The sequence below is a fragment of the Saimiri boliviensis genome, chromosome 11 (assembly GCF_048565385.1).
Source record: "Saimiri boliviensis isolate mSaiBol1 chromosome 11, mSaiBol1.pri, whole genome shotgun sequence".
Classification (NCBI taxonomy): domain Eukaryota; kingdom Metazoa; phylum Chordata; class Mammalia; order Primates; family Cebidae; genus Saimiri; species Saimiri boliviensis.
This window is the reverse complement of record NC_133459.1, coordinates 20,750,969-20,875,063: the sequence shown is the minus strand read 5'-3', so window position 1 is coordinate 20,875,063 and position 124,095 is coordinate 20,750,969. Positions and strand designations below refer to the sequence as shown.

General features: G+C 46.8%; 1 protein-coding gene across 2 annotated transcripts; it reads right to left on the bottom strand.

The window, feature by feature from the left end:
* Positions 1-32,302: 32,302 nt before the first annotated feature.
* ZBTB40 (zinc finger and BTB domain containing 40) lies at positions 32,303-116,265 on the bottom strand. Of its 2 annotated transcripts, none has more exons than XM_003934897.4 (18): positions 116,108-116,265; positions 73,645-74,409; positions 72,753-72,886; positions 62,106-62,298; positions 61,352-61,494; positions 57,498-57,690; positions 55,610-55,746; positions 55,005-55,206; positions 54,508-54,641; positions 52,410-52,578; positions 51,618-52,085; positions 50,639-50,845; positions 46,405-46,569; positions 43,598-43,812; positions 42,271-42,433; positions 41,483-41,569; positions 39,201-39,427; positions 32,303-37,180 (listed from the first exon to the last, which is right to left on the bottom strand). In XM_003934897.4, the coding sequence occupies exons 2-18, from the start codon at positions 74,339-74,341 to the stop codon at positions 36,986-36,988; spliced, it is 3,729 nt and encodes a 1,242-aa protein (XP_003934946.2). In that variant the 5' UTR covers positions 74,342-74,409; positions 116,108-116,265; the 3' UTR covers positions 32,303-36,985. The 2 variants fall into 2 exon arrangements, with proteins under 2 accessions (XP_003934946.2, XP_010343774.2); XM_010345472.3 differs by having other exon boundaries at positions 39,243-39,427.
* Between the last annotated feature and the right edge of the window lie 7,830 nt (positions 116,266-124,095).

Genomic DNA, 124,095 nt, shown 5'->3' with positions numbered 1-124,095 from the left:
GTTTGGCAGCTGTTCTCCAGTGAGGGGGACTGTTAGTCCCTGTTTTTCCCTTCCCTGACCTTCTCTGCCTCCAGTTCCATCCCCCAGGACTACAGGGCTCATCCTGGGATGGCCTCAGGCTGTGAGGGGAGCACAGGGATGTAGGCTCCACCCTGGGGCCGGCTCTGCCACCCTCCCTCCCTCACACACCTGGTGGGCCAAGCAGTCCGGGATACAATAAGAGACCTGCAGCTTCCGGCGGTGGGGGTGGGGTGGGGTGCGGGCGGTGCCTGCTGGAGGCACGTCCCGGACCGCTCTCCGCTGCCGTCTGGCACAGAGCATCGTCCAGTCTCCTCTTCCTCTGCTCCCAGCTTCCGTGGTCACTGGGGAGAACTGGAACCATGGCTGGAAGTTCCATAGGATGAGAAAGGCCATTTGGGGACCATGTGCCCTGATGCTCTAGGGCAGGCGTTCCCAAACTACGGCCCCCTGAGGCCATTTATCCGCCCCCCCCCCCCCCCCCCGCTGCATTTCAGGAAGGGGCACCTCTTTCATTAGTGGTCAGTGAGAGGAGCACAGTATGTGGCGGCCCTCCAACCGTCTGAGGGACAGTGAACTGGCCCCCTGTGTAAAAAGTTTGGGGACGCCTGCTCTAGGGGCTTTATAAACTCGCTCCAGTAAGCCTCACACAGCCGTGCGGGGCTGGCACACCTCAGGAAACAGAAGCTCAGCAAGGCCATTGTTTGCCTTGGATCACACAGCTGGTTAAATGCTAGAGAGGTTCTCAGATCCAGAGCTGCTTAGCTCCAACGCCTATTTCTTTCTTCTGTGTCTTTTTTTCTTACAGAAAGGGGGAAGGCAGTTCCATAGGCGCCCCTTCCTCGAAGCTCAGCCACCTGCCTCACCAATGTAGTGAGCCTCCGGTTACCAGAGGCATCCAAGCAGATGCTAGCTAGAAATTGTTCAGAGATGCTGTAAGAGGACAGAGCCGAATGGACTAGACCCAGACCTGCATGAGATAGGCAGGCACCCTCACGGAGCCTGCCAGGAGAGTGTACCCAGATCCAGCCAACATTGCCAGTGGAGACGTGTGCCCAGTGTTCTGCATTTTCAAGAAAAAGTTGGCTATCTGTAACTTTTATGTGACATCTCTTGATTTTTAATATTGCAGCTAACTCGTAAACATTTTAATAACACCATGGTGCGGGCAAACCTGTGGGTGGAGTGGCCATCGCCCACATGCCTCCAGGCTGTGCTTCAAGGCTCATCAGATGGAAAGATCCATGGCTGAGAACTAACTCACAGGGTGTCAGAGAAGTGGGCAGAGGAGGGGCAGAAAAATGCAGGCAAGGTGAGCCACGGTGGCTTACACCTGTCATCCCAGCACTTTGGGAGGCAGAGACGGGAGGATTGCTTGAGCCTATGAGTTTGAGACCAACCTGAGCAACATGGCAAGACCTCACCTCAACAAAAATTTTTTAAAAATTAGCTAGGCATGGTGGTGCACACCTGTGCCCCCAGCGACTCAGGGGGCTGAAGCAGGAGGATTGCATGGGAGGCTGAGGCTAAAGTGAGCCGTAATAGTGCCATTGTATTCCTGCCTGGGAGACAGAGCAAGGCCGTATCTCAAAAAAGAAAAGAGAAAGAAAAAGGAAATGCAGACAGTATGCAGAACACAGCTGCAAGCACTCCTGGGCAGCCCCTACTGCATCCCAGGTGCAGAAAGATTTGTTGGTGGAGAGAGGCTTGGCTGGGGTTTGGGTTTCCACATCCCCAGGTGTGTGTGAAGGCAACCAAATCTGGGGTTTGCCTGTTTTGTAGGAAGTTGAAGAAAGCCAAGTGCTCTGGACCTGGGGAATCCTTGAAGGACTATGTGGGCATGGGGGATGAGTCCGGAGTCTGCTCTACATTCCAAAGCTCTTAAGCAAAATAAGGAATTCATTTCGTCAGTGTTCCATACAGTGCCAAGAGCGCGTGCTTCAGCTGTCTCCCTGCCCACTGCGAAACTCGCAGGATGCCCCAGCCCAGGTGTGCCCTCTCCCTGGGCTCTCTCCCTCCCAACCCTCCCCTTTGCTGTCCTGGGCATCAAAGGGGCAACTTGAAGTATCTCTCCCCATTTCGCCTGAGCCTCAGTTTCTCCAGTTGTAAAATGAAGTTAATGCCAACAACTTGCAGGGTTGCTGTGAAGCGTGAGTTCACAGGTGCAAACGTGCTTAGAAACCTAGGAAGAGATCTAAGATTGGAAGGCAGGGTTACACGCTAGAGGAGGGGTTGGAAGGCACAGTTATGTGCTAGAGGAGGGGACTGAAGCCCAGCGGCTCTGTGCTCTGCGGACCAACTAGGCCGGGTGCCATTGTAGGCCCAGGTGGAAAAGATGTTCTGGCAGAAGACGGATGTGCAGGAGTGTGAGGGTCCGGATGGGGGCAGTGGTGAGCAGTTACATCTTCACTGGTCCTTGAGCCACCCTGCCCCTGGCCTGGACCTCTTGTTGCCCACCTCAAGCTGTCTCAAAAACTCCACCCCACATCCCAGAGCAGGCTTGGTTCACTCTGTGAGGAGTCTCAAAGGGGACAGGGCATTCTGGACATTCGCATCTAAATCCCTCTCTCCTGGCTGGAAGCTGGAGTCACCGGAGATCTTGGAAGAGCCCAGATTCCTAACACGAGACCTGTGTTGCCTTCCTACTTACGGCCTCTGTTTTTCCACCTGTACATCTTACTCTTGTCACCCCATCTCTACTAAAAATACAAAAATTAGCCAGGCGTGGTGGTGCACACCTGTAATCCCAGCTATCAGGAGGCTGAGGCAGGAGAATCGATTGAACCCGGGAGGCAGAAGCTGCAGTAAGCCAAGATCGTGCCACTGCACTCCAGCCTGGGGAGAAGAGTGAGCCTTCCAGCTGTTTCCAGTGTTGCAAGGGGAGTGGAGCTTGGCGCCGGCACCCGACCAGGTTCCTGCTAGTAAGATCTGCCCCTGCCCTTGCAGTGTTCCCAGCCAGAAACAAGTGAGGAAGTAGCTTACGTTGTGTGGGAGTTTCAGGCCGACCTTGGAAATGGGTTTAAACTTTGTACTTTGCCTCTAGAGTCAGAGCAGAAGCGTCTAAGACTACCCCGTCAGGCGGAAAGACAGCGGTGTGTGCCACACATGTAATATAAAATGTGGCCGGGCACGGTGGCTCAAGCCTGTAATCCCAGCACTTTGGGAGGCCGAGGCGGGTGGATCACGAGGTCAAGAGATCGAGACCATCCTGGTCAACATGGTGAAACCCCGTCTCTACTAAAAATACAAAAAATTAGCTGGGCATGGTGGCACGTGCCTGTAATCCCAGCTACTCAGGAGGCTGAGGCAGGAGAATTGCCTGAACCCAGGAGGCGGAGGTTGCGGTGAGCCGAGATCGCGCCATTGCACTCCAGCCTGGGCAACAAGAGCGAAACTTCGTCTCAAAAAAAAAAAAAAAAAAAAAAAATGTGTTTAGCAGCCAGGTGCAGTGGCTCACGCCTATAATCTCAGCACTTTGAGAGGCCGAGGCGGGTGGATCAGGTGAGGTCAGGACTTCAAGACCAGCCTGGCCAATATGGTGAAACCCCATCTCTACTTAAAAAAAAAAAAATAGCTGGGCATGGTGGCAGGTGCCTGTAATCCTACTTCCGGAGGCTGAGGCAGAAAAATCACTTGAACCCGGGAGGTGGAGGTTGCAGTGAGGCAAGATTGTGTCATTGCACTCCAGCCTGGGCCACAAGAGCAAAACTCTGTCTCAAAAAAATAATTAAAATAAAATAAATGTGTTTAGCATCTCATTAAAAAGGAAAAAGAAGGCCGGGCATGGTGGCTTACGCCTGTAATCCCAGCACTTTGGGAAGCCGAGGTGGGTGGATCACCTGAGGTCAGGAGTTCAAGACCAGCCTGGCCAACATGGTGAAAACCCATCTCTACTAAAATTACAAAAATTAGCTGGGAATGGTGGTGGGCGTCTGTAACCCCAGCTACTCAGGGGGTTGAGGCAGGAGAATCACTTGAACCCGAGAGGCAGAGGTTGCAGTGAGTTGAGATTGTGCCATTGCACTCCAGCCTGGTTGACAAGACTAAGACTCCATCTGAAAAAAAAAAAAAAAGTAAAAGGAAATAGGTGAAATTAGATGTAAGAATGTATTTGTAGATTGGATGGTGCCTGATATGTAACATTAATTTGTTACTCAATTCACTGATTCAACAAATGTGCACTGGGCACCCCCCGTGGCACTGTGCCAGGTGCTGGAAGCGGACGACGGACCACACAGACACAGGCCTTGTTCTCACAGCATTTCTGTCTAGCAGGATAATTAAAGAGACAATTACAAAGCCCCTTTTCACATAAGGGAATGCTTCAGAAGCCATAAAGCACCAAAACTTAAAATGCACAATTTAAAATATTTTCTCTAAAAAAGTCGCTTTTTAAAAAACAAAAAAAAACCAGAGTTTTGCTTTTGTTGCCCAGACTGGAGTGCAGTGGCACCATCTCAGCTCACGGCAACCTCCACCTCCTGGGTTTAAACGATTCTCCTGCCTCAGCCTCCCAAGTAACTGGGATTATAGGTGTGTGTCACCACACCCAGCTAATTTTCTTTATTTTTGGTAGAGACGGGGTTTCACCATACTGACCACCAAGCTGGTCTCTAACTCCTGACCTCAAGTGATCCGTCTGCCTCGGTCTCCTAAACTGCTGGGATTAAAGGCATGAGCCACTGCACCCGGCCCAAAAATGTCCTTTGTAAGCTTCAAATACTGAATGTAATTGACCCTTTTCTTAGTGGTTGAGAATCATCACTATGAACCAAGAATCAATGAATCTCGATGTGGAAAAAGACCTAGAGATGAGTTCGTCCAAGCCCTTGCTTGTGGAGTATAAGACAGAGGTGCCTGCAGGGCCACAGGGCTGGGTGGTCTTACTTGCCCTGGCACAAAATGCCCAGGCTTGAATGTGTTCTGTCTTTCCCTTCTCCCTCAGGCTGTCAGCTGCCTCTTTGCCTCTGACAGTTTCTAACTGCCTCCTACAGTGTGGTTTCTAATCTCTTGTGGACTTAAATAAAAAGAAACGCTTGTTAGAATTGTTTGTAGAGTAAGAGTCAATGGGCTGTAAGCGAGCAACTGCCTTACCGGTAGAGTGTGAGTTTAGGGTCGATGGTGCAGCTCCCCAGAGGTCTCTTCTGCTTGTTCCTGGCGGTTCTCCAGACATTCGTTCTCGGGTTGAAGGGTAAGGGAGGTGTTGTTCTAAATACATAAGAGGCTTATTAATGTCCAGGCATGCACAGACTAATTGCTTCCTGCTGTTTACACATAATCAATCACGTCCACAGTTTGGAACCACTAGGCAAGCGGCGGAGTGGAGTGGAAAGATGACTGAATGGGGAGGGGCCTCAGAGGTCTGGGCAGCTCCATCCTTCATGTTCAAGTCCGTTCTGTCCTAACAAACCAGGACGAAAGCCTCCCGTGCTCCCCTGTGTCCCTGGTCCCACTGCCTTCTCCCTCTCGCCTCCCCTTCCAGCAAACCGCTCTTCTCACGGCCTCCCCATTCCTTCTCTCCCGGTCTCCCCCACTCCGTTCATCTTACAGTCCCTGCACAGCCCATGTCACCTCCCCAGCCCTTCAAACACCACCGGCCCCTGCCCCACACGACGCCCTGGGCCTCTCCCAGCACCACGGGCCGCCCGGTTGCAGGAGCCGGGAAACTGCCCTTTGTCCCTGTACTCCTCCTCCACCCACCGTGGAGCCGGGACGGCCCAGGTCCTGCTGTTGATACCACCAGACACGGGTGGACTGTGTCTATGCTTCCAGCCTGATCTCCATCTCCGCTGCCACCAGGCTGCCCTGAGCCCCCTCATCTCTCACGGGGACAGCGTCAGTGGCCTTGTCCCTGGTGGCCGCAACACTGGCCTCTGTGTACACCTTCTGGGCCCTTCCAGGGCTTGCCACACTGCAGCCAGGAAGCCACCAAGTGCACGAGGTCATGGTCAGCGCTGCCCCTGCTCCCCTCCCCTGCCTTTATTAAAGCTTCTCCATTGCTCTCTCTGGATAAAAACCAGAGACAAATCTTTGTCACACCTGCTAGTGCAGGGAGGGAGGGGCGGGGTCTGGCCTCTCCCTCCCCAAGCTTTCTGGAGGGCACTGTGCCCCTTCCCACACAGCTTTGTCTCTGCAGCCCCCTCCTTCAGCCTCTCCTCCCCACCAGCCTTCGCTCCTCCTTCAGCTTGGCTCAGACAGCGGGTCCTCAGTGAAGCCACCAGCCCCCTGACCCCTCAGCCAGAGTCAGCTCTGTCACAGAGCCTCATTCGTCTGCAGCGGCACTTTCGGCTGGGGCTGGAATCCTACCTGGATTCCTAGGGTGGTTTCTTGATCCTCACCACCCTCCTGGGGAGCAGGGGCCCCTCTGCTCTCGCTGGACACGTTCGTCAGCACCTGGCCAGCAGGCTGCCCTCCACAAGGGAGGTCCCGGCTCCTCGTTGAGTCCTGGCCCCAGTCCTGGAACGGAGGCTGAATTGCTTTGCCACTGCCTGCCTGTGTGACTTTAGGCAAATCGCTTTACCTCTCTGGGGTGCCGCTCAGCGTCGGGGAGGGCCTCCATGGGCTCTTGGCATCTGGAGAAACATGACAGAAGAGTCACTATTCTTATTAGTCTTAATAACAATCCTTTGAAGCGAGTTCTATTGTTTTTTGTTTGTTTGTTTGTTTGTTTTTTTGAGACGGAGTTTCGCTCTTGTTACCCAGGCTGGAGTGCAATGGCGCGATCTCGGCTCACCGCAACCTCCGCCTCCTGGGTTCAGGCAATTCTCCTGCCTCAGCCTCCTAAGTAGCTGGGATTACAGGCACACACCACCACGCCCAGCTAGTTTTTTGTATTTTTAGTAGAGATGGGGTTTCACCATGTTGACCAGGATGGTCTCGATCTCTCGACCTCGTGATCCACCCGCCTCGGCCTCCCAAAGTGCTGGGATTACAGGCTTGAGCCACCTCACCCGGCCTCGAGTTCTATTATTATTGACATTGTCTCTATGTAAATGGGAATCAGGTGGGTGGGGGGACGTGACGTGTCCAAGATGCCACAGCTATGAAGTGGCAGAGTCAGGACTCATACTCAGATCTGTTTGGTCCCAAAGCCCAAGCACGTAGTCAGGAGAGCTGGGGACAGGCAGCTCAGTGATGACTCTGAGGGTGGAGGAGGCCTCCGCCGGGGCCTTGGTGGGCAGTGAGGACGGAGCTGGTGCCACGTGGTTGCTGGGTTATTGATTTGGAGGTTACCAGGTGGGTTAGCTGACCCTTTCCTGACCTCCTCAGACTTCTGTGGGGAAGGTCAAGGCCCCAAGGAGAGGCTGAAATCTCAGTGGGTGGGCCAGGGAGGTTCTGCCAAGTCCACGGGTCAAAACCGGGCTTGACCTCTAAGTGTGAGCCCGGGGCGGAGCAGGGGCCCTCCCTGGGGACAGCCAGCGTGACAGGGCTCCCAGGAAGTGGCTGAGGAAAGTCTGTAGATTTGTTGGGAGGCAGCAAAGAGCTCTGGAGTCAGAACTGGTTTAATAAAACCCCGGGCCTGACCCTTCCTGGGTGCTGTGTGGCTTTGGGAGCTCACTCTATTCCTCTGAGCCTCAGTCCGGATCTGTAAAATGGGGACACCATCCCTTGTCCTTTAAGGTGGTGAAGATTAAAAGGACTTCAAAGGTCCTTTGCCCACCTCTCCCTGCTCAGCCCCAAGGTCGCCCCCAGGGAGCAGGAGGGAACAAGTGTTGGCTCCGTATCAGAGAGAGAAGCGTTAATATCCCTGATGGTAGAAAATAACCGTATCTCCATTCTGCCTTGTGGCGGGGACAATGCATCGGCATTCTCACACGGGAGGAACTCTGTCCATGTGGGTGCTTTCTGGAGAGACAGACAGAACAAGAGGGAGGAGGAGCTCCTGTGGACGTTTTGTGTGTGTGTGTGTGTGTGTGTGTGTGTGTGTGTGTGTGTGTATGAGAGAGAAGAGAGAGCAAGCAAGCCAGTGCTTGGGTGGCAGTGACTTGTGCGTGGGGGCAGGGTGTCGTGGGTGTGAGCGAGTGGGTGGTGGTGAGGGCACCTCCCTGGAGCAGGGGAATGGTTCAAGGAGAGTGACTTGGTAATACCCGATACCGAATGTATTGAGATGCTAAGCAGCTCTGAAGATCTGTGTCTGATTTTCATTCAAGCTGCCGAGGCAGAGGGTGTGATGGGAGGGGCGATGGCTCCATCACTGCAGGAAAGATCTGATTTCAGAAGCCAGAGCCAGGGTCATGGCCAGCACTGAAGCCACCCCCACCGACACCACTGCGGCCACCTTCCCAGCCACTGCCACCATTGTTGTCACCATAGCCAGGGCCACACAACGGATGCTCTGGCCCCTGTGTTAGGCCATCTTGGTTGCTGGACATCAAGGCCTAGTCTCCCGGGCACGGTGGCTCACACCTATAATCCCAGCACTTTGGGAGGCCGAGGCGGGTGGGTCACGAGGTCAAGAGATCGAGACCATCCTGGTCAACATGGTGAAACCCCATCTCTACTGAAAATACAAAAATTAGCTGGGTATGGTGGTGCGTGCCTGTAGTCCCAGCTACTCAGGAGGCTGAGGCAGAAGAATTGCTTGAACCTGGGAAGCGGAGGCTGTGGTGAGCCGAGATCACGCCATTGCACTCCAGCCTGGGTAACAAGAGCGCAACTTCGTATCAAAAAAAAAAAAAAAAAAAAAAAAACAACCACAGAGGGAATGCCAACCCAGTGCTCCGCATTTGGAAACCCCCCTCCCCTGCCTTTAGGGCTCCTGTGCTCATCTGTCACATGGGCAAAGAAGACCCCTGTCCTACCTCCATCCCATTCTATCCACCCACATTTTCTGAGGCCTGACAGTGTGGGGGACCTGTGCTGGGTGCTAGGTACTGGTGACATCACCCACCCAGGGGACGCTCCTAATCTGATGGTACGGACAGACTAGCGTAGACCATTTCATGGCAATGAACGAGCAACTGTAGGCTCCAAAGGAGAGAGAGCTGAACAGTGGCGTGGGTGTGGTGTGCACGGAAGGATGAAGGGAGTGACTGCCAGGCCCAGAGAGGGAAGGTGACTTCTCCTGCGTTGCATAGCCAGCAGCAAATCTGGGACCAGAACCTGATCTCTTGGCTCCTCATCCAGCGCTCTGACCCCACCTTGGGCCATCTCACCATGGAGCAAGCAGATCATGGAGAAGGAGCCAGGCTGTGGATTCATTCACCTGTCAACCTCGGGGGAAGGTGGGGCGGGGGAGTCTGTGTGCTGATCCCCAGCAGGGCAGGCAGAAAGCAGCAGCTGGAAGGGGCCATCATAGATGCGGTGCCCATCTATGACATCTGGGTGCTTTGCAATTCCCTCCCCGTTCACGTCACACCAATGCTGCTGGGGTGTCACATCATTGGGAGCAGGGAGCAACTTCTCAGAGCAGGGAGCAACTTCTCCAAGGTCACCCGGCCAGGAAGCAGCCGGACTACGATGTGAACCCTCCAGCCCATGTGTGTCCCCTCAGCCAAAGAACTCCCTGGGGTGGGTTTCTTGGGAGGGAGATAGAGGGTAACCTGGACACTGGAGACCCATTCGTGGTTGAGGGATCACCTAGGAGGAGGCGCTCTCCTCCTCAAGGGTCCAGTTTAATTTGGATTTGTTCTGAAGGCAGGGTTACTCCCTCGGATGCGAGTGGTAGAGGGGATGAGAGCCCATTTCTGCCCCCACTGCGGCACCCAAGGCCACGGGGGGCCCAGGCTGCCTGAACCCCAGCTATGCTGTTGCTGGCCCTGGCCCAAGGTCATTTGTTTCGGGAAGAAAGGCAGCTCCTCAGTCCAGCGTGTCCCGTCCTCCCTCCCTGGCTCTGAGCTGGGAGCTGGGGCGAGGCTGAAGGACGTTCCTGGTGAAAGCAGATTCCCTGGCAAGGGGCCGGCTGGGTGGGATGGTACTGTTGGGGCAGGTCCATCAGACGGATCTCCACGGGGATGTTTCCCGGGGCTGCTGGTGACAGGCCCCCGTCTCGGGCTGCAGAGGGACTGCTGTTGACGTGGAGACAGTCTGGTCGTACGCCTGGACTCAGCCGACCTTCCCCGTGGCCTCAAGGGTAGGGGCCCAGCCTCTCTGATGCCTCCACCCAGTAAACCCCAGAAATCACCCAGGCACCAGCCTCGTTCTAACAACTCCATCCCATCTATTGAACCCATCCCCTCTTTAACTCCATCATCCTCCTCTCTCCTGGCCACTGCTTCTGGGGGGGGGGCCTTCCTGCCTCCAGGTCCCCCACCTCCAATTTCGCCTCCACACACAACCAGGGTCGTCTTTCTAAAGCAAAATACCTGCCTTCGCATCACCTGTGGCCAGCCCACTGGCTTAGGAGGAAGCCCCAGCGACTTGGCCTGAGAAACAAAGCCCCTCGTGGTCGGGCTTCTGCTTGGCTCTGCACTCCAGTCCTCTCCTCTCTGCTCTGGGCTTGGCATGGGCTGCTCCTTCTGCCTGGCACCCTCCCCTCACCCTGCCACCTCCCACAGAGCCTGACTTCTACTTCTACAGATTGCAGCTTGGACATCACCTCCTCCTGGAAGCCTTCCCTGAACTGAACCCCTGAGTCTGGTTGGGTGCCTCCCAGGCCTCCTAGCCCTCACCCCTCAGTCATCCCATCATCATAGCCACTCACTGCAATAAGACTCTCAGGGGGAGTGGGCTGTGCCAGGCGTTTTGCCCACATTGCCTGATTCCATCCTGACACTGACCGCAGTGTGGAAAATGAGATTGTTCATCTCACCCACCAAACTGGGAGCGCCTGATGATCACCCCTTCATGGAGGAGGAAGTGGGGAGGGAGGCGTTCGAAGGCCCCAGCAGGCGAGTGTTTGCTGTGGCTGAGTTCAAGGATCCCGACTTAGCCAGCACTCCACCCCGAATCCCACCCTGGATATCTTGGCTTCCTGGGGACTGTTCCCAGGTTCTGGGGATGCCAGCTCTTTTCAGATTTCACCCCGAGTCCAGCCCTCCCCAACAACTCCCCTCTGGGCCAGGATCTTAGTGGCTTCCCAGGGAGGGGAGCCCAGAATTCACAGCCCTCTCCTCTCTGGCTCTCCTACCTCTATGTCCGAGTCCCTCTGCTGGCCCCCTAAACTTCCTGGCCTTCCTGATCCTGACCTCCTGGCCTTCAGATGTCACCTCCTGCTGGTCCCAGATCCCCATCCACACTTTGGCCATCCGGCCTCCAGCTTGCTGGCTCTGTGGAGTGGTTTCGGAGAAGGGTTTCTGTCCTTGGACCCCGCCCGAGGCCCCGCCCGGCCCTGAGTCTCCACCTGGGCTTGTTCTGTGGGCCGGTTCCCCTATCAGAGCTTGTGAATCCAAACAGGGGAGCCCAGCGCTCTGGCCCCACCTCCTCTCCCCATCACTGCCTAGGGGCTGGAGGAGCTGGGGATGATAAAGTCGTCTGGGAAGAAGGAAGCTAAAGATGTAAAGGAGCCCGTGAAATCCCTGGTGACAGCCGTGACCACTGTGGCTCCAGCCATTAAACACGGAGCTTTAACGGCCCCCAAAATACACCTGGGGCACTTGTCAGCGGCTCCTGCTCATCACACGTGCACATGCAGCCATGCACACACGCTCGCGCACACGCAGTCTCAGCGAGTGGCACAAAGGGCAGGACGGGAAACCCGGGAGGTGGTGCCCACAGCCCCCTTAGCTTAGGGACAGACAGGAGACTGGGGGCGGGGAGCAGACCTCCTAGTCCGCCCCTCATGGCCTCCCCGCTTCCAGGTTACACTTTATATTTGCATAGCACTCACTCATTCCCTGCTTCCTCACAAAAAGGTTTTGATGTCAGTTGGACGCTTTTTTTTTTTTCTTTTTTTTTGAGACAGAGTTTTGCTTTCGTTGCTCAGGCTGGAGTGCAGTGGTGCCATCTTGGTTCACCACAACCTCTGCCTCCCGGGTTCAAGCAATTCTCCGGCCTCAGCCTCCTAAATAGCTGGGATTACAGGCAGGCACCACCACACCTGGCCAATTTTGTATTTTTAGTAGAGATGGGGTTCCACCACGTTGGTCAGGCTGGTCTCGAACTCCCGACCTCAGGTGATCTGCTCACCTCAGCCTCCCAAAGTGCTGGGATTAGAGGCGTGAGCCACCACACCCAGCCCGGATGCTATTTAACATCCACCCACCTCTTGTTCCTCGGCATAGCCCCCGAGGACGCGGCACATACCTGGCACACGGCAGGCACCGGGCCACGGGCCTGCTGCCCTGGCACATCCTGTTGCCTTGGCCATCCATGATAATCCCTAAACCAGAAGCTTAGGCTTCATCTGAGTTCCACGCGATTGGGTTGGAAACCCTGGATGGGAAGTCCAGTCTCCAGGTGCTGGCCTTGCTGCTCACTTCTGAGTGACCACAATCTCCCTAGCTTTGGGCCTCGGTTTCCCTATCTGAGAAGTTCCTGTCCTGCCCTGGTCATAGGAACATCCTTCCGGTGGCTGGCTGAAACCCACCTGTGGGTGTGGGTGGTCCCTGCAGCCTGGGCAGGGATGGTGGCCTGGCAGCTGTGGGACCCCAGAGCTCCCGGGGCACTCAGGGCTGAGGAGGTTCTGAGGGGGGTACTTCTTCTGTGGGCAATCCCTTTTGTTCAGACAGTGCCAGGCACAAGGCATATGGTAGAGACTTGGGGATGTTTCTCAGGCCTGAACTTAGCCACCAAATCCCGTTAGAGTGAATCTTCAGGAAACATTCAGGAATCCGTTCTGTGCCACTACCCAACAGGAGAGTCCTGTGGCCCAGTTCTTGCTTCTTCCCCAGCGGAGGGTCTTACCACTCCTACCTCCCCAGCTCTGAGGGAGAAGCACTCTGAACTTCTCACGCCTGTCTACCACGGCCTCTCCGCTCCCCTCAGCCGGGGCGCCTCTCCTCTTTGCCCTGGCCCTCCGCCTGTGACCTCCACTTCAAACAACCCTAACTTCAGGCCTCCAAAGCCTTCCCTGCTTCCCTCATCTGGGTTAGGGCTGCCCCAGCCTCCTGTATGTCCAAGTCACAGAACTGCTCACAGTGGCACAGCCATGCTGCCTGGTGTCTCTCTCCTCCAGGCCCTGGGGACTTGAGGGGGCCGGGGAATGGCTTCTCCAAGGCTGGGCCTGGCACACAGTGGGGTCCACACAGGCTTGCTGAGTGGATGGAAGACCCCAGGGCAGCTCAAGGTTGGCAGGCTGTGGCACAGGCACTGGTCACAGCAGCAGCCTGCAGGTGGCTGGTTGAAACCAGTGGTGGCTGGGTGGCTTCCCACTGGCTCCAAAGTGAAATCCAGTCGTGGCTGGGTGGCTTCCCACTGGCTCCAAAGTGAAACCCAGTGGTGGCTGGGTGGCTTCCCACTGGGTCCGCAGCCACCCAAGGACTGCCACGTGCAGTCATTTCTAGGGCCGGGGCAGCTGCTCTGTGGGGCAGCTGCTCTCACAGTGTGTTCTACCTGCCCTGCCTGGTGGTAGCCTGTAATAAGACCAAACTCCTGGCGTGGTGGCTCGCGCCAGTAATTCCAGCACTTTGGGAGACTGAGGCAGGCAGATCAAGAGGTCAGAAGATTGAGACCATCCTGGCCAAGATGGTGAAACCCTGTTTCTACTAAAAATACAAAAATTAGCTGGGTATGGTGGCATGCGCCTGTAGTCAAAGCTACTTGGGAGGCTGAGGCAGGAGAATCACTTGAACCTGGGAGGCGGAGGTTGCAGTGAGCCGAGATGGCGCCATTGCACTCCAGCCTGGTGACAGAGTGAGACTTGGTCTCAAAAAAAAAAAAAAAAAAAAAGACCAAACCCTCCATGGATGATCTGCAATGGAAAAGGTCAGCCTGGGGTGGGGATACAGGTGATGGGAGAAAAGCAGGCCCAGCTGGAAGGGATGGAGACTCCAGGCAGGCAGGCCATGTGGTGACAGCCCCATCTGGCAGGCTGCCCCCTTGGCCCCTTGGAACGGACTTACAATGGGATCAGTGTCTTGGAAGGGGCAGGCAGAGGTGACCAGAAAGATTTTAAGTGCAGGCAATTGGCAAAGGGCAGGCTCAGGACAGACCTCCAAGCCTGGGGTCAGGGACCCTAGAGGAGAGACTAGAAAAGAGGCTGGGGGGATGATGGGTGGGGGAGGAGCCATAAACCAGTTACTTAACTTCTCAGGCTGAATTTTTCTCATCTGTAAAATGGGGATAATAAGAGTAGCTTCCGGCTGGGGATGGTAGGTCATGCCTGTAATCCTAGCACTTTGGGAAGCCCAGGGGGTTGGATCACTTGAGGCCAGGAGTTCAAAAACGAGCCTGGCCAACGTAGCAAAACCCCGTCTCTACAAAAAATAAAGAGTACCTTCTTCATAGAATTGTTCTGAGAATGGAATGAGTTAATATAAATACAGCTCTTAAAACAATGTCTGGCCAGGCATAGTGACACACCTGTAATCCCAGTACAGGAGGCTGAGGCGAGCGGATCACTTGAGGTCAGGAGTTCAAGACCAGCCTGGCCAACATGAAATCCTGTCTCTAGGAAAAGTACAAAAATTAGCCAGCTGTGGTGGTGCGCGCCTGTAATCCCAGCTACTTGAGAGGCTGAGGTAGGAGAATCAGAGCAAAACTCTGTCTCAGAAAAACAAACAAACAAAGAACAATGCCTGACACATATTTGCTGTGCCTATGACTTTTAATGACTGTGTGTGTTTTTGCAGTGTGACTGTGATGCAAACACCGGTCATGTATTGAGCAGTGAGGACGTGCTGGTTGCTTCTCATGCGGTACCTCATTTCCTTTTTCTTTCTTTCTTTTTTTTTTTTTTTTGAGATGGAGTCTCGCTCTGTCACCCAGGCTGGAGTGCAGTGGCGCAATCTCAGCTCACTGCAACCTCCACCTCCAGGGTTCAAGCGTTTCTCCTGCCTCAGCCTCCTGAGTAGCTGGGACTACAGGCACCTGCCATCACGCCCAGCTGATTTTTGTATTTTTTTTTAGTAGAGACCGGGTTTCACCATGCTGGCCAGGCTGGTCTCCATCTCTTGACCTTGTGATCCGCCCGCCTTGGCCTCCCAAAGTGCTGGGATTACAGGCGTGAGCCACCGCGCCCGGCCCACAATACCTCATTTAATCTCACTACACCCTAGAAATAAATAAATACTCTTATCCCAGTTTGCAGAGGAGGCTAGAAGGATGAAGTCAGTGGCTCTGGGTCATACGGCTAAGCAGGGGCAGAGGATGGGAACCTGGAAGCGGGTGTCTGACCCTGGAGAGCAGTCAGACCTCTACCCTGGGGCTCCTTTCTTTGTGGGGCAGTGGGATCTTGGCCTGGCGAGGCTAGTGAGCTGGGAGCCTGCTGTGAGGGATCCCTCCAGATAGCCACCATCCGGGCTGGATGTGTCTGGGAGGGGCGTTGGGAGGAGGGGCCCCACCCCCAGGCCCTGGGAGAGAGGCCCTGCCTGAACCCTCCTTCTACCATCCCATTTCCAACAGGGACCCTTTTAAAAGCAATGGCCAGCTTGCTAGCGGACTTCAAAGATAGTATTTGATGAGTTTTAGCAGCTTCAGCAAAACTCTAATTTGAATTTCAGGCGCTGGTGTGTGATTTCCTCGGTGACAGCTCCGAGGGATGCTTGGGCTCGGCTGTCATCCAGTGGGGCTTCTTGCTGGCTGCCGAGGCGCCTGCCTTCCCATCAAGGAGAGGCGGGAGGAGGCCGGGAGGAGCCAGAGGAGCAGGGCGCTACTGACACGCTGGGGAGAAGAGGCACAAACAAGTGACAGGGAGAGAGGGGTGTGGGAGGAGGGGGCAGCCGCAGAGGGACAGAGAGAGAGGGAGAGATAGAAGGAGAGAAAGATGGAGAGAGAGAGGGGGAGATAGATTGGGGAGAGAGAAGGGATGGACAGGGGGAAGAGAGATGCTGAGAGAGAGACGGAGAGAGAGATGGAGGGAGACAGAGTATGAGAGAGAAGGAGAGAGACTGACCAGTCAAGCTAGACTGAGGGAGAGGGCAAGAGAGACCCAGACAGACAGAGGGAGCTGCAAGGAGCCGGAGGGCAGAGGCAGGGATTCGGGGAAGGCTGTGGGGAGCAGGAGAAGGACCAGGAGGGAGGGAGGCAGAGAGGCAGCTGAGGACAGCAGAAGCACCTGCTCAGTGCCAGCCCCGTAGGCACAGGGCCTGGGGTCCAGCAGGAACCGACAGGCAAGATCCAATGGGCCATGAAGGGGCGTGGGCTCAGGGCATCCAGCTGGAGAAGAAAGTTCCGCCTTCCAGCCCCCGCCCCCGCACAGGCCCCTCCCACTTCAGCTGTGGCAGCTGAAGTGTCAGGCAGTTTGCAGGCAGGAGCTCTAATGCCCACAACCAAGGCTGTATGTGGGAAGGGAGTTTATTTCCTATGTAGCCCTCCCACTCTGCCCTGCACACACGCGCGCGCGCACACACACACAGACACACACACACACAGAGCTGGGAAAGAGGGAGGAAAGGGAGCAACTGAATGAACGAGGGATCTAGGAACAAGAAAAAGAGTCACTTCTTTTTCTGAGCCTCAATTTCCTCCTTTGTAAAAATCAGGATCTGAATATCGAACATATTTGTTATTTTCTCTCCTCCTCCTCCTCCCCCAAAATTGGATTTTTTTTTTTTTTTTTGAAACAGGGTCTTGCTCTGTTGCCCAGGCTGGAGTACAGTGGCGCATTCACAGCTCACTGTAGCCTCGAAGTCCTGGGCCCAAGTGATCCTCCCAACTCAGCCTCCTGAGTCACTGGGACCACTTGAAGCACTGTGCTCAGCCTCAAATGTTACACATTTCACAGGACTCTCGGGACGGTAAAATGAGATGACTCATGCTAAGGACTTAGCCCAGCACCTGGCCCCATGGATTCCGAGCTTAAGGGACACCCCCTAAAAATGGAGCCCCAGTTCTGAGCTCTGTTCTCCCCATGGTGTTGCCTTTCCTGGGGGAAGAGGAAGCCAGTGCCCTCCTCCCCTCTGTCGCCTCCTCCCACGCTGGGCAGGGTGAGAAGCCTTCTGGGGGATGTGAGCACCTTCAAGGCCAAGCGGGACCCCTCACCCTCAGAGCCCAGCTCTTGGTGTCACAGGCTCTGTAACTGCCATCCAGGCTGGTGCTCAGTCAGGTGGGTAGGGACTGGGAGAATGAGGGCAGCCACAGCCCCAGAGCCAGGACAAGACAGGAATTCTGCAACAGCATTCTCCAGTATGGTAGCCACCAGCCGCATGTGGCCACTAAACGCTTGGAATGTAGGTAATCTAGATAAAATCCATGATTGAAATTAATTTTACCTGCTTCCTTTTAGGCTTTTCATACGGCTATTAGATGATTTAAAATGACACACCTGACTCACCGTCCATTTCTAGTGGATGGCGCTGTCCGCGTTCTGGAATGTCTGAGCTGGAAGAGCCCTTCCAGGCCAGGGACTCCGAGCCTCCCCTGCACAGGCCGGGAGACCGAGGCCCAGGACGGAGAGGGAAAGCAGCGATCAGAAGGCGTGAGCTTCTGTCTCGGGGACAGAGCCGGGAAGAACACGCACTGTCTCCTCTGGCGTTAACCGGGCTTACGAGTTCATTAGGACGAGATGAGAAGGCATAATTTCTGAGAGTTCAAACAACTGCCAAGTGGATTAGGAGCTTGAAAAGGCTCCTGCCAGGGCCGTCAGAGGAGCCCGACCTCGGGCCCGAGGCCTCACCAAGGATGGGGCCAGAGAATTAATGACGCCGCAGCTGCTGAAGGAGTGTGTTCATTTTGAAAGCTGCAAAGGGGGGAAAAAAGGCGAAGCTGAGCTGTGGACGATTAGGAAGTCTGCAGAGCTCTTACACGGCTTAATAGAAGGCAGAAGGAAAGTGCTGAAATATGACCTGCCCCACGCCTAAGCCCCGGGGGACCCAGCGGAAAGCTGTGTGAAGAATGAAGCCACTGACTCGAGCAGAAGCTGGGCAACGTGGGGACAGTCTGTGAGCCTCGCCTGGCGCAGCACCGTCATTGGGGCCCAGAGTCGAAGGTGGGAGCCTTGGAATCAGACGAACCTGAGCACCAGGCTGCCTCTTCTCAGTGACCCCGGGCCAGGCACTTCACTTATCTGGGGCTCCATGTCCTTGTCCAAAAAATATGCAGAACGCCTCGCTCGTGAGTGGCTGGGGCGACCCAGAGGATGCCAGACTGTGCTTAGCCAGCGCAGGCACGTGCCCAGTGCTCATTCGTGCGGCAAACATGTCCTGGGCGCTGCACCAGCCTAGGCACCAGGAACCCAACTGGGAACCGGGAACAAAACAGGCCAGGTTCCTGCCCCTGGGGGGCTCCCAGAGACAGACCAATGAGTAAAGAAATTTGTAAGATTTTCTTTTTTTCTTTTTTTGAGACAGAGTCTTGCTCCGTCCCCCAGACTGGAGTGCAGTGGCGTGATCTTGGCTCACTGCAACTTCCGACTCTCGGGTTCAAATGATTCTCGTGTCTCAGCCTCCCAGGTAGCTGGGATTACAGGCACATGCCATCATATCCAGCTAACTTTTGGATTTTTAGTAGAGATGGGGTTTCACCATGTTGGCCAGGCTGGTCTCGAACTCCTGGCTTGAAGTGATCTGCTTGCCTTGGCCTCCCAAAGTGCTGGGATTACAGGCATGAGCCACCGCACCTGGCCTATAAAACTTTTGATCCTGCTAAGTGTTCTGTAAAAATCTAAGATGGTGAGAGGATGGGGAGTGGCATGGGACTGTTCGGACAGTGTGGACAGTGAGGGCTCTGTCGCACTGTTGGAGAAGGTGACATTTGAGAACCCCAGTGTCAGTGAAGGTCTCTAAAGGCTACGGATCTCAGACTCATTCCGACCTGTGAGTGCCCTGATGTCCGACCATCCCAGCTCCACCTCCTGATACCTGTACGACCTGGGGCAAGTTACTCTCCAAGATGCCGTCTCTTCACCTGTTGAATGGGAAACAGTACTTGCCTTGGCGGCTCTGGACTCCCTGTGAGGGCAGCCGGGCGGGGAGTCCACACCCAGATGCCGCCTCCAACCTGGCCTGTGCTGCTGAGGCAGACATAGATGACCACAGTGGAGCCTAAGTTCAAGGATCAGGAAAAGGACGGGGTACAAGAGAAGCACACAGGAGGACTTCTGGAGGAGGTGACATGGGAGTCATGGCTCAAATGTCAGCAGGTGTTGGCCAGGAAGAGGCCAGGAAAGGGCCCTCCGGCCCGGGGGCAGCACACACAGAGGTTCAGTGAGGGAAGGGCCTCGATTTCTTCTTGCCCCTGAAACGGGCCCAGGCAGAGCTGGTGGGAGGATGGAGGCTACTCGGAGTCTGCTGACCTGAGAGTGAAGTCCGAGGTGGGGGACAGCGGGGGATGAGGCTGGAGAGGTCGGGTCTCACAGGGCACCGACTGGCTAAGCCACCAGGGTTTCATCTCAGGCGCTGTGGGGGTGGGGGCGGGCCACAGTGTGGTCAGATCTGTGTCCTAAACAGATCCCGCTGACAGCTGAAGGCCTGCGAAGACAGCTCCAGGACCCCGCGGGCCTTCCCTTTCCCGGCACGGGGTCTCTAGGGCCCCCAGCTGCCACTGAGCCCATCTCCTCAGTGCGTGCTCTGCTCATAAATGGCCCCCCAGAAGAGTGAGGCATCGTGGCTCTGGGGCGGACAGCCCAGGGCCACCCACGAGACTGCTGAGCAGGGGCCTGTAGGGCTAGCGTCCACTTTCCCTGAACCACCCCGCCTCTCCCTGCTCACCCCATCCGTGCCATTGGGATATGATCCTGGCTCCCTCTTATGACAGGTGTGACCTTGGGCAAGTGACTGACTTCTCCATGCCTCAGTCTCCTCGCCTGCAAAATGGGGCAGAAGCCCCTCATCGTAGGTGTGTGTGGGTGATCTCACGGATCTCCAGGCTGTGGCTGATGGCGTCTGTGGGCCTTTCCTGCCGGACCCTCATGTGAAGTGGGTGGGGGAAGGGATTTTAGAGGTAGGGAGTCGAGATGGAGAGGGAGCTGGCCTCTCCCCGGATGATGCTTTACACATCTGGGGCATAGCTGGGACCCGGACTCTGTTTCTTTTTCTTTTCTTTTCTTTCTTTTTTTTTTTTTTTTTTTTTTTTTTTTTGAGACAGAGTTTCACTCTGTTGCCCAGGCTGGAGTGCAGTGGCGTGATCTTGGTTCACTACAACCTCCACCTCCCCTGTTTAAGCGATTCTCCTGCCTCAGCCTCCCAAGTAGCTGGGACTACAGGTGTGCACCGCCATACCTGGCTAATTTTTGTATATTTAGTAGAGATGGGGTTTTGACATATTGGCCAGGCTGGTCTCGAACTCCTGACCTTGTGATCTGCCCACCTCGGCCTCCCAAAGTGCTGAGATTACAGGCGTGAGCCACCGCACCCGGCCCAAGGGATCCGTTCTTTTGGCACCTGGTCTAGAATTCTTTCCATTCTATCAGGTTGCCATTAAGATAAATCTCTCAGGTTGAGGGACAAAGCTGTGACGGGGGGACTCGAGGCATCTTCCAGGCACTGGTGAGAAGGTATTCTCAGCTGAACTTCTAGGTCTCCCTTCAACCCCTCTGTGCCCATCCTGCCTGAGGGCATCAGTCTATGGACGCATCTGTGGACCGAGTCTAGACAGGAGCTGGCGTCAGTGGGCTGCCTTTCCCGAGCTATCTAAATTCACCCATTGCAACCCTGCTTGGCCCAGTCTCGGGAGCCTGCCTGATGTGAAGCCCCTCCCCTGCTGCGCTCCCCTCCCTACCCTGGCCCTGGCGTGGCTCTTGTCATCGGGTATAATGACTGCCTGTTTTATTGCCTGTCACTCACTAGATTGTGAGCTTCTTAACAGCAGTGTCTCTGAGTTCGGTCACCTCTGTCCCTAGTACCAGGACTGTGGCCAAATGAGTGTGGCTCCCAGCCCTGACCCTCCCCTCCTTCCCTTCACCTGCTGTTCCTCACCATTTTTTTTCCCCTAGTATTATTCCCCAGGGATCCTTTTAGGACATTTTCTCCCCTAAACATTTTTATTTTTATTTAGTTTTTGAGACAGTGTCTCACTCTGTCACCCAGGCTGGAATGCAGTGGCACCAATCTCTGCTCACTGCAAACTATACTTTCCGGGTTCAAGCAATTCTCCTGCCTCAGCCTCTCAAGCGGCTGAGATTACAGGCATACGCCACCATGCCCAGCTAATTTTTGTATTTTAGTAGAGATGGGGTTTCACCATGTTGCCCAGGCTGGTCTCAAACTCCTGACCTCAAGTGATCCACCTGCCTTGGCCTCCCAAAGTGCCGGGATTACAGGCGTGAACCATTGCGCCCGTCATCGCTGAAGCATTTTAATACTACAGATATACAATATACCTATGTATGTACTATGTGTGTATCTACCTTATAAATAAAAAGGGCAAGATTCTTCTTCCCCCGGTAGCCAGCCCCCTTTGAGAGTGCATGCCTTGACCCCAGTCACTCACTGTGAGTCCCGTGCACTGCAAAGCTCACTTGCTAGGTTGACTCAGTTGCTTCCCCACAGTTCATCACCTCTCAGTGGAACATGAAGACAGCCAAACTGTTGTCAGGGCACGTTTGCTGGTCAGGTGTGTGTTCTGGGGCCAGGAAGCTGACACAGACCCATCCCCCAGCTCTGCCCATGCTGTGGGTGGCCAGCCCACAGGAAGGCGGGGATGGGCAAGTTGGTGGGGCACTTACGGACTGTTTGGTCCAGATATGTTTTACTGATGGAGAGACTGGGGCCAAGGAGGAATAAGGGCAGAAGCCGGAGGAGGAGGGTAGAGAGTTTGAAAGCAGAGTGTGCGCCTGTGGAGGGAAGGGGCCACGTCGCACTCATTCCGGTATCCTGGGTCTGTGCCCGACATAGGTGAGACGTACAGGGCGCGCTGGATGAATGGACTGACAGATGGATGAAGAAAGGGTAGGCTGTGACCCATGGTCTCTGCCTCACGCCGAGGAGGGAGTGAGTCTGACTCAGCTCTGGTGAGGCCTGGAAAATGAAAGAGGAACAGTGGCCATGGTGACCTTACCGCCTGTGTCCAGATTTACACCTCTCCACCTGGACGCACAGTGGGCCCCGAGCTCAGCCCCTGTGCCCCGTGAGCTCTGCCTATCTTCCTTGCCTTCTTGAGGTTGCCCCCAGCGCAGCACCTGGCAATTTCATGCTTCCACTTTCAGACCAAAAATCTTGGGAATCATCCTCAAACCTCTTTTTTCCTAAATCCCACATCTAGTCCATCAGCAAAGCCGGAGGCGCCACTGATCATTCCTCACCGCCACCCTTGTCCACGCACCATTTTCCTTGCTTGGCTAACAAATGAGCCACTCAGAAATATTTTCTGGCTGTGGATTCATTTTCATTTTTATGACATTCTGCTGCGATGAGATATTGCAATGGCCCCTTAAGTTACCTCCCAGCACTGCCGCCCCCGACTCCCCACCTTATATTTATTCTCTGCACAGCAGCTGCAGCACCTCTGCCCAAAACCCTTCACTGGCCACAGCCTTAGAATGACCTAGAAGGGGCAGGGTGCGATGGCTCATGCCTGTAATCCCAGCACTTTGGGAGACCGAGGTGGGTGGATCACGAGGTCAGGAGTTAAAGACCAGCCTGACCAACATGGTGAAACCCCATCACTACTAAAAATACAAAAATTAGCTGGGCATGGTGGTGTGTGCCTGTAATCCCAGCTACTCAGGAGGCTGAGGCAGGAGAATCACTTGGGAGGTGGAGGTTGCAGTGGGATGAGATTGCACCACTGCCCTCCAGCCTGGGTGACAGAGCGAGACTCCATCTCAAAAAAAAAAAAAAAAAAAAAAAAAGATCTAGAAGTTCCTGCATAATCTGGGCCTTGCCCATGTTCTCACTTTGTCTCTTGTACTCTCTCCCATGCCCACTCTGCTGCAGCCACCCTGGCCCCCCAGGAGTCCTCAAGCAGTTCCTGCCTCCAGGGCTTCGCACTGACTGTCCCTCTCCCAGGACCGCCCTCCCCTAAGACATTCACGTGGCCACTCCCTCAAAGCCAGCAGGCCTTTGCTCAAGTCATTTAATCATCGAGGTCTTTCCTGGCCACCCCAGAATTGCAACATTGCCTGGTACTTCCTGTCTGCCCCCCAATTTAATTTTTCTCCCTGGGGCTCCCCATTATCTAACAGACCATATACGTATTCACTGTCTCCTCCACAAAACTGTGGGCTCCGTGAGAGCAGGGACTGCAGGCTGTTCTGTTCACTGTGGGGCCTCCACGTCTACAACGCTGTCTGGCCGCCATAAGGGAATGAATGAATTCTAGGAGTTTAGGAGCCGGGTGAGATTGTGCCTGTCTCAGGGAGTCTCAGGCATGGCGGTAGCATTCTTTGCCTCTTCATTTTCTCTTTTTGCTGAGTCACTAGTTAGAGGGCCTGTGGAGGATTAAGACATGAACACAGGCTGGTTGCAGTGGCACAGGCCGGGAGCAGTGGCTCACATCTGTAATCCCAGCACTTTGGGAGGCCAAGGCGGGAGGATCACTTGAGCTCAGGAGTTCGAGAGCAGCCTGGGCAACATAGTACAATCCCGTCTCTACAAAAAAATAATTAAAAAAGAATTAACCGAGCGTGGTGGCTCCACCTGTGGTCCTAGCTACACGAGAAGCTGTGGCATGAGAATCACTTGAGTCTGGAGATTGGGGCTGCAGTGAGCCAGGATGGTGCCATTGCACTCTAGCTTGGGCGACAGACAGAGACCCTGTTTTGAAAAAAAATTTTAAAAAGACATGAACACAGACAAATACTGTATGACTCTACTTCTGTGATATACCTAGACCAAATTCCTAGAGACAGGGAATAGAATGGTGACTGTCGTGGCAGGGTGGGGGTTGGGGTGGTCCAGGGAGAGGAGAACAGGAAGTGACTGGTAACAGATACGAGGCTTCTTTTTGGGGAAAAGAAAATGTCTGATGGAGACAGAGCTTCTGTATGAAATGATGAGAAAGTTCTGGAGACAGGTGGTAATGGCGCTTGCACCAATGAGAATGGACTTAATGCTACCAAACTTGACACAAAAATCATTAAAAAAGTAGATTTTATGTTATGTATATTATCAAAAAAAGTAATGAAAGGACCGGAACACACATGACCACATGTACAAAGTGTGGAGGAGTCCAGGGCAGACGCTCCTGGCTGGGGAACGTCACAGAGGCCACTTTCTGCAGTGGGAGACATTTGGGCTGGGCTTGAAGGATGGGGGAAAGCTGGGTGGGAAAGGCTGGCAGAGGATGGGGGTTGGTGGATGGGGAGGTGGATGGCCCGGAGTGTGTGTGCTTGGCTCGGGGTCTTCATAGTTCTACACGGGGAACCTTGAAGCTCTGTGCCCCCTGCCCCTGGCAGTCTAGATCCAAGCCCTGAGGAATGTCTGTGAGAAAGGTTCTGACCAGAAGATTGGGGGGGGTGACCCTTGGTGTCCAGGGGATCCTGTCCCCAGGGCTCCTGAGTGGACAGATGAGGAAGGCCTCCCCAAACCTGGGGTTCTGTTCTCGATCACCCAGCCCACCAGGCTAACCTGAGAGACTTGGACCCCGGCAACTCCAGACCTCAAGCCCTGTCTCTCCCAGTTGGCGCCAAGGTCACAGCCTTCCTGAGGTCAGCGGTGGGCTCCCAGCCGACTCACTTCTCTCTGTTGTCTCATGGACAGCAGAGGCCAGAGTATGAGGCATAGCCTCCTCCTGCAACAGCTGCCCCAGGAAGCTAATAACTGCTACTGAGCCCACTCTGGCTGGCATTACATAAGGGCATTCATGGGCATTACATTCTACCCCTGCCAGGCAACCAAGTATTACCCTCCCCATTCTACAGATGAGGAAAATCAGGCTAAGAGAGCTTAAGCAGCATGCTCAACAGTCCCAGGCAGCAACAGTGTTGACACTTGGCCATCTGACTCCGTATCCCTGACTGTCAGCCTGGGGGCTAGCCTGGACTCTAGACTTGCTTCAGACCAGGGCTGGCAGGGACAGCTGAGCCACTGTCCTCATGCCCTGCTCTTCTCCTGAGCCATGACCTCCTCTCGGCTCTGGGAAACCTCCCTCTTCTGGGACTAAATGCTTGCGCTGCCTGTCCCTACCAGATCGTCCCAGCTGTGCCAGTGGTGGGCACAGCCCCCAATGCCCACACCCACTAAGGTGAGGGGGCAATGCTGCTCTGCAGTGAAAGCTGCCACTGGAGGCTCTTTGGTGCTGTTCTCAGCACCGGTGCCACCATCTTGGCCCGAACAGGACATGTTTCTCCTCCCAGCTGAGGACAGAGACTTCTTCCAACATCTCTTCCTTATTCCTTGAGATGGGGCCATGGGGTATTGCCGGATCTTATGCACACAGCACAAAGGCGTATCAGGGCCTTCACTGAGCACGTGCCCCAGGGCAGCCCCGTGCCAGGCTCTTCGTGTGCCAGATCTTGCTCAGCGCTCCCACTCCATGGGAATGCCATCCTTACAGATGAGGAGCCCGAGGCTCAGAGGTAGGTCGCACACAGGGGAAGTGGCAGTCCGAGCCAGAACCCTGGTTTCTCTACTTCCCACGCCACCCAAGGAATCAGAAATGCTGGAGGCGGGCTCTTGGAGGCTATCGAGTCCACTTGCAGGAGTAGGGCTGAAAAGACTCGACCAAAGTCACACAGCTGATGAGTGACAATGACTGAGTCTTCGCATGACTTACATTGTAAGTGTGCCGGCACTAACAAATCGTCTTAGTTCCAAGATGAAATGACAGTTATATTTAAGCACACAGTATGCTTTAACAAATGTTTACTTGAGGCAAGTGCTTGCTATAATAGTTGTGAGAAAGCTGCAAACACTCAGGCGAGGCTGCCCCCGGGTGTGGCAGGCCTGGCCCTCTGCCCGCTCTCTGGGAGCAGCGACTGCGCCCAGACAGCACGCTCCAGACAATGCTGTCTTCTCAAAGTCGGGGGGCCAGGGAAGTGTGCGGTGGGGAGTGGAAAGGCTTCCTGGCTGCCTCTGGGGCACTAATTTCGCTTTAGCTCGGGTCTGGAGCTGCTAAGAAACAGGAGCAAAAATAGAGTATTTTGTGTTTATGCCAATGTGACCCTTCCAGCAAAAGCTGGTGACATGGGGCAAGTTTCTCCATCTCTTTGAGCCTCTGTTGACCCTGTGAAATGGGATCAGAGTAGTGTCATTGTAGATTCAGTGTCAGGCTGAGTCCTGATGGAGGTAGAGTCCCTGGCACCCAGCCTGGGGGTGACAGGTGGTCAACATAACAGCATCAACACCGACAACGATGAAGATGCAGGAGGGACAGTGGTGACGTGGCTGTCTGAGCACACGTGCGGGGAGCGAGGGGCAGCCTTCACGAGTGAAACGCGGCACTCCGAACTCTGCAGCCAGGGCCCGCCACCTGCGCGCCTCTCCCTCCCGACACCGGGCCCCGGTGGAAATGCCATAGGCTTTGCAATCCCACAGACCTGGACTTGGGTCTGGGCTCAGCCAGTTCCTGTGTGATCCTCAACCCCCGAGCCTTCATCTAGTTCTGTACCGTCAGTAACGGCAGCCATGAAGCCTGTGACTATTTAAATTACAATTATGGCTCCTCAGTTGCACTAGCCACATGTCAATGCTCAACAGTCACACATGACCAGTGGCTCCCACACTGGACAGTGCAGAAGAGACCACTGTCACCATCACGGAGAGTCCTACTGGCCAGTGCTGAGCTGGTGACTGTGGGTGTGGCGCCTGTGCTGGGAATGAGGTACACACGCTCCGGCCCCGGGCAGAGGTCAGCAAACAGCGGCTCTCCCCCAGCCCTGCTGCTAGGACGTGGGCTGTGCCCGGGTCTCCTCAGAGGCACTTCTTGCCAAGTGGACAAAATGCTGGGTCCAGCTGTTCTCACCACAGTTCTGCCACTGACTCACCACGTGACAGAACAAAGAACTATCCTGAAACCTCAGTTTCCTCATTCGCAAAATAATCACCCGTGGCCCTCCAACCTCAGAACACTGCGGCCAGAATCAAGCACGCACGAGACTGAACATGCCGGGAAACGCCGGGAAGTGGGAGGCAGCACAGGGAGGTGGAGAAAAGCCTGCATTTGGCGTCGAAAACCTGGACTCCACTTCCGATCCTCACTTGTGCGTAAGGCTGAGGTCTTGTACTGTCTGAATCCCTTTACTGTAAAAGGAGGTAACGATAAAGACAACTACTCTCAACTTTCATGTGACTGTAAGGATCAAAAGAAATAATGTATATGAAAGTATCTAAAAATAGCAGACTGTGACTCCAGAAGAAGGCATTATGGGACTACCATTATCCACGCAAAAGGAGGCTGAGCCAGGTGGGTCACACATTTGCCACCGCCTCTCTTTCTGCGTTCCACCTGCCCCGCAGCCCTGCGCCTACCAGGTGAGGCCTCCGCTTATCCAGGTCAACTGATGGCTTCTTGGGACAGACATGGGAACGCCATGTGGGTAAGACAACCCACTCTGCAGCCATAAAAAAGAATGGGATCATGTCGTTTGCAGGGACGTGGATGGAGCTGGAGGCCATTATCCTTAGCAAACTAACACAGGAACAGCAAACCAAATAAATACATGTTCTCACCTGTTCGTGGGAGCTAAATGAGGAGGGTGCATGGACACACGGCGGGGAACAACACACACTGGGGCCTTTCGGAGGGTGCAGGGCGGGAAGAGGGAGAGGATCAGGAAGAGTAACTCGTAGGTACCAGGCTTCAGAGCTGGGCGATGAAATAATCTGTACAGCCAACTCCCGTGACACAAGTTTACCTATACAGGAAACCTACACTTGTATCCCTGAACTTAAAAAACCAAAAAGCCCGTTCTGCTGATACCAGAACAAGGTTCCAATTCCATTGGGGCCACATGTCCCAAGCCACTGGGGAGCGTGAGATCCAGGAAACGCCCTGCATTGATGATGCGCCCCTGGGCTGGTGGGGCTTGTTTCAGGCAGGCTCCACAGCGCGGGCAGCAGGACTGGTGCGGGCCTGGGGCGTCCGCAGAGTCTGGCCCTACTCCTGATTCTGTGGCTCACCTGCTTATACAAGATGTGTCTCCTGAGCGCCAGGACCCCTGGCTGTCCTGTATCTCAAGGAAGAGCCCCAAGTGAGCTGTCACGTGTCGACTGAGGACTGGGGAAACTGAAGAACATGGAGGTCCAAAACAGTGACAGGACCCAGGCCACCGATCCCACACAAGGCAGTGGACAGGACCCTTTGCTCCTGGATACATTCTGGCTGATACAAGCAGAGTTTTAGGCCTGCCTGGCTGTCTCAGGCAGATGGACAGGGGGGACGGGAAAGGAGAGAGAGCAGGTGGGGAGTCCTCAGAGCTAGGCCGGCAGTGCAGGTGTGACAAGGCTGCTTAAAGCATGGGAAGTGGGGTAAGCCACATTTTCTGGCTGATTAGGTATTAAATGAGAAATGCTTACAAATAGCAAGGGATTTAAGAGCAGACTCTGGAGTCAGACAGCTGGGTTCGGATCCCAGATATGCTGCCCTCTAGCTACATAGCAACTTTCCCTCTCTGGTGATGGTTTCCTTGTCTGTAACACAGGGTTAATAACAGCACCTACATCATGGAGTTGGTGCTAGAATTCTAAGAAATAAGAATTACTGGGCCAGGCATGGTGGCTCATGCCTGTAATCCCAGCACTTTGGGAGGCTGAGGCAAGTGGATCACCTTAAGTCAGGAGTTCAAGACAGGCCTGGCCACCACGGTGAAACACCATTTCTACTAAAAATACAAAAATTAGCTGGGTGTAGTGGTGCACATCTGTAATCCCAGCTACTCAGGAGACTGAGGCAGGAGAATGGCTTGAACCCGGGAAGTGGAAGTTGCAGTGAGCCAAGATTGTGTCACCACACTCAAGCCTGAGCAACTGAGTGAGACTCTTGTCTCAAAAATAAAAATAAAAAGAATTACAAAGAGCTCTTCATCTAGTAACTAATGTGTGGTAAGCATGTCATAACACCAATCATTGATTAGGAGAATCTTTTTTTTTTTTTTTTGAGATGGTATCCCACTCTGTCTTGCCCAGGCTGGAGTACAATGGTGCAATCTTGGCTCACTGCAGCCTCCACCTCCTAGGTTCAAGCGATTCTCCTGTCTCAGGCTCTCTAATAGCTGGGACTACAGGCGTGCACCACCACATTCCACTAATTTTACATTTTTAGCAGAGACAGGGTTTCGCCATGTTGGCCAGGCTGGTTTTGAACTCCTGACCTCAGACGATCCAACCGCCTCAGCCTCCCAAAGTGCTGGGATTACAGGTGTGAGCCACCGTGCCTGGTCAATTTCTAAAAAGTATTAATCCTCCCCTTCCTTCCCCTACCCATAAAACAGACCAACCACCAACCAAAAACCCCACAGAATCTGTAGGCGCCAAGACCTTTAGGTCTTTAGTCTGGACTGGCATGCCTGTTTTCAGTACCTGTTTCTCATAGACAATCCCTACCTGGCTGATGAGGTCGTTAAGTCCTGAAGGATCGGGAGCCAGGCACCATTTCAGCCTGCAAACAGGACCTTACGGACTCCCAGAACTTCAGGTCTAACACACCTGTGCAGTCAGACACCTGATGTGCCCGGCTAACTGCTGGGTACACACGTGTGCCTCTATGCGTGTGAGACAGACAAGGGTAATACACAGTCCTTGCCCTTGAAGGGGTCGCAGTTTAGCGAGGGAGGATCTTAAGTCAGCCTGTGACAATCTAATAATCCCATGCTCCCAAACCCACATGCGCTCTCACTTGACATCTCTCTCACCTCCACACACTCGTACGTGCACGCACAGCTCTCGTCTCCTTAGCTCCAGCCATGTCTTTCTGGAAATTCTGGCTTGGTGTGGACCCCGCGTGGAACACAGAGGTTTCAACCTTAAACAAAATGAAAGGCTGTTTGGTCCTGTGCCAGCCCCACGGGCCCCCTTCCCCACCCCCTGACCATTTTTATCAGACCCTCCTGATGGCAGGGCTGTGAAATCTCCCCTGGAGGGGACCGTGGGTCCCTGGACTGACCTTGTCCTGATGTGTTTGATCAGCTGTTTCTGGCCTGCGCTGGGGGAGCCAGAGCTAGAAGAATCGGCGGGAGTGGTGTTTGATCAGAGCAGCTGGGAGTGGTGGGGCCAGCTGGCTGCTCGCAGGCTTCTGCTAATCTCTTCTCAGAGGACAAAGAGAAGAGGATGTTCTGAGACCAGCCCACGGGTAACTTGGGGTAGAGCCTCACTGACAGGAGTAAGATGTGGAAGTGGGGTTCTCCCTGAGCTGAGAAATGAGGGCAAGCAAGAGGGGTACTGCTCGGTTCTGGCAGAGCCTCTGTGTGCCCAACACAGCACCCCCGACTCTGAGAAACCAAGGCAGTCAGTAGGATGTGGTCCCTGTCCTCAAGCTTGTGAGAATCTCAAATGTGATGAAGCTGTGTGAGGATTAAGGCACAAACTACACAACTGCACACCGAGGGTTTCAATTGTGTAGTGGATGGATCTGGGACATCGCAGGGTACAGATTTAGGCAGCGACAGGGAAAGCTGGGGAAGGTCTTTCTCCACGACGGAGCTCAGGATTCTAGCAGCACACGCGACCCCGCCAAGTGCTGGCTCTCTCTGCCTCACAAGGTTGCAGACATGAGGTGGATGGAGAGTAGACGGAATAATAGCGTATTCCACGACTGGCTAGAAACAGCTCGTACAGAACATGTGGTGCAGAGCTGCAGAATAGGAAGCAGCTCCTCTACCCCTCAAAAGAGCAAGCCCAAGGTCAGCGTCCCCGTCTCCAGCAGTCGGCAGCATCTGCCAAGCACCCGCTCAGTGCTGCCCGGTCTGAGTATGCCAAGGAGACAGAAATGTCTCGGTGGCCATGGGACCCAGACCTGCCCTGGTGAAAGGTCAAAAGACGGCACAGATGCACGAAAAGCCGAGCACATGAGTGTTGTTTTTACACCCACGTCCTTATGACCTCTTCACCTCTGAACGAAGAGTAAAGACCCTGGTCTGGGACCACAAGCCCCTTTTCCTTTTTTCACACCAAACACATCCTGAGCATAAGCCCATGGACAGCAGGATAAACAGTGAACACTCGAGGCAGAGACGCCGAAAGTCACTGTGGACTTGGTTTTTCCATTTCCTTTGCTCTCTCTGGATGCGTCCCCACCCAACACTCCCAGGTCTCTGCTTTACTCAGATGTGACCCCTCTGCTGTGGTGCCAGAAAGCTGAGCCCCAGTTCCAACCTGGGGAGATCACTTCCCTCTTACCACTGTTCACTCTGGCCTGGAACAGGGTCTCTGGGTTTATTTTAGTGCAGCCCCTGAATGCCTCCTCCTGCCCTGGCTTTGGAGACTCCTGCACTGTGCTCCAGGCCCTGTATCGAGGATACATTAGGTACCTCCCTTCCAGCTCTCCTCTGCCTCTCTTCCTCCAGGCCTTCTAAAATATTATAAACACGAACAGCCATTATCTACGAAGCGTCTATACTCGCCAGATATTTTACAAATGTTAACTCTCTCCTCACAGTCACTGTCGGGAAAAACTCCTCCAAGGTCATCTGTCTAATAAGACGTGGAGCTGGGAAGCTCCCAAGGCCATGTCCTTCCCACTGTGCTGGTGAGCTCCTTCCAGCCGGCCACCCTGGCCCAGGGATCACCGAGGAAACCCCTCGGTCACGTCCTACCTCTGCGTAATCCCACCCGACCTGCAGCAGCACTTCGCCTCTGCATACCTTCAACTTGATGGCTGGGGCCCAAGTGTATGTCACAATGACCCACTGCAGCTGGCTGGGGCACTCGGGACTACTGCCCAAAATACGACGCGGGCAGCTCCAGACCTGCTCTTGTAGCACTTAGGCAGTGGAGCGTTCCTTCCTAAAGATACTTGCGGGCTCTGAACAAGGGTGTGTCTGTGCTTCCCCAGGACTGTCCCAGGAGGAGTGAGCACAGAACCCCCATCCCCCCGCCCACTCCTGGCTCTCCGCAGCATCAGGGCTGCGGGATCTGATGCACCTCCCCTGCTCTTCAACACTGGATGCTTCCTGCAGAAATCCTGTACATCCCATCCGGGTCTCCTGCTCGTTTCCTTGTTGGCTGCCAGCAATGTGACATTTTCAGCTGTTCACCGAGAAAGGTTTAGTTTATTTTACAGCTATCTGCTCAGCACTTTCTACTCTGGGGGCAGTCGAGATTCAAGAGATAAATGAAAAGCGGTGGGTGTTATAAGGATCCCGTAAGGATTCAGAGAGGAAGAAGACTACACAAAGACACAGGAACGAACATTCTCTTGAGTGCCGGAGAAGGCAGGGAATAGCTGACTTGTATGGCAAAAACGTGTAATAAAAGCTAAAATTTTCTACAGTAAATACATTAAATCCAGACTTTTAATTCATACTACAATTCTGTAGGGCAAGCACAATCATTTCCCCCATTTTATAATAAAGTTAAGAGCCAGGAGGAGGGAGCTCAGAGAGGGGAAGCATCTCACAGTGTTGTACAGTTAGACAGCGGGATAGTGTGATGTACCAGGCTGCACACCAAAGCCTGTGCTCTGAAACCCTGCCCCACACTCGCTCCCTGGGAAGGAGGGTTTAGGAAATGAGGCTTCACGTGAAGGGAGAGCTTTCTTCCCCCCAGGCCATGTTAACACAGCCTGAAGGTACATAAATGGCCCCTAGGACACCAGACCTATTGAGCCTGTGCCCGTCTGACACTGGCCCAGAAGCAAAGAGAAAGCAGGTCTGTAACATCACAGTCCATTTCAGACGCATGTGGTCTAATTTTTTCAAAGTATTTTTCAAAGTATTTATTTATATAGATTAGTGCACGTTGAACATGAATATGGTTTGTAATCCAATTTATACAGCATCATGTAGGGGCTGGCTGGCTGTGCTGGCCATGGGTGGAAGCAGGGCTGACTGGCCTTGGTAAAGGAAATGACAAACCTTCCCCTAATTTGGAAGCAATCTTAATTAGCCAGGGAGTGATTTTTTCCCTTCAACAGTGTAGTCCCCAAAGTACAGACAGCTTCTTTCTTCCTTATAGGCCGAGTCGTAGGAGTAGCAAGTTTCTAAATTTTGGCTGTGCTTCTGAGCTTTTGGTCTAAATCCCACCAGCCCCAAAGTTTCCGTGACAACCAGACAAGGATCACCTTGTCTCTGACACTCCCTGCAGCCCCAAAAGGTTCTCTTACTCCCATGTTCTTCCTACCTCCTGAGGATCAATGGGATACAAGCAGGACAGGGCTGGGTGTGAACTTGCCCTCAGCGGGGAGTCATTACGGCATCCCTGAATTTTCTTCATCACCGTCCAACTGTCTAGGCCCAATTTAATACCACGCTGCTTGCCTCTCCGGAACTGCCTGCCCACTCGAGTTATGGTTAGCAATTCCCTCTCTCCCTCGGTCAATGTGCGGCGTCCAGGCACGTGAGGTTTGAAGGCATACCCACCACCCCATTAGCCTGTCTTCAGCTGGTGGTGACCATGTCCCCAGCCCCCGGGTGGGAGAGGAACACTCAGGGTCCTCTCTCACCATTCTCTTTCCTTTCTGGGAGTCCCATCTGATTGATCCTGCAAAGAAAGAGCAGCGACCTGTCTCCCCATTCACTGTCTGTCTGACTTGATTTCATTCATCCCCCAGCCCCGATTATCAGAGCTCTAGCCTGAGGGATGAAGCTGACATGCTTCCTGTGGTCGGTCGGAAGTCAGAAAGCTTCCTCAGCGGAGACCCGGATCGTCAGTGAAGCCTGCTATTCACACTGCAGAGCCTGCTACTCACTTAGCTCAGTTTCCCAAACACAAAGCTCCTGAGACAGAAGAGACACACTAAAGTAAATGAGTAAAGGCCCCTGTCCCTGCCCCTCTGGTTCCAGAATCTGCTCATGCGTGTGGACAGTAGGGGTCTCACCTTCCTGCAGGAATCCCTACTTTTGAATCACCTATTTGCTGTCTCACTTACCTGTGATGGGCAAGTCCTGTTCCATAACGGACCCCAGTATTCCACAGAATCACACTCTGGCCTGGAATCTGACTGCCTTTCCCTCCTCACCAGCCGGTACATCAGCTCTGGGAGCAGAGGTCTGGGGACCCACCAAACAAATCCATGTGTTCTAAGAAGCCCCCAGACTCCCTCACACCACCCCGAAGGCCCCAGAGTTCAGCCCAGAGGCCACAAGAGCAGCACCCCATGGCGGATGAGGCAAATATAACACCGGGACCCCATGGAATCAAGTGATGTGGACTCGGGAGCCCACACACACGCTGTCCTCTGCAGCGGCAATCCAGGTCTCTGGGGTAGAAGCAGAAGAAAAGGGCAAAATGGCCAAGCAGAGTTGGAAAGTTGTCCTACAATCAGATCCACGCCCGGGCTTCTCTAGAGAGCAAGACTATACAGTCAGCCAGCCAGTGCAGGGCCCACCAAGAGCAGGCAATAAACTCGGGAAGGGCCTTCCCCTCTTTCTTGCCGAGAACCAGCACTGGGTTTGTGCCTTCTGCCAAGCGTGCCACGGACCAGAGGGCGTCCGATGAGCCCCGGCAGCCAGTCCAACTTCTCTGTTCACTCTTGGCACAGTAGGCTGCAAATCTGGTGATTCCGAAGAAAACAAATGTCTTGTCACAATCTGGGTCCCCAGCAGAAATCTGGCCAGGCGCAGTGGCTCATGTTTGTAATCCCAGCATTCTGGGAGGCCCAGGCGGGAGAACTGCTTGAGCTCAGGAGTTTGAAACCAACCTGGGCAACATGGCGAGACCCCATCTCTACCAAAAAAAAAAAAAAAGAAAGATACAAAAATCAGCCAGTGGTGGTGGTCACACCTGTGGTCCCAGCTACTTGGGAAGCTGTGGCAGGAGGATTGCTTGAACCCACAGAGGTGGCACTGAGCCAAGATCATGCCACTATATTCTAGCCTGGGAGACAGAGCAAGAACCCGTCTCCCCAACAAAAAGAACCCTTCGAAAGGGTTTCTCAGTGCTGGAAAGGACCTGACCCTTGAATTCAAAACTTACAGCCCTCTTTATTCTGAAGAGTCTTTTTTTTTTTTTTTTAAATCACTTTTCCCTCTAAGCCCTCAGCAATTATTTCTTGTTTTGTTGTAGAAGAAATTTTAGTGACATTCACCACAGCTCCTAAGCCCCATCCCATAGCTGTTGAGGGGTTACATTCTCATTCACTGGGCTTGGCACCGATGCCCTGTAAGCATGTGCCACTCTACCACCATCTTTCAGTGGGTTTTCTCTGGCGCCAAGGAGAGATCCAGTGCCATTTTGCCACTTGCAGAACAAGAGCTCTCCCGATCTGACAGTTCCCAGGACTGAAAAGCCTTAAGCCAGGGACAGCCTTGGTAGAAGCAGTGAGCCCTTCACGTGCAGATGAAGTCTTAAAGGTTTGAGCACCATCTTCTGGTCAGTTTTTGGCTTCTGAGGCCAACTCGCCTTTAGAAACTTCATCTGTTTCAGAACAGCAGAGCCCTAATTGACAAGATCAAGTGATTTGCATATCAAAATGTGGACAGGACCAGAGACAGGTGTAGTTGGCTGGGGTGAGCTGTCCCAGGCTGGCTGGAGCTGGCGCTCGCCGCAGAAACTGACATCAGGCCTGCCTGCACAAGGCCGGCAGATGCCAGCCAGTGAGCGTGCTGGTCAGTAAGGCTCTGCCTTCTGCGCTTCAAGCAGCGTGAGACCTGACCACGTGGGAGCAACACAAGCTTCCATGGTGACCAAACACTGAGCCCTGCCTCTGTACATGGCAGTGCGAGATGTGCCTGGAAGGAAGCGGTGGCCCCCATCTCTGCCAGTGTGGGATCCAAATGGGCACTCCCCTCTACAGGGGGTCAAGCCACACAAGGTGGCAGAGAGCCCTGACTGGTGTGTAAACACCGCACCGGCGAACTCCAACCTTTTGGCATGGAAGGAAAAGAAGATAAATGCTAGTCATTCTCTCCAAACGGCAGGAACCTGCATCTATCTAATTGCACTTCATAATGGATTCCACAAACCATTAATTATCAGATTATATTTTAGGAACTGAAGATAAAAAAGCTTTGCGAAATGCAGACTGCAAAGGATCACTGACCTGCAGTAAGTGTGGCAGCCTGGGGGAGGTCAGGCAGCAGGCCACTCCCAAGGCCGGGAGCGGGCGGGAGCAGAGCCATGGGCAGTCGTGGCTGCTCCTCCACACGAAGACAGGACTGCCAGCCTGGCCCTGGTCACGGTCTGCATCACGTGACCCAGAGGGAGCGAGACTGCCAGGTCAGGCAGAGGTTTCAGCCTTTGATTAAAGGAAGGGGATCAGGATGACAAGGAAGAGCTGTGGGAACCAGCCTTCAGGAAAGGAATACCAAGAAGAATGTCCTGGAGACGCAGAGACTGTCTAGCGGGCAGACGCCTCACGTTAAACACTCCAGCACAAACTCCACAGCTCTGTTTTGGGAAGGACTGACAACGGACAAGGGGTTACCAGGCATGGAAACGAGGGCTGCCTGTCCTACAGCCGTCAGGAGGGTGTGGGCGTGGCCACTGGTGCCGGGGGACCCCCACAGAGGAAGGGGTCAAGTGTGCTTATGGCTGAGGTCCCTGAACAGCCCGTTGGTGCCCCTCTCACTTTAAACGGCCAGAGACACTGGCAAAATGTGCAACCCCCCGTGTGGGCCGAGTCCCGTATCTAACCGCCATTCTGCCCCCTGACAGCTGCCGGCACATCGCACCTCCTGGGGTACCCTGGTCACCAGCTCCCATCCCACTGGTCTTTCAGATTCTGCTTCAGAAAGAAGCCACGTGTCACTCGGGGATGGACAGTGTCACAGAGGCTGCAGCAGCAGGCCTGTGGGGAAGGAGGCCTGTCTGCTACAGAGGATGGTGCTGTTGGTGTTGAGGGCTCAGAGGCTGTTGATTCTATGGAAACAATGAAGCTTCTGTCTGTTTTCCAGGTGAGATTTGTTGGTTGGTGCTAAGACGCTCACCACTCACGACCACCAGGGACGGAGGGCAAAAAAGCGCAAACCGTGGGGCCTCTCTGCTGCCGACACAGGAAGGCTCTGCAGACGATCAGCCCCTCACTTGGCCTCACCACAGATCAGCGTCACGGTGCCATCCAGCAGATCCTCCATAGTCACCGCCACGAGCTCAGAGCTGGCCTGAGATGCCTGGGAATCTGGCAACGTCACAAACACCTGTGAGCCGGCAAGCTGGGTCTCCTCCAAAGTGATCACCTGCTCTGTCGGGGCCACCGACTCTGGGGCTTGGATCACCTGAAAGGGAAAGACCATGAGGCTGCTCTGGGCAGCGTTCGCAGTGAGCTCCCTGATTTACATGGTTTTCATCTCGTACTGTAATGATGATGTTTATGTTTTCACCTGAGGAGAGCAATTACGTGTGCCTAATGGGAAAAGGCAAGTCTAACCTGCCAGCGATGCAAAAGAGAAGGCCGCAGACAATTTAAATAACTGGGCACTAAATTGCTGTAATTTCCCTCAGTACGCCATCTCGGGGTGCCCGGACCCTATGATTACACACCAGCGAACACCAGCCCCGTTTCTCACACTGGGTTTTCCTGTCTTGGGATGGTACTGCCGGGGCGAGTGCCATGTGAGAGGAATGCTGCCGAAGTCAGCTGGTCTCACGCCTGAGACACGGAAGCGGGACCGGTGCACCCCAGGCCAGGGCAGCGTCTCTGGACCTCTCTCGGGCTGACAGCGTTCCCGGGAGGCCACGCAGTGATGGAGCTTCCACCGAAGAAGAGTGGATGAACTGTGACCCCGCTCGTTCATGCAGCTCACCAGCCTGGCAGGGCAAGTGCCCCCTTCTCTCCTCCTCAGGCCACATACGTCCCTTCCAAATCCACAGCATCTGCTGGAGACGGCCTTTCCAGCTCAGGGAGAACTAGGCTGTGGTTAGGCATACCCAGTTCCTACCTAAGTCTCCAAGTTGTTGTTTCTGACCCACAGACCCCAGAAGAGCTAGATGTCCTTGATATTTTTAAAGCAGGGGCCACAGCCACCTTGCTCTTGAGAATGAGCCGAGAGCAGGAACAAGTGAGGAAGCCAAGCTCAGCTACTTCTCTGGGCAACAGGAGGGAAGAGACCGACTGTGGTGTTCAATCAGCAATGGTCTAGGATAGCAGGTTTCCGACTGCTTCTCTTGCCAGGAGCGGTGGCTCAGGCCTGTAATCCCAGCACTTTGGGAGGCCGAGGAGGGCGGATCACCTGAGGTCGGAAGTTCAAGACCAGCCTGACCAGCATGGAGAAACCCCATCTCTACTAAAAATACAAAATTAGCTGGGCGTGGTGGCACATGCCTGTAATCCCAGCTACTAGGGAGGCTGAGGCAGGAGAATTGCCTGAACCCTGGAGGCAAAGGTTGTGGTGAGCCGAGATTGTGCCATTGCACTCCAGACTGGGCAACAAGAGCAAAACTCCATCTCAAAAAACAAACAAAAAACTGCTTTTCTTTCCTTTTCTTTTAGAAATGGACCCTCCACCCCCACCTTTTCCCCAAAGGACCTATTCCCAAGAACCATAATATTTAAAATGATAAAGCCGAGCACCTCTGGGTTGACACGACAGTAGAGTGTTGGCAGCAGTCCTGCCTACTTGACTTCCCCTCTGTTCCCCAGAGGCCTGTAAGAACTTGATTTGTAAATAAATGACTGACTACAGAACTGCTCAGAGGGACAGTCTAACAGACCAAAACTTCAACAGTTTATGGTTCTCCACCCACAAATTACTGACGATGGCTGGACCTGAGTTTATTTTCCTTTTCTGCCCACCCTCTCTGGAGAAGATGGGAAGAAGAGTAAGAGAGGATCAGGGAAGCAAAGAGCCCTGACACATCAAGGAGAGGTGGGATTTTTGCCCAGGTAACGGTGAGAGGTGCAGGTGTGTGCAAATGTGTACTGTGTCCAGCCCGGGAGCTCTCCAAGTGCTTCAACTGCCCACAAAGAGGAGAAAGAGCCCTTCTCTCTCCAAGGCTGCCCGCAACTCGGACCACACCCCGCCGTGTGTCTCAGAAGGCAGGGGAAGTGCGCACTGGGAGGAGGAACCAAGCTGTTCCTCTTTTGGAAATTCTTGTTCCAGGCTCCCTCTACCTAAGGGCCACTTCGCATGTGGCCACCAGAAGACTAGAATTTTCTGTTCTGTTTTGTAAGAGGTCCAGAGAGAATCTCTACAAGATCCCCAAGGAATATCGCTGGGTGCTATGACAGAGCCACCTCTGGAGAAGCCTTAGGAACCCCGTGTTAGCACTCTGTGTAGCTGACGGCCCCGGAATCACCTGCACCATCTGTGAGGCTGCTGCCTGGGTTTCGGTGCTCACCACCTTTGGGTGCTCAGATTCCAGGTGACTGTCGAGCTGGGGCTGGGAGGTGAAGAGTTCCCCACAGAGCTCACAGGGGAAGGTGCTCTCTGACTGTTTGAAGTGCTCCGTGGTGACGTGGTGCTGCAGTGCTCCAGGAAAACGGAAAGTAGCCGCACAGTACAAGCAGCGGAATGGCTGGGACCCTGGAGGAGACGGAGACAGAAGGCGCAAGCTGTGGGTAAAATGACAGAAGCGAGGGCAGGAAGACATGAGAGGAAGGAATGAGGATCGAGGCTTAGAGGCAGATCCAGGTTTTGTGGGACCCGAAGGTTGTTCAATTTGGGGTGCCTTAAGGAAAATAATACAAAATAAAAGAGACAGAACAGAGTCTTGAAGGGTCCCATGCAAGTGAGGGGCCCTGAGACAACAGTTTCATTAGTATTAGATTCAGGCTAAATCTGTCTCTGCAGAAGCGCGTTATTCATTCAGCTGCAGACAGTGGTGCTGACGATACTGTATTTCATCAATTCTAAGAAATACATTTTAACATCTCTGAAATAGGATCGATGGCACCCTAGGACTGCTGTGGGCTAAGGCAGTCAGGTGCAATTGTCAACACACACACGCACATCAGAAGTGGCAGCATCAAGACTTGCAGGATGAGTGTCCACAGCTTAGAAGAAACTCTCGAAGACAGGAATGGGGCACATTTTTAACTCATGGAAACCAAATGGTTTAGAAGGGAGGAGGTCAGTGATGAAAGGTTAGCTGTATTCCCAAAGCAGGAGTCAAAAGTAGACTAGTTTCACATAAGGCTCAAGAGACCAAAACCAAAGGCCTTCAATTCTCTGATGGAATCTTTACTCTGTTCCATCGTCAGTGTTTTTGATGGCAGAGTACACACCGGATGGAAAATGTGCCTGCTGACAATCAGAACTGAACGTCACTCTGAGAAGCTGGATTCTTCCCTTAATCAATTAATTTTTTGGTTTTCCTTTTTATGTACGCACACTAGAGTGAGTGACATGATAAAAATCTATGTCAAATTAAGTCCAAAATAGCACTTAGAATAACATACAAATTCTAATTGATAAGAAAGCACACTTTAACTGGCAGTAGTTTTTCTTTCTTAATAGTTCATTAAAAATGGTACATCTTGGAGCCGGGCGCGGTGGCTCAAGCCTGTAATCCCAGCACTTCGGGAGGCTGAGGCGGGTGGATCACGAGGTCAGGAGATCGAGACCATCCTGGTCAACACGGTGAAACCCCGTCTCTACTAAAAATACAAAACATTAGCTGGGCATGGTGGCGCGTGCCTGTAATCCCAGCTACTCAGGAGGCTGAGGCAGAAGAATTGCCTGAACCCAGGAGGCGGAGGTTGCAGTGAGCCGAGATCGCACCATTGCACTCCAGCCTGGGTAGCAAGAGCGAAACTCCGTCTCAAAAAAAAAAAAAAAAAAAATGGTACATCTTGGCTGGGTGCGGTGGCTCACGCCTGTAATCCCAGCACTTTGGGAGGCCAAGGTGGGTGGATCACCTGAGGTCAGGAGTTCGAGACCAGCCTGACCAACACGGAGAAATCCCGTCTCTACTAAAAATACATTAGCCAGGTGTGGCAGCACGTGCCTGTAATCCCAGCCACTCTGGAGGCTGAGGCAGGAGAACTGCTTGAACCTGGGAGATGGAGGTTGCAGTGAGCCAAGATCAACGTCATTGCACTCCAGCCTGGGCGACGAGCGAAACTCCATCTCAAAAAAAAAAGGTACATCTTATTTAGTCGGGAGTGGTGGCAGGTGCCTGTAATCTCAGCTACATGGGAAGCTGAGGCACGGAGAATTGCTTGAACCCAGGAGACGGAGGTTGCAGTGAGCCAAGATTGCACCACTGCACTCCTGGCTGGATGACAGAGTGAGACTCTGTCTCAAAAAAAAAAAAAAATTAGTAAGTAAAAAATAAAAATAGCACATCTTATAACTGGAATTGTATTTATTTTTAACTGGCACTTTAGATTGGATGAAATATAGCAGTAACAAGGACAAATCACAGTTACTGCTTAAGGAATGCTTACTGATGCCAAGGACTTCAGTTTTCACACTACTCCATGAGGCAGGTGCTACCACTGTTCCCATTTTACAGATGAAGAAACGGAGGCACAAGTTTGTGCAGTGATTTAGCCTGGGCTGCAAAGCTGCCAGTGCTGGAGAGGAGCCTCAGGCCCGGACAGTCTAGCCTAGAAGCATGCAGGCAGCGGTACTGACCTGAATGCTGGCACTTGACGTGCACCTGCAGCAAGGCTGGCGTGGGGAAGAGCTCCTTACACTGGTCACATTCGTGGAACTTCATGTCTGTGAAGTGCAGAAGGAAAGCAGCGGTGGGAAAGAACAAACGGTTGGCTCTCCGAGGCTGAAGAGTAACAGGGCTGGGGTTGGGGTGATGGCCAATACTTAGCAAGATCTCCCCAGTGCCAGGAATCTTATAACCTATGGTATATTTGTACGATCGAGTGGTAAAGGGCGTGAGATCTGGACCCACGCTGCCTGGATGCTTAGAGGATTATTGTGAGAATGAAATGAGAAAATATAAACGAGGTGCTTAGCATGATGTCTTGCACACAGGAAACGCTCTGTAACTGACAGCTGTTGTGATTATCACCATATTTACCTGCAAAGTCGGTTTTAATGACTGCCATTCTGGAGAGAAGGAAACAGGCTCAGAACGGAGAAGTCACTTGCCAAGGGCACATAGCTGATAAGTGCTGGAATCGGGATTTCCACTCGGGCCTGCCTACCACAAGGCTGACACCCTTCCCACGTGCCGTGACAAGTTCTCACTCACTCAGGGGTGTGGGAGCTTACACTGCTCTACGCTTCCAGGTTTGAGAACCACTGCCACTCAAGCTGCTGCTACTGATGGACTAGAGTGGCAGCCTTCAGGTGTGCTGGGGCAGAACAAAGGTAATTACCGCTGCCCACCACACCAGCCTGTTAGAAGCCGGGGTTTCTGGTGGAGCCCCTCCCACGCTCAGCCGGCAGGGTACAAACTTCACCTGCGTGCTCCGCTTTCATGTGCTTCTTGTGCTCGATGGTGTTGGGGAAGGTTTTGTCACAGGAGCTGCACTGGAGTGATGAGAACTTGGAAGATCGGTGGTTCTGGGCAGCAAACACGTCAGGGTGGTGGGTCCGATTGTGGTACCACAAGCCAGACAATTGCTGCAAGGAATTTGGCAAGTGTTAGGTCTTAGAAAGTTCCAGCAAGCTGGAGAGCTCAAGAGGCTCTCATGAGAGGGAGAAACACATTTTTGGGTAAGCTTATGTTTCTAGTATCACACACTCTTACTCATCACACAGGGTGCTGACGTGAGGAGAGGCTGGCATTTCTGAGAACAAGGCAACTATGTACTCATTGAGAGGCCACTACAGGGCAGGGCTCCAGGGAGTCCTTCACACACTCATTCCTACGACAAGTCTATGAGGGAGGCGTTAGGGTCTTCCTAATGAGTGGAAGCAGAGGCACAGCGGGTCTGAATGACGAATCACAGCAGCAGTAGACAGCAGGACCAGGATTCAGGCCCGGGCCTTCCAACTCTAACACCTGCGTGCTTCACCGCTGAGCGGCACCTCACAGCTTCCCAGGGAGCTGGGGCGCAGCAGGGCAAGCTGCTGGAGAAGTGCATGCAGCCCTGGCCCCCACTTTCCCTGCAATTCCATGCCATCCTAGAGCTCAAGCGTAGGTCTCCATTCTGGAACGCTAATGTTACAACATGAGCCTTGGCACAAAGTTAGCTCTCAGTTTTTGCTGAGCTAAAATGAACAGTTATGCCTCTTTGTCTGTACCCAAATCTTACGGATACCAAAAGGACCATTCTTTTCTCTATAGTTTCAAAGCTTCTGATAGATATAGTTTCTTTTTAGTTCTATGTGGGGTTTCACTTTAATTATATACAAAATCCTAAGGTAAAAAGGCTGAGCCCTTCCCTGGGAGTTAAACAAACACTAACTGTGCCAAACAAGCTAATTCCAGGTAGTGTTCCACTCCCCACTGCCACTCACGCCCACTGACACGTGGGAGCAGTGGGTTCCATGGAAGGTGAGCGTCCAAGGAGAAATGCAGCATTCTCTTCACGACAAGTCCGCTGTCTAAGAGAAGCAGCATAGGAACTCTCTGCTCCAATAATGAGCTCCCCCTCTGCAGCACTCTGACCAGATCTCCTTAGAGAATCTGAACCACAAGCTGCATCCTTCATGAGAATCAGCCATTTGTCACATCCTGGATACAAGATACGATCTGCAAGCCACCAAGCCAGGAATCAGGGAAGATCAAATGGAGAGTGGGCCAGGGATTAGGGAAGAGCTCCCAGTGGCACCGGAGGTCACCTGGTAGGCCTTGTTGCAGATCCCGCAGCTGAAGGGCTTCCCTCCAACGTGGGTCACCATGTGGCGCTCCAGCATGGAAGGGGCGCTGAAGATCTTCCCACATGTGGGGCAGGGGTGGTACTCTTTGGAGTGCACCTCGTGGATGTGCTTCCGGTGATCCTGAAGGGTGGGGAAACTCATCCTGCACTTCTTGCAGTCATAAGGATCTTCTATGTCTGGTTTCATGGGACAGCCATGAGAGGACGAAGTGGAGAGGAAAAGAAAACACCAGAGACAGCCATCAGTGAAACACTGGTTGTGATGCACAGCAACAGATGTGAAGACTCTGTTTAGATAACAGTCAGGGCCATAGACTCCAGGGATCAGAAATCAGTGTGGCAGTCATCTGCTACCCTGCTACCCCTTCCTTCATCCCAGGAGGTGGGATTCCTCCGGGGTTTCGAGACTCACCACCTCTGCAGTGGCGTCTACTTCACCTCCATTCCTCATTTTACATCTTACAAGTTAAATTACACTTTCCCACCTTCCAGGGAGTTTCACCCTGTCTCATCCTGTTTGCAGTGGGCATTCTGGAGTTTTCTAATTCTCTGTAGAGACTCCCAGCACACTCCCCAGAGCATCACTGATTCCTCTGTCATCAACAGCACAAGTGGAGGGATGTTTCCTTTCTCCCAACTTCAGATTCAACAATAAAAACATTAGCACAATCAAGCACGTTCTAAGTGCTGTATGTAAATTCACTCAATTCTTCCAGTAACTCTGAGCAGGTTCTATTATCATCCCTATTTTACAGATGAGGAAAATCAAGGTGTAGAGTGCTGAGGCAGTATCTTGCCCATAGGCACAATTAAGAAACAGCTGAACTGAGAAACAATCCCATCTCTTTCTCTAATCCATGCTCTGAGAGCTACATGCTTAACTGGATATGCCAACTCTTCAGTGAGACCCCCAAAACAAAGACTAGAAGTGATGAAGAATATGTTTGCCATCCTATGGCAGAAAACTTTGCTCTTTTTCTTAAAGCAACAGAAATCAAAATGTTTTAATAAAATCCTTTGCTCACAAGCCAATCTTTTATGTGCATTGGTTCAGATTAATTCAGGAATTCTGACATGCAGCAGCATTCGGTATCACTAACTAGTTTCCCTGTGGACATGAGCTCTTGAAGTCTCAGTTTTACACCGTCTTCTACGGTGTAGATGCAGCTTTCCACAAGCAACGGTGTGGTTCTATGAAACAGGCAAGAAATCGGAGCGAGAAGGGCCTGGATGCGAGGCCAGCCATGGATGATACAGTTTAGGGTATGACAAAGGATTCTTGGTCCTTGCCCTTTTGAAAGTTAATAATGCCTTCCCCTTTCCTGATGCCCACATAATGCCACTGGGAAAGGAAGACTAAAGCAGAATGTCATTAAAGAGGTCAAGAGGACATCAAAATTGTGGCACTGGATCCAAGCCAAATCTCTCATCTGGAAGCCTACCGTAACTGGATTTTTGGACAGCCTTGTAAACTCCTTGGAGGGCAAATGGCCACACTTTATACTGCCCCTGCATCACCCAGTGTCTAGCCACACGCTGGGCACATAGGATCTCTGGCAAAGTCCTTGCTGGCTGGCTGACAACAGACTTGGATGTGTTTACATAAAGCGTACTTGTGAGACACTGTATCTGCCAACAGCTAGAAACTGGTGTGTGGGAAGAGGGCTGGGGAGGGAGAAGGAATATGTGAGATGCATGGTGTGCAAAAAAGACAAGCTTTGATGGCGACAAACGGCATCTGAGAGGGTTGCTCTTGTCACCAATAATAACAATATCTGGCATTACTGAGCATTTTCTGTGTCAGGCGTGGCGTGTCATGCTTTACATGTGAGCTCATTTAATTCTAATTACAGTCCAAGGTGGTGGCATTATTATTTGCTCTAGTTTACAGAAGGGGCATAAGAGGCTTAGAATGGTAAATAAATTTGCTTAAGGCCTCAAGGAAAGGAAGCGTCAGGGTCAAGATTCAAGTCCGAGCCCGTGTGATTCCAGACTCCAAGCTCTTAACTCCCCTGCTGGGCTGTGCTGTGCTGATTACACTCCCGCTGCAACAAGAGAGGCTGAAGAAAATGTGATGTGGCCAGCCAAATGCCACACTGGTGATTTCCCAATGGTGAGATGAGGAGTCACAGAACTTCTTTGTCCTTCCTTCGTGTGTGTGTGTGTGTGTGTGTGTGTGTGTGTGTGTGTGTGCGCCCACGCACGTATGCATGCTAAACAAAAGTGTGTCTTTGTCTGTGTCAGTTCTCGCAGAAGGGGAGAAAGACAGGGGCAGACCCCACTAACTGTGTGAAATACAATCGCATTCGGAAGAGAACGCTGGGCAGGAGGTTTGTAAGGGAACGTGGCCAAGGATCACTTACAGTGGTAGACATGAACTCAGAAAGTGTCTGGACTGTTCCTATGGGAAAAGGCAGATGGAAGATGGACTAATGGAAATATTCCAGTGCTCTGTGAGCCAATCAGTTATAGAGGTTTTCTCTTTCAAACAGAACTTGCCTCCGTTGGACAAATGGTGCCGGGTAGGCTAAAAAGGAAGACGGGGGAACAGCCTGGCCAGAGAGAAATAATTGTCATGTGAGATACCTTAAAATGCGATTCTACCTGAAACAGGAACGAGGGATTCTGGGTTATGCAGGGGAACTGGTACGGGGAAGGCACCGAATGGACCTTAGGTCTGATGAATTGACCCCTCTCTTGCAATTATAACACGCTTTCCCAGTGCCAGGCTGGCATTGAGGGCTTGAGATCCACAATCTCAGTACATACTGTGAAAGGTATGCAGATGGATGGAGAGGCCATTGGCTTGCCGGAAGCCCTTGCCACAGTCCCTGCAGACATAGGGCTTGTCCCCAGTGTGGGTCCTCACGTGGCGGGACAGCTCAATGGACTGGGCAAACACAGCATCACAGTATTGGCACGCATACATTTTCCCTGCAAATACACATGAGCTTATTAGAGTCAGTACTAAACATTTATGGCATTGCTACAAACAAAATCTAGTTCTACAGCACGTATCTGGGAAATATCATCTGGTAGATGACATTAAAACATCAGGCAGTCTGCAATACGCTGGGTGAGATCTGAGCCGCCTCGTCACATGGTACCTCACAAACACAGCCGATCACACAGAAGGTGTGACTGTAGTTGGACAAAGGAATAAGGACAGAGTTCTCACTGCACAAGACAACCCATCTGTTCATCAGCCACCACAAGTATGGCACCAGACACGTCCCTGTGCCCAGAAATACGTGCGTTTGGATCCCTTTGCAACATACACAGTGTGGATTTGCAACTGCACACAAAGGTGAGCGATGAGCATTCAGAGAAGAATCAAAGCCTTCTTCCGGTCGCTTGCTCTAAAGTTATTAGGTATCTCTTGGTTTCTCTATTTTCATATGCACACAATGAGGATATAATGACCAGACTGCCAAAGATTATTAGAAAATGTGGAGAACTGGCATTTGTAGAAAATGCTAAACCAATTGAACCTCCAAGCTCCCGTGCAGGCCAAGAGAGGAAGCAGGGCAATCAGTGAGGCGAGGCTCCAGAACCGCAGATCCCAGGGTCTACCACCACTAGGGCAAGCAGCCTCATTTTCAGTGTTTATGTATTGGGCTGCAAAGTAAGATTTTGTTAGAAAAAAAAGGATTCCTTGAATGGAGAGGTGAAATTATTGAGGAGCCTGGGGCTTTGTCCTTGACGTTCTCAATCCTCAGTTTCTAGATGATCTTGTCTCAGTTTCTTACACACCATCTATACTGGATGGCTCCCACAGTATAGCTCCAGCACCCACCTTTCCCCAGAACTCTGTATGTCCACCTCCCCACTGCTCTGCTCTCCACCTGATGTCTGGTAGGTATCTACAGTGTATCATACCCAAAACAGAGCTCCCAATGCTCTAACCCCACCACCCGCACAGCCACCACCCGCAGACGCTCTGATTCCCCCATCTCAGTAAATGGCAGCATCGTTCACTCAGTTGCTCATGGCGAAGGCCCAAAGCCTTTAGTTCCTTTCTGTCCCTCACATCCCCCATCCAGTCCACCTTGAGTCCCGTCACCTCCATTTCCAAAGATATATCCTAAAATGTGAACGTTCTTTACACCCCCACTAACACAACTCTAGTTGAAAACAGTATCATCTCTGTGCTGGACGGTTCTAACAGCCTTCTGTTTCCCTCTTGCCCTACTGGATCTTATTGTCTGGAGTGGCCAGAATTAACTTTTGAAAATGTAAGTTAGATCCTACCATTCTCTGCTCGAAACCCTCCTATGGCTTCATGTGGCAGGCAGGATGATGGCCCTTGAAGATGTCCATTTCCTAATTCCTGAAACCTGTGTATATGTTACCATACATGGCCAAAGGACTTTGTCAATGTGACTGAATTAAGGATTTTGTGATGGGGGGTTGTCCTGGATTATCCAGATGGGCCCAATGTAAACACAAGGGGCCTCATAAGAGGGAGGAAGAGGCTGGGCATGGTGGCTCATTCCTGTAATCCCAGCACTTTGGGAGGCTGAGGTGGGTGGATCACGAGGTCATGAGTTCAAGACCAGCCTGGCCAAGATGGTGAAATCCTGTCTTTAACAAAAATACAAAAATTAGCCAGGTGTGGTGGCAGGCTGGAGCCTGTAGTCCCAGCTACTCAGGAGGCTGAGGCAGAGAACTGCTCGAACCTGGGCGGCGGAGGTTGCAGTGAGCCGAGATTGCACCACTGCAGCACTCCAGCCTGGGCGACAGAGTGAGACTCCATCTCAAACAAAAAAGGGAGGAAGAAGAGTCAGAAAAGGAGGCATGCGACGGAAGCAGAGGTTGGAGTGATGTGGCCAAGAGCCAGGGAATGTGGGCAACCTCTCGGGGCTGGAAAGGCAAGGAACGGGATCTCCTCTAAAGCTGCCAGAAGGAAGGACTCTGCCGAAAGCTTAAATTTAGCCTCACGAGACCCATTTTGGATTGCTAACCTCATATATTTGGGTTGCTTTAGGCCACTATTTGTGGTAATTTGTTACAGCAGCAGGATAAACTAACACACTTCACATAAAAAACAGAAGTCCTCGCCTTGGCTTCTGAGACCCTCCAACGTCCAGCTTTGCTAGCATCTCTGGTCTTATCTCCTAACGCTCTTCCTCGTTGACTCTGCTTCAGCCCCTTCCAGTTTTCTGCAGTCTCTCCTGCAGGTGAGGCTCGTTTCTACTGGGGAGGGGCCTCCGCACCTCCGGCGCTCTCCTTCTAGGTCTTCCACCGGCTCCATCGCTCACTCTGTTTAGGTTTCTCTGCAAATGTTATCTCGCAGACGCCTTCTCTGATGATACAAATAGTGCCCTCGAGCTCTGCCCATCACTGTGTACCCTGCTTTATGCTTCTCCATAGCAATGTGCTATCTGGATTTATACTACGTATTTGTTTTCTGTCAGTTTTACCTAGTGGGAGATGTAAGCCCCATGAGAGGGGTCCGTGTATTTACAATACCCCACGCCTGAAACCGTGCTCATGGAATTCATTCCCTCAGCAAATACTGACTGAGGGCCTACTATTGCCAAGTACTAGCCTGAGTCCCACGGATACAGCAGTGGGAAAAGACAGACTCACAGCTTGACCCTCACAGCGCTGCATTCTAACCGGGAACACTAAGCGTAAATGAAGTAACTTACTAAAGTAGATCCTGCATCATATAAGAAGCGCTATGGGAGAAAAACACTGCATGGAAGCCAGGGGTGGAGTGCTGAGAGCTTACAGACAGTGATCAGGAAGGAACTCACAGAGAAGGTAAGTGTGAGTAAGGCCTCAAAGGAGGTGAGGAGGAAGTGAAGCATGAGGTATCTGAAGGGAAGCATCCCCAGCAAAGGGAAGGGTAAGAATAAAGGTCCTGGGGCCGGTGCCTGCAGGCCTGAGGTGTGGCCAGAAAGCTAAAATGGGCAGGCCTAAGAGATGAAGTCAGAGAGGAACCAGGAAACTTAATCACAGAGGGAGGGCCTGGGAGGTTATCTTAAGGACACTGGATCTCACAACTGAGTTGGACAAAAAGCCACTGTAGAGTCTGGAGCAGAGAAGTGACCTATATGGTTTAATTTTTTCAAGTATCAAGAGGAATAGTGATAGCAAGACCAGCTTCGAGGCTACTGTGACAGTCCAGGTCAAACGATGCTTATATTCTAATTTATACAGAAATGCTCTAAACAGTACATAGACTTCTCCATGAAGCCTTCCCTCACAATGCATCTCCTCCTCCCCTCCATCTGGACTGGAGACTCCTTCTCCGTCCTTCCTCATCATGCTGGTGTTACTCTGCATCACACGGCTGACAGGCTGCAGTATAATGGGCACTGTACTCCCCTTCCCCCTTTAGGCCATAAGCTATGGAACCCAGGAATCCCAGCTCAGCCCCTTGGCATCTCCCACTGCCTGATCCACAGCAGGTACCCAGTCAGGGTCTTTCTCATGCTTGAACTCAACCTCAAAGATCTAAGAATTTTATGTAAATTCTTGTAACTTTTAATGGCAAAAACCACAATGACTTTTGCATGTTGTATTTACAACCTAATACAGTCACAGGAGGTCAGCCTGCCTCTTTCAAAAACTCTCCCAGTAAGCAGTTTACATGTCTGTGCAGAGCTATTCCCAGTTGCCTATTTGCCTAGAGATTGTGCATTGTTTTTAAAAATTTTTTTATTTTTAACTTTTGTGGGTACATAGTAGGTGTTATATACTTATGAGGTACATGAGATGTTTTGATACAGGCATGCAATAAAAAAAAAATCATTTAGAGAATGAGAGATCCACTCCCTCCAGCATTTATCCTCTGTGTTATAAACAGTCTAAATTACACCGTTTGTTTATTTTAAAATGTACAATTAAGTTATTATTGACTATAGTCTCCCTGTTGTGCTATCAAATGACTTTGTTTGTAATTTCAGATATATAGCACACTTAATCCAAATGGGGTTTAGGCAGCTCGCAGTGGAAGTCTGCAGGAGAAACGAAGAGCTGCGCCCTGCCTTACCTTCTGAGTGCTTCTTCTTGGTGTGGTAGGCCAAGGCGGAGGCCTGGGTGAAGGTCATGAGGCAGTGCTTGCACATGAACGGGCGGTCTCCGGTGTGAAGGCGAAGGTGGTTCTTCAGGGTGGAATTGGCTGCGAACTTCGCCCCACACTCTTCACAGGAGAAAGGCTTCTCGTCAAAGTGCTCTGTCAGCTTGTGGTACTGCATGCCTAGGGAAGCCACACATACCGGGGCCAGAAGGGATGCTACTAATCAGTGTAGGAATCTAGCACAGGATGCCAAGAGCACTGTCTCAGGCCAGGCCTCCAGAGGAAGCACAGCACCAAGCCCAGGGTGCCAGGCCACGCTAGGGCCCACTGCACACATCCACGCTGCTCTTTTACCCACCAACTGGCATCCCCAGAGTCACCTGGCCTCACTCCTGGATGGATCCGGTAGAAAGTGAGGCTGGGCTTATCTTCCCCATTCCCCCTCTCTCTCTTAAAGAAGATCCAGCTACCCAGAACTAGGGAAACTCAGCTTGCCTTCATGAGGTTTATCCTGATTCTTAGGATAAGGGAAAACCATTCTGACTATACATCCCATAATTTCCATGACTCTTGTTTGTCACCAAGAAACAGGTGGCACATGGGAACACGAGCCAGGTATTAAGTAGCAAGCTATTATTGCAAACAATAAGAGCTGTATGCTGTTGTGTGCTCGCCCTACTGCACCAGTGGTTGGCTCTGTTACCTTAAGTCTTCATAACAATCCAACAAAGTGGTATCAGGGTGCTGCTTTAATAGATTTGGGGAAATCAAAGCTCGGGGACTGATTCCAAAGCCCATGCTCTTCTCAAAATATTACCCTGCCTCTGTAGAAACCTGCTCTATTTTCTAAGCCCACCCACTACCCTCACTGCACACAACTAGGGGCAAAGCCTGAAATCCAAACAATAAAACCCACAATTATCATCCTGTTACTTTGCCTTCTTGAATGTACCTGAGGCATGGGCAAATTCTCTCCCGCAGAGGTCACATGTCACTGGCAGCCTCTTTTTCTTCTTCTTGGGGACGTCGGCCACTCCGCCTGCACCATGGGCCTCCAGCTGATGTTTCTCCAGCTCCTTCTTAGAATCCTTGGTCTCGCTGCACTCCTTACACTGCACCTGTTTGCTCTTGGCCACGCGGCAGCGCTTCATGTGCACCTTCAGGCGGCAATAGAAATGGAAGCTTTTGTCACAGGCCTTACAGACAAAGCTCTTCTTGGCGGGGTCTGGGGAGGCAGAAGCCTCTTTCTCTTGCTGTCCTGGCAAGGAAGCAGTCTCTCCTTGATCGTTCTGTTCCCCAGGCCGGCTGTCTTCTTTGGCTGGCTTGGCTGCCTTTTCATCTTCTTTGTGGTTGGCTTCAAGGTGAAATTTATTACTCACCTTCCATGTTTCCTTCTCTCCATCTTCCTTAGTAAGGACACCTGCATAAGAGAGACATCTCGTGGCTCTGGGAACTCTGTTTCTCTTCTCCTTTACAACTTTTCTAACACACTTCTTAAAGGAGACTAGAGACTACTTGAGATCCTCAAAAACACTCTGAAGTCATATCATTGTCCTCTTGACTTTCCAATAAACACAAAGAACATTTTCCTCTATGTCTCACAATTTTTTTAGGTATTGAGAACGTACAACATGAATATGTGACTTAAGGTTGTGATAAACTCTTACATGAACTTCTGCCTCTTTCTTCAGGAAACAACCTGGGGTCCTGCAGGAACCCCCTTCCTGCCCAGCCCATTCCTTACCAGTGTCTGCTAACTCCTGCATGACGGGCTGCAGGCCTGGGAACGATTTGTGGACACTGCACAGGAAGTGGCAAATTTCAATAGCCGAGACTGATCTTTCCACGGCTCTGCTCAGCGCTGCTCTCAGGGAAGCTTCAGGGCTGGCTGTCTCAGAGGAAATGCTCAGAATCTAAATGAATACCAGGAGACAAAGGTGTGGGGTTAATCTCAGCAGATTTTCTCCATGGTTTTCAACTTAAAAAAAAAAAAAAAAGCTAATCCCAGGAAGGTATTGCTCCATTTATAAGCAGTTTATATATCACCCTGTGATAAATGTAGTGGACAGCTCTGTTTGCCAAAGAACAAGAAAACTAACAAAACAAAAAAGAGAAGCACGGATCCAGATAAATGTGCAAATACAAAGAAGATACATGCAGGGAAGCATAAAGCATTTTCTACAAGAAACAGCATCTCAGAAACTAGGAGTCCCCTGAAGACCTTTTTTGGCTCTTAACATTAAAAGCTTGAAAAGCTATAGTATTTGGTCATTGGTGTGTCTATCTTGAAAATCAGGATAAATTTTCATAATATGTAATTGTCTCAATGTCTGGAAGTAATTCTGCATGATCAGTGGCTTTGTATTTTTAGACACTTAGATGTACCCGTTTAAACGTCATTTTCTTTCACAAAGAAACTCAGCGTTTTAAAGAAGGTTCAAATAGAAGCTTTAAAGAGGCCAAGAATATTATTTCAAAGCCATCATCCTCTTTCAGAATGTTAGAGCTATCAGCAGAAAGAGTCGGTACACTGAGAAAATAAAGCTAAACCATCCACAGATGGCCAAATGGAATTTTCATTTTGGAAGATATTTTATTTCTGCTCTTTTCAAGTCTATCTAAATAAACCTGATGTCCCTGGAGGCAGGCATGAGACTAATTAGTGAGGCTAAAACTGATCAACTGCAGAAGCCCCATCTCTGAAGTTGTGATGTGCTGGAGAGAGTCTAGCAGATGAAGCTTTCCTCTGAAGCCCCGCAGAAACGTGTGCCATCTTCTTCCCATCTGAGTCAGACCAACATGTGGCTGTCACCTGTATAGAGACAGTTAGAAGCCAGCCCTTCTGCACACCTTCCACACCTACCTGAATCAAAAGGGTACTACACTTGACTCTAGTTTAATTTCATGTTCCTTTCTTGTTCTTCCCCACTCAGGATGCTCATGATCCTGGGCTAGACACCCATGAATTCCCCTAGTCCCCACCTGGTACTCCTGGGATGCTGGCCACATTGTGTGAAGCCTTACGGAAAATGAGCTGGCACTATTTGCTACCCCATATGGGCAAAAGCTTTGGTCTATCTATGTTTATCTTGGCTCTTTCTAGAAGCCAGAATAGAACACGTAATAAGACCAGTTTTACTTTCCTTCATCTGAGAGAAGCTGCTTCTTAGAACAGGTAAGAGAACAGCATCATGACTCCAGGGGATACTAGGTTTAGACAAGTGGAATAAATTGGTTTGAGTCATAGGAACCTGGGTTCAAATCCTTATGTCATCTCCTCCCTACCGGAGCATTTTAGGCAAGTAACTTAACCTCTCGGGGCCTGAGAACCCTTGTCTATGAAATGTGATAACATCACCTGCCATGTAGAGCCAGAAGGATTAAAAGAGCAAACGTGTTAGTAAGCACTAGCTTACCATGAGGTACAGACATTGGTTCCAGCCAGGCATGGTGGCTCACGCCTGTAAACCCAGCACTTTGGGGAGGCTGAGACAGGTGGATCGCTTGAGGCCAGAAGTTCGAGACCTGCCTGGCCAACACGGTGAAACCCCATCACTACTAAAAATACAAAAAATTAGCCGGGCATGGGGATGTGTGCCTGTACTAATCCCAGCTACTTGGGAGGCTGGGGCAGAATTGCTTGAACCCAGGAGGTGGAGGTTGCAGTGAGCCAAGATTGCACCACTGCACTGAAGCCTGGATAGCAAAGCAAGACTCTGTCTCAAAAAAAAGAAGGAAAAAAAAAAACCCAATGAGATATTGGTTCCTCCCTTAGGAATGAAGACAGTCCCAGGCAACAACTGTAAAACTCTCTGGCATTCGGCTTTTTATTCCCACCATACCTCTTTCAGAGTCTCTGCCAGGTGCTCCTCCTCTGAGGTATAGAACTTGCACTCAATCTTCTGTTGGATGGCCTCCGAGATCAATTGGTTATGCCTCAGGACTGTTTCCAAAGTGGCACGTTCTGGGGTGGTCACTGGAACAAATGGGGATCAGATACTCATTAGTCAAACAATGAGTACCATTTTTCCTTCACCTTTCCTCCACTCAACTCTTCCCAATGAAAACACATTTCCCTTATCTCCTATCTGAGGTTGGCAGTGGGGAAAATGGCAAACAGCACTGTAATCAGAGTATAATAATGAAGTAAGCTTAAGATAATTACAGCATCTATTTTTTAAAAGGTTTACAAACCCTTGTGCCCTTGAACTAAACTGCCAGTCATCACTTCTAATGGTAGGGATGTGGGTGACTACTGTAAGAGAGCTCTTCCTATTTCTAGGAAGACTGACAGTCATCTCTAGTGGGGAAAACTCCTCCCAGAGGTCAGGTAACTTACCTGCCCGGAAGAAAGCCCCGGCACCAGGCTCCCTTCCTATTTCCTCCATGAGCAGGTCCAGTGAACAGGGCTTTGTCTCCTGAACCACCAGCAGCAGCCGCCAAACGGCTGTGGCAGAGAGAGTCTGCTTTTCCAGAACCGCTGATATCAGGGAACTGAAACCACCTGAACCAGAGTCACGTTTCACAAGCTTCTCCATGACCTTCAAGATGGAGCACAAACACGCACGTAAGAGACTCTCTAGCCACTGGCCCCGCTGCAGAGCTGCAAGTCTAGGTACTGGGTTACAGTGAACGTATGTTGGGGAAGGAGTTTTTCAACATCCTTCACCTCTCTCAATCTGAGAGGTTTCTTACACATGACAAAGTTCTTCATTTCTCCTTTTGAATGCCTTTCCTTATTACCATAGAAATTAGAACTCCACCTTAGAAACTGAGTTATCTTCTATTTCTCCTCTACATAGCAATTCTCAAAATGGCTACATATGTATATTTACAGAAAATATAAATATGTGTGTGTGTGTGTGTGTATATATATATGTATTTATATTTTTTCCTTCTTTCTCATTTTACCCTCCCCTTCCTCTGTTTCTCTCCCTCTCTTACCTCTCTTTCTCCAGGGGCTAAACTTGTCATGTGTGAGATCATCTTTAATAATATCTGGTTGTCTGTGAAAATCTCAGAGAGGTTTTCATGATAGCGTCTCAACAGCTCAGTCCCATAATCATCAGGGCTTGGTTGGACTGTAAAGATATTAGGAAAACAATGATGTTTGCTACAACAAAACCTCCTACAGAAGACTCCAGGATGTTACAAATGAGAGAGGAAGAGTGATCAGCACAAGACCTCAGTGTCCTCTGCAGAGCCCTGGCTTGGGGCCTCATACACATATGTTCAGAGCTCCTCTGCCTACGCTTCATCGCTTGGTGCTTCAGGGTCACAAAACCATTAACACTTTGAAAGACAGTGCCTGATGGTAGGAGCCAGCAATTGCTCACCGGGGGGGTAATTAGAAGGCTGTACTTATAAGAGACTCAGATGTGCAGATTCAAGGGGGGGTGTCTGTCAAGCCTGAGGTAGAGGATCCGTGTGGCGATTCTAAAGACAAGCACGAATCAAGGCTCTGCATGTGAAGCTGACCTGCGGTTTTTCTATTTAGCTGCCCTTTGGGCCAATTTGTTAGGTTCTCTCTTTCAAGAGGTCATATTTACTGGAAAGTTAAGAAAAATCAAAACCATCAGACATTTTTCTTAGCTTTGCAGATATTTAAAAATGTACTCCCTTCTTTATCTCAGTAACTCTACCTCTGGAAATGCAACCTTAAGAAACTATCTGAAGGTCTTTATCTATGTACAAATTGTCAATGCACAATCTGTGCTGATAATGACAATGAAAATAACAACTACTAATACTCACTGAGTGCCCATGTGTCGGGCGCTGTGCGAAATGTTTTACATGGATTATACTGGCCACAAAAACGAATGTGATAGGTACCGCTCTTGCCCCATTTCGCACAGAAAATGAGGCTCAGAAAGGTTAAGTCACTTGCTCAGGGTACTACAGCTACAGAATGCACTCAGGTTGCAGTCCCAGGGAGTGTTGACACTAATGCCTGCAGTCCTAACCATTATGCTCCATCTGCTCTGAAATAAGGGCATGAATAATATACCATATACATCCTCATGATGAAAAACTATACAGACTTCAAAAACTAGGATTGTGGGGAGATTTTCTGAACTGTAGAAAAGAATGCTGCTGTAATGTTACATGGGGGAACTATACAATTATACAATATGATAGTATCTCAATATTATAAAAATGATAGATCAAATATGTCAAGGTGTTAATATTGGCATACCTGAGTGGCAGGATTTTAAATGGTTTTCTTCTTTATATTTGGAATTGTCCAAGTTTGTACAAGTGTATACTACCTTCATAGGCTAGGAACAAATACCCTTTTTCTGAAAACCGTCTGAGGCCTAAATGCTCTGGGATAGGAAGGAGTTGGGTTTGAGCTGGAATGCCTTTCTAAGGCATAGGATATAGATGCACTTCCCCAAGCTGAACAGACACAGCGTGAGTTCTGTGGACTGCCGGAAGCAAACAGCACTCTTGCGGAAAGGGGCGATCGGGATTTGAGGCTTCGCCGCTCCTGTTTGTGAATACGGTTGACAGGACGCCGAGCCTCATGAGCACATTTGCTCCTCTGGCTTTCACAGATGATCCTGGACAGCCTGGGAAAGCCACACGTTCACAAATCCTGAGCCACAGGAACACCATGACAGCGCTTAACCGAGCAGAGTCACTCTCAGATTTCAGCTCTTAACTCCAGAGATATCGAGAATTATCGATTGATGACAGCTAGTTTCTACTCTGCAGTGACATTTCTTAACATTATCTTATCTCCCCAGCATGGAGCCAAAAGGGTGTTTCAAGCTATAATAATTTTCTGGAAGAGTGGTTTCAGTCCAGAGAGTCGATGATTAACTAATACCTGTGGCGCCTGGCAAAGTGGCTAGTTTCTCCAACTTCTCTAGCAGAAGGCCCAGGTTTGGGAAAGTCATCTTCACAGCCTGGAGGAGTTTTACCAAACTCTCAGCAGTCAGGGTCTTCTCTTCAGTCATTCTGTGCAACAAATTTTCTATTGTCTCCTTGGGTGTTCTGTCCTCACAGCAATTCAGAATCACCTGCAGTGATAAGCAATCAACCAGATGCCAGTTACTGACAATTCAGCACTGATCTGATACACTACTGGAAAACCTAGCGAGACAGCATCACAAGGTGCCCCATCTCCAAGTCCTCCTCTGTTGATCTCCAGCATCATTTTTTTTCATAGTTTCTTACTCATTCTGTTACAACAGAAATCTAAAATAGTCTCCAAACAAGTAACTGTGAAAATCTTTCTTTCTCAATTGCAGGTCTCTGTATCTGCTCTGCCTCCAACGGCTTGCATTTTGTGAAAATATTCTTAAACTAGGCCTGTATGATGCAGCCAGTAGCCTATCTCTAACCTGGTTCTTTAGCTGTGGCTTGTTTGGACACTAAGATTGAGAAACACAGATTGGCAATTAATGTAGTTTCATGTTTTTTGATCTTTCAGTAAAGTTCATAATATTAGCATAGGTTATAATTTCAGAGCAACTATATTGTTTTACTTTATTTGTGTAGTGATCTGAATACTCAGATAATTTGTACATTAGGTCTGTGGACTCCAAAATAATAGATTTAAAGTGACTTTCTGGATTATTTTCTTGTGAATTCTTTATTATCCATTCCTCTCATTCTTAACAGCCACATACATCAGCTCCAGTTATAATTTAGCAATTCCACTCCTTTGTCCTTCCTTGTTACGTTAGAGGATTTTGAGTCAAAAGGGCATAGAACTTTAGCAAAAGGATGAAAATAAAACACGTGACAGATATTTTACTGATATTTTTATATTACAATAGAACCATTTCTTAAAGGACTATGGCATAATATGCATAACTTAGCTCTTATGGAACTGATAAAGCAGGGGATTATTTCAATACACGTAATCTACAGATTCACAGGAACTGAGTTTTGAGCTTTCCTTTGGGAAAATGTCAGCTCCTAGTCATGGTAGTATGTCAGAGGCTGCCATTATCAAATTAACTTCCATTTTAAAATAATGAATTTAGCTTTAAAACCAAATTGGTTTTATATATATGAAAGGAATGTATATATATGTATATATGTATAAAATAAATCAAGTTGTCATATTCTTTGTCAGTACAGGATATAGTCATTTTCTTTAAGGTCTAACATACAGTAGATATCTACTAAATAAATCATAAGTTAAAAATTAAGAGCTTGCATCTAAACACCATACTGATTTCAGACCTAAATCTTGGTTCCTAAGCAATAATCTGATACATAAAGAGGCAGCCAGATACCAGTAAGAGTAAGTATAGGCTTTAAGGCCAGACAAACCTAGTTCAAATTGCAATTCTACTATTTATTGCCTGTGTGACCTTGGGCAAGTTATTTAATTCTTCAAGCCTTATTTTCCTCACTTGCAAAAGAAGATAACAATACCAACTCTTGCACAGTTGTTCGGAGGATTCTGTAAAATGAAGGTGCTGTTTGTATAGCCTTGCCTAACTCCTAGAACATATGTCATCTTTAAGAAATGACAGTGTTATTGATACCATTAGGGAGACATACTCATAGGGGTTAAGAGAATGTGCTTTGATTAGAAGTCTGGTTCCTAGTACTGGCCCCAAACAGCTGTGTCTTTGGGTGAGCTGTCCTACCTCCCTATGCTCTGTTTCTTCATCTTTAAAATACGGGTAACATCCATGACGTCATAAAGTTGCTGTGAGGGCGAAACTCAGTAACATTTTAAAAGTCCTCAGCATGTTGCGTGGCATACAGTAAGCAATAAATAAATGACAGCTACAGTAATCACCCCTTTTTTTCTGTTTCCAGTCCTGATGTAAACATGTTCCTAGTTACTGCTTCTTATAAAACCCAACATACTTAAAAAGGCCATGGCATCCATTGTTAGCATACTTTCTTAACAGAAAAAAAGTTCAAAAGGGCCTGGTACACGTTCCACACGATGTCAAAATACTGGGGCTATTCAATCAACATTCACTTCTCCACTCCCACTTTATTAGACTGCTCCAGCTTTCACGAGAAGGAATCGGTTAATGAAGCTCTGGTGGACCCCCAATCTGAAGAAGTGTTTTTGTGATTTATAACTAATTTAAGCTCTTCTGCTTCAGCTTTCTCTGTCAAGTAAACTGAAAGTGACAGTAGAAAATGACAGTGTGGTCTATCTTGCTGCAGAAAACGAGGCTGAGTTTGGACTCTATCTATAAATGCTGTTTTACCAAGATAATGAAACAGTTCAAAGGACACATTCAATCTAGCTAATAAGGAAAAGGTTTGAATGAGTAATTGAATGAAATACTAAAGAGGGAATCGGGAACTTCTAGAGCTATAAGCAACTTACTTAAATTGAGTGCCAGAAATTATACTTAATTTGAAGACTAAGGGGAAAAAACAGAAGTTTAATCTTTGTATATTTTCTTTCTTGAAGAAGTTCAAAGGACTTAAAAATTGAAAAACAATTAATTCACAAAATGTAATTTTGAGATTAAAGGTTGTTCCCATTGCGTGTGTGTGCGTGCACGCATGTGCGATATAAGATCATCGAAAAAAATAAAATCAAGAACCCAGTCCTCACTGTAAATTCAGTGCTTAGCCATTATACCAGTGGTTTCTAAATGTTTTCTCTCCTGAACACTTAAGTCACTTCCCACAGTTTCAGGAATTGATGCCACAAAAGTACTCTATCCCTATTCCTTCTTTCCAGATATAAAAATATTTTTAGCACAAAGTTGAAATCAATAACACCAACAAACATAGTTACCTACTTGCCTCGAGAAGTCATGCCAGCAGTTTTATGAGGATTTTAGTAGCTAGCTGGTGGGAGAGTAAATTGGTACAACCTTCCTGAAGGGCAATTTGGCAACATGTATCAAACACTTGAAAATTTTTATACTCTTGATTCCAAAATCCCACTTCTTAGAAATTCTTGGAAATTACACTAAGGGAATAATTTGAGAGGTACGCAAAGATTTGTGTGCAAGAGTGTTCCTCACAACATCACTTATAATAGCCAAAAAAAAAAAAAAACCACAAATGCTCAATGATAAAAAAATTAATTATGGTATGTACATTACACAGAATACAAAATCAATATTATAGGTATAGACATGTATTAACATATTAGGTAAAAAGCCAACGTAGAAACCACATGTTCTGTATAACCCCATCCTGGGATGACTCGAATGAGAAAGAAGGGGAATGCAGGCTTCAACATGTTAGCAGCGTCCTCTCTGAAATTAGAATTTTTTTTATTTTGGATTGTTTTCCCAATTTTCTACAAACTCCAAATGTACAGTACAGCACATTTCTATAAAGGGGAAAGTGCCATAATAATTACAAATTGCCTCAACATTTGAACTCTTGATACAGTTGTTTACGGTAAAAATTGAGTCAGAGCAGAAATAGCATCTATCCATCCATCCATCCATCCATCCGTCCATCCGTCCATCCGTCCATCCACGTCCCCACACATTCATCCATCCACCCGCCCACCGACCCACCCATTCATCCATACATCCATTTCCCATGTGGCTCCGCATGAAGTGCCCTCAGTAAGCTGCTGCCAGGAATGCAATGGGATATGAAACAAGCACCTCAGCTTCAAGGTGCTTACTCTGCAGTATGTATTAAAATACTGCAAAGTATAAAGTGAACGTGCCACAAAAGAATTTTTGAATTCAGAAGGAGGGAGGAGACACTTGACACAGTTACCCTTTTTTCAGTGCCAGTCAGGAATTCCTCCTTGGCTGTTTCGAGGAACTCCATAATAGGTTTCAGCTGTGTTACACACTGTATCAGGTCCTCTTTGTGTTCTAGTAACAGAACAGACAAGGTCTTTCCCTCCTCTGTGCTCCCTGGGGGAGAAAGTTAGAGACACACAAGAGAAGCTAGTCAATTTCAAGAAAATGACAGCATGGTTTGTCAAGAGAGATCTAACAGAATAGTAAAGTGATTTTCAGCTTATTCTGAGCACCTGAATGCAGAATCTCTTTTACAGAGGAAAATACTTTATTATTCTGTTTAAACTCTATGAAAGGAAAAATGTTTCATTTATCTGTCGAAACACAAAGCTGCAGAGCCAGCCAGAGGTTAACTTCTGGTTGGCAAGGCCACTGCTTTGTACCTAACCCAAATGAGAGAAACCTCAGCCTTTAAGTGCTGTCAGCGAACCAGTCCACCCTGGGCACTCAAGTCATTGATTTGGACGTGTGGCTTTTTGAAGGACAGGAGAACATTGATGATATTCTCCAACTTCAAGGTGTCAGACTACTTAACTGTGGGATAGAAATGGAGACTCAAATTTAGTTGGTATATACTTAACATGCAGCTTCTGGAATTAGATATGAAACTTATGTGAAAACCACTTAATAACTAAGCCACCAAAGAAATGTATTGTTGGAACGAACTTTATAGCATCCTCCCAAAATAAAATCCCGCCATTCCGATGGACAAGATCGTCTCCTACCTTCTGGCTGCACTGTGTCCACATCTTCTGGCTTCCTGTCTAATAGTGCTGTTTTTATTGCAGGATTAGAATCTTGGTACAGCCTCAACAGGGACACGACCGTCTGAACATCCAGGCTCTCCTCTCTTACTTTACCCAGGATTCTCTGGAATGCTGAATGTTCTCCTCCACCCTCCAGACATTTTACTATAGTCTATGGAACAAAAGGACCCAGAAAGATAGATTAGCAAACCACAAGAACCACCCGCTCCTTGCATTTGGCAAACAAAGCCCTCAACAGTTTGATTCCTGCCTGTTCTCCTGCAGCTCCTCACCCACTGCGCTTTCTTCCCCGGTGGCAGTTCCAACAAGCCCTGCGGTCCCACGCTCCTACCCTGGTCTTCTGGAGGACTCCAATTCTACGACTCCATGCACTAACCTTGCTCAGGGGCTACCTCTGCTGGGAGGCCTTTCCCGGCCATGGGCCCTACCTCCTCTTCACTGCTTTTAATTGGACATTTGTCACACTATAATTATTTTTATTTTCTCCTACTATACTTCTTAAAGACAGGGATTATGGTTCTAGGGCTCTGTATGCCTAGCAAATAGCATAGCCTGGCACACAGTAGGGGCTCAGCGAACTTTTAACAAACTTAATGTACTTCTTACCTAATTATACCTTTCTGAATCTTATGGCATTTTAAGTATTTCATTGGCAAGGATGTCTGAATTGAAATTTAATGAACTGTCATTGTATTATTTGAGAATGCAATTAAAATCTCACAATTTAGGAAAAAAGAATACCTTAATCATTTACATTATAAATGACAGACTATTTAAAAAGACATGGGCCTTATTAATTTTAGATATAGTCTGTAACAATTAAGGCTAACAATGTGTTGGCTTGTAGTTGCCAGCTGTAAGAACATATGACTCACATATTAATTACCCCACGTGAATGACTGCTTTCAGCCTGAAGGGGCTTCGCAGTTTCTTCCCCTAACCAACGTTTATATAATGAGCGTTGCCTCTGGCTTTGTGCCACTTGACCTTTCGGTGGCATCTGGCAGCGTTTCTGTATCACAATTCTCTTCTGATTTCAGCAGCACTGAAGCATTTGGGACAAGGACTTGCCTTCCTGACCACTCCCGTTCAGCCTTTCCCACTGGTTCTTCTTCTAAATCTATAACCATTAAGCAGCACCTAAGACTGGTCTCAATCCTTTATTTTTTTTCTCCTTTTATATGCTCCCTTTTGAAAAGCTCTCACATGTCTAGCTTTAACTGTCACCTTTATGCAAACTACTCTGAAAAGCAGCTCTAATCCTGCACCCTTTCAATCCAGAGCTGCCACACACTTTCGACTGTACACACCTTATCCTCCAGAGATCTCAGGGGTGCATACAAAACCAAACTCATCATCTTGACTCTTCTAGACCCTTCTAAGACATCAACAACCCCAGTGGTAAAATAAACAAAATTAGCATTCCTTTCTTTGGTCTGACAGAACATCTTTCATGCAAATGCGAGGAAGGTCAATTGGAAGGTAGGATTGCTATTTCTATTTTAGCAATAATGAATTTACTTGAAAAAAATCTGGTAACCAAAACTGAGTTTCAAGGCTTTATACTACAATCTACCTTTGATGTTTTTAGTGTCAAGATTATAAAATAGAAAAATTTTCTAACAAGGGTCTTTAGAGAGCAAAAGGTTAGTTTTCTAAGCATCGACACCACACGTCTCCCGACCACGCTGAAGGAGCTCATGAATACCGTTATCAACACAGCAAAATTTAGCTAGACAGTGGTTATTACAAATTCTGGTAGTAATTATATGTTTAAGATTCTTATTTAGAGAGATTTTCTCTTGCTCCTCTCCTCCCAAATAGGAGCTATAAATGAGTTAGACCTTGTGTTTCTTGGCTTTGCTTTAGCTTGCCCCCTAATCACAGAATGCCTGTATAAAGAAGGCTAAATTAAACTTTAAAGTTTCCTGTGTTTTTGGTCATCTCCAAAAGTAGACATAGACAGAACACAGTTTAATAATCCATATCAGCATACCGTTAGCGTAAGTAACTTCTGAGAAACTAAGGTAACTCCTCTTCTACTTAAAAAATAATAAGTAAGAAATGCAGACATCAGTTGAATGCTTAATCCCCTTTGGCTAAACTAAATCAACTTTTCATGCTTTTGTTAAGTTGGCTTGAAATCTCTTTAAAATGCCTTTTCACTGACAGCAGTAGGGACCCCAAGGCAAGCAGCCTCTAAAATGGATCCCAGTGATACCTGACTCTGGGTATTCATGCCCTTGGATTGAACCTCATGACTTGCTTCTGAGAGAGAATACGGTAAAAGTTACAGGATGCTACTTTTGAGGTCAGGCTGGTATGACTTCCATCTTGCCTGTGTGTTCTCTCTCTGCCCTTGCTCTGGGAGATGCAAGCTGCCATGTTGTGAGCTGCCCTACGGAGAGGCCCACGTGGCAAAGAACTGATGTCTCCAGCCAACAGTCAGGGAGTAAGCTTGGAAGTGGATCTTCTGAAGCTTGCCAACAGCCATGAGAGGGGGCTTAGAAAAAGCTACTCCCCCAGCTGAGCCTTGAGATGCGGCCCTGGCTGACATCTTGACTGCAGCCTGTGAGCTGCTGAGCCAGAAGACTCAGCTAAGCTGTACCTGGATTCCTGACCTACAGGAACTGTGGTAATAAATGTTTGCTGTTTGAAACTACTAAGTTCTAGAGCGATTTGTGATACAGCAATGGATAATGAAGACAGAGCAACTCGCTGCGAATTGCCTCAGTAAACATGTTTCTTCCTATTTTCCCTTTCCTTCCTGCCTGCCTCTTGTGCATGCCAAGTAATACAGCATATAGCTCTCTCATTCTAGCCTAGGCCAGGCTTTTTTTTCCACCTGAAACTCTCCGAATATCCCAAATCCACATCTCTCGGTATCCAATTTGTCTGGCATTATCATTTGAGCCAGCAGGGAAGAGAAGCTTTCATCAGTGGTGGCATTTGATACGCTTCTCATTATCCTCTCTGCTGTCTCCCTCTCTGCAGAACTACTCATCAGTGAAATTAAAACATTTGTTCACTTCATTGCTCAACAGTGATGCTAGGGTGACCATCTGGGAAGAGAACCACGGGAGGGCTGACAAAAGGGCCAGGAGAGGGCTGTTAGCTGCCTGGACGGCCCTGCTCTCTGTGTTTTCTTTCAGAACCTACTGGGGACCTACACCAATGCCAGCACTGTAACAGTTACTCCATCAGCCCCCTAGAGCTGCCTAGGGCTCCACAATGGAATAAGTAAGGCCTTGGCTGCAACAGTTTCTCTGCCTAAACAGAAGAGTGTCACGTATTAGGACAACCAGGGATTCACCAATTACTATCAGGTAATACACTCCAAAAGCTGAACTAAAACAGAGTTCTGTTGAAAGGGCTAAGTTCTTTAGCCATACATTTGGAAGTAACTCTTGACTCTCAGGGTTAAAGGCACTTCAACAAATTCACGTTAATGCATGGTCACAGAAGTAATCAAGTACTTTACCTATGAGTGAAATATAGGTAAATATATTTCAAGAGGAGACCATTTCTTTTCCCTCTATAGATGAAAAACCATTTAATCTTTCCCTTAACTCAAGCCTTTTAACTGAGTTTACTTATTTACCCCAACTGTTTGCCTACTACCTTCAGCTCTGTTTGAGTTACACTATATTCCTGTTTACTCGGCCTCCCTTGACTGCTGAGGGCTGGGTGATAGCAATAATGACAGAGACTACAATCGGTCAGCATCATCCCGGACCCGGTGCCATCTACCTCCCTCCTCACACCAGGCCTGAGAGGTGTTACTACTACTACTTTAGATGAGCTTCAGGGAGGTTAAGTAACGTGCCTAAGGTCACAGGTCTAGGAAGTAGAGCAGCTGGATGAAACACCGTTCATTCCACAGGCCTGGCATCCCTTTCACCTAGCTCTACCTTCCAGATTTAAGCATAATCAAATCTATTTACACTGGATTCTATTAGACTTATCAGAATCAACAACGTTTCTGAACACTGTATGTAGACAATCTGTATCAATTTTCTTGGTCTCAATGAATATAAAAACTGGTGCATAGTAGATGCTCAATAAATGTTTAACTGAATGAAATTCCCTTGCCATAAAACCATTAGCTCTTCTATCTATGGCTACATATCTTAGGCTTAATGATTAACAGAAAGAAGACTTGGAAAAACAACTTATTTTCACCTTTCATAGACCTGCAAAATGAATCTCCTAATTCCCTCTCAAGAGGGCAACACAACCCTGTCAGTGAACAGACCGGCACTACGTGTCAAACCTCCAAAGTAGCGACAACATCAGCTGAAAACATCAGAGTCACATAGGAGAAGAGACTCGTTTGCCTTTGAAATAGGGTTGAAGGAGAAAAAAAATGTTACTAGGTCTTCAGCTTTGGGAATCTTTCTAGATTGTTAGGTGAAGAGTGGATCAAAAGGCGCAGAAATCAATAGTAGATAGTTATCTCCCTATTCTAGTCGCAGACCCACTCTGCTGTCTTCACAATTAATTAAAAGCAGAGACACAGCTAGGAATAAAGAAGGAAGACAATTCCAGCCTTCATCTTTCTCCCGTGCTGGATCGCTTCGTGCCGCTGAATGTCAGACTCCAAGTTCTTCAGCTTTTGGACTCTTGGGCTTACAGCAGTGGTTTGCCAAGGGCGCTCTGGCCTTTAGCAAAAGACTGAAGGCTGAACTGTCGGCTGCCCTACTTTTGAGGTTTCGGGACTCAGAATGACCCACCACTGGCTTCCATGCTCCTCAGTGTGCAGACGACCTATCATAGGACTTTAGCTTGTGACTATGTACCACCTATCACGCCTTTGACCACTTTCTGTTGAATTGCACCCAAAGTTAGAGCAGCTGCTGCCATTTCTGTCACCGTGAGGGCAAGCCTTTCTGAGAGTGGAGGTCACAAAGGGGAAGCATTGGGGAGAGATGGGGAGAAAGAACCCAGGTCCTGATGATGGTGTGGCCATACCTGTAGCCAGCCATGGCCAGAGCTATCTCTCTTGCAGACTATGAAGTCACAGAAGCCAACAAGTTCACTTTTTGCATAAGCCAGTTTGGACCAGTAGATTGCACACAGAAGGCACTCAAAGGAATCCCAGAAGCCCAGCAACGGAAAGAGCCTCACAGTTCAGCTGGTGTGGCACTCCTTGTGGTACGTGAATGTGTTTATAATGTCCTCACTGACACTCCCACGTCTACCCCAACTTAGTTGTTTTAGTATCAACATGGTGCCTCCCAGGCAACATGGTGTCCGGATCTCTGATGCCTCCATGCTTCTGAGCACTGCCTGGTCTACAGGGACCACGGGTGGCGTCTGAATCCCCAGTGAAATTCCCTGAGCCTCACAGTCCCAATGGGGCTTGTCTGTCACTGAGTTGCAAGCCACGATCAATCCCTGGGGGTGCTGAGTGCCGTTAGTGGACACGTGATGCCGGCTGAATAAAAACAATTTTCGGCCTCCAGAAAGTATCCCAGGCACTCACAAAGTCATCCACTGTGTCTCACTATATGTAATTCTTGTTCGCTCCATGCTGTTCTCCATCTATAGCACCTCTGCTGCCTGCAGGTCAGGGGGCAGACGCATGTCAGGAAACACAGAGGAGAGAACTGGAAAATGTCAGTGCCAGCTGGGGCTCCAGGGAGCATCCTGTCCAACCCCTCCTTTGCCTTTACCTATTTGTTTTTGCCCATGTGAAAACCCGCACAGAGAGGCAAAACAGCTTGCCTGAAGCCACACAACAAATAAGTGGCAGTGTCGAAACTTGTCAGTGCTGATGTCCAGAAAAGAGTTAAATAAATGTTTCCTAAAATGTAAAAAAAAAAAAAAAAAAGAAAAAAAAAAAGGTCAGGTACAGTGGCTCACACCTGTAATCCCAGCACTTTGGGAGGCCAAGGCGGGTGGATCGCCTGAGGTCAGGAGTTCGAGACCAATCTGACTAATATAGTGAAACCCTGTCTCTACTAAAAATATAAAAATTAGCCAGGTGTGGTAGCATATGCCTGTAATCCCAGCTACTTGGGAGGCTGAGGCAGGAGAATCGCTTGAACCCGGGAGGTGGAGGTTGGAGTGAGCTGAGATTGCACTACTGCACTCCAGCCTGGGTGACAAAACAAGACTCCATCTCAAAAACAAAAACAAAAACAAAAAAACCCTCGCATAAAAACTGAAAAAAAGTATGAGTCTAGCTCTAAATAAAAGTTTTACTCAGCTCAGCCAGAGGTCAGAAGTGACCTCTTGGGTCATCACCTGCTTTTCTAATGGATAAAGGATATTACATTAATATAAAGACAGGAAGAAGACATGTTCCCATCCCAGCACCCAAGAGATTTCTCCTTAATAAGTTTTGGCTTTGGTTTCCCACAATTCAAGTAGCCCAGCTTTCTCTCATGTTGCTGCAATCACCGCTCAGGGAATGGCTTTGCCACCTTTCATCACTGATCTCAGGAAATAAAATAATCAGGACATTGGTTCATGGTGCCCTCCTTAAACTCAATCCTGCCCAGTTGCACGCTCCACAGCTGCATTTCAGAAAAGGAGTGACACATCCAGTAGACTATTTTTAATGTTAAGCTGTTCCCAAGTTATGATGATTAACTAAACCACCACCAATTACAGGACACCACTCAAAGCTCTTGGGGAGCTAAAAATGTATAAACAGAAAAACAAAATACCCAAAACAAACTTCAAAATTGTACAGAAATGTAAAACAATGTTGTTCCAAGTGAACAGCTTTTAAATACACTCACTGCTGAAGCCTTATGGTGAAATCTGTAACTCGGTGACTCCTGCGCATACCTCCTCCAAAATAATCACACATGTGGCAGGATTTCTCTAGTGTCAAGATACTGTTTAAGGACAGGGATCAAGTCTTACTGAAGTTTCTTTACCTAGCAAGCAACTCAGTCTGGCACATATCAGTTGCTCAGTAAACATCTGCTAAATCAAAGGGTATGCAAATGAAGAAAATGGGTATTCGGTGGCCTCTCATGCCACTGAAAGGTGCCAGCACAGACATTATGACACGTACCATCACGCACTAAGAGTTCTATAAGCCATTCACTTCTCTAGCTACGCTTTTCAAAATGTAGTCTACAGATTCCAAAACAGCAACCCATGGGGAGCCTGTTAAAGATGTAGATTCCCAAGTTCTACCACAACCTAAGAATCAGACACTGTGGAAATGAGTTCTGGAGGTATACACTTTAACGAGCACCTCAGATGATTTTTTCATACATAGCTAGAGACTGATTGCTTCATACTAGACACTACCCCTGCAGTAGAGGAAGCTACTTCCTCTATAGACTGTTCTAGAAATTGATTGCTTCAGACTAGACACTACCCTTGCAGTTTAGGAAGCTACTTCCAAGTGGATGGTGGTACCTATCTGAACGCATGCCTTACAAATTAAGCTTAAAGTAACAGCAAACCATCTCATGTGTCAGAGAAAATGGCCACTGCACCAGGATATTATAAGGCATTCAGTGAAAAGGGGGTTTCAAGGTCTCTTAGGTGTAAAAATACTGAGTTAATGTATACACAAACAATAGCAGTTGTTACCTACTGAGTGCCTGGCATTTTACTATGAGTTTTATATAAAGAATCTTAATTCACAATGACTCCATGATATAGGTGACAGCATCCCCATCGTACAAAGGAGGACACTGAGGCTTATAAAGATGAAGCTGCCTAAGGTCACAATGCTAGTAAATGGTAGCAGTGGATAAATGGATTGTATAGCCACACACTGGGGCACGATTCAGCAATAAGAAGGCATGAATGCACAACAGCATGGGCATACTTCTCTGTAGTTCACAGAAAAAGGAAAAAGGAAAAAAAAAAAAACAAACCATGGATGAATCTCAAGATACTTAACACTGAATGAAAGCCAGACAAAAAATACATAACCATATGACTTCATTTATACAATACTCTAGAAAATACAAACTTATGTACAGTGACAGAAAGCAGGCCAGAGGTTACCCAGGCCATGGGTAAGTGGAAGTGGCAGGAGAGAGGGAGTACACAGGGACACGAAGAAACTTTTGGGGGTGATGGAGATGTTTACCATCTTGACTGTGGTGATGGTTTCAGGGCTAATACCAAAACTGATCACACTGTACACCATAATATATGTACAGATTACTGCATGTCATTCATAACTCAATACGGCTGTCTGAAACAAAGTACGAGACAGAAAGAGAAAGAGAGAGAGAGAGAGAGAGAGAGAGAGAGAAGAAGAAGCCCAAGTACAAAGCAGCATCTCCCCAACTCCCTATTTAACCTCATGTTCTTAAAGTATCTTTTCCCTTTTCTCCTTTCTGAAGTTCAAAGATTCATTATGGACTGTAACAGAATCGGTTTTAAAAACAGCCATCGAGCGATTTGCAGAGCTCCTGCTCTGACCTCTAAAACTGAGGAAGTAATAACATAAGCCCATAACGATCACCAACAGCCAATCAGTGTTCTTTTAAAGTACTATTAATGATATTGCCGTCGAAAGATTAGAACAAGAAATGGGAAAAAGAAAGACACGTTGGACGGATCCGTGTACAACAGATGGATTTCTTGATCGCCTGTTATATGCCACATACTTTTAGGTACCAATGTTAAAAAAATACGTAAGACACAGTTGGAATAAGTATGGAGGTTGCTATAATGCCATCATTAAAGGTGACATTAACAACTTGAGTGTTGCTGACCTAAGGAGTAATGTTACTCCTCTGTAGCCAAAGTTAAGTGGAAAGGAAGCCGTAAGAGAGAATGAAGAGGTGTGTCTAGAAGCTAGCAAGGTAACAAGCTAATGACAAAAATGATGGATTGAACAGTTAAGAGAAAGTGCAAGTGCGAAAATAAAAAAACATAATGTCCTTCAGCATAATCAGTACAAAGAGTACCAAGGATTTATGACTTGAAACCTCCCAAAGAGAGTCATCAGGGTTAGCCCAGCCTTGTAAATAGCTTGTCTCCCAAGAAAACAATGTATAACCAACTGTCAATTAACACAGCTAAAATAAATATTAGACCTTGAATTTGTTTTTTAAAAAAGTAACTTGCTATGAATCAGGAAAACATTTAATTATTAGAAGGCATGTATTACTTGGATTAATACAAAATTGCCTACAGCATCATGGGAGGACCTATCCACACTTATCTCCTACCAACAAGAGGAGCAGGCCTGCTGGGGCAGGGCCCTCTCACTCTGCCAGCAGCCTCGAAGAGTGGGAACGTAGGGCTGGGAGGAAGACGAAATAAATGGAGTTCTAAATTGGTTGTGGAGTCAAATTCTGCAGGGTCAGGTGTGAAGAATCAGGTATTGAAGGATCAAACATGTGGGAATGCTTCTCAACTGAGTTACTTAAAAAAAGAGGTCAGTTAAGAAAGCATGATGAGGCCGGGCGCGGTGGCTCAAGCCTGTAATCCCAGCACTTTGGGAGGCCGAGGCGGGTGGATCACCAGGTCGAGAGATCGAGACCATCCTGGTCAACATGGTGAAACCCCGTCTCTACTAAAAATACAAAACATTAGCTGGGCATGGTGGCACGTGCCTGTAATCCCAGCTACTCAGGAGGCTGAGGCAGGAGAATTGCTTGAACCCAGGAGGCGGAGGTTGTGGTGAGCCGAGATCGTGCCATTGCACTCCAGCCTGGGTAACAAGAGCGAAACTCCATCTCAAAAAAAAAAAAAAAAAAAAAAAAAAGAAAGAAAGCATGATGGCCATCTGGCAGTTTTCTGTCAGGCAATTCCTAAACACTTACACATATATGCATCACTTTTACCCTGTTGGAAGGCAGTATAACTCAGTGTGGGAATAGCTCTAAAGTCAGAATGCTGAGGTTTGAATTCTGGCCCAGAGTCATATGAGCTCTGTGACCTTTGCCAAATTACACCACCTCTTTGAGACTGTTTTCTCATCCATAAAACAGGACTTAACAATAATACCCACACTGATGACGTTTGTGAAAATTAAATGTGATAACACATATGCCAAGCTTAATACAGGAAGTATTCAATAAATGCTATTACTGTTTTTATGTCTGAAAATGCCCACTGTTATTCCTAAATATTGGATGCATTTTATCAATAATTTGTAAGTTTATATAGAATCCTTTTTTATTCATGCTTTGAGTATCTGTTGTTTTAATTTTAATTGTTTAAATCTCAGGTTTGGGGTTATGCATGGCTACCTTCTTAATTTAATCTGTGGTTACTCAGGAGGAAATGGTATGATCAATTAAGTATCCTGGATCAAAGCTGGTTAGAAGCAGGGATTCTCCTGGTGATCAAAATGTAACTTCATTTTTGTTTCTTTTTTTTTTTTTTCTTTATAAAGATGAGGTTTCACCATGATGGCCAGGCTGGTCTTGAACTCCTGACCTCAGGTGATCCACCCACCTCAGCCTCCCAAAGTGCTGGGATGTAACTTCATTTTGAAAGTATCTTGCCTAGTACTTTTGCAAGACTGTCCTTTAGGAAATAAATGTCAAAAAAAATTAAGTTTCAAAATATTGAAACCCTGGGCTATTTCTGCCCCATATGGAAAGTTAGTAAGGTCTCCTGAGAACACTAGACTAGCCAAAAAGTACAAAACTCAGAGGCACCTACCTCCTTCTGTGGACCTTTAATTTCTGAACACACTTCTAGTTTTTTTAAAACATCTTGGGTAACCATGAGTGCATCTGAGAAGATACCTTCATTTTCTAGAAGAAAATTCAGCTGGTCGTGTTGCCTTTCACATGCTAAATGTAGAACAAAATAAAACAAAACAGAAATTCATTGCTTGAAGTAAATGTTTACAAGTTTAAGCTGTCTGAGCACCTTCAGGTCATATACTGCACTTCACTCATCTCTAGGACATTAGTTATGAATGACAGACATCTCTTACAGCTTTCTCCTTTGTGCTGTCCTCAGCCTGGTTAAAATAACAGATAATCAGCTGGAGGCTGGGCACAGTGGCTCACACCTGTAATCCCAGCCCTTTGGGAGCCAAGGCAGGTGGATCATGAGGTCAGGAGTTCAAGACCAGCCTAGCCAATATGGTAAAACCCCGTCTCTACTAAAAATACAAAAAATTTGTCAGGTATGGTGGTGCACGCCTATAATCTCAGCTGCTTGGGAGGCTGAGGCAGTAGAAGAATAGCTTGAACCCAGGAGGCGGAGGTTGCAGTGAGCTGAGATCACACCACTGCACTCCAGCCTGGGTGACAGAGCGAGACTCCGTCTAGAGAAAACAACAACAAAAACCCAGATAATTATAGAAATGGCACATCATTATTCCAATACTGCTTTTCTGCTCTGGAGTTCATCTTTGGACTTTCAATGTTCAAAAACACAGACACTTTTAAAAGAATGCCCCAGTACGGTACTGCACTGAATTTTGGTTTTCTACCTAACAGTGGTCTTTGATAAATTTGTCAATGAAACATTAAAACTGATAAAGACCACTGAATCTGGTAACTGAAAACAGAAGGATGGGTTATAAAGCAGTGAATGTCACCTGGTTCTGTGCTTCTCTCCTTTGCCTCACTAGAGGTTTGCACAGCCGGGGAGGGGCAACAAACTTCAGCTGTATTAGGAGTCTCCACCGGGGTTTCTGCATTCCTCTGGCTCTCCTGGGCTATGGGAGAATTCACACTCATGTCTTGTGAAACTGCGTGGACTGCTTCCTCAGTCTCAGCTTTCACAGGGCCCCCTGGAGTGGCAGAAACCTCTGGGGAAGAATGAGGCTCTCCAGCACCTTCGGACGAAAGGGTTTCCACTTGAGGCTTCTCCGGTTCCTTCTTGAATGTCTCTGAGGATGGCGTAGAGACATCCCTTACCACCTGACCCTGAACAGAGCAGTTTACAAGGCTGGTCAGAAGGTTTTTGCAGCTAACAGCCACATCGAACATCTGCAGACTGTCTGCTAAGGAGATGATTTTGGAGAAGTTGTGCTTGCCCACAGGTAGTTTGCCCGTGTACATCATTTCTAACAAGAGGGCAAACTCCTCGGGGCTCACCACAGATGCATCAATGGAGATGGTATCCGTGTTATCCAGCAGGGTTTTGAACAGGAGGCTGGCAGCAGCCAGGACAAGTTTGTGAGCCCTGAAGTAAATGGTACCAATAGAGATGGTGCAATCACAGAACTGCTGCTCCTTGCACAGAGTGTAGAGCTGCTGTAGCAGCTGCCGGCTGTAGTTGGGGAGCTCCATCGTGCCAACTCAGCTCCAAGATCTCCTCTTCCTCTCTTCTCCTACAGTCTGCTTTGGGAGGACAGGCCCTAGAGAAATCCACAAAATCCCACGTTAAAACTTCACAAGCACATAGGAAAGGCCTTGAATGAAATGCTAAATGAAAGAAAGGCATTTCGCTCATTCATTCAACTACTGTTGCTTAATGGGGAGAGACAGTATGCCAGGTATACTAAATCAATAACGATCATCATCACTATGTGTTTAAAAATATATGAAGGGGACTGTGCATAATGCTTCATATGGACGATCTCATTTGAGTCTCACAATGACTCAGTGGAAAAGGTATTATTCCCTCCCCATTTTACTGATGAGATTAGAGCTTTAAAGGACCAAGAGAATTACCCTAAGGAAAAACAGCCATCTCATTGACTTCAAAGCTGTACCATTCCTGCTATATACCATTCCTGTTCCCAAGGAGCTCTCAGCCACCTAGGAGATAAACATGTAGACGGAGACTTATAATATAGTGTCCTTGGCCTATTCAGTCTAGCCCTAACAGTGGACAGAGATCATCATTCTCTTCCTCTGAAAATGCATTTGTCACCTGGTTCTCTTACTTACTAGCCATTCCTTCCCAGACTCCTTGGCTCCTCTGCGCCACTGCAGCCTCTAAAGCTTGGAGTGCTCGAGGACCCAGTCAGCCCACTTCTTACCTTCCCTCTCTTCTGATTCCATAGCTTAAAAATATCATCTAAATGCTGACACCTTTCAGATTTACATCTCTGGCTCAGCCTTTTCCTCTGACCTCTTGATGTAGACCTCCAATTACCTACTCAACATCTCCAGTTGGAAGCCTGGTTCCTGAAACATAACATATCCAAAACTCTCCCACCACCTTCCCCACTTCACAGCAATTCTGTCCTTCTAGTTCTTCTTCTAGTTCTTCCAGACCAGGCGTCCCCAAACTACGGCCCGCGGGCCGCATGCGGCCCCTTGAGGCCATTTATCTGGCTCCCAGCCGCACTTCAGGAAGGGGCACCTCTTTGATTGCTGGTCAGTGAGAGGAGCACAGCATGTGGCAGCCCTCCAATGGTCTGAGGGACAGTGAATTGGCCCTCTGTGTAAAAAGTTTGGGGACGCCTGTTCTAGACTAAAACCAAGTCATCCTGGACTTTTTGTTTTTTTCTCATACCCTATGTCCAATCCTTTATAAATCCTGGTGGCTCCACCTTCAAAGTATATCCAAAATCCAATCACCAGTTTCCTTCACTGGCTCCACTCCAGTCAGTCTAAGCTGCCGTCATCTCTTACCTGGATCACTGCAGCAACCTCCTAATTAGTCTCCACACCTCCATCCTGCCCTACTGCTACAGAGCAATCTACTTACGGCACGACCAGATCTTGCTGCTGCTTTGCACAAAAAGCCTTAAATGGCTTCCAGTCTTACAGTTCTTACAATGGTATAGCAAGCCTTTCATCATGATCTGGCTGCCATTGGCTCCTAATCTCATCTTCTACCACTCTCCCCCTCACCCACTCCACTCTGAGCACTCCACCTTCCTTGCTGACCTTGGAATTCACTAAGCATGCTCTGCGTTCTCTGCCTCAGGGCAGAGCATGCTGAGTATATCTGTGCCCGGCTGGCTCATTTCTTCTACCAGCTCTCTGCTCAGAGGCCATGTTAGCAGTAATGCCTTCCCTGACCATGTTCTTTCAACACAACCTCCCCTCCAACCTCAGAACATCCCGCTCCTTAGTTGGCTTTGTTTTTCTTCATAGCACGGATCATCTACCGACATGCTATATTTTCATTTGTTATTATCTGTCTTCAGCCACTAGAATGTAAGCTCCATCAGGGTAGGAATTTAATTTTCTCAGCTGCTGTATCCTAGTGCTTAAAATTCTGCTTAACACAAATACTGTTGATTAGTTGGTGGAATGAATAAATAACTAAAAGGAAACATAATGATGGATTTGTACACAGAAACACAGTTTGGGGGGTAGGGGAGTCCAGGAGTTAGAGTCAAGCTTTGAGGGAAGAACAGCTGACCTGTGTCTTAAAAGACATGGAGGCACAGATGAGGTCAAAAGAATGGGAGAAAGAGGCAGGCCTGGCAGGCACGCCTGCAGGAGCCACACAGGTAAGAAAGCATGCCGTGTGGCAGGCAGGAGGATTAGGAGCTGAGATTATTACTGGAACATAAGGCAGGGAATAGGGGCATTAAGAGACGAATCTGGAGAGGCAGGCAGGGGTGTTGGCCACAGAGGGATATATAGGCCATGCTTACGAGCTTGGATTTTATCCTAAAAGCAATGAACAGCCATTGAGGGGTTTGAAGGGCTTTAAGCAGCAAAGTCATGTGGTCAGATATGCATTTTAAATGTATCACCTAAGTCACATGTGTACAGAATGTGAGGGGATAGCGCTGGAGACGGCTCTGCTGTTGCAGGAGATCAGGGGAAAATCAATGAGGGCTTCAAGCAAGAGAACTGGTAATAGGAGAGAGCCAAAAAACACTGAGAAAGCAGAGCTGTCATGATTTAGGGACTGGAGGGATGTGAAGAAAGGAGGGAAACAATTCCCAGGTTCCCGGCTTGGTGAGTGGGTAGATGATAAGATGATCCAGATAATACAAGAACAGACAGTTTAGGGGAAGAGACATCCAGTTCACTTTTGGGTTTGAGGATCTTATCTTTGAGGATCTTTGAGGAAATTATATAATCTCACTTGCATAAAGAAAAAAGTACACTAAGAAAAGGGCAGAAAGACATGTCAAAAAAAAACAAAACAGTCATTGCCTTTGTTAAGAGGATTATGGATGATTCTCTTTCCATCTCACCATTTCTACGTTTGCTGACATTGAAATTGACAGGTAAAAATATAAATAAAAATATTTCAGAGTTCCAGTTTCCATTCTGGCACATCAGGAGCTTAGAAGTCACCACGTCTTAAAAGTAAACAAAGCTGAACAAACTGAGAAATCAACAACTCTTCTTTAATTCATCAGAGAAGAAAGGTCACAGGGCAAATCACTGTCCCTAAAATGAGAGACAAATAGGCAGACACAGAGAATCACAACTTAATGAACAAAAAACACAGGCCAGGTGCAGGGGCTCACGCCTGTAATCTCAGCACTTTGGGAGGCCAAGGTGGGCGGATCACTTGAGGTCAGGAGTTTGAGACCAGCCTGGTCAACGTGGCAAAACCTTGTCTCCACTAAAAATACACAGATTAGCTGGGCGTGGTGGTGGGTGCCTGGAATCCCAGAATCCCAACTACTCGGGAGGCTGAGGCAGGAGAATCACTTGAATCTGGGAGGTGGAGGCTGCAGTCAGCCCAGATCACGCCAATGCACTCCAACCTGAGTAATGGAGGGAGATTCTGTCTCAACAAAACAAAACAAAACAAAACAAAACAAAACAAAACAAAACAAAACAAAACAACAACAATATATGAGCAAAAGCCTCTGTAGGACAAGTGCCAGGTTAAGAAAACCTGAACTGGGCTGGGCGCGGTGGCTCACACCTGTAATCCCAGCACTTTGGGAGGCCGAGACGGGTGGATCACGAGGTCGAGAGATCGAGACCATCCTGGTCAACATGGTGAAACACCGTCTCTACTAAAAATACAAAACATTAGCTGGGCATGGTGGCGTGTGCCTGTAATCCCAGCTACTCAGAAGGCCGAGGCAGGAGAATTGCCTGAACCCGGGAGGCGGATGTTGCGGTGAGCCGAGATCACGCCATTGCACTCCAGCCTGGGTAACAAGAGCGAAACTCCGTCTCAAAAAAAAAAAAAAAAAAAAAGAAAAAAGAAAGAAAGAAAAAGAACCTGAACTGTAATCAATGAATTGCTGGAGGATCAGTGTGCACAACTCTTAAGAGTTAAAAATTCTGGGGGGACTCAGTCATAAGGCCCCCGCAACATTTCTGTTAGCTTTACCTCCTAGAGCTCTATCATGTCCTCACAAGGAATACTGAAGAAAAATCCCCTCTTGCTTCTAGCAGTGGGAGGGGGAAAAGGAACCATTTTGAAATCTGCCAAAGCACTCTCTTTTCAACAAAACTATTTTACAAGAGCTAACTAGCTACAGTTTTATCAGAGCCTAACCTACCTGGAGAAAAACAAATACCCAATTCCAGCTTCCTCCAGCCATCCTGTACCATCTAAGGAGCAAAAAAGCCTGAAAGCTATTGGGAAGTTCACAGCCAGGGGCACAAGCTCACCAAAAGATTGAGACCTAATCCCAGGACTACAGATAGCTTCTCCTCCCCTACACCCGACTACCACAGCACTAAAGGCCTAGCTATAGCAGTTCCTTTAATGCAGTACATCATGTCCACCTTTCAACAAAAAATTACAAGGCATACTAAAAGGCAAATAAACAAGCAAAACCAGAAAACAGTTTGGAGAGACAGAGAAAACTTCAACACCAGACTCAGATATAGCAGGAATGCCCGAATTAGCACACCAGGAATTTTTTTTAGACTATGATTAAATAGCCAGGGCCTTTAATGGAAAAAGTACAAAACATGTAAGAATAGTTGGATAATGTAAGCAGAGAAATGGAAATTCTAAGAAAGAATCAAAAAGAAATGCTAGAGATAAAAAACACCATAACAGGAATGAAGACTGCCTTTGATGAGCTCATTAGCAGACTGGACACGACTGAGGAAAGAATCTCTTAGCTTGAAGATGTAACAACAGAAACTCCCAAAACTAAAAAGTAAAGGAAAAAAAGATTAAAAAAAGAGAACAGAATATTTAACAGTGGGAAGGCTAGAAAAGGAATAACTAATACAAAATGGGAACACCAGAAGGGGAAGAGAGAAGGGCAGCAATATTTGATGCAATAATGAGTGAGAATCTCCCCAAATTAATGACAGACACCACATCACAGATCCAGGAAGCGCAGAGGACATTAAGCCTAGGCATACCATTTTCAAATGTCAGAAAATCAAAGATGGCCATGGTAACAAAGAAAAAAAATAGACAATACAATGTATTAATATCAGCATCGCTGTACACCCAATAGACATTAAAAATATAAGTCCACAAATACAACCTAAATAAAATGATCCAATTCCTTGAATGATGCAATCTGTCAAAACTCACACATGCAGCAATACACTATCTGAATAGGTCTATATCTATTAATGAAGGTGAATCAATAATAACCTCCCCAAAGTGGAAGCAACAGGCCAACATGTATTCACTAGTGAGTTGTACCAAACATTTAAGAAAGAAATTATACCCATTTTTTACAAACCCTTCCAGAAGACAGAAACAGAGGGAACATTTCCCAACTCATTATTTGAGGCCAACATTAACCTACTACCAAACCACACAGAGACATTACAAGAAAAGAAAACCACAGACCAGTATCTCTCATGAAGATAAATGTAAAAATCCTCAACAAAATATTAGCAACTTGACTCTAACAACGCCTAAAGAGAATTATACATATGGCCAAATGGGATTTCTCACAGGTATGCAAGGCCGGTTCAATATTCAAAATCAATTAATGTAATCCATTGCATCAACAGGTTAAAGAAGAAAAGTCACATGAACAGAAAGATGCAGAAAAAGCATCTGGCAGAAATCCAATGCCCATTCATGATAAAAAAAAAAAAAAAAAAACTCCAGCAAACTAGAAATAGAGGGAAACTTCCTCAACTTCATAAAGAACGTCTATAAAAAACATACAGCTAACATCATTCATAATGGCAAGAAACTCAAAGTCTTCCCACTGGGATTATAAGCAAGGCTGGGATGTCCCACCCCACCACTGATCTTAAACACTGTACTGGAAGTCCTAGCGAATGCAATAAGACAAGAAAAGAAAACAAAAGGTATACTGATGGGGAAAGAAGTTAAAACTTTGTTTGCAGACTGCATAATTGCCTTTACAGCAAATTAGACATGACAAAAAGCCTCCTAGAACTAATAAGAGATTATAGCAAAGTTGTAAGACACAAGGCTAATATACAAAAGTCAACTGTTTTCCTATAAGCAATAAGGTAGAATTTGAAATTAAAAACACTTTACCATTTATACTAACACCCCCAAAAGTGAAATACTTAGGTATAAATCTAACAAAATATGTATAAGATCTATATGAAGAAAATAACAAAACTCTGATGAAAGCTATCAAAGAACTAAATAAATGGGAGAGATATCCCATGTTCTTAGATAGAAAGATTCAATATTTTCAGAGACTTAGATATTCCCTCATGACCTAGAATAGCCAACTTAGTATTGACTAAAGTTGGAGAACTGATACTGACTTCAACATTCACTATTTTAAAGCTATAATAATCAAGACAATGTGATATTGGTGAAAAAAAGACAAGCAGATCAGAGGAACGGAACAGAAAGCCCAGAAACAGACCCACATAAGTATAGTCAATTCACCTTTGACAAAGGAGCAAAGGTACTAAAATGAAGCAGCGAGTATCTTTTCAACAAGTGATGCTGGAACCAACTGGACATTCACTACAAGGAAATGAATCTAGACATAGATCTTATACCCTCCACAAAAGTTAACTTAAAATACATCAGAGACCTATATGTAAAACGCAAAACTATAAACTCTTAGAAGTTAACATAGGAGAAAACTTAGTTGACTTTGGGTATGGTAGTTTTTTTAGATACAACACCAAAGGTACAGTCTATGACAGAAATAACTGATAAGCTGGACTTTGTGAAAAATAAAAAACTTTTGCTCCATGAAAGACAATGTCAAGAGAATGAAAAGACAAGCCACAGACTGGGAGTAAATGTTTGCGGCCGGGCGCGGTGGCTCAAGGGCCGGGCGCGGTGGCTCAAGCCTGTAATCCCAGCACTTTGGGAGGCCGAGGCGGGTGGATCACGAGGTCAAGAGATCGAGACCATCCTGGTCAACATGGTGAAACCCCGTCTCTACTAAAAATACAAAAAATTAGCTGGGCATGGTGGCGCGTGCCTGTGATCCCAGCTACTCAGGAGGCTGAGGCAGGAGAATTGCCTAAACCCAGGAGGTGGAGGTTGCGGTGAACCGAGATCGCGCCATTGCACTCCAGCCTGGGTAACAAGAGCGAAACTCTGTCTCAAAAAAAAAAAAAAAAAAAAAAAAAAATATTTGCAAAAGACACGTCTGATAAAGGACTATTATCCAAAATATACAAAGAACTCTTAAAACTCAACAATAAGAAAACAAACAACCCAATTAAAAAATAGCAAAAGACCTGAGCAGACACCTCATCAAAGAGGATATACAGATGGAAAATAAGCATATAAAAAGATGTTGCACATGGTATGTCTTTAGAGAATTGCAAATTAAAACAAGATACTATCACACAACTATCAGAATGACCAAAATCCAAAACACTGGCAATACCAAATGCTGACAAGGATGTAGAGAAACAGGAACTTTCATTTGTTGCTGGTGGGAATGCAAAATAGTACACTCTATAGATTAACAGTTTCTTAAAAAACTAAGTATATTCTTGCCACATGATCCAGCAATCATATTCCTTGGTATTTAAAGGAGTTGAGGACTTATGGCCACACAAAAGCCTGCACATCATCCTTATAAAGCAGTTTTGTTCATTATTGCCAAAATTTGGAAGCAACCAAGAAGTAGATATAACAAACTGTGGTATATCTGGATAGTGGACTATTATTCAGTGCCAAAAAGATATGAGATATAAAGCCATTAAAAGACAGGGAGGAAACTTAAATGCATATTACTAAGTAAAAGAAGTCAATCTGAAAATGCTACATATTTTATAATTCCAAATGTAAGACATTCTAGAAAAGGTAAACACATAGATGGTGAAAAAGACCAGTGATTGCCAGGGGTTAGTGAGGGAGGGATGAATAAGCAAAGCACAGAGGATTTCCAGTGCAGTGAAATTATTCTTCATGAATCTACAATGGTGAATATAAGTCATGATAAATTTGTCAAACCCATAAAATGCACAACACCAACAGCGAACCCTAATGTAAACTATGGACTCCGGGTAAGAATGATGTGTCGATACAGGTTCATCAATGATGAGAAATGTTCACCAGGTAAGGAGATCAAGACCACCCTGGCCAAACAGGTGAAACCCCGTCTCTACTAAAAATACAAAAAAATTAGCTGGGCATGGTGACGCACGCCTGTAGTCCCAGCTACTCGGGAGGCTAAGACAGGAGAATTGCTTGAACCCTGGAGGTGGAGATTGCAGTGAGCTGAGATCGCACCACTGCACTGCAGCCTGGGCGATAGTGCAAGACTGTCTCAATTAAAAAAAAAAAAAAAAAAAAAAAAGAAATGTACCACTGTGGTGTGAAACATGGGTGTTGGGAGAGTGGGAGAGGTTGTGCATGAGTGGGGAGGGATCTACAAACTCCTGTAATTTCTGCTTAATTGTGCATGTGCCTCAAACTGCTCTAAAAAATAGTTGATTCATTAAAATAAAAAGTTCTGAAATATATATAAATGTTTCAGTTCTAACTACCCCAAGCCCTGTCTATATACCATGTATCTAATATTGTTGGGCATTCATGAATTCATATGATTTTTTTCAGCTTGTTCAAAGAGAATCTTTGAGAATATGTACCCCTATTTTTTGAATACAGTCTGTTTTAATCCGTACAGCATTATAAAAATGCACATATATTTTTAAACAAATGAAGAAACAGTCGTAGGAGGTAACTGACTTTCTATAACAGCAGTAGCTCAAGCAGGGGACTGAAATTTGTATCTCTTGGTGTTTTATGGAAAGAGGGGGAAAAATTCCAAAAGATTTAAAACTAGAAAAAAAAAATTTTAATTTAAAATTAATTTAATATTTGAGAAAAATCTGAACGAGAATTCAATTTGCAAATAATAAAAGGCCATAAATGGGTACTGATGAGGTTTTTCTAAGAAACAAATTATATCAATGTAATGTGATTTTTTTTTTTTTTTAAGTAAGACAAGACATAAATCTTATGGATTACAGTAAACCAAAAGACTTACCTGGACATACATTAGATCTTTTTAAACACTTCTTTCTTATTAGTAAGAAACAAGTGACTGGGATTATATTTTCAGGATAGCCTCAAAAGGTTGCTTTTAAATTTCTGGGGAGGGTACCCTCATCAGATTAAACAAGAAGAAGATCCACCCAAGATGCAGAGGGAGATATTTAGAGCATCGTGTGGTCAGAGCTATTTAGTATTTTTGTGAACAACTGAATTAGAAGAGAAAAAGGAAAACTTCAGCAAAATGAGCAAATGGGCAAAGTTAAAAAGAAAACTGAACCTAATTATCTGGCTTACCAATCTATAGATACTAAAAAGATGGTTACAAGCTTGAGCAATAAAAGGGAAATGAAAACATCCAAGGGTGGTCCATGGCTACATAATGAACCTAAGTTGGCAATGCCAGAAATTGAAAATTTACTGAGATTAACGCAATAATAATTAAAAAACAGACATTTGGCAAAATGGCACACTGAGCTGAAGTAAATGGATCTTTTTCGCCCACTACAAACACCGAAATGCTGGATAAAACATAACAAAAATGCTTTTAAAATACGTAGGCTTGACAAAAAATTAAAGAAAAGAAATCCCTAGGTACCCGAAATGAAAGAAACATCAAAATCAAAGCTAGAACAGTAAGTGGGAATTGAGACCATGGTGGCCCACAGGGGTTTCAAACTCCTGTACAGGCCCTAAGCTGGGAGGAGGAAGCATTAATGCTCACGTGGAGACTGCAAATGTAGCTTCAGGCAGGTAGAAGGTGGGGAGTGAGCACTGAGACCCTTGCATAATGCCCAGAGCCTCAAATGTCTATCCTTCCTTGATATGCGGTCTGAAAAATCTCTGCTCCCTGGCTCAGGGAAACAGCAATAAAAGTTGCTATCTAGGCCTTCAGCAGGAGAAAAGGTAAAATGCATGCTTATGCCATACAGAGGTATAGCATCCAAACTTACACTCTGTATCATACAGGAATCTTAAGTCAAGAAATTTAACATAAAAACTGGTCTCTAGCATGCAGCAGAAAAAACACAGGGACTCACACAGAGAAAAACATAAAGAAGTTCACAATTACCAACCACGTGAGGAAGGCTTGAACGTGAAAAGTAAATCTATAAAAGCTAACAGCAGAAAATGTCAGAGAGGACCTTTGATACAGGTAAGCAAAGCCGGGCGTGGTAGCTCACACCTGTAATCCCAGCACTTTGGGAGGCCAAGGTAGGCAGATCACCTGAGGTCGGGAGTTCGAGACCAGCCTGACCAACATGGAGAAACTCCATCTCTACTAAAAATATAAAATTAGCCAGGCGTGGTGGCACATGCCTGTAATCCCAGCTACTCGGGAGGCTAAGGCAGGAGAATCGCTTGAACCCAGGAAGCGGAAGTTGCAGTGAGCTGATATCATGCACTCCGGCCTGGGTAACAGAGCAAGACTCTGTCTCAAAAAAAAAAAGAAACAGGTAGGCAAAGAGTTCTAAAACAATTTATTCTCTTAAAAAAGAGAATAAATTTGACTATACAGATATTAAAGATTTCTGTCAAAGGATACTAGAGACAAACAAATGACAGAAATGGCAGATATCTGCAAAGTTTACAGGCAACGAGGAATTGCTATCTAGAGTATATAAGAAATTCCTGGCCGGGCGCGGTGGCTCATGCCTGTAATCCCAGCACTTTGGGAGGCTGAGGCGGGTGGATCACCTGAGCTTGGGAGTTTGAGACCAGCCTGGCCAACATGGTGAAGCCCCATCTCTGCTAAAAATACATTAGCCAAATGTGGTGGTGTGCATCTGTAATCTGAGCTACTCAAGAGGCTGAGGCAGGAGAATCACTTGAATCTGGGAGGCAGAGGTTACAGTGAGCTGGTATCTTAGCAGGACTCCATCTCAAAAAAAGAAAGAAAGAAAGAAAGAAATTCCTATATATCTTAGGGGAAAAAAATTGAACTACAAGACAAAAAAAAAAAAAAAAACAGGCAAACTGGCTACCAAGTAGTCACGGTAGTGGTTATAACACGAATAGCAACTAACATTTATATGATGTCTCTTACAATCAGAGGTGCTTCATATGCTTTACACACGTTAACACATTCTATTCTATGTATTCTACGAACACCTGATGAGGTAGGTACTGTTACTACAGTCTTACTCATAGGGAGACTAAGGCCCAGAGAGGTTGAATAATTTCTCCAAGGCCTCACAATAACATGCAGTAGAACCTGGATCTGAATCAAATCGATATAGCTGTTCTGGAAAAGCAATTTGGTAATATTTGGTGAGATATGTTGTGCATATATGTCTCGTGACCCAGGTCATTCTCCTGCATACGTATCCTAGAAAAATTCTCAGATAGGTCTGTAGGAAGTATGGTCAGGAAGATTACTGGAACGTGGTTTGTGGTAGAAGGGAAATGAGAGGCAATTTAGATATCTACCACTAAAAGACTGTCTAAGTAAATGTGCAGGATATACAACATGGAATACAGTGCACTAGTCAAGAGAAACAACTTGCTATTCAGACAGAAACACGAATAGATCTTAAATACCCAGTAATGAATGAAAAAATAAGAAACAGGACGAGATCTAGAGCATAATGCCATTTATGTAAGTTACAAACACATAATTAAAATAATACTATATATGAGATACGGTTACATGTGCAGTCAAAGACATTTTATGAAACAGAGTGGGTGCCTACAGAGGGAGAGGGGAACGGGAATAGGAGTTGGGAATGAGGTAGAAAAGCAAAACAAGAGAGGCCCTATCTGGACAGATAAATGCTAGAGGGAAGAGGCTCCCTGAACCTTCCTAAAAAGGCAAAAAATAAAAAGTCACATGAGGAAATGAATCATGTAACTTCACTGTGAAGAAAAGTCATTAGATGCAGAAAAGAAGAGAAACAACATCTCAAAGAACTGAAAACTAAAAATTAAAGATGACTATGAAAATGCTATCAATTAATTGTGCTTCATTTTAATAAACAGGCAAAATGAAAGGAAGTCATAATGAAAAGAACAAGATAGTATGAAAAAAGAGAATAGGCTGATGTGTGAAAGAACCAAAAGAACTCATAGGACTACAGAATTAAGTTACTGAAATCCATCAATAGATGAATAGATTAGACATAGCTAAAGAAAAAATGTGTGATCAGGAAGAAAAGTCTGAGAAGATTGCTTAGAAGATAGTAGTTAAAAAGATGGAAGATATGAAAAAGAGGTTAAGGGACACGGAATATAAACAAGAGAGCCAGACATGCACGTAACAGGTATTCCAGCTGGAGACAGCGGAGAACATGTGGGAGAAGGCATTTAAAGACATGTGTGGGTTCCAGAATTACAGAAAGATGAGTTTTAAGAGCAAAAGTTTCAAAATATCAACATAGAAAAGGAAATTCAAGCAAATCACGAGAAACCCATCACTTACGAAAGAACGACAACTAGACTGATACAGACTTCTCATTAACAATAAAAAATGTAAAAAGAAAATGGAGCAACAGTTTTCAAATATTAAGGAAAATGCCAATCAACCAAGTATCTATATGATAAACTATCAGGTCAGGCTGATTTTTTAAATAAACATAAAAGACTCAGAAACTGTCACTGAAAGAATTACTACAGGAAGAAAACTCAACCAGAAAGAAGACATAAGTGTGTAAGAAAAAAATAGCAAGCAGCAAGCAAAAGAATTATTAAACATCATATCCACTAAAACCATCAAAATCAGAAAGACTGATAACCATACGTTGTTGAGACTGCTGAGTGACCAGAACTCTCATATACTGTTGGTAGAAGTGTAAAATGGTACACCTACCTGAAGAACTGATTGGCAATTTCTTATAATGAAGACTGAACTATTATACATGCAAAAACATGGATAAATCTTTAAAAAGATGTCATGTCAAAAAGCAAGAAACAAAAGAGTACACACTGTATGATCCGATTTATAGAAAGCAGAAATGCAGGCAAACTAACCTACCATAGTAAAAATCAGACAGTGCTTCTAGAGGTGATGTGAGAGATACCAAGGAACGTTCCGGGAGAATGGAAATATTCTACATCTTATTTTGGGTTGCAATTACAAGAATAGATAGTTGTCAAAACTCTTCAACTAGAACACTTAAGACTGTTGTAATGTATGTTAATTATATCTCAATTTAAAAATTATTTAATATGTTAATATATCTAAAATGCACCAGCTTTTAAAAATGAGTATGGAAAGGGGAGAGTAAAAACAAAACAGAATAATGATAATCATAGTAGCTACCACACATTGAGTGCTTACCATGTGCCAGGCTCTGTGTATATTCACTCATTTAATCCTTTCAACAACCCTATGAAGTGGGTACTCATCACCTCCACTTTATAGGTAAGAAAATTAAGGCACAGAGAGGTTAGGTAACTTACCCAGGGACACACAGCTAGTATGTGGCAGAGTGGAGTTCAAAATCGGGCACTCTGGCACAGAGTTCTGTAATGTTAAACACGGTAATCCACTGTCTCTCTGAAATTAAAATTCCACAACACAAAAGGTGAGACAGAATAAAGTTAGGGTGTTCTAAGAGTCAAGGATGACAAAATAACACCTATAGCCTTTGTTAAGGAAACTATGTACATTCCTGTGCAAGGCAATAAGGGAACAGAAGCTGAATATTTACAAACAAGAGATATCAAAGATAATAAAGAAAATGTGATTAATCCAGTAGTAGGTGGGAAAGGGGAAGACAGTAAGAAAAGTATGGTAAACAGAAAACAAATTAAGATGGCCAGGCATGGTGGTTCACACCTGTAATCCCAGCATTTTGGGAGGCCGAGGTGGGAGGATCACTTGCGATCAGGAGTTTGAAACCAGCCTGGCCAACACGGTGAAACCCCATCTCTACTACAAATACTAAAATTAGCTGGGCATAGTGGCAGGCACTGTAATCCCAGCTACTTGGGAGGCTGAGGCAGGAGAGTCACTTGAATCTGGGAGGTAGAGGTGGCAGTGCACTCCAGGCTCTGTCGACAGAGTGAGACTCCATCCCAAAAAAAGAAAAGAAAACAAATTAAGATAGTAGAAAAAGTCCAGATATATTAGTCATCACAATAAAGAAACTTTAAACTCTCTTGTTAAAAGGCAGAGAACCTCCGATAATACTTCTTAAAAGCCAGCTCTACGACGCTTATTAGTGTGTGGTTGTATTTATACTTAAAACAATGCCTAGCATATAGTAAGCACTATATGTGTTAGCTCTTATTATTGGTACTGAGAGAGGCTATGAAATCATCCTCATTAAGTATTAATCTGTAAATAAACAATTAAACTAGAATCTTTACATACCACTTTTGGGAACATAAGTCTGTCATTAAATAAATATATATAATCATGAGGGATACACTAGTGATTTGGGGGCCACTGAAATACACTATAGAGGCTAAACTATATTTTGCTCATCTCACAAATGAAACGTAAAAGTCTCTAATATATATTTTCCTTGTTTCTGCCTAACTTTCTTTGCAAGGAAGCAAATGGAGGAGATAGAATACATAGCACTAGCTGTCATGTGGTGAAGTGCACTTTCCAGAGGTAGGAAGCCATAGTGAAACATAAGTCCTGTAGACTCACGTGTAGAAGGAACCTAAATTATGTTATTAAGTACTTACTGAATTACTAGGCTCGGGAAAATTGTCGAAGGTCCCATGGGAAGAACGTTTAAGCAACAGAAGAGTACCAGAAAGATGAATGTTCCTCAAAGGAACAATATTAAAGCCTCAAGAAAAGACTATACTGATATAGAATAAAGATACTTAGAAAGAGGAAACTTAATTGGCTGAACCAAGTGCTGCATAATGAACCAAAACACAAATGGGAATTCAACACAAAGTAGAAACTAGGCCAGCTTTCTAAAAGGAGCATAAAGAATATTTATTCGTTTAAATTTTTATTCTGTCTACTTCCAAAAGCAATTTGAAAGTTTGAGGGCTGGGCGTGGTGGTTCACGCCTGTAATTCCAGCACTTTGGGAGGCTATGGTGGGCGGATCACTTGAGCCCAGGAGTTTAAGACCAGCTTGGGCAGCACGGCAAAACCCTATCTGTGAAGAATGCAGAAAGACGAGCCAGGTGTGGTGGCACATGACTGTAGTCCCAGCTACTCAGGAGGCTGAGGTGGGAGGATCACTTGAACCTGCAAAGTAGAGGCGGCAGTGAGCTGAGATCACACTATTGTACTCCAGGCTGACAGAGGAAGACTTTGTCTAAAAAGAAAGAAAGAAAGTTTGAGGATCCTCTAAGTCATAAGGAAACAACAGCCAGGCGTGGTGGCTCACACCTGAGATCCCAGCACTTTGGGAGGCTGAGACGGGCAGATGACAAGGTCAAGAGACGGAGACCATCCTGGCCAACATGGTGAAACCCATCTCCACTAAAAACACAAAAAATTAGCTGGGTATGGTGGCATGCGACTATAATCCCAGCTGCTCAGGAGGCTGAGGTGGGAGAATCACTTGCACCCAGGAGGCAGAGGTTGCAGTGAGCCGAGATCGTGCCACTGCACTCCAGCCTGGCGACAGAGCGAGACTCCAAAAAAGGAAGGAAACAACAGTCACACACAGAGAAAAACCAGAAAAAGTACAAGTGAGAACTAAGTCATAGTTTGCACGAAACATGGAATCCCTTTAATGAATAGGGAGAAAAATCAAACTACATATTTACAGTCTCCATATACATTGCTCAAATCAATAAAGCAGATGTTCCGTAATCCACAATTGCTGGCAAGTTCCCTAACAAGACAAAAGCCTTTGCTGCCACTTACTAGAGTGTAAGGGGCTCTCTTACACGCCTCAAGGAACTGGACCTGATATTCTCCAGTTGTTTGTACTGACTTTCCCCTAAGTCTTCAGCCAGCAATACATACATGTCCTCATACTGGTCACTGGAAACATACACAAATAATTAACTATTTGTGGGTCAACTGCCCACCATTTACTCAGTACCTTGCTAGGTACTGTGTAGGAACAAAAGGAAAGGTAAATACATCTTGTCCACAGGGAGTTGGTAATCCAATACTGAATCGAATACTGGAATGACTGAAAACAGAACTCTTAATCCACGAGAGACAAGAAGAGGGAAAGGAAGAAAAGGAGAGAAGAGGAAAAGCAGATCGATTCCAGTAAGTAGCAAGGGAAGGACTAGGGCTGGTAATTTCAAGGTTCAATTTCAACAGACAAGGTGAAAAGATAAAGAATTGCAGACTAAGGGAGAAACACAAACCTAGACCTAAAGAGACATACTTGGCACATATCCTGGAAATAACATATGCATGCAGGCAACTGGCACCACACCTGGCTTTGGAAAGGCACCCGATAAGTATCTGCTATCAGTATTAGGGACCCTGGGCTGCCCAGAGTGAGTCTCAAGAACACCCATGTAAGAGGATGTGTGAAGTATGAGGACAGACAATGGAAGAGGAACTCAAACGCCTGCCTTCTGAGAAAGGCACTCTGAACTAGGACAGCACAATGAAAACAGTTTTGCCAGTGACCAGCAGAATGGACTAATAAGGGAAAGATATTAGCACTAGGAAGGAATAACAGGTTTCCTATACACATTGCCTCCCGATGAACAATTGGAGGTTCACGGAGCAAAAGCTAGACCCACCTTTGCCTGGATTTCTGGATTTGTCCAACAGAGAAAAGCCATTCTAATTCTTGGTCAAGATTTTTGATTCTGTCTCCCGTAACAATTCCGCGCTCTCCTCTGGGCAGACCTACCCCAGGGTCTGAGACATCTTTTTGGGGGTTCTAGCTTGATGCAACTTTACCTGTTTTTTTTTTGTTTGTTTGTTTTTTTTTTTTTTATTGTTGCTACTGGTCATCCCTATCTTTTGAATAAAATCTTGACTTCTATTTTGAGGCCTGGGCTCTGCTGGAACCAGAAAGCTGAAAGGGACCTTGGAGAGCCCTATTCATTGCTTTCACTGAACGGAAGTTCATTACTTTATCTATCACGTACTCTTGTCGCATGACCAAATGACCTTAGTCCAATCTCCTTCCTTTTAAAAAGAGGAAACTAAGGTCCTGAGAGGCTGAGTTTCTCTCTGATCCTCGTCTGTTTTCACCTTGTGGCTACTTAGTAGCTCACAAACAACCAGAGTCAGGTGAAATAACAGGCACTCTCAACATAATTAGAGCAAAGATCACACATTGCAAGACAAGAAATGGGGGGTTTGCTACACACAAAAAGTTGACTTAAAATGTAAGGTATCCAAGGAATCGGCTCAGTTAAAAGAGAACCTCTAGCAATTATTTCTGAGAATGCAAGGAGGATTGGCGAGGTTAGGAAAGGGTGACTGTAGCTTTTAGTAGGCCCAGATTTCTCAAGTTCAAAAGCAGCTGTCATTTGGTCTCTTCTCTTGTATCGAGGGCCTGAAAGGCAACAATGTGGAGTGTAAGAGATGCAGATTTCTGCATTTTACATTTCTGGGCTCATGACAGCATCTCTCATAGGTATTATAATTGTTTCAAATGTTTTCACTGTCATCTTTATCCCTTCCCAAACGTGAGCATGCTTCGGTTCCAATCCCCAAGATTGGGAGCAATACTCGAATGGCCTGTATGCTTTCCTAAGATACATTCTATTCTGGTCATTGGGAAATCCAGGCAGCCAGAACAGCTCTGAAGAATGCCAGGACTGGAGATTCTAAAGGGTGTGAATCAGGCATAAAATTCACTTTTGTGGATTTGGGAGGCTGTCTAGTGAGCTCTGTTGCAGATATCAAGTAGGGATGATGCTAATACCACTTCGCTTATATACTGGGATTTACAGCTCATAATCCCACTTATCCTAGTTTTACAGATGAGGACTAAGGCTCAGAGATGTTAACTGTCTTGTTAAGGGCCACAGAGCTAATACATGGCAAAATCCATACCTGAACTCAGGTTTCAATTCCTGAGACGCGGTTCTTTCCTCTATAATGCAAAAGCCTCACTGAATGCTAAGACTTAGTTATCACTTTTGCAGATAATTTCTCCTTTCTGAGAGCTTACAAGCCATTAACAGTATAGCTGTCAACTCTTGGTTACTTAAAATAAGCAGTTACAGTCTCATCCTGAGGGAACTGGTCAGGGAGCCAAACAGATCCACTGCCCCATCCGCTCAGGAGACCATGTTTTTCTCAATCACCAATTCATACTTCATGGCTGGGTCGGCCCTAATGATAGCCTGTACTCTCTATTCATATTCTATTAAATTATATTAGGATATTATTTATCAAATAACCACTAATAGCTACTGATATTTAAGTACCTCACTATGTTTCTAGCTCTTTCTCCATATCACCTCCTTTAATACTAATAAGCCAGCAAGACAGTTAAACCCAATTTACAAGTCCCCTGATAGTGAAGTTAAGTAACAGACCCAAGGACATACAGCAAATCAGTAGAGGAACTGAAATTTTCATCCAGTTAGTCTGACCCAAAAGCTCACGCCCTTTATCCACTAGAACAGTTTCTCACACTTTAATGTGCATAAAAATCACCTGTGGATCTTGCCAATGAAAAGACTCTGATTCAGAAGTTTTGGGTGGGGCCTCAGGCTCTTCCTTTTTAATAAGCTCCAGGTGACACACAGATGTTATTGGTCCAAAGACCCACCTCTGAGTAGCAAAGTACTATGTAACACTGCCTAGTCTCAAATCACATCTAATTATTATCAAATATGTTTTAAACAACACTTCACCTCTAGAAAGTCACGCTCACCCTCACGTCCCTCTTTTGCTCCTGCCCTTGGCTCCAGACAGAAAAATAAAGTTCAAAGTAGCTCTGGGGATAACTCTATACAATATGGAGGATTCTACCAACTAGGTCTTAGGCCAGGCGTCCCCAAACTACGGCCCGCGGGCCGCATGCGGCCCCCTGAGGCCATTTATCCGGCCCCCCGCCGCACTTCAGGAAGGGGCACCTCTTTCATTGGTGGTCAGTGAGAGGAGCACAGTATGTGGCGGCCCTCCAATGGTCTGAGGGACAGTGAACTGGCCCCCTGTGTAAAAAGTCTGGGGACGCCTGTCTTAGGCAAATAGCTCTGTGGCCTCCTGGTACCAACCCAAACTCTTTTGCAATGCATTCCAGCAGCCTATCTTCTAGGGCCCCAGGCTTTGGCCAGTTGCTGCCAAAGTAACCAGACCTAACAGGGTCCTGTGCCAGAACACATTGCTCCTGATCTAGAAAGTGGTCAGCTAGACCCAGTTAAGCCATGAAGGACCTAGGATGGTACCACCGGCCAATAAATACATGCTGAACTGAATGCAGTGAAAAGATCTTGGCTCATGATACGATATATGACCTACTGTGACATTTCCTTTCTAGCCACTATGCCATCTGTCGTCTCCGACAGAATCAAACAACTCTACTTCCCTTCCACAGCCTCCTATCTAGATCCCCTGACAGCTGTTTTAAACGGCATTTCGAGACTAGTATTCTCTTTTGTGGTGTAAAGTCTAAAATTAAAGCTCAATATGAGGCTGGGTACGGTGGCTCACACCTGTAATCCCAACATGTTGGGAGGCCAAAGCAGGAGGATCACTTGAGCCCAAGAGTTCAAGACCAGCCTGGGTAACATGGCAAGACCCTGTCTCTATAAGAAACACAAAAAATTAGCCAGGTATGGTGGCATGTGCCTATAGTCCCAGCTACTGGGGAGGCTGAGGTGGAAGGATCACTTGAGCCCAGGAGGTTGAGGCTTCAGTGAGCCATGTTTGCACCAGCTGGAGACTCCAGCCTGGACAATAGAGCAAGACCCTGTCTCAAAAAAAAAAAAAAAATGAAAAAAAGAAAAGAAAAAGAAAGCTCAGTTACATGCTTACTTGACATCTAGTACAATCTCAAGGGCCTCAAATGGCCTAACCACAAGTACCCCTCCCCATTTTGCTCCATGGATAAGGTCCCCTGGCCAAACAATCCTCCTTACTAAAGGGACCAGGTACAGCTCTTGCTTACTCTTGAGAAGTGAGTGGGTTACAGTTCCCAGCCAGCCCCTCGAATTATTCAAATAAGCCCAATGGTATCCTCTGGCCAGAACCAGGGGGCACCATCCACTCCTGACACTACAAAGGCTGCTTCCCACAGCCCCTCGCCAGTGGCTTACTCTGTTCCCGAGTGCAACTCCTATGTGGGTCTATGTGGCGTGTGGTGTCACGTGTTCAGCCATCCCCATAACACTATGATAGGAATCCCCCCTTCTTCAGACAGGGTGAATAGGAGGTGATTAAAACATCTTTTTTGTCCAATCGCTGCCCTTTTTCATACCCTCGCGGCTCTCAAATGCCTTTGGCAAGGTCATCAAGTGCTCTATCATAGTAATAATGCCTGGCATTGTACTAAGCACTTTCCACACACTTTCTCATTTAATTTCCCTAACATCCCAAAGAGGCAGATGCCACCATATCCCTATTTTATAGATGAGGAAACTAATGTCCAGCAAGGTTATATAACCCACAAGACCACACAGCTAGCAGGTTTGAGCAGAGCCCAAATGTAGCTGTGCCTGGCTCCCTGTTCTTAACTACGACCGCAGTCTCTCCGGCTGACAGGGTTTCTGGGCTCACTGCCATCATTCCCCAACCCCTCTCACAGACGGAGATGAACTGCCGGGTGGCCTGGCAGGAGTGGCTGCCTTTGAGGCTCCTTGTTTTTTCTGCTGGTCTCTGCTACAGGATGGCTGGAGATTCGTTATCTGGGAAAGAGTGATATTGGAATAGGCCAGCTGGCTGCCTGCCAAAAGACTTTCCAAGTTGGCTTCAACTTAATTTACCAAAAGGTCTAGTTTGGCTGTCAACCCTGCAGATACAGAAACCCTATCCCGTCAAAGTCTTAAAGTTAACTGGACTTGAGGAGGCTGGATAACACTATCTAGACACCGAAGAAGCACAAATCAGAAAGGCAATTCGTTAATTCACAAGGAGAAATATAGCTATTATATGCAGTTACCTGTGAAAAAATTCAAATGGCAAGGTCAAATATCATCAGAAAGTCTCTTCTGAATCACCAGAAGACAGCAACGGGAGTTAGCAGTATACAACCAACATTTAGTGGCAGGCTGGTGCCTCTGTCTTTACCGTTAAAGTGAACGCCTGGCCCCACAACCGGACAGGTGGAGTCTGAGGGCCAATGTATTAATACACCGCTGGGGCACTGCCAACTGACATTCTGTCACGTCTCGTCTATCACGGAGTTCCTAGACTCTCCTGTGGCTCTACTCTCTGTTGACATAAGTGCATTGCTTTGTCTTTGAGATAACCTTTTTGCAGGTATCTAATAGTGATGACCATGCCATGTGCTAATTTTTCAGTCACTTTCTCTCGGAGTACCCTCCTACTGGCCCTGACCACAGGCTTTTCTTTTGATGCTCGGGACATCTATCTACAGCAGATCAGAACTACTCCTCCCTGAAGAAGCCTCAGCCCAATGGAGCTCCCAACTCACTTCAGATTCACCCCCTCCTAGCTTCCTTCTGGGCCATCTGCCATACACTGGCTGTAGCCGACTCATTCCCCACTCCTCTCCTCTCTTCCCTCACCCACTCCTTTCTCCCACACCCTTCATCTACTTGTTACTGCTCTGCCTTCCTTCATGCCACTTAAAACTTTATAAAAAACTTATCGATACGAAACATACACGAACTGATTCCTTATAAGAAAGATAGTAACAGTCAGAATTATGCAACTAGAATTATCCTTAGAGACTATGTAATTCAGCCCCATCATTTTACAGATGAAAGAACTGATAGAATTCAACTGACCCGCCCAAGTCATATATCTATAATAGGTAACAGCAGGGCCAGACCAGAATCCAGGTTTCTGACTTTTTTTTTTTTTTTTTGAGACACAGTCTCGCTCTGTCACCAGGCACCAGGCTGGAGTGTAGTGGTGCAATCTCGGCTCACTGCAACCTCCGCCTCCCAGGTTCAAGCAATTATCCTGCCTCAGCCTCCCGAGTAGCTGGGACTACAGGTGCACACCACCATGCCCAGCTAATTTTTGTATTTTTTAGTAGAGACGGGGTTTCACCATGTCGGCCAGGATGGTCTCAATCTCCTGACCTTGTGATCCGCCCGCCTCGGCCTCTCAAAGTGCTGGGATTACAGGCGTGAGCCACTGCACCTGGCTCAGGTTTCTGACCTTTTAAGCCAGTACTTGAACCAAGATACCAAACTCCTAAGTACACCCAACAGGCCTTCAGTGGGGAGGGAGTCCATGCATCTCACATATACTGAAGCACTAGGCTTGTTATAAAGACTGTTTATCATTTTTTTCTTTGAATGTTGATTAAAATTCAACCACTGATAGCTCTTTCAGTGAGAAAATAACTATCTTTAAGCCATAAAACTGCCCAAAATACATGCAAACATATGATTGCAAATTTCCAATCTACTGCCATTAGAACTACAAGGTGGGGCCAGGTGCAGTGGCTTATAGCTCTAACAGCAGCACTTTGGGAGGCCGAGGTAGGCAGATCACAAGGTCAGGAGTTCAAGACCAGCCTGGCCAACATGGTGAAACCCTGTCTCTACTAAAAATACAAAAATTAGCTGGGTGTGGTGGCAGGCGCCTGTAATTACAGCTACTTGGGAGGCTAAGGCAGGAGAATCGCTTGAACCTGGGAGGCGGAGGTTGCAGTGAGCTGAGATTGCACCACAGCACTCCAGCCAGGGCGACAGTGCAAGACTCCGTCTCAAAAACAAACAGCCAGGTGTGGTGGAGTGCACCTTTAGTTCTCGCTAATCAGGAGGCTGAGGTAGGAAGATCACCAGAGCCTAGGTGGTCAAGGCTATAGTGAGCTATGACTGTGCCACTGTATTCCAGCCTGGGTGATAGAGCGAGACTCTGTCCCTATTAAACAAACCAAAAAACAAAGATTATACAACTCGCTAAGGAAAAGCCAAGCATGGCAGCCCATGCCTATAATCCCAACATTATGGGAGGCCAAGGCAAGAGGATTACTTGAGTCTAGGAGTTCAAGATCACCCTAGGCAACAGAGTAAGACCTCATTTCTACAAAAAAAATAAAAAATAAATAAAAATAGCCAGGCATGGTGGCACATGCTCATAGTCCTAGCTAGTTGGAAGGCTGAGGGAGGAGGATCACTGGAGCCCAGGAGTTCAAGACTGCAGTGAGCCATGATTGTGTCACTGCACTCCAGCCTGGGCAACAGAGTGAGACCCTGTCTCCAAAACAAATAAAATAAGAAAAACATTAACATTTTAAATTTCAAAAAAATTTAAAAAGAAAAATACAAACAATTCACAAAAAATTAAAAGTCAATAAACTGATTTAAAAATTCAGTCTGGTGAATAAAGAAACACAAATTAAAACATGGAATCAGAAAAGTTTTTCAGTGATACTATCTAACTGGGAAACTGTTTTAGATCAAGGACTCGGATTTGGCAGACTAACCTGAACACTTAGATACACCACCTTAGTCACTGTGAGCCTTAACGTCTTTATAGTTTTGGTGTGAAGATGAAATGGGAGAATGCATCTGAATTGCTTTAGCAAAGTAACTGTCAACAGTAAATGCTCAGTAAGTATTAGCTACTTGGTTTTTTTTTTTTTTTTTTTTTTTTTTTTTTTGAGATGGAGTCTTCCTCTGTCACTCATGCTGAAGCACAGGCTGCAGTCTTGGCTCACTGCAGTCTTTACCACCTGGGCTGAAGCAATGGTAGCTAGGGCTACAGGCATGGGACACTACATCGGACTCATTTTTTGATTCGTAGAGACAGGGTCTTCCTATGTTGCCCAGGCTGCACCCGAATTCCTGGGTTCAAAGGATCCTCCTGCCTTGGCCTCCCAAGGTGCTGGGATTACAGACATAAGCTACTGTGCCCAGCCTGCTATTATTATTGAAAAAAAACAAAACAAAACAAAAAACAGGCCTGACACAGTGGCTCACGTCTGTAATCCCAGCACTTTGGGAGGCCAAGACGGGAGGATCAATTAAGGTCAGGAGTTCAAGACCAGCCTGACCAACATGGCGAAACCCCATTTCTACTAAAGATACAAAAAGTAGCCAGGTATAGGTGCCCACCTGTGTTCCCAGCTACTCAGGAGGCTGAGGTGGGAGAATTGCTTGAACCGGGGAAACAAAGATTGCAGTGAGCAGAGATCACACCACTACACTACAGCCTGGGCGACAGAACCAGACTCTGTCTCAAAAAACAAGAAAACAAAACTACTTGCATTAATAACATAGGAGAGAGAACAATGAGACAGGCACCCACACAATGCTGACGGAAGTATAAACTCGTAAGACTTTTTAGGAAACGAATCTGGTAAATAATCTGGGAGTAATCTGCTCACCTAAAGCTATAAACATGTCCTTAGAGACATGAGAATGTGCAGGGTGGGGAAAAGTATACGTTACTTGCGCTGTTTGATGTTGTACCAGAATTAATTTCTATACCAGCTGCATAATTCCAAATAAAAAGAATGAGAAGTCCATGATAGTGGCAGGAAAAAAATGTTAATGTTTATGTCCTTTAGACTCACTTCTAAAAATCTATCAGAAATAATTAGAGGTGCAATGAAATATTTATGTATACTATATTCACAGCAATAGTATTAATGGTTTAAAAAACCTGGGGATAAACTTAAGTATATGAGGTTTTAAAGTAAATATGACATACAGTCATATTATGGTATTTTATGCAGCCATAAAATCAGGCTTTCTATATGACACTAAAAGAACAAGTAATCTCCCCAATAAATCAATCAATCAAATTTCATCACATTTTTCAACGTGTTTATTAAAGGACATGATCATGAAAGTAAAAAGACAATGCAGAGACTGGGAACAAATGTTTATAAATCACATATCTGATGAAGGTCTAATATTCAGAATACACATAGTATACCAGAATCTAGTATCCAGAACTCTTACAATTCAACAATAAAAGGATAAATAAGCCAATTTAAAAATTGGCAAAGGATTTGAACAGACATCTCTCCAAAGACAGACAAAATGGCCAGAAGTTCATCATAAGTCATTACTAAATGCAGATCAGAACGACAGTGAGATATCACTCCACATAACACTAAGATGGGTATAATGAAACAACAACAACAAAAAAAAAAACCAGAGCACAAGTGCTGCTGAGGATATGGAGAAATTGGAACTCTCACAGAATTGCTGGTGGGAACATAAAATGGTGCAGCCACTGTGGAAAACAGTCTGGCAGTTTCTCAAAAAGTTAAGCACAGAGACAGCATATGATCTAGCAGCTCCACTCCTAGGTATACATCTGGGAGACATGAAAACATGTATCCACTCAAAAACTTGTACATTACTGTTCCTTGGAGCATTAAGCCTAACAGCCAAAAAATGCAAACAACCGAAATATCCATCAACTTATGAACAAACAAACAAAACACTGTATATGTAAATAATGGAATATTATTCATCCATAAAAGGAAGTACTGGCACATGCTACAACATATGGATGAATCTTGAAAACATTATGCTAAGTAAAAGCCAGTTTAAGCCAGACATAAAAGGCCACATATTGCTGTATATGATTCCATTCATATGAAATGTCCAGAATAAGAAAATCCATAGAGATAGAAAGTGGATTAGTGGTTACCAGACCCTTTGGGGAAGACTAAATGGGGAGTGACTATTAACAGGTACAGGGGGGTTTGCAGAGTGATAAAAAATGTTCTGGAATTGGAAAGTGGTGATAGTTACGACAGTGGCAGCCAATCCAGTCAGCCTGCCATCATCCCGGCTACAGTGAAGAGGCCTGGCCAGGGCTGCGCGCTCCACGGAGCAGGCAGGACCACCACCCAAGTTGTAACTGCAGATCTGAGCCTCCCTGTGCTCTTGGAGGGCCGGGAGCAGGCAGGAAGCCCACCCCCCATGGCACAGCTGCAACTGTTCAAACTGTGGCTGCAGACTCAGGCATCCCTATATTCCTGGGGATCTGGCAAGGCCTCGCCCTCACAGGCTCAAAAGTGTCTGCCCCTGCTGCCTGGCTTCTCCCTGCTTTCAGCATCCATTCCAATCTTGATCCCGGAGCAAAGTTGGGCAGAGCCTAGGTGCCATGAATAACAGTAGGCAGAGTCCCAGATGGAAGGGGGCAGGTCCTGGTAAGATCCGTTTTTCAGGCCAGGGAGAGGCCTGAAGGCTGGAGGCCTGGCTGCTAATCCCACTGACCAGAGTGGGGACTGGTGCCTTTTCCAGCCCCCTGCCAATGGCCACCATTGGACCAACTGGCACATACCACACTTCCTCCCCTCTGAGGCCCATAAAAGCCCCAGACTCAGCCAAAGCTGAGCAGACATGGAATGACCAGCTGCAGAGAGGAGCTACCCTCTCTGCTGAGAACTTCAGAGACCTGCAGAGACTGACAAACAACCTGCCCGCAGAGAGGTGCTACCCTCTCCAGGGCCTCCTCTCTGCGAAGAGCAGCAGACATCCAATCAACTAGAGAGCAGAAGGGAGCTACCCTCTCCAGGGCCTCCCCTCTACTGAGAGCGGAACACTCGACAGATGACCTGCCTGCCTACAGAGAAAGCTACCGATTGTAGGTCTGTTCTGAGCTGCTCTAACAGTAAGTAAAGCTCCTCTTTGTCTTCTTCACCCTTCACTTGTCTGCACACCTGTATGCAGGACAAGAAGCTGGGCAAAGGCACCAACAGCCAACAGAGGTTTCCAGGAAGAAAATCGATACCCTAAAGATCCCATAACAGTTACACAGATGTTTGAATTGTACACTTTAAAATAATAAATTGTATAGCATGTAAATTACATATAAATACTATTTTATAGAAAAAAAGGCACTTGAAGGTTTTTAATGACGTAGGAAGATGCCCTCAATATCCTAAAAAGAAAACTAACATGCAACTGAATACACGTATAATTCCAATTTGGTTCAAAAATATGTGTGCATGCATATACACATTTGCATTTAAAAATAAAGAAAACACAGAAAAATGCTAAGAGTGGTTATCCTAGGTACTGTCATTATAGGAGACTTATTTTCTTCTTCATATGTTATAATATTTTCTATGGTAAACATGCATGAATTTTATAACTAGGAAATTTAAGAATAAAAACCCAGACAGGTGTGGCTGGCTTCAAAGCTAATGTCATTTCCAACATACTCTTCATTCATTAAGCATTTACTTAGCTCCTACTATGTATCAAACACAAAATCTCTGCCTGAAAGGAATTTATATAAGTCTAGGGTGGGGTCTGAACCCAAATCCATGGACTGGATAGGGGAAGAAGTGTCCAGAAGCTCTTTAAATTACTGCACATGCAATGTTGTCCAACTGCACTCTCTGAGGGAGACAGCCCACAGCTTTCAGGAGCAATGCAGCCTAGTGGTCAAAGGCTGGAGCTGGAGCCAGACTACCTGAGTGCAAATCTCAAACACTCAATTACAAAGTGTGTGGTCCTGGGCAAATTACCTAACCTATTAGGAGCTTAGTTTCATCATCTAAAAAACGGGGATACTAATAGTACCTTTCTCACCGGGCTGCTGAAGATTAACAGAGTTACATCTAAAGCACTGGCTCTACAGGTGAGGTAGGAAGTGCTCAATAATTAGCTGCTAGCTGCCGTGATCATTGCCCCACCACCACCTCACAGATTCTCAAGGAGGTAGAGACATGGAGAAGATTAAGGACTGCTAGAAAGCTTGTTTTCCAAATCTCAAAACTGGTAGGTAGCATCTGATTCCTGATGTGCCTATAATAACCATTCTTTTCAATTAATTTCTTTTTCCAGATTCTCTCAATTTCTAATGAAACTTCTTTTGAGGTGTTCTACAATATACAGTGAGGCAAAACATCAAAATGTTCAGCATAACACACTGCTTATGTCCTCTTATCTTCTGACTAATTCATAGAAACAAGCGATTTTCAAGACTATTACAAGAGAAGCAGGCTTTGAGAGATTTAGCTGCCTTTCCAGGACATGCTGCTCTGATCCCGCAGTTCATCCAAGATAACGCTTTACAGACCAAACTGCAAAATGTCCTGAGCGACACATGCATCTAATGAGTGACTAGGGATTGTGACCGCATTATACTTAAGGCCAACTTTTCCATCCTGCAGTCAAGAGTCTCAACAAGCAATTACCACTCCAATGCTTTCAAATCCAACCTCTTAGGTATCAAAAAGACCCTTGGCTTTGTCACTGGTACTGAGAGGCGTTTTGTTCTGACCTGAAAACATGGATGATATCTAAGTTTTCGTCAACTTGATTATCATGATATACGTTTCTTCATCAAGGGATAAATCTGGGCCACACATTAACACAGTACCAAGTTCCAGATTCACAGATACCCACCTAATGTAAAAATTAAGGGGCCCTGGCAGCTGAAGAATATCACACCAGACACTGTGATGCCAGGGACTATGGGCTCCACAGGAAAGGTCTGGAGCGCAGGCTCTAGGGACAGCCAAGAGCACGAAACCCAGCTGTGCCCTTCTTACCAGCTGAATTTTAGCCAAGTTACTTAACTCTGCGGGCCTCAGTTTTCTCATATGTAAACGGGGACAATATTAGTGCTCATCTCATGAGGTAGTTGCACAAATAAGCTATTATATGTAAATGGATCAATACACATAAATACACTGTAACATTGTTAACAGTCACTAAATGTTAGGAGTTATTACCTTTGGAGAAGGAAGCATAAAAATACACCCATCAAAGTATTTGTTTTTTATCATTCTGCTTCACCACTTTTAAGTTATGTATGTATCTTTATATGTCAAATGTTACATAATTTGTTTAAAAGAAAAAAATTCGCCGACAACTACACTGCTCCTTTCAGACAGCTGGTCTGGAATGAGACTCAGCTAGGAAACAGAGAAAGTGGGGAGAGTCAGCCTTCTAACAAGAGTGCTGGGCTATAATCAGAGATTTCATACAAAACCTTAAACTCATTAAAAATTAGAAGACACAAAGGACTTTGAAATCACCTGGCCCAATTCCCACATTCATAGATGAGGAAACCACAGCCTTGAAATGTAAAGTGTTTTCAGATCTTCCAGTTCATTAATGACAGAAATGAGACTCTTCCTGTCACCTACGGCTTAGATCAGGCGTCCCCAAACTTTTTACACAGGGGGCCAGTTCACTGTCCCTCAGACCGTTGGAGGGCCGCCACGTACTGTGCTCCTCTCACTGACCACCAATGAAAGAGGTGACCCTTCCTGAAGTGCGGCGGGGGGCCGGATAAATGGCCTCAGAGGGCCACATGCAGCCCGCGGGCTGTAGTTTGGGGACGCCTGGCTTAGATAAATATTCTCAGTGGAATGCAAAGATGACGGCCTTTTGGAAAAGGAAAAAAAATGAGTTTGGGAGGTTAACAATAATAGCTAACATTTATCAAGCATTTATTATCTCTCAGATACTTTGTCAAGCACTTTACATTGGTGGCCTTAAATGATTTTTGCAAAACCAGTGAGATAGTTACTATTATTAACCCCACTTTCAACTGAGCAAGTGGAGGCCTAGACAGATTAAAGGCCTTGCTCCAAATCACAAAGCCAGTGAGTGGTAGAGTCATTCAATAAACTCATGCTGTCCGACTCCTGAGTCGTAACTTTGACCCTTAAGTGATACTGCCCAAACTTTGGGAGTCCATGTGGCCCCAGTGTAGCTCCAAGGCTGTGTCCCAGCCCTATCAGTGAACAAGATGTGCTTGTCAATCCAGCAGATTGTCACTGAGTTCAACTGAATACGCTTAACTGAGGCTTGGCACTACACAGAGAAGAAATTCAGCATAATCCCTGCTCTCAAGGAGCTTATGGCACAGCTGGGAAGAAGAGACCACTTTCAGCTTAAATCCTTCTTTTCTCACACTTTTGTAGTTAAGTACCAGGGCACTGAAGAGACTACAGACCCCCAACTTCCAGCAATACTATTATACTACTCAGATCACTCAGCCTTCAGTACCCCTCTGTGTACATTTCACAGATCACCCCCTTTCTCATCTCCTCCTAGTGTTATAGCCTTTTTCTTTTGTCTTTGAAGAAGTGGGGATTATTTTCATCTATATCCCTCAATCACCAGGGAGTATGACAAGAGGGCTAACTTAAGGAGTTAACAAAAAAATGCAAAAGAAGATAACTTCTCTATTGCTGTTAATGTTGGGAAAGAGCCTATGGGATTCCATAGTATTTGCTCAAAAATGTTCAAAGGAAGATATGGAAAATTTCATCTTCAACATTCTACTGCCCAGGAAAAAAAAAAAAAAAAAAAACAGAACTCTAGGGGCCAATTATTCTGCTGTCTTGGACTCTGACCTCAGCAAGTCTCCCTCTGGTTTTAACCTGACTAGAACTGAGGAGAACTGACAGCAGAGAACCAGCTGAATGAGCAGCTTGTGTCTAGGGTGGTCAAATTTAATGACTGCCAGGCCTTCAAAGAAACAGTCAAAAGTAACAGTGCCACGCCTAACCTACAGGCTCAATGAATAAGAGCAAGTTTCATTGTTATTTAATTTAAATGTATTGGTCCTACTACGTTCATGACATCCTATTAGGAGGTAAGTATTCAAAACAGTGGCAAGCCTTTGAAAATTAATGAATTATCAGATTGTACTACTACAACTAGAGAAATAGAAGACAGAGTGAGCAGAGCACGTAAGAGAAGCAGTAAAGAGGGAAAGATGGGAGGGCTTACTGTCTGCAACCAGTAGAGAGGGAAGCATCTGGGTGCACATTCGTAGATGGGAAGACTGCTATTACAGCCTTCTACAATACTATGCTAGTTTGAAGAGTGGGTCTTGACCATCTCCTTTGCTTCTGTTCTTCCCTGGCCAGCATTTGAAAAACAATTTTAATAAGGAGCTATAAAGAGTTGGGTTCTAAATCTGACCTTAGTAACCTTGAGTGACTTAACCTTTCAAAACCTGTTTTCTCAAGTGTAAAATGAAGTTAACATGTATATGAGAGCTCAGAATGTTACTCTCGCTTTTATATTTGAAAAATTTCTTAATTTTTAGAAACAGGGGTAATAGCACCTATTGCCTAGCTGCTATGAGGTTTACATGAAAAAATAATGTAAAATACCTAGTAGACTGCTTGGCACTTTGCATGTGTTCAATAAATGGTAACTGTTATTAACAACATAATGTGTGAAACGTAATATGTTAAGACATGAATTACTGTATTTTAATGTTATGAAAATTTAAAAGTTCACTTTTTAAAAAAGTTTTGGAATGGGCCGGGCATGATGGCTCACACCTGTAATCCCAGCACTTGGGAGGCCAAGGCTGACGGATCACCTGAGGTCGGGAGTTTGAGACCAGCTTGACCAACATGGAGAAACCCTGTCTCTACTAAAAATGCAAAAAAAAAAAAAAATTAGCCAGGTGTGGTGGCGCATGCCTATAATCCCAGCTACTGGAGTGGCTGAGGCAGGAGAATCACTTGTACCCGGGAGGCAGAGGTTGCGGTGAGCTGAGATCGCGCCACTGCACTACAGCCTGGGCAACAAGAGTGAAAGTCCATCTCTCAAAAAAAAAAAAAAAAAAAAAAAGTTTTGGAATGGAGGAAAGAGGAGAACCAAATACTATGAACCAGTGAATCAGTGACATCAGACTTAGAAACACAACAAGGATGGCCTTTCCAAATAGAGTCTGACAAGCCTCTCACTCTTTCACCCACTTTCCTTCTCCTTTCACTACTTTATTCGTCCATTCAACAAATATGCTCTGACTGAACTGTACACAGGACACAGTGCTAAGAGGCAGGAGTGAGAAGGAAATGAAGGCGGACAAAAGAAGGGGATTTAGGGAACAATATAACAGGATGAGCTTTAAGAGGGCAGGTATCTAGAAACCATCTGAAGTTATGTGCAAAATGTTTTGAATGTGTGGATGTATAAAACTTCTGAGGCCTTCTGGAGGGATTCTAAACAGAAGTATTCATTTATTTTTTAAGTGTTAATAATAAAGGTCTAGCCAGGCGCAGTAGCTCACGCCTGTAATCCCAGCACTTTAGGAGGCTGAGGTGGGTGGATCACCTGAGGTCGGGAGTTCAAGACCAGCCTGACCAGCATGGAGAAACCCCACCTCTACTAAAAATACAAAATCAGCCAGGCATGGTGGCACATGCCTGTAATCCCAGCTACTTGGGAGGCTGAGGCAGGAGAATCCCTTGAACTCTGGAGGCAGAGTTTGTGGTGAGCCGAGACTGTGCCATTGTATTTCAGCCTGAACTATGACAGCAGAACTTCGTCTCAAAAAAGGATAAAGGTCTAATAAACTGAAAAAGAAGCATACAGATTTTATATAAGGAAAAAACATTAACACTCCTGAAAAATCATAGAAGTAGCTTTGAGCAAATGAAAAGACAGACCATGATCTTGGACAGAAGAGCCAATATCATAAAGATGTTAGCTCTCCCTAAGCTAATTTATAAAATTTAGCACAATCCTAATAAAAATACCATCAAGTCATCTCCTCTTGAAACCAGACAAATTGATTATTAAGTTCATATGCCAGAATAAACAAGCAAAAACAGCCAGGAAAACCCTGAAAAAGAACAGTAGGAAAAAAGATGGCCCTTCCAGATGTTAAATCATAAAGCCTCTAAAATTAAGATGATATTGTAACAGCATATGAACTGGCAATCAAACCAAAGGAACAAAACAGAAAATCCAGTAAGAAATCTAAGTGCATACAAAGGCTTAGTATTCAATAAAGACAGCATCTCAAATCACTGAAGAAAGAAGTTTTTAATAAGTACTGTTGAGACAACTGACCGGCCATTGGGATAAAGATTAAATCAGATCCTTCCTCAAACCACATACTAAGATAAATTTCAATTGGATGAGAGTCTTAACCGTTTTTTAAAAAGTGAAACCATAAACCATACATGTTCTAGAAGAAAATACAAATGGATTCTCCATAAATTGAGTGAGGCAAATTTCCTAACTATGACTGAGAAACATGATTATATAAAGATACAAAACTTGGATAGCAACAAAACAATATATGCAAAGTCAAATATATGACAACTGGAAAAATATATTTGCAATTTGTATCCCAGACATGAAATATCTTTATCTCATAAAAAGAAAAAACAAATTTAAGCTACACTGAAATACTGTTTCTTACCTGACAGATTGGCAAAACCCCAAAAGTAACAGCATACTTCGTTAGCAAGACAGGAGAAACAGAGAAGAGTTTAGGTATGAAATAAAAACTTTTGGCCAGGCACAGTGGCTCAGCCTGTTATCCCAGCACTTTGGGAGGCCGAGGCAGGTGGATCACAAGGTCAGGAGTTCAAGACCAGCCTGACCAACATGGTGAAACCCCATCTCTACTAAAAAATTACAAAAATTAGCCACGTGTGGTAGTGTGCGCCTGTAATCCCAGCTACTCAGGAGGCTAAGGCAGGAGAATCACTTGAACCTTTGAAGCCAGGAGGTGGAGGTTGCGGTGAGCTGAGATTGTGCCATTGCTCCAGCCTGGGCAACAAGAGCAAAACTCAAGTCTCAAAAAAAAAAAAAAAAAAAAAAAAAAAAAAAAAGAAAGAAAAACTTCTTGGTAAAGGCCAGGCGCGGTGGCTCAAGCCTGTAATCCCAGCACTTTGGGAGGCCGAGGCCGGTGGATCATGAGGTGAAGAGATCGAGACCATCCTGGTCAACATGGTGAAACCCCGTCTCTACTAAAAATACAAAACATTAGCTGGGCATGGTGGCGCGTGCCTGTAATCCCAGCTACTCAGGAGGCTGAGGCAGGAGAATTGCCTGAACCCAGGAGGCGGAGGTTGCGGTGAGCCGAGATCGCGCCATTGCACTCCAGCCTGGGTAACAAGAGCGAAACTCCGTCTCAAAAAAACAAATAACAAACAAAAATAAACAAAAACAAAACAAACAAACAAAAAAACTTCTTGGTAAAAAGGAATTTAATTTTTAATAGCAATCTTTAAAGTTTAAAACACAAGATGGCTTGGCGCAGTGGCTCACACCTGTACTCCCAGCACTTTGGGGGGCCAAGGCAGGTGGCTTGCTTGAGGCCAGGAGTTTGAGACCAGCCTGGGAAACATGGTGAAACCCCATCTCTACCACAAAATACAAAATCAGCCAGTTTCACAACCCAGTCTCAATTATTTTTTTAAAAAGTATTCAAGAAAAAGTCTGTTTATGAAGTTGGTGATACAACTACACAGAATATAATTACATCAAGTGACTCTAAGACAATATCTGACTCTGCATCTCAAGTAGCATATATGCTAAGGACAAAAGGAACAACAGAAAACCCAAACAGCAGTCAGTAATAGAAACGCCAGTACAAACAATGGCATTGCTACTGGCCTGGTTGATACCACCACCGGGGAAATCCAGGGAGAGGGAGCAGCCTTGAAGCCTTAGAATGTGGCCCACCTGCCTCAGAAAGAATGAATCCCATGGCTTACTGAGAGATTTCAATTGGTGCTCAATACAAGGTGATCTGGGGGAGGAGGGCTGCTCAGAGATGAGGCCTGAGACAGCACAGCCAGGGTTGGCGGATAGCACTTGCTGGACCATCCTAAGGGCAGGGAATCCATCCAAGAGTTTTAAAGCAAGGGAATCATATATTCAGAACTGTGCTTTTTTTTTTTTTTTAAGACTGAGTTTCACTCTTGTTGTCCAGGCTAGATGTAGTGCAATGGCTCAATCTCGGCTTACTGCAATTTCTGCCTCCTGGGTTCAAGCAATTCTCCTGCCTCAGCCTCCCAAGTAGCTGGGACTACAGGCATGCACCACCCGCCTGGCTAATTTTGCATTTTTAGTAGAGATGGGTTTCTCCATGTTGGTCAGGCTGGTCTTGAACTCTCGATTTCAGGTGATCCACCAGCCTTGGCCACCCAAAGTGCTGGGATTGCAGGTATGAGCCACCGCACTGGGCCTCAGAGCTGCGCTTTATAAAGACCACTGGTAACAGTGTACCAAACAGATTGGAGAGGAATGAAGCTGAAAGCCGCTGACCAACTGGATAGCTGTTTCATAATCCAGGACAAGAGACTATGGCAGCTTTAACCAAAGGAAGAGAAAGGGTAGAAGAAAACAATAGTCTGGTAACCTAACTAAGCATGTGCTGAAAGAGAAGATCATGGCACCATTCCCAGGTTTCCGCCTTTGGTAACTGTGGTGCCATCCGCTGAGCCTAAGAACCAGAGAGAAGTACCAGCTGGAGGAAAGATGCCAAATTCACTGCTGCCAATGCCCTGGAGACCACCTTCTGGAGCTAATGGGAATAAGGAGCAAAAGGAGTCAAGAAGGAAAACTCAGGAAGACTCAATGGTCAGGCCCTAGTTCTAGAAAGCTGAGAAACAGGATGACGTTAGCAGGCTAGATTACCTCTTACAGTATTTTCTCAAAATCAGAAATAAAATCACATACTGTTCACCTTTGTCTTTACACTAAAAATAACCCCACTAGAGCTAACAGTAACAAATACTAACCAACAAATAACCAATATTCGGAGCCTCAAAAGCTCTTATTTACACTTACAATCCTGTTTCTAATTTCCTCATCCTTCCTGGGCCCTTTCCCTCATAAAGCATCCCCTGTTGTTTGGTCCTGTCCCAGAAGCAGACTCTAGTGCCTGCAGCAAAGGTCACTCATGCAAATCCCTCCAGGGGTCAGACAGACAGAAAATCTCTAATGTTTAAATGGAAGTAACTACTTTTTAAACAGTCAATGAGCCAGACTCTGGCCTATGGGAGTTTTCTATTGAGGTCCCAGTTCTATAGACTATCCTAAAATAAAGATACTTCCTTCTTTTTGTTTCCCTTTGGGTACTAATAAAACCAGAAATTACATCTATGAATTGACTTTTTCAGAGGTCCTAGTATGAGTTAAGTTCTGAGACAGGTTTAGTCTCAATATAGAGGCTCTTTCTTTTCACAGATATAAAGGGAGGAGACTCTTCTGGACAAATGCAGGGAAATATCCCACCTTTATTCCTCTGCTTCCTCAAATCTATCCACTCCCTTCCTCTTCTTTCCTTAAAACAAATAAATAGACGGATGGATGGATGGATACAAACAGGGTCTCACTCTGTCACCCAAACTAAAATGCAGTGGTCTGATCATCATGCAACTGCAGCCTCAAACTTCTGGGCTCGCATAAGTGATCCTCCCGCCTCAGCCTCCCAAAGTGCTGGCATTACAGGTGTGAGCCACTGTGCCCAGCCTTCTTTCCGTTTTAACCCAACTTTCCTAAGTCTGATGAACCGACTTCATCTGCAAGAAGCTGATGCCTAGAAACAAAGTAGTGGGCTTCCACTACCTCTTCCTTTCCTCTCAGTCGAAACAGTTACAGTATCTGCTAACAGGGTTGCCTAGACGATAGATCCACATCTCGCCAGTCTCATGTAAATTAACAACCAACAACCATCTCTAAGGCATTCATGAAGCAGTTCATTGGGCAGATACCTACATTACACAAACATTCAACTATGCTTGACCACTTAAGACAGAAAATAAAGCCTGAAACACTTAAGCTCTGAGGTTAAGGTTATAGAGCAGTGAAACAGTACCTGGTTTCAGGGAGATTCTCATCACGCCTTCATCTAGGTGGTGTTACATGTGATGTTTCATTGTTGGCTCCGCACCTTTTAAGGAGTCAAGGGCTTTTCTGAGATCAGATTAAAGTAACTGGCTCTCTCCACAGAAAAAATGGCATTCACACAAATTTGCAAGCAACTTCAAAGGATTCGTGGGTCTCTTGAAATTCAACCATTTACCCTGAGATTAACAATCTCTGCCTTACATGGATCAGCCTAATACACTTATGTGAGGAAATGAAATCTGTGGCATCATAATTTTGAGGACTTGGAGTCAAATAACAACATTAGGGAAATGTAAGGAAAGCTGGCTTTCTTTCCTTATCCTTCGCTCTCTTGAGGGCTGCCAGAGTCTCAAAACTGCATGCTCTCTGAAAATGAAATAGCACTCTCTGCAAGACTTAAAGAAAGTGACAATCTCATCTCTGAATTTAAATGCCCTTAATATTTAATTCTTTCCTCTATGTGGTTAGTAGCTTGCTTTCTCCACATTATCAAGATGATGGCTTTAGAAGGCAGACTACTGGAGATACGGAAAACCATATATCCCAATTCAATTTCCTTGTGAAAATCAAAGAGCTCACTCTGTTGAAGAGTTGAAAGAGGCTGAGGGGGTCACTGCCTTCCCCCAGGGTGCTGGTACAGGCAGTACTTGGGAAGGGTAATGTAAATACTCGGTATGAGGCAACAGGGCATACCAATTTGTTTTTCAATCTATTTTATTTTAGTTCAAAGCATCACTGCAGACAGATAGTCCAAGAAAACAAGCCACACTTGGGTTATACTCAGTCTTCCTCAATCTCCAAAAGCGGCTGAGTATTGCCAAAGTGTGGCTCGTTTTCCTGGGCTGCCTGTCTGCAATGATGCTTTGAACTGAAATAAAATAGATTGAAAAACAAATTGGTATGCCCTGGCTCTTCCTGCAGTTTCATATAATCCTTCAATGCTAGTGTTAGCACCTGTTCTTTATTGGAACCCAAAAGACCCAAATCACAGAGTAAAACTGCAATACTTTAGATGCAAAGGTCCCACCCAAACCTAAAATAGCAATTTAATTCAAGGTTTGTTGTTTAACATTGCATGAACACGCCACTCTCTGTCCAGTTCTTTGCTCTGTTTGCAGGGTTGGATTGTGTCTTCTGATGACATGCGCAATATGGCTACTGGGTAGCATTTAAAGCAAAACCTGCCATGCTGTTCTTCTTATAGAGCCTTGATTTGTTATTTCCTCTAATGTCTTACATTTTGAACCCAAACATCAACCTATTTTTTTTTTAGATGGAGTCTCACTCTGTAGCCCAGGCTGGAGTGCAGTGGCACGATCTTGGCTCACTGCAACCTCCGCCTCCTGGGTCCCAAGTCAAGCAATTCTCCTACTTCAGCCTCCCAAGTAGCTGGCATTACAGGCACAAGCCACCATGCCCAGCTAATTTTCGTATTTTTCAGGAGAGACGGGGTTTCACCATGTTGGCCAGTCTCGTCTTGAACTCCTGACCTCGTGATCTGCCCGCCTCAGCCTCCCAAAGTGCTGGGATTACAGGCAGGAGCCACTGCGCCCAGCCCAACCTGTTTTTACTTATTCAAAAAAGTCTGCTATTTACTTCAAAGCATTCAGTACTGTTTTAGGGTATGTGACATTATTTTGAAAACTTTTGGAAGAAACTTGAAATCATTTGCAAACAAATTTTAAAATTACCACCAACTAAAAGAAGTCTAACATTTGTTTAGAATGCCTTAAGAGAATACATACACCTTGTATGGAGGAACACAAGTAGTTTCAAACTTAAAACACTGAAATAACCGAAAAGTGTTCTGCATAGACAGCTGTACAATTTGGTTTTTAAAAAAAATCAGATGCCAGGCTGGGCGCGGTGGCTCATGCCCATATCCCAGCACTTTGGGAGGCTGAGGTGGGTGGATCACAAGGTCAGGAGTTCGAGATCAGCCTGCCCAACATGGTGAAACCCCATCTCTACTAAAACACACACACACACACACAAAAATTGGCTGGGCGTGGTGGTGCATGCCTGTAATCCCAGTTACTTGGGAGGCTGAAGCAGGAGAATCACTTGAACACGGGAGGCAGAGGTTGCAGTGAACCGAGACTGTGCCACTCTGCTCCAGCCTGGGCAACAGAGCAAGACTCCGTCTCAAAAAAAAAAAAAAACAAACAAAAAACAAAAAAATTAGATGCCATTGGGAAAAGTTCCTCTCCAAGCAGAAACACTAAGAAAAAAACAAGATCTGCTCCTGTCTTGCTGGAGATAAAAAGTAGTGGGCTTCCATTGTTCTTGGATCGCCCATTTTTAATTTTGCCTGTAACATATTTCTGGATTTTTGTTATGACTTAGCACTTTATAAAGTTTCCAGTTGAAGTTAAATTTGATTAGTTATTCAGCAATATGTGTAACAACAACAAAAAGAGAATACCATGGCTATTAATACAGTTTATCTTATTTAATCTGCACAACAACCCTTTGAGGAGGCACCATTATCCACATTTTCAGATGAGATAACTAATCTGTAACTCGCCCATGAGTGTTCAGTTCTCTCAGTAGTAGCTGGGTTCAGGATCAGGGACTGAGCACAGGAGTGAACCACAGCACCACTGCTCCCTTTGAGTTCTCCAACACCTCAAGTTGTTACCCACTTAGTCTCTGAACCTGCTGAAAAGTTCTTCTTGCCAGCTTCGTCTCTACCTTTCCCCTTCTTGCTGGACTGGCTCCTTATCACTCAACCAGTTTCAGCGTAAACTTCCTTCCTTAAGAGAGGTTTTCCCTGACCACCCAGATAAAAAGTAGGGCTCCCAGGTTAGTGTCTCTCTGTGCACTGTTTTTATTTCCTTTAGAGCGGTTGCCACAATTTGGAATAACTTTGTTATTTCTTCACTGTCTTGACATTAGACTTAGCTTCCACAACACAGCCCCAGGTCCATCTTGCTCACCCTGGTAATCACAGCACCTAGACAGTGGTGCTTGGTACATGGAGCCACCAAAATATTTGTTCAAGGCTGGACACAGTGGCTCATGCCTGTAATCCCAGCAGTTTGGGAGGACAAAGTGGGCAGATCATTTGAGGTCAGGAGTTCAAAACCAGCCTGGCAAACGTGGTGAAACCCTGTCTCCACTAAAAATACAAAAAAAAAAAAAAAAAAAAAAAAAAAAAAACCTAGCTGGGTGTGGTGGCATATGCCTGTAGTCCCAGTTATTCAGGAGGTTGAGGCAGGAGAATCACTTGAACCCAGAAGGCAGAGGTTGCAGTGAGCTGAAATTGTGTCACTGCACTCCAGCCTGGGTGACAGAGAGAGACTCCATCTCAAAAAAAATAAATAAAATAAAAAATTGTTCAATGAATGACCTGGATTTGTTTACCTAGTATTTACCTGCAAACACCAGGTTTTGGGTACTGGGTAGCAGCTGAGGATCCAACAGATAAGGTGTTGTCCCTGCCAGTAAGGACCTCCTAAACTAATAGGAAAGACAAAAAACAGACGGAACAATGCAGGGTGGTGGTGTGATCAGATTAGCTTCAGCTCCCGGCTGAATGCATTAGCTATGTAACCTCCAACAGCTCTCCTCCGGGAGTTTGTTTCCTCTGTGCTGAAAACGGTAATATTCCTACTACTTATGTCATAGTATTGGTATGAGGATTAAATGATAGTCCATATAAATAAAGCACTTAGCGCAGTACCAGGCACAAAATAATCACTCAATAAACAGCAACTACGAATTTTATGATGATGATGCAGTTACAACTGTATTTGAAATTATCTTTGTCTACCTATATACCACTTGTCCAAGCCCCATACAGAATTTAAATTCCACGGAAGGGCAGAAGTCATATTTGTCTTGTTCACCACTGTATTTCCAGGAATGTGAAACATCTCTGGTACATGGTAAGGGTTGAATAAATACTAAGCGATTAGTGAATGCCTGCGTACATGCACGGGGTGTTCTCAAACCATCTGTTAAATCGATGATGAATAGCTAAGTTTGGGGAAAGAGAAGTGTTTACATTAGAAAGGAGGGGCAGAAGTTTGATGATTTAGCTTAGTAGAAAAAAATTTCACTTTGAGATTGTAATTAAATCTCCATTAGCCATCCAAAGATCTGGACACAATTCCAGGGAAGGACCAACAATTCCACGTAGAAAAGACTTGAAAGAATAAAATCCAAAGCAGTTTGACCTGTGCCATCAGGCAGGGGGCTCCCAGGGACGGGCTCAATCTGGCAGCCCTATAACCTAGTACACTTATAAATATCTTAACCACTCAGAACCAACTTCTTCCTCTTTTGTAAAATGGAAATACCATACGTGCGTATAAAGCGTTGTCGTAAAGTACAACAAAGCTCGTATGAATACAAAGAAAGCACCTGGCTCATTGTAGCACTAGCTGCATGGAATCATTGCTATTCAAAGCAGGAGAAACTCTGAATAGTCAGGGAGACCAAAAAGGGTAGTGGAAGTCAGAGTGTTTTGTCAACTAAAGTGCGTCGGGCAGTTTTAACTCGTTTCCCACTCCAGGAAAAGGGACGAGAGGAATTGCTGGATAACAACACTGATCCAACCTACTTGTGCCTAGGGCAGGGGTGAAAAGACGTTTGCTGTAAGGGACCGGGCAGAAATAGTTTTGGCTTTGTAAACCAGCCGATCAAAAGCCAAGCAACGGCTGCGCAACTACTCGTCTCTGCCCTCTTGGCAGGACAGCCGCCATAGACAAACACCTCAACAAAGAACATGTCCGTGTTCCAGTACGACTTCATTTATGGACTTGATGTCACAGAACCTTCGCAAAGTATTACGAACTATTCTTCCCCCCAACCATTTGAAAATGTAAACAAAGACCGAGAAGGGAAGAGAGAAGCGGGGGGGGGGGGCATGGATTAACCCGACGCCCGGCGAAGGGACCTGAAGGGAGGGGGAGTGAGACGGCGACAAGAGGCCTCCAGACGGGCCGAGGGGGAGGTGCGGGGCGACCGCAGGCCCAGGCGGCGTCAGGCCCGGCCTGGCGCCCCGAGTGGGTCCCCGCGGCCTCTCCCCGCCGCAGTCTACAGCAGAGCCTGCGCTAGCGGTGCCAGCCGCCCCGGGGGAGCACGACCCGGGACGAGGTGAGGCGGCTGGGACTCGGCCGAGCCCCGCGGAGTTCGCCGCGCGGAAGGGTCTGTGTACGCCCCTCATCTAGGGCGCACCGGGGCCTCCGCTGCAAAAAGGGTCTCCACGCGGAGTCCCAGCCCCGTTTCTATGGTTACCTGCTCAGCACCGATTCAAACTGCCGTTCTTTATTGACAGCGCCATAGAGGACACGAACACTCCTGCCCGAAGGGAACAATAAAGCTTTCGCCATTCAACAGCGCCGGAGACGCCAGCAGGCGGCCATCTTGAGGCCGGCGCGCAATGGGTATCCGCGGGAAAGGGGCGGCCCGACCTGCCCCGCGCGCCGCGGTCACGTGCTGAGGGCGGGGCCCGCATCAGGCGCTCGCTCTCCTCCAATGCTGGGATCGCGGGGCCGCCCGGTTGCTAGGCTCTTCTCTGACCTCTGACCTTGGCCACTCCCTCCTCCCCTCCCCACACTTCGTAAGGAAAGTTGTTTTCTTTTTTCTTTTTTTTTTTTTTTTGAGACGGAGTTTCGTTGTTGCCACCCAGGCTGGAGTGCAAAATGGCGCGATCTCGACTCAGTGCACCCTCCGCCTTCCAGGTTCAGGCAGTTCTCCTGCCTCAGCCTCGCGAGTAGCTGTGATTACAGGCATGTGCCACCACGCCCAACTAACTTTTTTTTTTTCTTTCTTTCTTTTTTTTTCTGTTTTTAGTAGAGACCCGGGTGTCACCGTGTTGGCCAGGCTGGTCTCGAACTCCTGAGCTCAGATGATCCCCCTGCCTCGGCCTCCCAGAGCGCGGAGATTACAGGTGTGAGCCACCAAGCCCAGCCCTAACGGAAGTTCTACTGGAGCTCCACCATCTCTCACTGAGGCAGCTCTAGGGTTACTATCTTGTTTCAAAGGATGGCAAAGAAGTAAACACAAAAGGCTTCATTTTTCCAAAACAACACGTTTCTGTGCGAGGCAGAGAGGCGACCTGAGCCGCGTCCCTGGCCTCACTTTCTGGGGGAGAGGCTTGACGCCGGTGGGGCGTGGTGGGCTGAAGGCGTCCTGGAGGCATCTTGAACCTGCGTCTCGCACCTCCCAATTTTGGGATTTAGGGGCTTGGGGGGAAGGTGGTCCTGGCTTTTCTTTTGCTCATTTTCCTTCTCAGATATTATGCGTTCCCTGTTGAAGAGTCCCGTTGCCACCCTTCCTTACACAGACATTTAAGTCAGATCCAGCAGTATTAAACTGAGTCACCTCCGCTGGCCCACTGAACACAGTCACCCTGTCGCTGACATGCAGCCACTTTTTCTGCCCCTGCCAGTTACACGCCCAAATCCAGCCGTCTCAGTGCAATGTCGCGCTTCCTCTGTGATTACAGCTGTTCCAACCGCAATGTCAATATTCAGTCGTTCAGAGAGCTGTCTCTGGCAGACTGACTCACCCCATCACCGTTTTACATCACAAATTCAATCTACTGGGCAGAACTGTCACTTGTATTGTTGCTGTCTCCCGGTCGATCATATTTACTGTCACCGTCTGACATGCAGCTACTGTCAATGACCATAAACTTCAAACGGTTCTGTTCAAAACAGCACTCTGTTTGCCCAGCTATTGCCCTTTCTGTGGTTTTCACTGTCATTGTCATTCAGCCGCTTTCGCTGCCAACAAAGTCGAGCCAGTATTTAACAGGCTCCTTCAGGGTACACAGTTGTCCTCGTACCCTTGTGCTCAATTAGTCACTTTCACTATTATACTCCTGTCACTGTCACATTCAGGGTCAGATTTACTGTAGCTAACATTCAGTCACTTTTGTAATCACTGGAACCACGCCCACAGCTGTTGTGTCTCCTAAACCCTCATTGCCACCAGCCTCACATTCTCTTTTGGTGGGAGCCCCCAAGGTAGGGTTGCTAGATTTAGCAAACACACACCTAGAAGGGTGCCTGGCACATAGTAGGTGCTCTAGAAATCTTTATTGAATTAATGGATTTTGGCCTTGCTCGACGGCTCACACCAGTAATCTCAGCACTTTGGGAGGCCGAGATGGCTGGACCATCTGAGGTCAGGAGTTCGAGACCAACTTGGCCAACATGGCGACACCCCGTCTCTACTAAAAATACAAAAATTAGCCGGGCGTGGTGGCGGGCGCCTGTAATCCCAGTTACTCAGGAGGCTGAGGCAGGAGAATTGCTTGAACCAGGGAGGCGGAGCTTGCAGTGATCTGAGATTGCACCACTACACTCCAGCCTGGGCAACAAGAGCAAGACTCCATCTCAAAAAAAGAAAAAAGAAAGAAATATTTATTGAATTAATGGATTTTAAAAAACAGTATCATTGCCAATGTTCTGTATGCGAATGCAGATACGCAGATGGCTTGAAGCTCAGGAGTGTCAATAGGAATCAGTTTTCAGGCACCATCTGTCCCTCCTGTTCTACTTAACAAGACTTTGAATCCCATAGGGACTAAACAGAGCAAAAGAAGAATGGCCACCAAGTGTACTCAGGTATTGGGACGATAGTGACAAAGAAGAGGCTTTCTATGTAGTTTTTTTAATTTTAAAAAAGGAATTCATGTTTATTGTAAAACATTCAGAAAACGTGGAAAGGACTCTTTCCCTCAGGAAAGATTGTTCCAGACATCCCCCAACACAGCTCGCACACACAGACACAGTGGATCAACGGCTGCAGGTTCCCCATAATCATTTACTTCGGGTTTGGCATTAATAGAAATTCTTGTGGGACTGACTTGCCTGCAGTTCGTGAAGAGTGGCATAGGGTCATGAAAAGCAGTGGCTCTGGCTTCCGGCTTCCCATGACATCAAAAATGAGAAGACAATGGCTAGACTTTCTAGACCTTCTAAGGGCCTCATCTCCCCGTAGAGCTTCCACAGCTGCGGAGAAATAGCCTGTGCTTCCCACGCACCAGAAGGACCCAAACCTTGACTTGGAGGAGGCGAGTTGAGAACTTTTCAACTTTTTTTGACTTTGGAAAAGAATGTTCCCATGCCATGACCCTGTGTAAGATGCCCAAGGTGCCTCTACGAAACTGCCAGCTGTTTCCAGAGTGACTACTAAATGCCAAGAAAACGGAGGTCAAGAAAACGTGTTACCTGCCATACTAAGGAATAACACACCTGGCCGGGCGCAGTGGCTCACACCTGTAATCCTAGCACTTTGGGAGGCCAAGGCGGGCGGATCATGAGGTCGGGAGTTCCAGGCCAGCCTGAACAACATGGTGAAACCTCGTCTCCACTAAAAATAAATTAGCCAGGCGTGGTGCTGTAGGCCTGCAAGCCCAGCTACTCCGGAGGCCGAGGCAGGAGAACCGCTTGAATCCAGAAGGCGGAGGTTGCGGTGAGCTGAGGGTACGCCATGGCACTCCAGCCTGGGTGACTCTGCCTCAAAATAAATAAATAACTAAATTTAAAAAGAGAAATAACCACCACAACTTCTCCTGCTAATAATAGCAATGATTTATCTCACTCTTTCTGCCAGGTATCATGCCGAGCCCTTTAACTAGATTCTCTCATTTAATTCCTGTAATCACCCAATGAAGCAGGTAACATTTTTACCCCATTTTATTTGGGAGGAAACAGACTCGGAGTAAATAATTTGCTCAAAGAAGGACAGCTACTAAATAGCAGAGTTAGGGTTTAAACCTGGGAGGTCTGACTCTGCGCTTATTTTCAACCTGTAGTAATAACTTTTGGGTTTTACAAAATCACTGTGTTTATTATAGGGAATTCAAGGATCACAGAAAAACACAAAGGAAACAGTAAAACAAGAATCACTGTAAATCCTGCCACTCAGCAGTAACCTATCATTACAGATGAGCATTCCTCCCAACTCCGGGCGAATTTATATGGGTGGATGGGGAGATCATAATGATAATAATGACAGCTTGCATGCAATAAGCACTGTGTGCTGGACACTGTTCTAAGCGCTTTCCATGAATTAACCCATTTGATTTACTCCAAGAGAGATAGATAGACGTAATTTTATTAAAATGAACTCATTTGACATATTCGGAGTTCACAACAGCAGCCAACCACCTGGTGATGTTTTTCCCCAAAGCTGGTTCCTTCCTCAGTTTTGCCGCCTTCTCTCCACATTCCAATCCAATCCTATGCCCAGAGTCCTCGGGCAGCAAAAGCTGAGTCTTTAAATAGCACCCTCTGCACAGCTGCTGTCCGGTCAAATGTCTCTGCTGTTCCCCAAGGCAGTGCTGTTATTTGTGGAAGTGAAGTTTGCTGGAGGCTCGACATATGCTTTTTATTTGTTCGAGTAGGTGTCTGGGCCTTGGCATTCTGTTTCCTGGCTTTCTAAGTGTTAGAATTTCACTACCTTTTCTCCAGTCCAAATGAAGCTTCAACTTCAGCCCTTGCCCAGTGGATACCAGACAGTCTCAGATGAGGCTGCTGTTGGAATTTGCCGAGTGACTCAGAAAGGTCAACCGCCTGCCTGCTCATCCATCCCGGATGACAAACGCCGAGGGGTAGGGAGACTGCCTTGCTCCAGGGGGACTGACCAGACAACGGTGGCACTTCTGCGGGCCTGACCCGATGAATCCCTTGCCTCGGTTGCCCCTGAGGCGAAAGGCACTCACATTTAGAAGGATGGAATCAACACTTCCCACTGAGACCGCTCACAGGCCCTGCATATTTACCTGATCCAAAACTGAAGTGACGATTTCCCAGCCCATTTCTCCCCTCGGGCTTTCTAGCTCTGAGATGATAGCCCACCTGCCGTTCTCTGCCCTCTCACCCAGCTCAAACACCTGGGAATTGTCACAGACATTTCTCTCTCGAACCCTCAACCACTCACAAGTCTTGATTTCACCTCTCATACACTCTGTCCATGTCCACGGCCAAAGTCCAAATGACTCTCAACCTCTTAACTACTCCACCACCCGCCTTCTGCAGCCTCTTTTGACATCCTTTACAATGTTCTGCAGACAGCAAGTCAGCGTGATCTTTCATTTCCTTTAGAATCAACTTTACCAAGGTTTAATTTACATTTAAAAATGTACTCATTAAAAGTGGAATTTTGGCAAATATATGCACCTGTGTAACCATTACCAACCATATCAAGATATAGATTTTTTTTTTTTTTGAGACAAGGTATTGCTCTGTAGCCCAGGCTGGAGTGCAGTGACACTATCATGGCTCACTGGAGCCTTGACCCCCTGGGCAAAAGTCATCCCCCTGCCTCAGCCCCCTGAGTAGCTGGGACTACAGGTGCATGCTACCATGCCCAGCTAATTTTCATATTTTTAGTAGAGACGGGATTTTGCCATGTTGCCCAGGCTGATCTCAAACTCCTGAACTCAAGGGGTCTGCCCGCCTCGGCCTCCCAAAGTACTGGGGTTACAGGCGTAAGCCGCTGTGACTGGCTTCTAACCTATATAATTTCTCTCCTCTCTGAAGAACTTTTTTTTTTTTTTTTTTTTTTTTGAGACGGAGTTTTGCTCTTGTTACCCAGGCTGGAGTGCAATGGCATGATCTCGGCTCACCGTAACCTCCACCTCCTGGGTTCAGGCAATTCTCCTGCCTCAGCCTCCTGAGTAGCTGGGATTACAGGCACGCACCACCATGCCCAGCTAATTTTTTTGTATTTTTAGTAGAGACGGGGTTTCACCATGTTGACCAGGATGGTCTCGATCTCTTGACCTCGTGATCTGCCCACCTCGGCCTCCCAAAGTGCTGGGATTACAGGCTTGAGCCACCACGCCCGACCCCTAAAGAACTTCTTTTCACCTTCCTTGCAAGTCGGATCTCCCGACAACAAATTCCGTCAATTTTTGTTTGTCTGAGAAAGTCTTTATTTGTCCTTTACTTTTGAAGGATAACTTCACAGGTTACAGAATTCTAGTTTGGTGACGTTTTCCTTAAACGCTTCCAATATTTCTCTTCATTTTCTTCTTCCTTGCATGGTTTCTGGAGAACCTTCATGGAGAAGTTAGATGTAATTCTTGTCTTTGCTGCTCTGTAGGTAAGGTATTATTTTTCTGAGGCTTCTTACAAGATTTCTTCATCTTTGGCTTTTCTGAACTTTGAAAATGATGTGGTTACGTAGAGTTTTTATTCTTTTATATTTATCGTACTTGGTGTTCTCTGAGCTTCTGTGATCTGTGGTTCGATGCCTGGCATTGATTTGGGAAATTATCAGTTATTCTTGTTTCAAATATTTAATTCTGTTTCTTTCTTTCTTCTCCTGACGTTCCCATTACATATGTTGCACCTTTTGCAATTGTCTCACAGTTCTAGGACATTCTGTTTTGTTTTTTTCCATTTTTTTTTTTCTCAGTTTTTTTCCGTTTTGGAGGCTGCTACTGACAGGTCCTTAAGCTCAGAGATTCTCTTCTCAGCCATGTTCGGTCTATTAGAATAAGCTTATCAAAGGCATTCTCCATTTGTGTGACTGTGTTTATTATCTCTAGCATTACTTTTTGGTTCTTTCTTAGAATGTCTATCTCTTTATTTACATTGTCCATCTGTTCTTGCATGCTGTCTCCTTTATTGATTAGAGCTCTCAGCATGTCAATACATAGTTGCTTAAAATTCCTGGTCTGCTAATTCCAATATCTGTACCCAGTGTGGCTGGCTCTGATGGTTGCTTTGTCTCTTTAAACTATGTATTGTTGTTGTTTTGGGTTTTTGTTTTTGTTTTTGTTTTTTTTAATCTTTTTTTTTTTTTTTTGAGAGGGGTCTTTTACTATTGCTCAGGCTGGAGTGCAGTGGTGCGATCTCAGCTCACTGCAACCTCCACCTCCCAGGTTTGAGCAATTCTCCTGCCTCAGCCTCCTGAGTAGCCAGGGCTACAGGCATGTGCCACCACACCCAGCTAATTTTTGTATTTTTAGTAGAGATGGGGTTTCACTATGTTGGCCAGACTAGTCTCAAACTCCTGACCTCAGGTGATCCACCTGCCTCGGCCTCCCAAAGTGCTGGGATTACAGGCGTGCGTCACCGTGCCTGGCTGGTATGCCTTGTATTTTTTTCTTTACAGCCAGACACAATGTACTGGGTAAATCAGTTCGTCTGTAAGTAGGCCTTTAGTGGTGTGGTGGTAAGGTGGAGGGATGTGGAAGTGTTTTACAGCCCTACGATTAGGGCTCAGTCTTTTGGCGCCCCTGTGCCCCTGGACTGTGAACTTTACAAGTGCTTCTCAGTTTTTTCCCCTCACTTAGGTGGGGCAGGATGGCCACAGTGGGCTGGAACTGGATATTTTCCTTCTTTCACACGGAAAGCCAGAGGGGGTTAGAGCTGGATTTGTCCCTCTTCTCAGGTAGGCTAATCTTTGGTAAAACCTATAAATGAAAAATAAAATTCCAACCGGACACGGTGGCTCACGCCTGTAGCCCCAGCACTTTGGGAGGCCGAGGAGGGCGGATCATGAGGTCAGGAGTTCAAGACCAATCTGACCAATATGGTGAAACCCCATGTCTATTAAAAATACAAAAAATTAGCCAGGCATGGTGGTGTGCACCTCTAGTCCCAGCTACTCAGGAGGCTGTCGCAGGAGAATTGCTCGGACCCAGGAGGCGAAGGTTGCAATGAGCCAAGGTTGTGCCACTGCACTCCAGCCTGGGTGATAGAGTGAGACTCTGTCTCTAAATAAATAAATAAATAAATAAAATAAAATGCTAACCCCTCCACTGTGTTATAGTAGGTAGTAAGTCAGACATGAGCAGAGCAGGAGAGGGTTTCCCCCACCAGGAATGTCAGGCAAGCAGGTTAGCCCTAGGAAATGTATCCAAGTCACACAGCACGGAAGGTTAGCACTAAGGAATGTATCTAAATCACATGGCACCGAAGTATGTTAGCAGCCGTGAATCTGTATGGGTTTTGCCTCTTCAGAAGAAAGAATTTGACCAAAGGGCATAAGGCAGAGGGAGAGACCAAGGCAAGTTTTAGAGCAGGTGTGAAAGTTTACGAAAAAGTTTGAGAGCAGGAAGGAAAGGAAGTAAAGCATGCTTGGAAGAGGGCCGAGCAGGTGCCGAGAGATTCAAGTGTGTGGCTTGACCTTTGACTTGGGATTTTATAGACTAGCATGCTCCTGCGGAGGGTGTTTCTTCTCCCCCGATTCTTCCACTGGGGCGGGCTGCCTGCGCGAGCAGTGGCCTGCCAGCACTTGGGAGGGGAGCCGGCACA

Excerpts from the sequence above, each read along its gene's own strand:
- ZBTB40 (XM_003934897.4), bottom strand. The coding sequence starts at position 74,341 with ATGGAGCTCCCCAACTACAGCCGGCAGCTGCTACAGCAGCTCTACACT. Across the intron at positions 62,299-72,752 it reads TTAAAGGTCCACAGAAGGAG|ACTATAGTAAAATGTCTGGA; the intron begins GTAGGTGCCTCT and ends TTTGTTCCATAG. Across the intron at positions 42,434-43,597 it reads TCTGCAACAAGGCCTACCAG|CAATTGTCTGGCTTGTGGTA; the intron begins GTGACCTCCGGT and ends AATTCCTTGCAG.